This window comes from Gobio gobio (genome assembly GCF_949357685.1).
Source record: "Gobio gobio genome assembly, chromosome: 4".
Taxonomy (NCBI): domain Eukaryota; kingdom Metazoa; phylum Chordata; class Actinopteri; order Cypriniformes; family Gobionidae; genus Gobio; species Gobio gobio.
In genome coordinates this window covers 55,115,588-55,259,766 of record NC_137100.1, presented here as the reverse complement: position 1 = coordinate 55,259,766, position 144,179 = coordinate 55,115,588, and the positions used below count along the sequence as shown (strand labels likewise).

Sequence of the window (144,179 nt, the reverse complement as noted above, 5' to 3'; positions counted from 1 at the left end):
TGGTGGGGTGGATGTAGGGAAGGATTTGACTTGGAGGTGGTGGGGAGGATGGTGGTGAATTGGAGCGTCAGCATCTGCGAACTCAGACGAGTGTAAGTACCGATCTTTTATACCCAGTATTAGAATGTGATTGGATAGATACATTTAAAGTGACATGACAATTAAGTCTTCCCGGCAGAACTTATGCTAAAGCTTCCATTTCTGCCAGAAAGACTCGGGAGAATAAATACTGTGACAATTATCCATTTATTAACAACCCAGCAAGCAATAAAGTATATTGGCATAGGCCCCGTCCGTAGCTCGCAATCTGAGGGTCCGGACTCTGCATATCCTGCCTGAAGACGAAGGCAGAGACGCAGCCGACCCCCAAAAATTAGGTGGAAGAATTCTTCCACCTGGACGGAGCCTATCCTATCCCCCAAAAATGGTCAATAAAATAGACCCACCGGTCTTGTATCCTGGAGTTCCTACAAAGAAGAAGAGCAAGAGTTAACATGTCAAGCGTGAACATGGAACACGCCGCCTGCTGATGGCGAAAAAGGCCACTTCATGATTAACAGAACTTGAAGTTATCATTTGTAGAGAGTACTACGCATGAGCAATGAGCATAAATGTAAACATTTGCTGTTGTTGTTTTTTTTTTTTTTATTTTATTTTTTTTTTAATATATATAAAACGCATGTATAAACCATCGAGACAGGCCGCAGGGCCACACGGCCTGCTAGACCACGGATACAAGGCCGCAGGGCCACAAAGACGAGGCCGCAGGGCCACACGGTCTGCTAGACCACGGAGACAAGGCCGCAGGGCCGCGTGGTCTGCTAGACCACGGAGACAAGGCCGCAGGGCCGCACGGACTGCTAAACCACGGAGACAAGGCCGCAGGGCCACAAAGACAAGGCCGCAGGGCCACACGGTCTGCTAGACCACGGAGACAAGGCCGCAGGGCCGCGCGGTCTGCTAGACCACGGAGACAAGGCCGCAGGGCCGCACGGACTGCTAGACCACGGAGACAAGGCCGCAGGGCCACAAAGACAAGGCCGCAGGGCCACACGGTCTGCTAGACCACAGAGACAAGGCCGCAGGGCCGCACGGACTGCTAGACCACGGAGACAAGGCCGCAGGGCCGCGCGGTCTGCTAGACCACAGAGACAAGACAAGGCCCCAGGGCCACACGGTCTGTTAGACCACATAGACAAGGCCGCAGGGCCACACGGTCTGTTAGACCACATAGACAAGGCCGCAGGGCCACACGGTCTGTTAGACCACATAGACAAGGCCGCAGGGCCACACGGTCTGTTAGACCACATAGACAAGGCCGCAGGGCCACATACACCACCACCAGTAGTTGCATAGGGATTTATTTAGATTTTAGACCATGTACGATTTGGGTTAAGATGCGAACCCACCGGCCATCGTAGTTCCTGACGCGAGATTCACAGCTACCATGACGTACAGATATATGGGCCACAGCCATCTTTTGATATAGTAGAAAGACCATGCAATCATAACGTACCGAGCCGAATTGGCCGGAACACCACCACCAGTAGTTGCATAGGGATTTACCTGAACCATTACTGGAGAGCTTGCTGAGCTTCAAGATGATTTTAGAATCGGTCTTGTATAAGACTTGAATGCAGAAAAACACCATCTCCTCAGTAGCTAAATGCTGGCCTGGAATTTCCGCAGTCGTAGCTGTAGGAAAGTCTGATACGAAGAGAAGGAGGTAAACTGCAGCTTTTCAGCTTGCTGAAGAAAACCATCTTGACCATCATGGAATCCCGCATTCAGATGCTTCTTGATAGGGGAGACCTTGGTAAAGGATGCCAACTCCACGGGTTGAGCTATGTTTGTAGCAACTCCAATCTGAAAGAATGGCCCATGCGCAGGTGAGTTGGAGTTCGCATTTCTTTCCATCTGCAGTTAGGAGGATTCTAAACCCTTGGGCGCTACGCTCCCGCTCACATCTTAATAGAACACCATCTAACCGTCAACCTGCTGAGAGAACCCCCAAAAGAAATTAACCAGAACAGCATGACAAATACATAACATGCGCATGTGGTTGAGAACACCGGACGATGCCCTTGCAAAAGGAAAATAAGTGTTATATGGTTTAGCTTTACTAGCTAATAAAACCATAACTAGCTATATAGGACCCGACACAGCTACCGAACCTATGAAAGAGATCAAAGCGAGATTCATAATTTGATAACCCAAGCCAGGATAATACTGTGATTTTTGCCACGTTTGGCAGTATGAACAATGTCGCAATCCTAAAAATTCCTTTGACCCTAGAATAAAATCTGATTTCTTTAATAGTTAGTTGACATGTTCACCAACACCATGATAAAAGTTTTGGCCTGAATGATTTCGCTAAGTGAATGGGTTGATGTAAAACTCCAGACAAGTCCTCGTGCGTCTGATTAACATACAGCCTGCCGTAAATGCCCTGAGATCCCACAGGGTGGCATCGGGATCGCAGTCTGAAAAGCAACAAATCACAATGTCTAAGCGCACCGTGTGTGCCAGCTTTAGTGAAGAGAAAAAACTTACTGCGAGAGACCTCTCCGTTTGCGGTGCAGCCAGGTATCAATACGCATCTGCGTCAGCATCTGCGAACTCAGCATCTGCGAACTCAGACGAGCGTAAGTACCGATCTTTTATACCCAGTATTAGAATGTGATTGGATAGATACATTTAAAGTGACATGACAATTAAGTCTTCCCGGCAGAACTTATGCTAAAGCTTCCATTTATATTAAAGTATAGTGCTCCATATTATATGATATATCAAATGTACTATATGCTCCTTTAAGAGTAAAAACTTTAAATGAAAATTAAATGAGTGTAATCTCAAACTTTTGAGGGTGTAAAGTGTATTGCCGTAGAAGTTGAAAGGGTTCATCTGAATGGCAGATGCAATAACAGGTTGATTTTTTTTTGGCGCAGTATCCATGTAAGGTCATGACTGGCAAATCTGCATGAGAAAATGGTATCTTTGACAGACAGCTGTTACAGCAAGACACCAGCCCACAACAGCGGTATACTTTTACAGCTATCAAGACACGCACACACACACACACACCATCGTAATCCACAGCATCCCAACCTCTTCCCTTCAAGGGTCACCTGGGTTAAGATGAGTGACAGCTCTATGGAACACAAGGGCCTATAGTGGGGAGAGTGAATTTGGTGGAAAGATCATCTCCTCCCTCGGGGTGGTCAAGGCTTCACTCTGAGAGAAGACTGATAAGAACACAGAGTGACGAGGGACATATGTCTGAGACAGATAAAAATAAAATAAAAAAACACGAGCATCAGAGAGGAACGCTGGAGGAACTTTAGTACAAAGCAGCTCTGTCCCAACAGACTGAAGGTTACATGCAACACCTAGCGGAGAGGTGTGGGTTGTGAGGGGGATGGGCGCGTTTCTCTAAAATGCTATCAAGCGGAGAGCTGAATTTGTCTTTCGTTTTCACACCCTGCTTGTTTTCCCCATCAGCCTCGTGCCTTGGTCATTGTTCTTCTAGATGTTTGACTTTCTGCCAGGCTTGTTTGATATATGTGCCCTGCACCATCATTTGGCATTGTTTCGACCTAGAAACACTTTTTGATTTTTGTGATCAATTTTGTGCACTACAAAAAGGAATGTCTCTGCTTTTATTTTTTTTTTCTTTAAAAAAAAAAAATATATATATATACATATATATTATTGCCCAAATCGTTGCCAAGATGTAATCATATAAATGATGACTGTCATAAAAACTTGTTTTATATACATTGTAAAAAAAAATCAGGTCTCCAATTGAACATTTTCTAGTGAGCGATCACATCTAAAATTTTCAGTTGGCCAAATTGAATTTCTTTAATTTTTATTTAATTAAATTGCATCAATTCACAGAAATTCAATTTGGCCAACTGAAAAATTTAGATGTGATCGCTCACTAGAAAATTTTCAATTGGAGACCTGAATTATTTTTAACAGTGTACTTGTATATATATATTTTAATTTTTTTTTACTTTTTACTTTTTTGACAGATTTCTTATAAATATTTATTATATTATTATATTAAATAATTGACATCAATAACAGATAAAGTAAAATATAATGCAATTTTTAATACAGTGTGTGTATATATAATTTAATATTTAATACTTGAATATTTAATATATATATATATATATATATATATATATATATATATATATATATATATATATATATATATATATATATATATATATATATATATATATATATATATATATATATATATATATATATATATATATATATATATATATATATATATAATTTTAGTTATGATTCTAAAGTTCTTTCCTGTTCTAAAAGTAACTGATGCTGCTACAGCAGTCTGTTCCCTACTTAAAGATATTTCATAATAAAATTGACATCGTTTTGTTTTTGTTTATAACATAAATCGCAAATAAAATAAATAATAATAATATATATATATATATATATATATATATATATATATATATATATATATATATATATATATATATATATATATATATATATATATATATATATATATATATCTCATTATACCGTTTTTCCATAAAAAATTATTTTCAATGGCCATATTTTGAGGACATTAGCCATTAAGGTTTGACTATGAATGAAAGTTTTTGATTAATTATCAGGTCTGACATTCTGAATTTGAAAGTGAGAAATGGAGTTCTATCAGAAAGACTAGGGAGGCCAGATGAAGTACAATCCTGAAGTACAACAACACATTAACAGAACGGCAAGTTTTATATTTAGAGTTTCTTTGGCATTTTTTCCGTAGCTCCCGTCTCGGGGGTAAAGGACTCTGCATTTCCTGCCTGGAGATGAAGGCAGGGGCGCAGCCGACCCCCTGGGAGGTATAGGCAGGGACCATCCTGGTGGTGGGGGTGGGGAGGATGAAGGTAAATGTTGGCGTCAGCATCTGCGAACTCAGACATGTGTAAGTACCGATCTTTTATACTCCGAGTATTAGGACATGATTGGTTAGGTCTGATTGTAATAAGTGATGTAACATTGAATCTCCTCCTTGAACTGCCACCTTAACGTGGTGGAGGGGTTTGAGTACCCGAATGAACCTAGGAGCTATGTTGTCCGGGGCTATATGCCCCTGGTAGGGTCTCCCAAGGCAAACAGGTCCTAGGGGACTGGTCAGACTAAGAGCAGTTCAAAAAACCCTTATGATGACAAAAAAAAGGAGGACCGTGACGTCGCCCGGTATGGCGCAGCCGGGGCCCCACCCTGGAGCCAGGCCTGGGGTTGGGGCTCGTATGTGAGCGCCTGGTGGCCGGGCCTTCCCCCACGGGGTCCGGCGGGCTCAGCCCAAAGGAGCGACGTGGGGACACCTTCCCGTGGGCCCACCACTCACAGGAGGGACCGTAAGGGGCCGGTGCAGAGAAGATCGGGCAGCAGTCGAAGGCAGGAGCCTAGACAACCCGATCCCTGGACACGGAAACTGGCTCTTGGGACATGGAATGTCACCTCACTGGCGGGGAAGGAGCCTGAGATTGTGCGTGAGGTTGAGAGTCTCTATCTCTAGTCGGAATCACCTCTACGCGCGGCTTGGGCTCTGGAACCACACTCCTCGAGAGAGGATGGACTCTTCACCACTCTGGAGTTGCCCATGGTGAGAGGCGGCGGGCTGGTGTGGGTTTGCTTATAGCCCCCCAGCTCTGCCGCCATGTGTTGGAGTTTACCCCGGTGAACGAAAGGGTCGTTTCCCTGCGGCTTCGGCTCAGGGATAGGTCTCTCACTGTTGTTTGTGCCTACGGGCCGAACGGCAGTGCAGAGTACCCGGCCTTCTTGGTGTCCCTGGGAGGGTGCTGGAAAGTGCTCCGACTGGAAACTCCGTTGTTCTACTGAGGGACTCTTCTGGGTTCACTTTGTGGTTGTTTCATCTGACCTGCGGCCGTATGTCTTGGACACTCGGGTGAAGAGAGGGGCGGAGCTGTCAACTGATCACCACCTGGTGGTGAGTTGGATCCGATGGCGGGGGAGGAAGCTGGACAGACCCGGCAGACCCAAGCGTACCGTAAGGGTCTGCTGGGAACGTTTGGCCGAGTCTCCTGTCAGAGAGATCTTCAACTCCCACCTCCGGCAGAACTTCGACCGGATCCCGAGGGAGGCTGGAGATATTGAGTCCGAATGGACCATGTTCTCCACCTCCATTGTCAAAGCGGCCGCTCGGAGCTGTGGCCGTAAGGTCTCCGGTGCATGTCGAGGCTGCAATCCCCGAACCCGGTGGTGGACACCAGAAGTAAGGGATGCCGTCAAGCTGAAGAAGGAGTCCTATCGGGCCTGGTTGGCTTGTGGGACTCCTGAGGCAGCTGACATGTACCGGCAGGCCAAGCGGACTGCAGCCCGGGTGGTTGTGGAGGCAAAAACTCGGGCCTGGGAGGAGTTCGGTGAGGCCATGGAAAAGGACTATCGGCTGGCCTCGAAGAGATTCTGGCAAACCGTCCGGCGCCTCAGGAGGGGGAAGCAGTGCCCTACCAACGCTGTTTACAGTGGCGAGGGGGCGGCTGTTGACCTCAACTGGGGATATCGTCGGACGGTGGAAGGAATACTTTGAGGATCTCCTCAATCCCGCCATCACGTCTTCCATTGAGGAAGCAGAGGCTGGGGGCTCAGAGGAGGACTCGTCCATCACCTGGGCTGAAGTCACCGAGGTGGTCAAGAAACTCCTCGTTGGCAAGGCACCGGGGGTGGATGAGATCCGCCCTGAGTACCTCAAGTCTCTGGATGTTGTGGGGCTGTCTTGGCTGACACGCCTCTGCAGCATCGCGTGGCGGTCGGGGACAGTGCCTCTGGGATGGCAGACTGGGGTGGTGGTCCTTCTTTTTAAGAAGGGGGACCGGAGGGTGTGTTCCAACTACAGGGGGATCACACTTCTCAGCCTCCCCGGGAAAGTCTATGCCAGGGTACTGGAGAGGAGAATACGGCCGATAGTAGAACCTCGGATTCAGGAGGAACAGTCTGGTTTTCGTCCGGGCCGTGGTACACTGGACCAGCTCTATACCCTCTACAGGGTGCTGGAGGGTTCATGGGAGTTTGCCCAACCAGTCCACATGTGTTTTGTGGATTTGGAGAAGGCATTCGACTGTGTCCCTCGCGGCATCCTGTGGAGGGTGCTCGGGGAGTATGGGGTCCGGGGTCCTTTGCTAAGGGCTGTCCGGTCCCTGTACGACCAAAGCAGGAGTTTGGTCCGCATTGCCGGCAGTAAGTCAGACTTGTTCCCGGTGCATGTTGGACTCCGGCAGGGCTGCCCTTTGTCGCCGGTTCTGTTCATAATTTTTATGGACAGAATTTCTAGGCGCAGCCAGGGGCCGGAGGGTGTCAGGTTTGGGGACCACGCGGTTTCGTCTTTGCTCTTTGCGGATGACGTTGTCGTGTTGGCCCCTTCTAACCAGGACCTTCAGCATGCACTGGGACGGTTTGCAGCCGAGTGTGAAGCGGCTGGGATGAGGATCAGCACCTCCAAATCCGAGGCCATGGTCCTCAGTCGGAAAAGGGTGGTTTGCCCTCTTCAGGTTGGTGGAGAGTTCCTGCCTCAAGTGCAGGAGTTCAAGTATCTAGGGGTCTTGTTCACGAGTGAGGGGAGGATGGAACGGGAGATTGACAGACGGATCGGTGCAGCTTCTGCAGTAATGCGGTCGATGTACCGGTCTGTTGTGGTGAAGAAAGAGCTAAGCCGTAAGGCGAAGCTCTCGATTTACCGGTCAATCTACGTTCCTACTCTCACCTATGGTCATGAGCTTTGGGTCATGACCGAAAGGACAAGATCCTGGATACAGGCGACCGAAATGAGTTTTCTCCACAGGGTGGCTGGGCGCTCCCTTAGAGATAGGGTGAGGAGCTCAGTCACTCGGGAGGAACTCGGAGTGGAGCCGCTGCTCCTCCACATCGAGAGGGGTCAGCTGAGGTGTCTCGGGCATCTGTTCCGGATGCCTCCTGAGCGCCTTCCCGGGAAGGTGTTTCGGGCATGTCCAACCGGGAGGAGGCCCCGGGGAAGACCTAGGACACGCTGGAGGGACTATGTCTTCCGGCTGGCCTGGGAACGCCTCGGTGTCCCCCCGGAAGAGCTGGAGGAAGTGTCTAGGGAGAGGGAAGTCTGGGCATCTCTGCTTAGACTGCTGCCCCCGCGACCCGGCCCTGGATAAAGCGGAAGAAGATGGATGGAACATTGAATCTTCCTGGCAGAACTTACGCTAGAGCTTCATTTCTTTCATTTTAAATATCCTATACAGTCAAACCAAAAATTATTCAGACACCAGGTATAATGTTTAACTAGTGGGTGCAGGACCGTATAGTTCATCTATGTAAGTGAGTATAGTAAAATAATGTAAACTGTGACATATGTGACGGTATATTCTCTGGTTTCCCCCGGTCAAATTTTAACCGGTCCAATCAGCGAACAGAGGGAGTGGCTGAGAACGATGACGTTGATGTCGTGCGCTAGTTTGAGATGAGACGCGTCACGACCAAACGTTAGCGATTGGTTATGGCAGATCCAGAGTGGCTCTGGGCAGATCAAATAGTTTTAAACTTCAAAAGTGTACCCGCCTTCAAGGAAGTTAACGCTTGTCAATGGAGAGTAGCCAGACTCAGTACAAATGAAATGTATGAGAGTCTGGTAGGACCAGGCTACCCTTTTTACACCACAGACTGAACAAAATTAAGAATTGCTTGGTAATTGGTTGACCTAAATTGGGATGATCTAATTATGTACTTAAATTTAACAGCTGATTGGTTGATTGTAATCCATTACATACCTTTCTATAAAAGTTATCTGACATTATCACGATGAATTTGTTCTGACAGTTTAACAGTTCATGTCATTTTATTACCATTTTCTAAACTGTAGCGGAAAACTGTGATAATGTGAGAAAAATGTTGAAGGTGTCTGAATAAATTTTGGTTTGACTGTACATATAGAGTGAAACACCGTACTAAAGTTTTGAATCACTATGACTTTCTAAGGAAACAGGAATTTGTGGGGATGTGCGGTTGGATTTCATACTTTCCAAAGCAACCACCCAGCAAGCAATTTCTCACAGATTTCCCATCATCACATCATCACCAGCGTTTGCTGTAAAGTGGATTCATTGTTTCCTTGCAACAGTTCCCAATGCACACAGATTCATTTGATGGCTACGGAGTAATCAGGGGTTATAAAGCGTGACCAGCCAATGGAATCGAAAGGTGATGCTTTGGCCTCTTATGTTATGACTGCAACAATCATGATCTATATTAATCAGCAAGCCAGAAACACATTTCTACCATAACTCCAGAACCGACTCGGATAAACTCAAATACCAAAACCATTAACAAGACTGAGCACTGCTGTCTGCTTGAGAGGAAATATGATGGTGGAGGAAAATAAATCGCTTTGTTTGTTCATGCCACGCTGATACAAAAGTGGCTTTGCGTATTAAGGAAAACCGTGCAGAGGATGGGTGTTGGTGTGTTTATGCAGTGTTTGACTTGGTTTTCCTTTCAAACATAAAGGGGACTGAATTATACACTATTGAATAGTTTCTTTCAGGTACAGTCTTATGCATTTTAGCGAGCAGCTTATAGCTGTATTCTTTTAGGACAACAGATATTTTATTCTCACTCGAAAAACAAAAATTAACAGACATGTATCCGTTTGAATCAGACATACTTGACTCTCTTTCTTATTTGATTAATGAAGTGGGATCCAAATGTCTGACCATTTTGAAAAGCTGTGATTTTCTTTATACAATCTTAAAAATAAAGGTTCCAAAAGGCAGTTTTTGCTGCATAGATGCCATAGAGTTACTTTTGGTTCCTCAAAGAACCTTAAAAGAACCATTTTTTCTTAGTGTGTAGAACATACTGTAAAAAAATCTTAAAAAAATCACAACAGTGGATGTTAAAGGTTTTAAGCAACTAAAGTCTTAAAATAGGTTAATTTATTTATGTATTTATAATATGACAAAAGTTACTATCAAATATAAGCAAATTTGTCATTGAGCATGTGAACTGAATTTCAGAATCACAATCTGTACAGCTACTGTTTTTTAAATGTAATATTTTGTATTTAAGTTAATGTAAAGATATTTAATTGTTCTATGAGAGCACACAATGCCATACATAGATAATAGTTGTGTGACAATTTTATTTATTGAAAATATTGTCACATCATTCACACATAATTATCTACCTAAACCATGAAAGTAAAACCACACTGTGATTTTAGGTTGACTATTAATTGACAGAATGGTGCATTTTATCATCTCTCAGGCTAGTGGCAGTGCTGGTTGAGTTGTTGTTTCCTGGAAGATTATACTGGGAGTGGAATATAATTTCATACTGCAGTATTGATTGATTTTTATCTTTGTCAGCTCTGTTGTCAGTGTCCTTCTCGAAAATGACCTCTGGAGAAAAGAGGAGTCTGTTGTGGTCTTATTCCTTCTGGAAACTATAAGATGTCATTCATCATAAATCATCCTGTAAATCAAATTATAGGGACTGTCTGCAAAGATAAAGCATTTTTCATAGACTTCTAATATTTTATGAGATCTAGAATAACATCGCTGATGTCTCCATTGAGCATGTTTAAATACACACTGATACCTTGATAACTCCCACAGATCAGCTTATTGAATTAACCCATTGTCCCATTTTACATGCAAACCAATAACCCGACAATACAAGTGAACCACATTTACAAGACTTAAAAAATCTGGTTATTTCCCGGTAGTGACGTGTGATGTTAAATAAGGTTCACTGTATGGCTTCTGCTTTGGCTGCACGAGATGGCAACACATTTTTATAATTTCTTGGGTCAAGAAAGAGTCAGTGTTTAAATATGTTTGCAAAACATTTTCTCTGTCTGGAAGTGCTTACAAACGGGTCATGGCATGAGAAATCGAATCTTTTGACATATAAGATCCATTAAACATTCCGCAAGTTTCATAGCTTAAAATGTCCTCCTTATTATAATCCAAAAATGGCACAGTTGGATACTGTGGGGTTTGTGATGTCACAAGGGCAAATAGATTTGCATATGCTTGCCTCCAGAGCAAGATATCGACGAATAGCTATAGGCTACATCATAGCACCATAGGCCCCACCCACCAGCATTCAGTCGCTTGACGACATTTGACACTGGATGCGAGCATCGCGTCAACAGCAAATAAACCTATTATAAACACTGACGCTGTCTACCACAGATGGAAACTCGAGTCTGCGACTTGGACTCGAGGCGCACTTAAGTCGCAAAAAAATTTATTGACTTGGACTCGCGCACAACTGACCTGAGACTTGACTCGAGACTTGACTTGACGTGGACTTGAAGACTGAGACTTGTGGAAAAAATGCAAGTCTTTTGGCACGACATTCCTGATTGTTCTCTATTTACTTCCCCACATGACAGCACGAAACGCCACCTTTTACTATTCATTCATTTACAAATATGTGCTGCAGCAGCGAATATCACAAAACATCTCTAAACGCACCAAGCAAGCGAGCGCGTGACACATCTGAAGGCACGCAAATTCATCACATCACCCATTAGAAAACTGCTGTTAAATAAATTAGCAACAAATAGTAACAATATAGTCATGCAATATAGTCATATGTTTACATACAAAGGGACAAAAATAGGGTGCGTTTCCCGAAAGCGTAGTTCGCCAACTATGGTCGCAAGTTCCGTTGTTAGGGGTTAGTTATCAGTAGTTCAACGAGTCAGTGTTTCCCGAAACCATAGTTCCAACGAACTTCCGCAAACATCATCGCAAAGTTGCGTGGTTAGAGCAACAGCTCTCGACCTGTGGTTAGAAGCATAGTTTCTTGTTTGCATAACATATGGACTTAATAAATCCTTATCTTGAGCAAAATAAGCAAGCTGACATTCAGTACAATCTATATCTTTTATTTAGAATAGCCTACAAATGTAATTTACGTCGTTTAGTTCGTCAAGAGATTTAAAGCACTGTTTTTAACCCTCTGGTGCTCTTCGTTTAGGGGTTGCATTGGTTGTCTTCCCGGTCATAAGTGACCGGACACCTAAAAATTAAACTTCCTCCACCCCAGTAAAACCAATGCAATTTATTTTTCTTCAATAATATTTTTTCTTTTTTCTTTTTAATTTTGTATTTTGAAATGATTTGATGGTATTTTGTAATATTTATGCAATATTTTATCTATTTTTGCCATTGAAAATTATACAAGGTTTTTTTTTGTTGTAATTTTTATTTTATTTTTATTATTGAAGTATTTCAGGTTAAAATAGAGACTAGGCCTTCAAAATAACATTTTTTTGAAGGCAGATTAGCGCCCTCTTTTGGAATTATTTAAGAAATCATGCAACCATGGGTGTAATCACTAGAGGTCTCTATGGAGAGGCTTGATAATTCCCTAGTTCTGTTTTGGACACATTTAATGATTTTATTTTGATGGATTTGAATATATATTTAAAAAATCTCAAAGACTATTTATTATAAAGTTTTAATCTTTTTTTTTTTGTTAGAAATATAGATTTTTTTCTGGGAATTTGTGTTTTTGCCGATTTTTCCCATTCATTTCCCATATATGGTGTCATTTTTGACCGAAGAGTGGGAGTCACCAAGTTTCATATCATTCTGATGAAGCTGTGATTTTTAAAAATTCCAAATGTGGTTCATAGGTTCAGTTTTTCAAAGGTGTGTGTGTGTGTATATAAGTGTGCGTGTGTGTGTGTGAGTGGATGTGTCAATATCCTTGATGTTTTAGTGTGTCACCCCTTTACTGCTGTGTACTTTTTTTCAGCATCGTGGCCGATTGTACACACAAATATTCGATTTTCGCATTAATTTCATATGGTTGGTCATTTATGACCGAAGACAATGAACGCTACTTTTTTTTTTACGACCAATTAGCATGCTCGAATCATGAGCCCCAATTTCTTTGTGTGTTTACATACCTAATGCAAGAAAAGTCACCAAGTTTCATATCATTCCGATGAAGCAGTGATTTTTTAAATGTTAACACAGAAAATTTTCCGGTCAGAAATGACCGAAGAGCACCAGAGGGTTAAAGAGTGTGCATGTTCGTACGTACTCTAGTACGTAAGGACGAGCCAATGATTTAATCTGGAAATAAAGACAAAATAACTGAGAACAATTTGAATTAGTCCTCAGATGCCATGTTCATAATTTATAGCAAAAAAATCTAACGTTAATTCAACCTTTAATGGATTCATTAAAATAAATTATTACTCCACCACCTGCGTGACATCATGTTTGTTGAACGACAAATTTGCGACAATACGGTATCGGGGAACAGTCGTCAGTTGATTTCTTCAAAGATGCATCGTACTATTAGCCTGACAAACCAGACCCACATCAAGATGTTGGGTCTGGTAACTCACCATTGGCAGGGTTCAATCCGAGGGGCGGGATAAACGGTTGTCTTTCAAATTCCCTCTGCACGCAATTGGATAGCGCCATGAGCGCCACAACCAACCAGAGCAAAGAAGAAGGTGATGCCAAGATAAAATTGGTTGATAGACTTTCGCCGTATCCGGTAGGCAAAACTTCAAACACATCTTCTTTTCTTAAGAATGACTTCAGTGCCGTTCTTTGTTCTTTTCTCAAAGAAAAGCTTAACTCCAAGTCTTCCAGAGTCGTGGCCAAAGCCAATTCAAAAGACCGCTGTTCGTCAGCTTTGTTTACGAGTAGCACGCAGAACCTCCGCAACTCTGCCGTGACGTGCCGTCATTATGTTAAGCCCGCCCACCGACTCTACACACGCTGTGATTGGCCTGACCAGAGTTTGGTTTTTCCAGCTCTCAGGTCTACCGAGAGTTGCTAGACTACACTCGCGGCAAAATAAATTTTCTACCGCTAGGGTGCGTCTAGATTTCTAGGCTATCGTACTATGGTAGTTAAGCAGTGAGTTATACGTCGTTGTACGGGAAATGCACCCCTGATTAATGCTTAAGCCGTTTAGGACTTTACTCCGATAACGGAAGATGAGTTAATAAGTTTTACAATCTCTGTGGACTTTTTGAAGCATCAAAGTGTTAGTTGAGTAGCTGTCAATGGAGAGACAGAAATTGCTCAGATTTCATTGAATAGATCTTCATTTGTATTCCGAATATGAACGAAAGTCTTAAAGGTTTGGAACGACATGAGAGTGAGAAAACGATGGCAGAATTTTGGGGTGAAGTTTCTTTTTAATTCGCATCCTGTTAGATGGAAAACAAAGGCTTTTGTTTTGCTCCTTTAGTCTGATTTAAGATTGTGTGTCTGTCTTGCTGTTTGTATTGAAGGAAAATAAAAAGCCATTTCCGTCTCTCTTTGAAATAATGAAGAGAGGGATAGAAAGCACAATGAGTTCCCTGTTTCAGTTTGCTTTTCAATAGGACAAAATTGGCACTATGAAAAAAAGAGATTGCTCGCGTTATTTCTGTTGCTTTGAGTCACGTTTTGTCCAAGACAAACAGAAATGCAGTTTCCTTTGTGTAACAAGCACAAGTGGGGTGAGGTTTATCCCCTGGAGACAGACAAAGTTGTGTACTTGTCACTGAGGCAGCTGTAAGACTGATTGGAAAAGAGTGAAAGAAAGAGAAAGTTGGACTGGCTAGAAATGAGAGAGAGAGACTCTGAACATAACGGTCAATATTTATTGAGTGAACTGTGCTTGCACCCTAGGAGCCCTGTGTCAGATCTACTGCTTTAATTGGGCAAGGATGGTCACTTACCTGAGTAAGACACATCTCCTCTATTTGATCGCTATTCACTTTAATGTATAGCAGCCCAAGACTCTGCCAGAATCGTATTGCCTTTGTGTATGGAAAAATAACAAGTCTCCCATCCCAGCCCTTGAATTCAATTGCGCTTTAATTCAATGACGTTGGTGTGAATCTACAGCTACCGTCTAACAGCAGGCTGGGGAGTATTTGCAGTTTGTTTGTGAAGGGTTTTGTAGAACAGGAGGGATCAATGTCATGCTGTATTGCTTTGAGTGATATTCTTGCCGAACTAGAGCAGGCTTAATGTTTTGTCTATTTTGTTTTATTGTTTTATTATTTTGTCTGTCTCCATCCATCCATCCATCCATCCATCCATCCATCCATCCATCCATCCATCCATCCATCCATCCATCCATCCATCCATCCATCCATCCATCCATCCATCCATCCATCCATCCATCCATCCATCCATCCATCCATCCATCCATCCATCCATCCATCCATCCATCCATCCATCCATCCAATACCATCCATCCATCCAATACCACCATCCATCCATTCATCCATCCAATACCATCCATCCATCCAATACCATCCATCCAATACCAACCAATACCATCCATCCATCCATCCATCCAATACCACCCATACCATCCAATACCATCCATCCATCCATCCAATACCAACCAATACCATCCATCCATCCATCCATCCATCCAATACCACACCATACCAGAACGTGGACGCAATTTGTGTCAAAAGATGCTGCCGAGTCCAATCTGCTCAACCACATGAAACATTCCATTGGATGTAAGGCTGCTTTCACACAGATTTTACTTTGAGATGGTAAAAGCTGCTTCTTTTTTGACGTGTTCAGAGCATAAAACAAGTTGTATATGACGTGTATTTTGAAGTGCAAAGAATGATAATCATGGCTGTAAATGGCAACCGTATGCTCGGAAAGTTGTCTGAAGAAAACCACTGCCATGGAAAAGTTAGGAATTCCTTCAGTTGCCTTCAACAATGCAATATACTGCAAAAAAAAAAAAAAAAAGAAGATATGCTCTACAATCTGATGTGGAATGATGCTCTGATGTGGTGGGTATCACTGAGGCCAAAAACTGTTACTGAAATATGAGAAATACTTTGCATTCAGTGCATTGCACTACTATAATACTCTACAGTCTTAAAAGAAATGATCAAGTGGAAGTAATGGGTCTGTGGACAGAACCACGGACGTCCATTTTTGAGTCACGGCGATATGGTTTTTGTCTCAAAATATGACATTTAAGATAAGACACATCCTTGGCGGGCGAAATTTGTTCTAAAATATTTAATGCTAACCAGCCAAAAATATCTATTTGAAATAGATTTTTTTTAAGTCTCTACTGCCCCTTTTGATTAATTTAATGCATCCTTGCTGAATAAAAGTAATAATTTATTTCACAAAATATTTCTGATCCCAAACAATAGGACTGTATACAGACACAAATAACAAAAAAGTACTATCTATATAAGTACCACAAGAGTTGACCTGACCATATGACTTATGCAGACCACTGAAATTGAAGTTGTTATTCACTAAGACTTTTTTAGGTTGCTGTTTGTTTAAGTTAAAGGGAATGGGGCGATTGATCACAAAGTTTAATACTACAATTATGTACTTGGTGCTAATATGTACCTTTTCCTTTTCACTTTTGTACCCCAGTGACAGCTTTGTACCTTTTTTTTCTAAGAGTGAACCTTTCAGTTACCAGCCATTTTAATAGCAATTTTAATACCAATAGCAAACCACAACCATCCAATTAATTTCCATTGGACAAAATCAAGTCTCGCCCTACATTTGTTTTTATTTTAGAAACCGTTTCACTCACATATATGTCACAATATGGAAGAAAGCGCAGTCGCAACTTCCGTGTCATGCCATGTGACTAATCGCTCTGTCCTAACAGCTGCAGGAAAACTCCTCACAACGCTGTTTGTATGATGATGATGATGCAACAAGAACGTGAATTGTCCCAAACCCATCATAGTTAGTAGACATGTGCAATGTTACTTATAGTTAACAGAATGTCTTAAAGGGACCATCAAAATAAAGTGAACATTTTTTCACATCTCATACACATCTTTCAATAGGGAAAGATACCTTTTTTTCAACACATGCTTGTTGGACAAACGTACCATTTCGGCAAAATGCAAAATACGTATCAATACATGTCCCTGCAGTTTCCAACAGAAATGAACACTGGAACAGCAAGAACCTTTAATCCTTTTCACACATAATTATGATTACAGGGGCATATTATGGATTAATAAAGACTTGTTTTCAAGCGGCTCCTTGCAAAATATCATATTATGACCTTAAAACACTTTTTAACAGAGTGTATGATTTGTGAACAAATACATTTTGGAGTTTGCATAACATAAAAAGCTCCTTTTCTGATATATTAAACTTGCTTGTTAGCTCAGATGGTACAGAATTGAATGCGGAGCGCTCGGGTAAGAGTCCCGTGAAACACAAGTTACGACAAAAGACCTTAAAGACTTCTAGTAACAAGCTAAAATGGCAAAATTGGTTGCTTCAGCAATAGTGTTTTTATGTCACATTTGTTTTTGTTAAAGCTATCGGGTAGGTTTAGGCTTAAATGTACGTTATTTTGATGGAAAATTTTACTTTTAGTGCCATTCACTGGACGTTTAAATTCAGAACTGCTGTGATGCGTATAAAAACCAACGTAAATGCAGGCTTGTTGGAAAAACGTACCTGTAGCAACATTTCAGCAAAATAATATTATGTTGAGTCGTGCACGTTTTGCAACAGTTTCCAAGTGAAATGTCCAGTGTGTCGCAAAAAGCGTATTCAGGCTGTTTTTTTTTTTATGTGTTCCTAATTATACCCAAACATTTTTAGCTTACTTTATGGCTGCACAATAGCCCTATTTTCTGCTATTTATTGTAGCTGAGAGAGGCTGTCAGGCCTAACTGATTGACAGCAATGGTATAACCTGCACTTATGTTGCATTGTTACATTTATGTTGTACGAGTGGACTCCTCCAGGGGTTCAGGCTGGAGGGTTACCGAACGACTAAAGAAACGTTATCAGAAAGATGGAAGAAAACTGTTAATTTCTCGTCTATTTCCACCCACAGCAACTTATACCAATGACGGAAATAAGTGCAGTTACAATAGCAAAATATGTGGGAGAGCGTTGCTATATTGTGATTATTGTATTGCAATAGGGAGCACTTCAAAGTCAATACCAAATCAAAGTTAACACAGCATTTCTAATAGAAAGGATTTAATGACAAAATCTGGTTATGGTTACACTTAAAATAGTTTCAAAATGGATGAAAGAGATGATAAACTTATACCATTAATCGTACACAGCATGAATAGAATCTTACCTGAGAGCGAGAGCGAGAGAGAGAGAGGAGAGAAGAAGAGAGCAAAGAAGAGAAGGCCCGAAGACCTCAAGAGCCAGAGAATAAAAGAGAGAGCAACAGTTGCAACTTCTTTTTATCTCCCCTTGACCATGTGACCAAACTCAAACATGACCCATTCAAAACTGACCAATCAGACCAAACTTCCCCCACTGTACCTAAGGTGTGACACACATTTGGCCTGCAGGCCTCTCTATTGTCTTCCAGATGGCCCTTCTGATAAGGAATGTGGGTTGACAACAGTAAAGCAAATTTCTTTGTTGGATTTCAAATATCAAATATCTTTGATTATTTTCAATTCATTCAATGTCCATTGTGGTTCAGTTCATATTGCACATATCAACCAAACAGACTTTTAGAATTCAGTTAAGACTCGTTTATGATTTATTTCTTCAGTTTTAAGGCCGGTTCACACTTCATCGACAGATGCAGACCGATGGCGACATACAGAACGTCAGTCCTCAGACATTCCAAAACCGACAAACGCTGATTCGTCATGTTCAATCTGCGAAAACAAGCTCCAACAGACTCCGACAGGGGTAACTGACTGATCCGACAAAACCAGACGAAGTTGCCATCTGTTGGCGTCTTTCAGTGCCGTGTGAATTGGCCTATAGAATGCAGTTGTCTCTTTTTGATTGCCAGACTGCGTATGATCATTGCCGCGTTTAGTGCTCTAAACTGCTGTTGTGTGAACAAATAGTGGACTGGACAGAATCAATGTTTATCAGTATCTCTTTTTCTCACAAATACATGCATATTGTTATTTAAAGAGGACCTATTATACTTTTTTACATTTTCTTTTTTTAGTGTGTAATGTTGCTGTTTGAGCATGACAAAAGTCAAAAAATATTCTCTATATCAGTAAGCACTGTTCCATTGTATTCTTGCATCTTCTTTCAGGAACGTACACGTCACAATATTCCTTATTTAAATAATTCCCTAGTCAACGGGGTCAAGGGTAGAGGCCTGGTTGAGTTGTGTTAGTAGTTTGTTGAAACTCGTGGTTATGGTAAGGGGCGTGGCATTTCCCAAACACCCTCAAAGTGGTTGACCAATCACAGAACACTGGTCCAGCCAACCAATCAGAGCACATTGTGCTTTTCAGAAGGAGGGGCTTCACAGGAACTAAACAGAGCGTTACTGACAGACTGGGAAGAGGGGTGCTGTAATAATGCAAAATATCTGAAAAATATGTTTTTTTTTAACAATCAAGCATGAAAACTTATTCAAAATCAAGATATGATGGCCTCTTTAATAGATATTGTTTATGCCAAGACAGATATAACTACTGTACAAACAAGCACTTCTCCATTTTTTGGATGTCAGGTCAAGTAAATTAGTTGTTGTTTTTTCACAATGTGCATCATTTCAAAGCAGCAATGCAGGAATAATTGTTGTAATATCAGTAATGTCCTATTTTAGCAGGAAGTATTTTATTATTTTGGGGTAGCATTCATTGAAAAAAAATAGTTGGCAATATAAAAAACTAAATAATAGTGATCATTGAACTTTAAAATGAATGTGACAATAACAGCCATTCCATATATATTTCTGAAATGCATATAGATGGAGTGTTGTTGTTTCCTAATAAAGGCTGCAATTCATAATTTACCTGTTTTTGATCTGTTGCCGTTTTTACTGTAGAAGCTTTCCTCTGTTGACCTGCATATTGAGTTTTATATAAAAGCATTTGTCCTCTTTGTAAGGACCACATAATAATGTGAATTGTTTAAATTTCTTGCAGTAGTATGATAGTATTACATTTTTCTGTCACTTGATGAAGCAACTGCGCAAAACAGCTTAGCCACTGCAGTAATTCTGTGATATATGCATAATACATAAATGCAGCTTGCAGCCTGTAGATAGAGAAAACTGTGACGGAAAGAGGTGTCACACTGTCCAATAAACAGCGAACTGGTTAATGAATAAATAAACAGATGGAAGCAACAGTGTTCAGTAACAGAATTTTGCTAAATTCAACCTAATTTACTGAAAGAAACAAACCAGAATAATACAGAACATAAACAATGTCACACATTATTACAACCACAGTGCCAGCCACAATGATGACTTTAAGTGCTCTTGTCAACAAGGGAGTGACTAAGAGACAGAGCAACAGCCTTAAAATAGCACCCTAACCCTGTCACGGAGGAGAGGCTGTCTCTTTAGTTACCATTTACTGCTTCCATTAACCTAACTAGGAATGGCGACTATCATTATTGATCAACATTATGCCTTGGCCTTAGGCTATGTCTCATCAGCTCTGTTTCGAAAGGTCTCCTCTTTCTAGCCTGAAGTGAGAGAAAAATGCCAGTGAGTTAATGTGAGGGGATGGATGTGTCCCTTGTACCCTTGCCCTGTATGACTGCTCTCTTAGATGCCGTTGCAGAGAGTTAATGATAGTGGGACTACTTCATCTAGTCATCAAAAACCTCTCAAAGGGTATACAACTATGCAGAACGTCAACAATACTAAGGAATGGTGGCAGTCTTGTTACATTTTAAAGGAAATAACCAGCACCGTGACAGGTTTTGCTGTGTTCATGACATAAAATATGGAGCAGCTGAGTGGTTGAAGATCTTAACTGCTAAGCTAAAGGTTGTAATTTCAGGTCCCAGATGGCATCATCCATGCACTATTGTGCACTTGAACAAGGTACTTAAAGGCCCACTGAAGTGCCTTGAAATCTGCAGCATTATTCAATGTGTTGACGTAATTTCCACTGAAACAGGAAGACAGGGGAGGACATATCTGCCCTGTCTAAATACCCACACTTTCGGTCTTTGCACTTGACCACTTGTCTACTTACATGACGTATTTCTTGTATTTGTCCCAAGTGTTCAGGTAGGTGTGAGGACTGAAAATGATCCGTTCAGTGATCAAAATCTGTCAGACAGTAAATATTTATTTATTCTTTAATCAGGGACAATACACATTAATAATACATAAAATATGTAAAAATGTGCCAGATTTAGCCAACACTGGCTAATTTTCTTCCGTAGTCCCTTGGCAGGTTGATGTTAGGGACAAGACAAAACAAAACATAAGGAACAAAAATAGTGTACCCAAATGCCTATAAATTATCACAATTTTGATTTGTAACCATTTTTTAAGTTTTTTTTGAGAAACCACAATGACCTGTTATACATTTTAATTCTTTAAACTCCGTTGGAAGTCTATTCCACTCACGTGTTCCTCTGAAAGAAAAAGATAACTGACCAAAAGTAGTTTTTCGCAGTGGTACATTACAATCACCACTAGTACCGGCATGTGTATACCGTCCTGTTATCTGACCAATATAATCTTTAAAAACAGGTGGAGCAAAACCATTTAAAATCTTAAAAACAAGTACCAAGTCAGCAAATTGTATCAAATGTTCCCAACTTAAAATGGAAAACTTAGTTAAAATACTCCAATGGTGAAAACTATTTGGCTTTTTATCTAGAACCTTGAGAGTTTGTTTATATACGATTGCAACAGGTTTAAGAATAGACTTACATGTTTGTGTAGTCATACAGTATATGCGGAATAATCATTGAATTCATGAATAACACTGCTGCTTCTTTAGTCAAACAATTTCTGATAAATCGAAAGTTCGCTAAATTAAATTTTACTGTCACTGTGCTTACCACTTTCTTCACATGTTTTTTAAAAGAGAGCTGTGAATCGATTATTATTCCTAGGTATTTAAATTCATACACTACCTCAAGTTTCTGTCCCTGGATAAATACATCTGCTTTCACATCATGATTTGGCCTTTTTGTAAAAAACATACAGACCGTTTTCTTAACATCTTGTTGATATTTTGCCTGTACATTCAAGACAACATCATCTGCATTTGACATACAACATCTGGAGGACAAACATTTGGTAGAACATTTACATATATGCTAAACAACAATGGACCTAAAATAGAACCTTGTGGAACTCCAGTATTATAATCTAGATATTCTGATGTAGCATTTATAACCCTTACACATTGTTTTCTCTTTTCTAAATAAGATTTAAACCACATAATTGTCTCAGTTGAAAAATTTAAATTTGATAACCTTGAGAGTTAAATTACGGTTTCAAAAGCTTTCTTAAAATCCAAGAACACAGCACCAACTACACCTCCTTTATCCATCTTCGGTTGAATGTTTTCCAGTATAAGGCAATTTGCAGTTTCTGTAGAGTACTTTTTTCTAAAACCAGGATGGTTTAGATGCATAGGATGAAGAGAAAATGCACTATTATTAAGATATGTAATTAATTGTTCTGCTACCCATTTTTCAGCGACTTTAGACATTACAGGAAGAATACTTATTGGTCTATAATTGCTAATTTCTACTTGACTTCCAGATTATTAAATTGGCTTGGGGATAACTCCATATTTCCATGCAGAAGGAAAAATTCCTTGCATTACCGATAAATTAATAATCTGAGTTAAGGGTCCTATGATTGATTCTGTATGATTTTTTTTAAAAATGTAATCGAATCCATATTTATCTATAGCTCTAGAGTTTTTAAGAGAATTCATTATTCTGTAAACTTTTGTATTGGACACCTGCTTAAGAGTGAATGTAGGTAGGGCAGTATCAGGCATTGTAATACATGGGATCTCTGGACAAAGAAAGTTCGTGAGAACACTTATTGTTTCAACAAAATAGTTATAAAAAGTATTTGCTATTATGCCATGATCACTGATACATTTTCCTTTCAACTCAAGTTCTATATTTCTCCTAGTTTTTCTATAATTCCCTGTTAAATTTCTCAAATTTTCCCATATCAATTTTGTATAACCTTTTCCTTCCTTTATTATAGAAATAAAAAAATGTGCTTTTGCTTTTCTACTTTCACTTATTACCTTATTTCTTAATTTATTAAAATTGCGTTTCTCATGTTCCATCCTAGATTTAAGAAACTGCTTCAATGCATTGTCTCTGTTTCATTAGTGACCCGATATTTAATTTTGCATCCTCTGACTATTTTTAACTTGCCTCATAAAACTATTTACAGTTTTTTCAATAATATCAGTTAAAACATTTGCATCCTTATCAGGACAATTTTGAGATAAATGTTCATCCCAGTTTATGTCTTCCAATGCCTTTTTTAAATGATTGAATTCACTTTTTGGTATTCTAAAATTACATGTTTTTCTATTTATAGCCTGATACCGAAACCTCTTCTTTGTCAGTTTTCTCACAATGAGTGTTAAATTGTGATCAGACAATCCTGTAATCATATTAAAAGTCTTAACTATGTGGTCAGATTTGTTTGTAAAAATTAGGTCAATTTGTGTTTCAGAAGATCTAGTTATTCTTGTGGGTCCTTTTACAAGTTGTTTCAAATCAAAATTACTAGTTATATTTTTCAATTTCTTACATTATGACATGGAATGTTTGTTAAATTGAAACACACACATACACATATACTATGTATACACCGATCAGTACACCTGTTAGTGGTATATTAGGCAGGAAGTGAACATTTTGTCCTCAAAGTTGAAGCAGGAAAAATGGGCAAGCGTAAGGATTTGTGCGAGTTTGACAAGGGCCAAATTGTGATGGCTAGACAACTAGGTCAGAGCATCTCCTAAACTGCAGCTCTTGTGGGGTGTTCCTGGTCTGCAGGGGTCAGTATCTATCAAAAGTCGTCCAAGGAAGGAATAGGGGTGAACCAGCGACAGGGTCATGGGTGGCCAAGGCTCACTGATGCACATGGGGAGCGAAGGCTGGCCCGTGTGGTCTGATCAAACAGACGAGCTACTGTAGCTCAAATTGCTCAAGAAGTTAATGCTGGTTCTGATAGAAAGGTTTTAGAATACACTGTGCATCGCAGTTTGTTGCGTATGGGGCTGCATAGCCGCAGACCAGTCAGGGTGCCCATGCTGACCCCTGTCCACCACCGAAAGCTCCAACAGTGGGCACGTGAGCATCAGAACTGGACCACAGAGCAATGGAAGAAGGTGGCCTGGTCTGATGAATCATGTTTTCTTTTACATCACGTGGATGGCCGGGTGCGTGTGCTTTGCTTACCTGCGGAACACGTGGCACCAGGATGCACTATGGGAAGAAGGCAAGCCGGCGGATGCAGTGTGATGCTTTGAGCAATGTTCTGCTGGGAAACCTTGGGTCCTGCCATCCATGTGGATGTTACTTTGACACAAACCACCTACCTAAGCATTGATGCAGTCCGTAGCTCTCGTCTCGAGGGTAACGGACTCTGCATTTCCTGCCTGGAGATGAAGGCAAGGGCGCAGCCGACTCCCCGGGAGGTAAAGGCGGGGACCATCCTGGTAGTGGTGGGGAGGATGGAGATAAATATTGGTGTCAGAATCTGCGAACTCAGACATGTGTAAGTACCGATCTTTTATACTCCAAGCATTTAGGACATGATTGGTTAGGTCTGATTGTAATAAGTGACATTGAATCTTCCTGGCAGAACTTACGCTAGAGCTTTCATTTTCTTTTTGTGTACTACATTATTGACTTTTCCCAGTCAATTTTACCTACTGTCTGAATCTGTATTTACAGTAAAAAGCTCAGTGTGATCCACAAAAACAGTCAGCTAGACAAAACTGACATTATTGTATAGAATAGAAAGCAGTTAGTCAACAAAAGAGTAAAAAAACAACAACATGAAATTTGTATATAACAAATATTTCCATGGTGAAAAAACATCTAAACATTTTGACCGGTATAGTTCACACAATGACAAAAACACTTCTTATTCTGGTGGCATTGGCCAATTTACTTAACTTAGTTTTGAAGCATGAATTGAATGTTTTGGGTGAGTAAATACATTTTGTAGATATGCAAAAGAGTTCTGATGTTCCAGCAAATAGTTGTGACAATTGCACTTCCAGTTTAAAGAATGTTTGAAAGTCTGAAAAATGCGTCAAAGCAGTTGAGAAAAACTTTAATCTCCATGTTTTTCGTCCCCAGTGTAAGATGCTTTGAATATGAATGCATCTGCTAAAGGGCGAATAATGTAATGTGGCAACTTAAAATGAATCAGCTGTTATTAAAATGCAAAGTGAAAACTGTAGAACATTATTTAACTTGAAGTTAACCTTTGAAAACATCTCTAGCTCTGAACTGTAGGGTTCATTAAACGCTGGCTTGTGATATGCGGGAATCAGCCGCAGCCTGAGTGGAAAGGCTTGTCTTGATCATCAACAAAAAATGACTAGCATTTATATTTCTCAACAAAAACCTAATGATCCTTATCAGAACATTTTTGCCTCCCCAGAACTTTATAGTTATCATCTGCAATATGCTCTATGTCGCACAATCCATTAGGAACACTACTATCTAACATCACATTCAGCACTTAGCTAATTGAATCTTTTACTTTTTTACATGAACACCAACTGTTTGTAACTGGATAAATGCAAAAGCACCCTATTTCTAATGACAAAACATAGTTGTCTGCAAATATCGCCAGAAGCTGACATTGCCTGCTTGTGCTGATATGTATTGGGCAAGTTCCCTTACGAGAGTACTCTCGTATTGCGTTTTGCTAAAACGCTATGGGGGAATTCCTTTCCTCGAGATATTGAAGCAAATTTTTATCCAAAAATACCTTTTATACGCAGTGCAGCTGCACAACTCTCAGCAGGAAGCAGCTGCGTGCTGATTGGCTGTGCCGTTGCAACTGCAGCAACCTATAGCGAGACCTTGGGGCGGGACGGACCAATCAGGTCCTTCCAAACTCCCGCCACAAGGGGCAACATAATTTGCATAGCCTAGGGTATATAAGACCCACTCTCGCAAGGTTAGTCAGATTAATTCTTCTTCAGCGACTTGCAATCGTTGAGCTCCGGATCGAAGCCTGCCGTCGACACGCACCCAGCGGAACACGCAGCCTGAGGACGTCGGATTCTCCGCCTTCAGCCTGCCTTCCAGCTGCGCCATCCGGCACCATATCCTTTATACCTTCTGTTTTTCTAAAACATTCAAAAAGAGCCGAGACGTTGATACAAATGTCTCGTTCCTGCGCCTCGTGCAGAGGTTTCATCGCGGACGAGGATCGGCACATCATCTGCGTGTCATGTCTCGGACGAGACCACACGCAGGCTGCACTCAACCAGGGCGGCTGCCCTGAGTGCGACGAGCTGGCGCTGCAGACCCTTCGGGCTCGGCTCGCCAGCTTCGACTCGGATCCCGTCCCGTGCTCCCAGCCTCTAGAGCCACGGAAGAAAAAACGTCGCGACCAGAGGCCACCGGAGCGCTCTGACGAGCACACGCCGGGCATGTCCCCGCGTGCCTCGCCATCGCCCGTGTTGTTCGCCGACGAGCAGCACAGCTCCCCTCGCATGGCGGCTGCTGCTGTTTCGTTCGGCGGACCGGAGGAGGAAGAGGATGACAGCCTTTCCCTTGCTGCATCCGGGAGCGGGTGGTCGGACGCCGCCTCGGAGCACGCCACTTCGACGCGGACGGCTAGCGGCGTCATAACCTCAGTCGACTCTGAGCTTATGCGCTTGCTCACCAAGGCCGTGGACGACCTCGGCATTGACTGGTCTCAGCCCGAGGAGCCCACGAGAAGCCGTCTGGATGAGTGGTATTTCGAGAACCGCCGTCAACCTACCGCTCAAAGACCCGCTCCCTTCTTCCCAGAAGTCCACGAGGAGCTAACAAAATCGTGGAAGGCGCCATTTTCATCACGCGCCAGATCCTCTTTTTCTCCAGCGCTCTCGGTAGTCGATGGCGCTCAGAAAAAAGGATATCAAGCCCTTCCTCCCCTCGAGGAGGCTGTCGCTGCACACCTTTGCCCGCCCTCCGCCAGAGGATGGCAGTCAAAGACCGTGCACCCTTCCAAGGCCTGCCGCACTACGTCCAGCCTCGCCGGTCGAGCATTCGCCTCCGCCGGCCAGGCAGCGTCAGCGCTACACTCCATGGCGGTTCTTCAAGTCTTCCAGGCCAAACTCCTCCGTTCCCTGGACGAGTCTGTTCCTGATAACGAGGCTCTGAAGGATCTGCGCGGCGCCACTGACTTGGCCCTGCGCGCCACCAAGGCCAATGCTCAGGCGATCGGCAGATGCATGGCCAGCCTGACGGTGTTGGAGCGCCATTTATGGCTTAACTTAACGGAGATGAAGGACGCGGACAAGACCGCTTTCCTGGACGCGCCCATTTCGCCTTCAGGATTGTTTGGTTCCGCCGTGGTTGGGTTCACAGAGCGCTTCACTGAGGCACAGAAAACTTCGCAGGCAATGCGACATTTCCTGCCCAAGCGTTCCAGCTCCTCCGCTAGCCGTCAAGCTAAGGCTGGACCAGCCCAGCCCGCCAAGGCGCCGCCTTCAGCTCGCCAGCCTCACGCGGCTTCCAAGCCCGGTCAGCGTTCCCGCTCTACGAGCCGCAGCAGACCGCCGGAGCGTCGAGGTCCACGACCCAGCAATGTGTCGAAACCTGAGCCTCCGAAGCCGTCCTAGCCAGAGGTATGAAGAGAAGGCGGATAGTGCCCGCTTCGGCCGGTGCACCGCCTCGCTCTCTTCCAAAACGTTCCCCAGCTCCCTTCAAGGCGGCTGGGAACGCCACATTCACAGCCAACGAGCCCGCAAGCAAGCGTGCTCGCCTGTACACAAACGCCGTTTTCACGGCGACCCATATGAGTCACAAAAAGAGCTTTTTCTCTGTAGGCAGTGTGCCAGCATTAAAGCATGTACCCCTACACTCAAGCACTCCCCCATGTTCCCCAGCCCCCTGCACTCAGGTGGCTGGAAACATTATTCTCACAGTCAACGAGCCCGCACTCAAGCGCGCTCGCCTGTACACAAGCACCAATCCTCTATGTCCCCCGGCCCCCTGCACTCAGGCGGCGGGAAACAATTCCCTCATAAGCGCCAGCTTAGCGCAAGGTTATCGGGCCACCGAGTCCCTGTTACTCAGCGACTCGCCCCACAGATTAATTCAGCCCCTGGCTTCGAAGGCCGAGGCCTGGCGGGCCATTCCCGGCATTTCGAAATGGGTGTTGAACATAATAGAACGAGGTTACTCGCTACAGTTTGCTCGCAGACCACCGCGCTTTCGCGCCGTGGAAGAGACAACGGTGAGAAGCGACAAAAGTCACGTGCTTCGAACCGAGATATCAAAACTGTTAATAAAGGGAGCGGTAGAAGCCGTACACCCCTCACAGAGCGAGTCAGGCTTTTACAGCCGTTACTTCCTTGTACCAAAAAAGGACGGTGGTCTAAGACCCATCCTAGATCTCAGACATCTGAACAAAGCCCTTATGAAGCGCCCGTTCAGAATGTTGAGAATGAAACAAATCCTCGCGCACATTCGCCCGGGAGATTGGTTTTTCACTGTGGATCTAGAGGATGCCTATTTTCACATACAAATAGCCCCCCATCACAGGCCATTCTTGAGATTCGCCTTCGAGGGGAAAGCATACCAATACAAGGTGCTACCTTTTGGTCTATCTCTAGCCCCTCGCACGTTTACAAAGTGCATGGAAGCGGCGCTAACCCCGCTGAGGCTTCGGGGAATGAGAATTCTCAACTATCTCGACGACTGGCTCATAATAGCTCAGTCAGAGATACAGTTATTAAACCACAGATCTTGGCTTCTCAACCATTTACAATGCTTGGGACTCAGAATCAATGTGGCAAAGAGTTTATTGTCTCCCACACAGAAAGTTTCGTTTCTGGGAACAGTATTGGACTCAATGCAGATGAGCGGGCGGCTGACGTCACAGCGCGCGCTCTCTGTTCGGAACCGAGCGGTTTCCCTCAGGTCCGGTGCACACATTCCTCTCAAACACTTTCAGAGGATGTTGGGTTTCATGGCCTCGGCGGCGCCAGTTCTCAGACTGGGTCTGTTGCGCATGCGCCCCCTACAGCACTGGCTGAATCGCCGCGTTCCAGCTCACGCATGGCTTTCGGGCCGATTGCAAATCAAGGTAGACCACAGCTGTGTGTTAGCTCTGGCTCCTTGGAAAAATCCCGTCTGGTACAAGACGGGCGTGAGTTTGGGCACTGTTACGAAGTGGAAAGTTATCTCGACAGATGCATCCAACCTAGGTTGGGGAGCCCTTCACGAGGGCAGGCCGATCTCCGGTCTCTGGTCAGACTCGGAGAAGAGCCTTCATATAAACTGTCTAGAGATGAAAGCGGTCACGATATCGCTAAGAGCTTTCCTTCCGTACATAAAATACCACCATGTCCTGATCCGAACGGACAGCAGGTCGGTGGTAGCCTATATAAATCGCCAAGGCGGTCTGAGATCTATCGATCTGCACTCAATGGCGGAAGAAGCCCTAATATGGGCAGAGCACAATCTGAGCTCGCTGAGAGCGACTCACGTGCCAGGCATTCTGAATTTGGGTCCGGACATGCTGTCCAGGGGCAAAGTGTCCCCGGCAGAGTGGTCTCTTCACCCAAATATAATTCAGATAATTTGGGGCAAGTTTGGAGAGGCAAAAGTGGATCTTTTCGCCTCAAAAGACAATGCTCAATGCCGAATATATTTCTCCAAGCGCGAGGATGCGTTGGCCCACGAATGGCCCAACCTTCCTCTTTATGCGTTTCCCCCAATCTCAATGTTACCTCAGGTCATAGAGAGGATCAGGGAGAGCAAATGCGCTGTGCTTTTAATAGCCCCGCTTTGGAGAAATCAACCTTGGTTCTCACTGCTGAGTCAGATGTCAGATGCAGCTCCGTGGCCGATCCCGCTGAGGAGAGATCTTCTCATGCAGGCGGAACGGCAGATCTGGCATCCCCGTCCCGATCTATGGGCGCTTCATGTTTGGCCCATCAACGGGTACATGAGAACCTTTCTGAAAGCATAATGAACACTATTACTGAAGCTAGAGCCCCCACTACTAGGCGGCTCTATTCAGGCAAATGGTCAGTCTTTTCAGACTGGTGTAAAGCGCGAAGTCTGACCCCACATGATTGTGCAGTGTCAGAGGTGCTTACATTTTTACAAGAGCTTCTGGACGCGGGTCGTTCCCCCTCCACGCTCAAAGTTTATGTGGCTGCTATAGCAGCGTATCACATTAAAGTGAACGGACTGTCACTAGGAAAGAGCGATCTCATTGTTCGCTTCCTTAAAGGGGCTAGAAGGCTTCACCCACCTCGTCCCCCTTCAGTCCCTATATGGGACCTGTCCACGGTCCTAGATGCCATGAAGAGCTCTGCATTTGAGCCTCTGCATTCTGTGAGCTTAAAGCTCCTGTCACTAAAGACCGCTTTTCTGCTAGCGATTGCATCAGTTAAGCGAGTGGGTGATCTGCACGCGCTCTCTGTGAGCGCCTCGTGTCTGGAATTTGGGCCAAACGACTCCAAAGTCGTCCTCAAACCAAGACATGGATATGTACCTAAAGTGCTTTCAACTCCGTTCAGAGCACAGGTTATTTCACTTTCGGCACTTTCATCACAGTCAGATGAAATAGATGCTAATTTGCTCTGTCCTGTCAGAGCGCTGAGAATATACATAGAGCGTTCCGCTGTTTACAGGCAAACTGAACAGCTCTTTGTATGCTTTGGCGGACGCACCCGAGGGTGCGCGGTTACAAAGCAGACCCTGTCACGGTGGATAGTGGATGCTATCTCACTGGCCTATGAGTCTAAAGATCTCGGCTGCCCTTTGGGCATTAAAGCCCATTCTACTAGAGGCATGGCCTCTTCGTGGGCTTGGTCTACTGGCATTTCTCTGAATGATATCTGTGCGGCGGCAGGCTGGGCCTCCCCGTCCACTTTTATCAGATTCTATAATTTAGATGTTCCGGCTTTACAAGCTGGGCTTCTTGCTGTATGAACAGATTAACCCCTTGAGGCTCGATAAGTCCGGCCTGGGTTTAATATTGTATAAGTCATAAGCATATTCCTTACGGCCCGAAGTGTCTGGCCACTCTTTATTCCTGACCCGATTATGTCCGGTCTATACTTATTGCACGAATATCGTGTTCATTCTCATGAGGGCCCGACTCAGGTCTGGCCCATTCTGAATTATTGATATCATACTACAGGCCCACCTAGGTTGGCCTGGGTTTGGTGTCGTCGGCTTTAGAGCCGTTAAGCAAGCACGGCGTTTTGCATTGGTCCCCCATAGCGTTTTAGCAAAACGCAATACGAGAGTACTCTCGTAAGGGAACGTTTCGGTTACTAACGTAACCTCGGTTCCCTAAGATGAGGGAACGAGTATTGCGTTTTGCTTGCCGTGCTTGCTCACTTGCTCAGGAGTCGCTTCAGTCGATTAACCTGACTAACCTTGCGAGAGTGGGTCTTATATACCCTAGGCTATGCAAATTATGTTGCCCCTTGTGGCGGGAGTTTGGAAGGACCTGATTGGTCCGTCCCGCCCCAAGGTCTCGCTATAGGTTGCTGCAGTTGCAACGGCACAGCCAATCAGCACGCAGCTGCTTCCTGCTGAGAGTTGTGCAGCTGCACTGCGTATAAAAGGTATTTTTGGATAAAAATTTGCTTCAATATCTCGAGGAAAGGAATTCCCCCATAGCGTTTTAGCAAAACGCAATACTCGTTCCCTCATCTTAGGGAACCGAGGTTACGTTAGTAACCGAAACGTTTTGCATCAGTGCCTCCACTTATGATTTAATAACAATTTTTGCACTATAATGCTGGCTTTGCACATAGTAAGAGAAATGTGAACCTCTATGGAACTGGTCAGGTGGGTAAAAGAACTGCTGCAACAAGCATTTACGCAAGGCCACAGTTGCAGATGTAACAGTTGATTCTTGCAAGTTGGGAAAAGAGAACAGCAAATTAGTTCCGAATTTAAGGTTCAAAGGAAAAACTAGCACACATTGTTGTATTGAGCATTGCATTTGCCTGAAAACAATGTAATGTAATTGTCACACACTCCAAAAAAAAAAAAAAAAAAGAATTGTAGGATTCACTTAAAGTGCCCCAATTATGCTATTTTAAAGTTTTCTAATTTAGTTTTGGAGGTCTCCAACAACAGGTTTACATGTATCAAAGGTCAAAAAACTGTTTCATTTTCTCATAATCTACATTGCACATCACCACAATGTTTGTTGATTCTCTAACGACTCGATGGATGAATCAGTCTCTCTAAATCCCTCCTTTCCACGAGCCTACTCTGCTCTGATTGGTCAGATGGCTCAGTCTGTTGTGATTGGTCTACTGCGCGTACAGCGCATATTTTGGCAACAAATGGCCATTACCATAACTGAATTCCAGGGGCCAGTTTCAATAAGGAGGTTCAACCAATTCTGTTTGAACTTGAACTCTGAGTTGACTTGCTCTGAGATGGGAAACTCTGAGTTTTGGGTTTCAGAGCAGCTGAATTGAGGTAGTTCAATCAACTCTGAGTAGACTGACTCTGAGTTAAGCACATGCACCCCAGCTATTAAAAGCCACGATCAATGGAGCTCCGAAATTATGATTCACCATGGCAACAGCACCCAACAAAAAGACGTTTGCATACTTCCGGGTCAATATGTAAGTTTCATTCTTAATTAGTTTAATTAAGTTTAATTTTCATGGTATCCAAAAGGCCAAAAAAGAACGTGGCAGCAGCTAAAAAATGAAAAATAAAAACTTAATTCAATCAGGTAAAGCTTAAAGCATAAAAGGTTAATGGGTGTAGGTTTAATGACTTTACAAACATTTGACATATTAAATAAATATCATTCAGTGTCCAATGTGCAGCAGCTTTTCCCATATAGACCCTTTTCACAGACTTTGACCGTTTTAACGGTCATCAATATCGTAAATCCTGCAACGTTTTTTTGTATTTTCATTAAAAAACATTATGTACATTTATAACACTAATACTTTGTATTATATTACTTTTGCATCAAATTACAAAAAAACAAGTTACCGCTGCTGTGAGAGTGTTTCTAATACAGCGTCTATGGGAGTGATGGTAAAAAAATTATATCTTTCTCTCTTTTCACTTCCGTTATCAATCTCACTCTATTTTTTCCCTATTTTTGAAAGTTGTGAAATCACTTTTGTGGAGTTTTTCTTTTGCTATTTGAGCAAATGGGGACAAAAAAAATATATTTAATGTATACTCTCATTCACTGCTATAAAAGTTAACCCAACTATGACGACTTCCACTCTGAGAAACCCGGAAATGTGAAAAGGGTCTATGTTCTCTGATCCCACCTGTTACATTTCTGAATTAGGGTATTGTCATTAACATTTTACTTCTACTCCCAGCAAAACACCAGCATCACTGACAGATGAAGAGGAGATAGAGGAAGAATTTTAAAATCCAACAGGAAAAAGAATAAAGTATTTGTTGGAAATTAAGATGACCATAAAAATTGTAAATAAATGTATTTAACAGCTGTGGTGGTGGTAATGGCATATATCTCATACTACCATATGGCAGCATCCTTCCATCCCATACAGTAATCCGTTTTCAGAAAGTGTGATGATGGGAATTTGAGTGTCATCAATGCGTCCAACCACTGGAAATACTAGAGGAAATTCTAATTATTAGGATACTTCTAGAGGTTTATCAAGTGAACGTCAGGATCCTCTATAAAAGGACATGCCCTCATGATGAAAAATGAGCAATGAATGAATATTCCTGTTGTGCTGTGGGTGGAGCTAAAGAGTCGCAATCACACCACACACACACACACACACACACACACACACACACAAAATACATCATGGCATTATCCCTGGATAACTTTCAATTCACTATACGTTCGTGTTGTTTACATCATGCACTCACGCGCCGATTGCCAACACAAAACAGACATTTGATGCAGTTTTATTCACCGCCTGTGGTTTCGACTCACGACCGGGAACAAACAAACACACTTGCAGAACTCCGTTGCTGCTCCGAAAAAAAACAAACTTCATCCACTGTTTCCCTAATGCTGGGTTATTTGGGAAGCTGAACAAGGTTTTCTTTCCCTCACAACCAGAAACACACTTCTTTAGTGACATTGTTGATTTTGTGGTCTAAAAACAAAATTACAGTCCTGCAGACGACTACCGTTACCGAACGAAGCTCATGATGGGCAAGCTCTTGCTCTCGCTCTGCATGTAAATAGTGGGCTATATATAGTGCAAATACTGTGGGGTCCAAAAGTCTGACTGTGACCACTAGTGAATATGGGAGCATTTAGTGAAAATATTAACATGGCAGTCTGAGTGCAAAGCTGAATTGAAAGTATTTATATTGCATTTATGCACTACTGTTCAAAGGTTTGGGGTCAGTAAGATGTTTTTTAACTAATACTTTTAATCAACACGGATGCATTCGATTAAAAGAAATTTCAAATAAACACTGTACTTTGGAACTTTCTATTCACAAAAGAATCCTGAAAAATCTATCTATCACTGTTCAAACAGCAGAACTGTTTTCAACATTGATAATAACAAGAAATGTTCGCCAAATCAGCATATTAGAATGATTTCTGAAGGATCATGTGACACTGAAGACTGGAGTAATGATGCTGAAAATTCAGCTTTGTCATCGCAGGAATACATTACATTTTTGAAAATATTAAAATAGACAGCAGTCATTTTAAAGTGTAATAATATTTTGCTTATTTTTGAGCAAATAAATGCAGCCTTGGTGAACATAAGAGACATCTTTCAAAAACCCAAAACTTTTGAACTGTAGTTTCCTTAGCTCTCCTTTTGCCTTAATGAAAGCATTAACTTGAGCTGATGTAAACTGTTAATGCACAATTATAAGCATAATTTGAGAATGTTCAGAATCTTGTGCTTCAATGAAAGCAATGTTAACTTACAATGGAGTCAATGTCACAAATATGCCTGACTAGTGACCTAGAAAGTATTTATTACAGAATATGAAATGTAATTTTACATAACATTTATTTGATTTTAATATTTTAAAATCCTAAAAAATTATATTTATTTCCAGATTAAAAAAATGTGACCTCAGGCTTATGGACCGCATTGTGTATATTTTCAGAATAATCTAATCAGAGTTTCAATGCAAAGTCATCCAGTGGAATTCACACACACAAAGACACAGAATGAGCTTCAAGGCTGCTGGTTCATTAACTGATTGCCTTTAGCTACAATTTAATTTGTTCACTATGATAGAGATAACTGGTAGACAGGGGATAAGGGCTATTGATTCCAGATGATTTGTCCTTATATAGAGCAGGCTGGAGGTATGTATGTGTGTGAATGTGAATCACTGTGAAATGTGGTAATTGAAGAACATGCTAAGGACACTGCAGCTGGTTTGTGTATTTGTGCCCAGTTTGATTTAATCATGTATGTAATTAGCCCCATCAAATCTAATTTACAGTAAACGTATGCTATTTTTGAGTATATGATATTTTTCATTTGCTTTTCGGAATAGGAATTATTGAAGGCACTAATAAGAGATTATATTTCCTTTATGTCCTAAACCTACATTTTAAATTTGACAATACAATGTCCATACTCAGATATCAAATTAACATGGCTATATTTGAATTTCAAATAGATTTACAACATGCAATTAGTAATGAGTAACAAAATAGTTATTTCCCCTTAGAGATGACAGTCCATTCTCTCAGTCATCGGTATAAAGTTATCAAAATGAATTTGCATTTGGATGATATTTCATGCAGGAATGCACTCAAAGGAAATTAAATATGAATCAACATCTTGCCCTGGCAGTTTGTATCCAGAATGATGTTTCATGCTAGTTTGTTTCTGTCAGTGATTTATGTACCCCCCCCCCCTCCCCCCGCCTCCGTATGCTGTGTATGGAGCATCCCATCTCTTGACATGTTGACTACTGGAATTAAACAAAAGCTGACGGGATTGAGCAGTTACCCACAATTCCGTTTCATGTGCTGACAGGAATAGAGCCAGACTTCTGTAGTAATGGACATGATAGCATTGAGGAAATAAAGATGTTATGACAGCCAAAACCCCATGCGTTTTAATATGAGAATGGAAAATATGATGAGATGTCAAGTAATTTTTTGAAAAAACAAACAACATGACTGGACTATGACTGACCCTGAGGTGTACATTTACTATTTTTGAAATGCAGAGAGCGTCATCTCTCTAGTCTCTAACATTGTTTTTGCCATTTGACAATTTTTTTATTTTTTTTTTACATAAAAATGTATGGTTAAACGAATGGTTACATGCAAAATGTTGTGAAGACAGAGAACACAGCATACGTGTTTTGAATTTCATTTATATATATATAGATAAAAGAAATTAATCACACACTTATCGTGAAATTAAGCATACGCCATGTATCTCATTAAACACATACATTTTGTCATAATTTGCTATATCCAAAGTAAACAATCAGATTGAAGGGTGATTCTCACAAAACTTTTCTGCAAGCTTCAAGGATCATTGGAGACTCCAAAATGACACCAAATAACCAAATATTAGGAGTCCATAAATTATATAATATATGGACTTTTATATTTACTATTATATAATACATTTATACACACCTAAGCACCCATGAAAAAAACATTACCTAAAAAACTTTACAGAATTCACAGTGTATAGTGTGTGTACAGAGCAACAACAACGATATTGTTTTCATTTTAGACGTCAAGCTGCGATACATCATACATGTGACAAATCAAACATTATCCTTCCTGAGTGTGTGTGGAAACAACACGAATGTACTGAAATTAGTCTGTACATGAATGCAGCGTGCGATCAGTGATCGAGAGTGTGCACATTCAGGGGTTGTTGTTTGTACATCAGACACTCACACGCTAACTGTACGACTCCTGTACGTTACCAAAATTCTGCTCTTCAGAAACAATCGCAGAATACGACAGAGCTCGTGTTTTAAAGGTTCCATGGCATGGATTTTTTTTTATTTTATTTTATAATGTATTCTGAGGTGTATTTATATTGTTAGTATGATTTTTACATCATAAAATGTCATAATTTAGAAATAAAAGGTATTTTTTCTATACTGATGTTTGCCCTTTGGCGGAATGCCCTGTTTCAAGGGGCATGTCTGCTGTGAGACTTCAGTAAAAACGTCAACTGTTGTGATTTGGCTGACATCTTTGCATTTGAAATGAGCGGAGGGGGCGTGGTTTAACGAGGTCTACTAGGCACAAGCCTGCCGGAGAGGCGTATGTCACTTCTCATCAGTTCTCTCAGCACGTCTCAGTTCAGTGAACTGTTGTAGTTACTAGCTAGGTTATTAGTTTATTTCTAGTCGGAGGGACTGTCACTCATGTCAGAAAGTTAGTAACTTTAGTAAATTATGGATCAGCGCTGACTCGAGCTGCGAACCGTTTAGAACGATTCAGTCCGATTTGGTGAACTGGTTCGACCGGTTCACTAAAAAGAACCGGTTCAAATTAACGATTCATTCGCGAACCGGACGTCAATGGACCAGAGACGGTGAGATTGCTAACAAAGTGATATTGTACTGAGTTGTGAGAGCACTGTCAGCGTGAGTTTATTTAGTTTGTATCTGAGAGTTCTGAATAAACACGAGTCCCAGTCACGCCGAGTCCGTCTTCCTCCTTATTCTACCAACTTTGTAACACATGCAATGTACCATTACAGCTGCCGAGATGAACAAGTTACGAGTAAGTGTTGATTATAGCATTATTTTTAGATATTTTCCTATCATATGAAAAGCGTCAGTGACGCGCATTGAGGACACAGCGCAAAAAAAGACACAACAGCACAGTAATCGAATGTAATCCAGTTTATTGTGGGGATAGCTGGCTAGCCTAGCCTGGAGACCCTCACGCTTACCCCCCTTCTGCTTAATCTTGCGCCACGTTTGGTGCCTCCGCTGTGGCCGAGATGCAGTACTGGGGGTCGGGGATGTTGAAGGCCGACCGGTCAGTGCAGCCCGAGCCTCGGCGTGCGTGAGGTTTATCTCTAAAGATGTGGCTCTGCCAATGTTGAGCAGAAACTCACGACTGTATGCACATTTTAGAACAGATAGACGCGACGAGGACGTACAAAAACACTGACTCACAAGATAGAAAACACCGTTCTGTCGGAAGAGAGAGAAGCCGCAGCAAGAATAATGTTCTGTATGAACTTGAATAAATAGCTACACATCAGAAATCACTGATCACAGATCAGAAGGAACGGAAAAAAGACTTCTGTTTTCAATTTTACATCCAAACACTGAGAAACTGCCAGCATTCACTCGTTCACAAGCCATGATCTCTCAAGGACAAACAAATATGGTGCTCGCATGGGCGTGCCAAATTCTCTGGGCGAAGGAAAGGGAATATATATATATATATATATATATATATATATATATATATATATATATATATATATATATATATATATATATATATATATATATATATATATATATATATATATATATATATATATATATATATATATATATATATATATATATATATATATATATGTATGTATATATATATATATATATATATGTGTATACATACGTGTGTGTGTGTGTGTGTATTCTCATTTTATACAAAAATAAGCTAATAAGAGCTTGAAAACAATTGGATAAATGAGGAAAAACAATACATGGCAAACTTGATATCTGCACATATAGGTTTGTTAAAAAAGCAGTATAAACTCAACATTTGGGTTGTTAAGATGAACTAATCTTTAAATTTGGTTCAACGGAAGCATTCCTTAATCCTCATTCACATCACAGCAATGTGATTCGCTTTTATAATCAAGTGGATGCGATGCACATGGAGTTTCATGTTAGCAGGTAAAAGAAGCAGAACTAATGGATGGCAGTTAGCATCAGCCTGTGTCTTCACACTTACTGTATTATATATGCTTATGATGAGTGCGCAGATGTTTTACTTGTGTGGCAAATATTTGAATTTTATCTTATTCTTTTCAGCATACTCAGTCATATTTCCTTTTCATTCTGCTACGTTCCTTAATTCATGTCACAGATTATTATCACACTGGATTTGTCAAATGTGTGAATTTCATTTTATACTGATACTTTACACTTTTTGATTGCTATCATTAAGTCATTAATGAGTGTAAGTATAAAATATACCTCCAGATGTATTACAGAAAAATGCTTAACAGATAAATCATCAAATTAGGAATTTACAGTTTATGCAAAAATATAAATCAAGGTTTTATGGCTTTTGGACCCATTTGGACTCAATTTCGTGGTTTTTAATTTAAACTCTACAGATTTGCCCCCATGAAAATAACAAGATATATAAATGGTTACCTGTTTATGGTGGTTTTGTTATTAATGAAGAATATCATTATTCATTCATTGTGTTTTTGAGTTGTTATTTAACAGGAACCTTTAGCAGTATGCGGCTGAGCAATACCTGTCAAAAGTTTGGAGACTTTATTTCTCATGATTTTAATTTATATTTATCATGGCTTCACTTTTTGTAACACTTTATGGTAGCTATCATTAAGTCAATAAAGAGTATAAATATGCAGATGTATAATATAGATAAATACTCAACAGATAAATTCAAATATCAATTTACAGTATATTCAAAAACATAAAGCATGGTTTGATGCCATTCCTAACATTTGTCCTTTTTACACTTGGACTCAATTTCATGCTTATTTGGAATTTCTACATTTTGTATCTCCTATTAAAATAACAAGATTTCATCATATACAACCACGAGTCTTCTCGCCGCATGCTGCCATGTTACTTTTGGATAAAGATTGTGAGTTTAAGCCAGAATTTTATATAAGTCACTTGAGTAGTTAAGTATACACTGTAAATCCGAATAAGTTGGAAAAACAAAAAAATTTAAGTTAAGAAATTTAAGGAAATTTAATGTTTAAATAAGCAGAACTTGCAGATTTTAATTTTGTAATCATATATATTTGTATTGCTCTGAGCTCGAAATATTCGAGTAAGCTAATGCATACATTTAACTTAAAAATATCATGTTATCTCAAAATTTTAGTGTGGAAACTTGACTAGCTAATTGGTTACACAATGCTTTGATAGCGAAAGCATTAGCATAGCAGAGCACTTGCTGAATGAGTAGCCTACAGCAATATAAAACATTTAGCATATATCTGTTCTCAAACTAAGCTCAAAAATGCAACATAACAGAAAGTCTTCTAAACTAGCATAATAAAACATTAAACACTACTAAATCTCATTAATCATTAACTCATTAACATTAATCTTGCACAAAAAAACTTTATTTAACACTTAATTTTAGCAATTACGTTTGAGTGTCATGGCAAAGCAAGCTGGGAAATAGAAATCCCAGCTCAGTTTTGGTTCAATTTAAGTTTGTCTAAATTAACAAGCTCATGAAACTCAAAACAATTAAATAAGTACTTAAAATGTGTCAGTTTTGTGAACTCAAAAGAAAGTTCTAAATACTCATAAAAGTTCATTTGAGTTAGCTCTACTCAAAACAATTAATTATTTACAACATAAGTCTGTATTCCCCTACACAAAAAAGGGTTAAGTGATGTTTTTTTTTATAAGATATATTTACTCATATTTCTCATGATCTTAGAAACCTTTGATGTAAATGCTTAAGCTTATATGCTTTTAATACGCGTTGTATATTTTTATTTGTCAATGTGTTTCCATACATATATTCCAACGTTTAGCTACATTTGTTATAGCTTTGGTGCCTTGACAAGTTTTTCAAAATTTGGACAATTCAAATTATAGAATAAATTGATGTGTCCAAACTTTTGACTCACAGTGTCTTTCAAATTAAAAGAATGACATGCATATGAAGAGTGTATAAATACAAAGGCACTTTGGGCTGTTGCTTTTGTTTGTACTACAATCACCTGTGCTCTCTCTGCAGGTGCAGGTGGGTGTTTCAGTGACAGGTGGTTGTTGTACGAAGGAGGGGGATGGTTTGAGGCCCCGAGGGCTGATGGGGGGTGCTTTGCATCGGAAGTATTGTGCCTGACACATGCTCCGTCTGCTGCCTCTGCTCCGACCCCTGCTTCTTTTGTTATGCTGATTAAGGCAACAGGCACAGTGTCTTTTGTTCAAGTGAGAGTACGCGAAAGAGAGAGAAAGAGAACGAGCAGGGAGGAATGGTCACGCTCCCCGTGACCTAAAGCCCCCCCAGTCTCTTCTTCTTTAACGTCACAAGGTGCGCGCAACAAAAACGAGCCACCATCAACTGAGTTCTTCACATCGCGACGCGCACGAGCCACCATCAGCTGAGACTGTCACAACTCTTCCGTCCACATAGCCAACACACAGACGCTGGCGCTCGACTTTTCTTTCTAACTACCAGGAGTTTAATGGATATTAGTAAGAGCGCAAAATAAAAGGATTTAGGTCGCGAGCTCAGACTCTCAAATTGATTTGAAAGCGGGAAGCGCGAGCGCTGAGAGGAATGAAGCACGAGAGGGGACGCCGAGCCAATACATAAGCTGCCCGCTTCAACGGTCGCCGTAACGTCGTCATGGAGCTAATGGGGGAAACGTTAAAACGGACCCTCAAAAGAAGTTAAAACGTATAACACGTAAGAAAAACAGAAACATTAAGAAAAGAAGCTGCATTCTCTCAAACAATCCGTTGGTTTCAGAACTTGGACAGCTCCCTCGTGCAGCCGCCTACACACAGTACCAAAACGACCGTGTGAGGATTCATTGAAACTACAGCACAAAAACCGACCCAGTTCTTCTCGGTATCCACCCCCAGAACATCGAAACGCCATGGCCGGTGTACTTCTGGGAGAGAAGCAGCTTTTTGAGAAGTTCTGGAAGGGCACGTTCAAAGCCGTGGCAATGCCGAGACCCGAGAGCATCATCGTCGCCAGCATCACCGCACGGAGAGCCGTGACAAAGTGAGTTGTTTAGCCTGAGGCTTCTTGTGTCCTTTCTCAGTCTTTATCTTGAGAATTAAAATAATGTTTAGCTATCACTTTGTTATAGAACAGCCTCAAGGCCATTCTAATTGCTTGAAATATACTTGGCAGATTTAGGCTATTCCTTCTATAATATTTGGTTGACATTTGTCTCTGTATTAGTTTCATTGTCTTGCAATCTGTTTTGGATTGGGATCTCTGTAAAGGCTCCTCTCATTTGGTTGTCCTCACTTGTGTTCATGCAACTTTTGCCTTTTTGTCCCATTTTCATGTCACACAAACAGTGAGCGTGAATTCTGCCTATGCTCTCCATTTATCATTGGCCGTCCTTCACTGGAGGCCAGTCAGTTTCACTTGTGCACACATAAGTGCACAGCAGAGCGAGAGGCTACACACAGTCCTAATGAATCAAGTCAGAGTGGAGCCCTTCATCATGCCCTTAGGTTAGGGCATGAAGATGATCTCAGCGCCTTCTCCTTCACCCATGAATTAGGAGGCATGACAGCGTGTCGAATAGAGAGAAAAGGCGAAATAGCAATAAAAAAACCAGGGTTTTGCTTCCCTTTCTTCCTTTCCTGTTAATCAGGATCAAGACTTACTCCTCGCTCATTATGCCGGCAAGGAGTGCGTTACAGATATATGATTCACTCTTGTTCCCTTTGTGTATGTATCATTCCACATACTGTTTAACACATCTTGCAGTCTCCCATCGCAGAACCTGGAGTTTCACAGTGCTTTGTCTACTTTTTCCTTATGAAGGCACCTGATGAAAGCGTGTATTAAAATGTAGCTTATTACGATTTTGCTACTCACATTAGTCTTATATTCATACATTTAATACTGCAGATTTGATTGGAATCTTAGCACATACGTGGCCGATCAATAAAAATAGTCCGCCACAAAACCTACTGAATGCTTTCTGGTTGTCTGTATTCTATAAAAATGGAAAATGTGTCAGTTACATTAAGACACTTTTTGAACGGGACTTGAAACCTAAATGGACTTTGATGTGATCCAATGTAGATAGGTTGATTGAGTCATATTAATCAAATTATACTATGATAATACTAGTTATTTAGAATTTTTTAGGTTACCTGACAAAACATTTTTAAAGTTTACCCAAAAATTTAAATTCTTTCATCATTTACTCACCCTTATGTTGTTCCAAACCTGTATGAGTTTCTTTCTTTTGTTATTTTGAAAAATATTTTTTGTCCATATAATGAAAGTTAAAGGGATCTATTCTATTTTCATTTTTGGTTTAACAACCTCTTTAAAGTGTATCTTCCAAACCAGCGTTAATTTCTTTATAATATTCGCCGACAACATTTTTTCTGACGAAATCGAGACGATAACTAAATCAAAAACCAGTTTTGAATGACAAAAATCCATTGACATTTTCATCAACGAATAAAAATTAGATGAAAATTTTTGGGAGGGACGATTAGTTGGCATACATTTAGTGTGTATTGGATCCGTGCATTCAGTCTTAAAGTGACGGCAGTCTATTAAACCTGTTGCTGTCTGTCATTAATGTTAATCAAACAGCAAAAGAAAAAGAGAAAATCACTCAGTGCTCTTGACTGAAAAACTTAACTAGCTTTAATAAGGATTAATCTATATTTAATTTATACAAATAAATGTCTGTTTGAAAGAATGAAGAATGCTGTACACTGTAAACCTTAAAGGTGCAGTATGGGATTTTTAGCGACATCTAGTGGTGAGGTTGTTGCATCCCCCAATGCTCCCCCCTCCCTTTCCGAGCACATAGAGAAGCTATGTGGCCGACACAGGATAAAAATGTCGTTGTCGGAGACAGCAGAGAGTGACTAGTGCGCTGTAGAGAAGTTTGTCCGTTTAGGGCTACTGTAGAAACATGACGGCGCAAAATGGCGATTTCACTGAAAGGGGACCCGCAGTGTATCTAGAGAGAAATCACTCATTCTAATAAAAACATAACGGTTCGTTAAGTAATGTTTTTATACGCCACTGAAAACATAGTTATGTATTATATTGCATTTCTGTCAATAGATCCTCATAAACACTACACTGAACCTTTAATGCTCAAAATAAATAATTGGTTTAAGTAGAGCCAAATTAAACAAATTAGTTCAAACAAATTAACTTTTATGAGTATTTAGAACTTTCTTTTTCTTTTGAGTTCACAAAACTGACACATTTAAAGTATTCTGAATTGTTTAATTGTTTTGATTTTTATTATGAACTTGTTTCTTTTAATTTTAGACAAACTTAAATTGAACCAAAACTGGTCTGGGATTTCTATTTCCCAGCATGCTTAGCCATGACACTCAAAAGGGAGAGTAAATGCCAAAATGAAGTGTTATATAATGTTTTTTTTTTTGTGTGTGTGTGCAATATTAACATTAAGTGAGAGATTTAGTAGTGTTTAATGTTTTGTTATGCTAGAAGAGTTTCTGCTGTGTTTTAGGGTTACCATCATGGTGATGAGTGGAGCAGGAGCTTATGAGAACAGATGCTAAATGTATTAAAATGCTGTCCTCATTCAGCAAGTGCTATGCTAATGCTATCAAAGCACTGTGTGACCAATTAGCAAGGTGGCATTTATTGAGTTAGCTAGTTAAATCTAGTCACATTTCCACTACAAAAAATGTTAGATTGCATTATATTTTTAAGTAAAATGCATGATTACAAAATAAAACTTTTTTAACTTAAAAAAAATGTAAGGCTACTGATTGCCTCAATTGGTTTGAGTTTTGCCAACTTATTCAGATTTACAGTGTAAGCAAGTTGTTATGATAATTGCATAAATCATTAATTGAAAATAAGACCATGTTCTTGTTTGTTTATGATAAGTGGTAGTGTCTATTTTTACACTGAGTGTAAATAGTAGTTAGATGCTATTTATACTTTTAAATAGTGGCAGACAATATTTTCACCTCTATGTTGTTGTTGAACAGTATGCAATTATAACAGTTTATTATATGGATGACAATAAAGCCCTCCCTACACCTACCCCTACCCCTAACCTATAAACACTTTATTATTAAACACACATTAGATACTTTATTTCGACTTTTTGAAAATGTTCTTTATTTTTAATGAAATTAAATGCCTTTCCAAACTAATATGTGATGGGAAAAGGGAGTAGAGCAGTTCTGTCAAAAGGCGTATTTAATTTGCTTCAAAATGTTCTGCCATGCACTCTGGGTTTGGGCCAAATTCTGAGCTCGAAGCCCTCCCTCCGGACAGCACGCCAAATACGCATTTAAATTTACTCTCTATAAATTATATGTAAGTGTGAACTCGTGAAACTAGACTAAAACTATTCAGATGACTAAAATACGACTAAAACTAAATGGCATTTTAGTCAAAAGACTGTGACTAAAACAAAATCAAAATTTGATGTCAAAATGAACACTGCTTCAAACTGTATGCAAAAGTAAAAATAAATGAATAATAATTAGTCAAAAGATTTTGAACTCCTAGAAGTGTGAGAGAATGATAAAGAGTGAATGCTAAGATTAAGATTCATTTACATTGTTCGTTTTGTTTCACTAGCCTCTCCTCTCTCTATCTCATGATTAGTCTCTTCTTCTCTATCTGTTTATCTCACTGTGAAGATTTACATATTCATAAAGCTACTCACCCTTCAGGGCGCACCTGACGTTGATGTTGATGTGTACAAGGCTGGTAACGACAGCAACATTTACAACCAAACCAACGTCGCTGGTTTAACCAGTGCCATCTGCAAATTCAGGTTCGTCTTCATAGTGTTTAACCCCAGGCAGAGCACAGACAAGGCACACAGACGATTTAAGATGTTAAAATGCCTGAGAAATAAAATAATTTCTTTCGATTTGCAGTAATAAATCACAGAGCATAAGGCCCATTAGCTTGTAGGATCAGTTGCATGACTGGAGAAACATCATTATTGGTTATGTCAGCTGAAAAATGCCGGTCACCTATGCGTACACTTAGCCCACTTTACACATTTTTTTCCCTCTACTTAATCGACCATATTTCGTTTTTTTATTCGTCCTCTTTTCTTGTGGTGTCACTGAGCTTTAAAGAGGCCCACAGTGCAGGGCAATTACAAAGGGTGTTGCTGATCCTCCTCTGTAGACCTAGTGTTTTCTGGCAAGGCCAGAGAGATGAGTTCACTCTTGTGCAGCCAGAGGGTCCTGCCCCCGTCCACTGCAGCCCCACAAGCTGTTCTTCTCAGTGGCAAACCTCATTAAAAATGCAGAGGGTTTTAGTTGGACCGAGTGTAAGTGTGTTTGTGTGGGTTAGGAAGCAGATGGCCCATGGGAGAAAGGGTAAGGGGGAGAACCCTTTACCCTAGCAGATGCTAGTTTAACGAGGAGAAGAATAAAGAGATAGGGTAACCTGGGAATGGAACTGTCCCCAAATGCAAAAGAAGAGAAATTACTTTACAACACTTTAGACTGTATTTTCTGGAATATAAGTTGCCCTTTTTATCATCTGAAACATGCTGCGACTTATATAATGCGATTATAACACACACATTTGCATTATTTGCCGAATGAGAGAGGTGTGTGAGTCCAAGTTTATTTGTATAGTGCATTTCCCTCACACTGGTAGTTTCAGTTTTGCTTTAAATAAATGGGTTTATGTTTGCTGTTTTTTAATAATTGTTTATAATTTATGTTTGTTTTGTACTTACATTTTTATTCTGTTTTAAAGTATTTGTTGTGGAGGGGGAACTGAAATACATGTTTATAGTGTTTAAATAAATGTTGAGTTTTATTTAGGGCTATTTTACATTCATTTTTGAATGTAAGAATAAAATGTATAAATTACATTTCATAACGATTAAATGTAACTTATACAGCAATGTGACATATCTGTGTTTTCTGCAATTCAATTTTGACCTGGTGTGACTTGTTTTCCGGAAATATGAAAACAAGCTAGTCATATAAACCTCAGATTGCTTTTTAAATCAACCTGCTATCATTCAAGCTTATTTTCATGGCCTTTTTTTTTACAACAGTCTTCATTGAAGACAAAAGGTTTGGACATGCTTGCTTTGAGTTGGAATTGAGTTTATTGAGTCGCTTGTTTCAAAGATTGATGGTTCTTCTGGTATTGATTTCACTGGGTGGCGTCACCCTTTCGTTCATTATCGTAATCCAATCAGCTTGTGCAACGTCATAGCAATTATAAAGAAAGAAGCATTACAAAATTCTAATGGTTTTAACTGCTATTGCACTGCAAGTTCGTCATATAGAAAGACTGTTTTTTATGTAACATCAATGTAAAGTAGCGTAGCTTGGTTCAATCCATAATTTTTTGTCCTAATTAAAGATTTGCTCCGAATCCAGGCTACTGCTGAGGTGATAAAATGAACAGAAGGACAATGATTTTGGTGATCTTCATCAGTGAGGTCTAGTGCACATAGTCTTTCTTTTGATTTTGCTCTGAAAGCAGAAGGAAACAGCAGGATACGCCATTGTTCAAAGGTTGTGTGTGTCAGGGCCTAATGTAGAAGCCAGTCAGAACTCTCAGTTCTGTTTAGTTCCAATTCAGTTGATTTAAATCAGCTGAAGCGGTGGTCGCAAATAGAGTTGTTAAATTCCAAAGAATCAAATTTCTTTGCTTATTTTGTAGTTTAGAAGAGCATTTGACTCTCTCGCACTCTCTCTTGGTCTTTCTCTGTCTCTCTTAAGGGACTGTAACCCCTGGAGCTGAGCTCTGGCTCAGAGACAGCTGCAGAGCTGTAGAAATGCTGATATGGTTGCCAGGCCTCCAGGGTTGAGCTATAATTCTTTTTTAAATGTAGCCACTGCTACATTCCAGCACATCATCTAAGAGGTAGGAGAGACACATTTTTATTTAGCCGGAAGTGAGTCCAAAATTCAGTCAGCAGCAGATGAAAGGCACAGCTGTGAAACACCAGGGAGATGTTGAAATGCAGTGAGGTCTTGATATGGGGGACTTGCTGTATGTTGGCGACTTGTCATATAAAGTGGTTAGCCGATGTTAGAGTGACAAGGCTTTAAGAATATTAAGTCTTTGACAGTTGTGCTGAGAAAATCCAGTACAACACCATTCATGTAAAAGTATCAACTGTGTGTGCACATTAAGATGTTTGCAAGAGTATGTGCTGCCATCCACTTTAGGAATTTTCTATATCTCTCAGGGCTTTTTCAAGGCCAGGATGCTTAAACTCCAAGGACCCTGATAAGGGATATTTTTTGGTTATAAATTAATTTTTGAAAGTGTATATCTCAGTTTGGGTTGTTTCCAGCATATGTCAGAGATCTCACGCACAGAATGTAAGACACAGACGGCCGCACAGACATTCATAACGGAGAGATGCAGAGCAAAGTGAGTGTTTCAACTTTTCATTGAATTCCTGTGATAGTTTAGCTTCCATATGCGATCTGAAAACGTGCCAGACTGGCGCTTAACGTTACCTCAGCTCTGCTCAGCTCTTCGTGATGAATGAAATCTGACACTGCTGTGTCTGTGCCGTGACTTTCGTTCGGCTCACTCACACTTTGTTGAAAAGATACCAGTGTTTCCCCTACCATTGTTTTGGGGGGGCGGCCCTCAGACACTCGGGCCAATGCTGCATCTTCACAGAAGTTGATCATTTACGCATTTTTTAGCCTTGCCAATTTAAATATTCAAGCGCAGAGACGATAAAGTGTGTCTCTCAGTTTGACACTCGCGAAGCTCAGCAACAACACACATACGCATGGCCACGCGTCTCACAGCGCGCAAATATTCACACAAAATTATATCACCGCCAGCATTTATGGTCATTTTCACAAGTTTCATGGCCCACAGAATATCTTGTAGGCTATATCTAAACATGCAATTTATCAAAAGAAAGAACATACTCACTGTTTTATTCTAGCTTCATGAATTATTATTATTTTTTACGTCCGAGCGATGAACAAAACACAGATGTTGTAGATCTAGTCCATCAACAGCTAAAAGCTTCACAGTCCTATAACTCGTCCTGGGTTGACAATTCCTTCAATAACATTAGGCAGTTGTGATTGATATGCTGTTTAATGTTGATGATCGCGTTATTTTACATCTGCTTACACCATGGGCTTACACATGATATCGCACGTTGCTGCTTCTTCGGCTGTGTTTTGATCAGGAGATTCTGTTCTCGTCCAGGAAATGCGCTACAGCTTCCCCTACCGTATAACAGTGAACACATGGAAAGCCGGAAAATATCGTCATTGGCTATATAAATATCAAGATAACAAAAGACAAAAAAAAAATCACTCACTGCTCTTGACTGAATAACTTTTAATAAGGGTTAATCTATATTTACATGCAGTGACATATCATTTTATGCAGACTATGCAGTGATATTTTACATTTGATTACTATTTTTGTACCTGACAATCTAGTTTAGACCTCCATGAAAATAACTGTTTATTTCACTTGTATATGTTTGTTCTGCTGTATTTATTTGTGCTTTTGCTCATAATTTGATTATTTGTTCTTATTTTATTACTGACTGTCTTTAACAATATAAAAAAATGATTAGGATTTAATTAATTTAATTAATATTTTATTAGGAGTTAGGATATTAGTTTTTAGAGTCATAACCTTATTTATTAAGCTTACATGGCTCAAAAACACTACTAGGCCTATTTCGGGAGGTCTGTAGTGTGGCACTGTAATTCTGCCACAGAAATACACTAAAAACGGAGAAGAAGAGTTGTGGCTAGAAGGGGTACGGCAACAGTCGGAGGTGAGGTAAAATCTCTCAATAAAATAACAATAAATAAATTTGCTACTTACCAGATGTGTTTTATTAACGCATACACCTACCCCAACCCTAAACATACCCTTACAATAATGCAAATACAGTAATTAAACAACGCAGTATTGATGTGCGCATGCCCAGTGCCCGTAGTTGTATTCCTTCTAGTCTTCCCCGCGCAGGACGTGGTGTGATGACATCACCGTTTCACAAAATATACGGATTGGCTGTATACACGAAACCGCAAGGGTGTCGTTTTCAGATTTATCCACTTTAGGACCCGGTTTCAAAAAATAGTGGTTTCAGTCTCCCAAAACGCTGGATCTGTGTGGACAAAACGCCAATACGATAAAAAATGTATACGTATACAGTGATGTGCGTCTCCGTGTGGACGGGCCCTGAGTCTCAGCTCTCTGTACATTCCTTTCTGCCGTAAACTGTCTTATCTGATGGTACCTTGTGTTGGGGGAAGGTCTGTTAAGCACAAAGTATTTAAAACACATTTGTGTCTGATTTGCCTCAGTCACTACAACTTTTTCTTTTTTTTCACATTCCTTTCCTCACGTGAAACCGAATGAGGGAAGGAACCACCCCCTTCCCACTATCCCCCGCAAACCCCCCAGGAGGATTAGAAATATCAGCAGTCTCTGAGCAATTATACTAAAAAAAAAGGAGGAAAGAAACACTATATTCATTTGGATGAAAAGTAAATGTAGATGAAAAAGTGTTCATTGGAAGTAATATGAACATATGCATACGCACATATACATACCAACATATATCCATAACATATGCACACATACACCTGATCAAAAATCCAAGCTTGCACACTTATAACATGTATAATTAGTCAGAATCTAGTGAGGATACAGAGTCGTAAAGATTAAGAGCCCCGAGTAGAGTATTTACTTTTTTCGAATGTCTGGAATGACATCAGATCCTTTAACCAAGAGGTAGTTGGGGATGGGGTTGGACACTTCCAATGCAACAAGATGCACCTTCTAGCAATAAGAGAAGCGAAAGCGATAACCTCTGCTTTCTGTCTCGTGATAAATGGCGAGTGATAAACACCAAAGATGGCAACTATAGGACATGGAGAAAAACGTGCAGCGGCCTAGACATGAAGTCAAAAAAAGATGCCCAATATGAGGCCAGTTTTGGGAAGCTAAAGAATGTGTCAACAGATTTGATTATAATTTAGTCCTAGCGAACCCCACATTAAATTACAACAGTTATGCTAAATGTATGCTTCACCCACATCTTGCCGTTCTCTCGTGAAGTCCACAAGCTGTAACAATGTACAGAGGCACTGTAGAATCTCACTGAATCACTGGAAAGCTGCTGAGATTAAGGAAAATGAGAACGAGGCACTACCTGGGGTTATGTTGGAGTAATATTACCAGGATGAATAATCCATAAAGTGTTGGCACAGGACTGCATACATTTAGAGAAGTAATACAGACTCCATTAAATATTAACACTCATATTTAATGAGTATAAATCCACTTTTGCCATGGCTTGATAATCGAATGACTAAAACCAATATGCATTTCAACTGAATACAGTTTTAACACAAGCTCTTTTTCAGCAAATTGAAGTCAGGAGAATGTCATTTTTATCCTTAATTATACATGAAAATGTCATGTATAGATTGTCTTGTACAGTTTATAGTTAGCCGTTTAAAATGTCTGGTCTTGTTTGCTAGGTGAACTTCTGAGAAGTCAGATTTGCTGTTAATTTATTACTTTTCATGCAAAATTTATTGTGCACAGAATTCACAGAAATGTGCGTGTAAATAAGCAAGTTATATTTCCTTTTACTATCATAATGTCCATATGCAAATGTTTCAAAAGGCTGTTAGGAAATATTGCAGGGAAGACAGAGCAGGTAAATTAATGTTTTTAAGCAACTTGTCAATGTGAATGTTTACTCAAGGACATAACCATGTTTCCACTGGCAATGTATGCTCAATGTGTAGGCAGCAGTAAGCTGATTGTTTTTCCAGGCATATTGTCACCTTTTGGCAAAAAGCCAAACTTTGAATTTATTGCAAAAATGCAATTTTATATTCTCGAAGTATCTGGTATCAATTATCTTTTTTTTTAATACAACCATTCTAGTTTTCAAAAATTTGATTGGCTGTGCATTTTATATATATATATATATATATATATATATATATATATATATATATATATATATATATATATATATATATATATATATATATATATATATATATATATATATATATATATATATATATATATATATATATATATATATATATATATATAATATAATATATAATATATATATATATATATATATATATATATATATATATATATATATATATATATATATATATATATATATATATATATATATATATATATATATATATATATATATATATATATATATATATATATATATATATATATATATATATATATATATATATATATATATATATATATATATATATATATATATATTATATATATATATATATATATATAATTTATATATTTTTAATACTAATCTGCTAGTAATATCTGCCTAATGTATACTAATCTGCTAGTAATATCTGACTAATAAAAAACATGTGCATACAAAGATGTGGTCACCTATATATTGAGCATCTCTGATCACAAGAAAAAAAGAATTGAAAGAAAACAAACAAGAAATTTGCCTGGCACATAGCAGTCTCTGTTGACGTTTATGAAGTTCATAAAATGGTATTAATGCGAAACCTACATGACAATTGTTATATAATTCCCCAGCTAATTAATATTCCATATGTCCAACTTGCATTCTCCTGTGATTTGTTTGTACCTTATTTACTCATGGTGCTGCACTGGTGATGCTGAACATCACTTGCTCAATACATGCAATCATTGGACAATTAATCAAGCAGGTTGTGTCAAATAGAACATGAGACGAGTAGGCAGGCACGTCTTACTACAAGCTGTGACTCACGTTTTGCAGAGGTTACTGTCTATCAGCTTGTCGACTCCTGATACTCACGTGCTGTAGTGCTATTTTCCTCACCACTGGACCCCTGGAGTGATCAAAGGCCATTATTAAAATGCAAACTTATCAAAGTCAAACCTTCATCACTTAAATTAAATCATTTCAAGCTTGACTGGCTCTCCTCTTCTCTGCCTCCCCTTCATTTTTCATTTCCATCCCTTGCCCATCCTCATTTCAGGACGACGATCTGCCACTCACGCAAAAGTGCTTCCATTTGCATAACTGATGCTTCATTTGGGCTGGGACTGTTTCTGTGGGGATGTCACTGCACAATGGCGAGGCAGTGACAGCAATAATGAGCGAATGGAACTCTCCCACCTCTCAATTTAGGGATCAATCTTGCAGTCAAGGACAAGTGTTCCTTAAGTTGACATTTCCTTCACCCTCTGGCTGAACAGATGTTCAGGCTTCAACTAAGTACTCTGATAGTAAGTCATGGAATGATTTATTCAACATTTAGATTGCCTTTAAGAAGTTTGAATATTCTATTGGCTCTTCTTTTTACTGTGTATGTTTTTGTCAAGGCAGAACAGTAAAGTTTAATGGGGCAGAATTATAATGATGCTTTTAAGAGGGCTCTCTGTACGCAGTATTACTGCATATTGCACGGGAGGTTCAGAGTAATTTAGGGAAATAAGTCTTCCCTTTGATCATTAACATTCTATCGGATCTACTCATCAGTGAACGATAGCTAAAGGATCAAATTTATACATTTTAAAGGGAAAAACTTGCAAGAGACATCGACTGTCTGAGCCCAAAAGAGTTGTAACATGAGACGTGCCATGGCAGCCGCAAAGAGGACGCTGTCTGGGAGGTGCTCCATAAATTGCGATGGTCTCTTAGAATGAGCAATATTGCCACTGACATTTCAGTAGCCGACAGATTCAGCTGAGCAGTTATTACAAAAACCAAAGCTGACAGGTTTGCTCTCTTTCTCTGGATGCTGTGGCGCATTGTGAAGTGCATTAGAGATATTCTCTCCTACAGCAAGGATTTTTTTAAGTGTTCTACTCTTACTCATTAATTACTTTCTGCTAACCTCTCTGTGCACTTCCAAACCAGAACATAATTATGTTCATTTCCACAAATGTTTGAATTCTTCCCAAGTGAAGATTAAGCTACGCGATTGTATCTTCACAGGCTTTGAAGAAAGTATTTCAGAGGCTAACTTCAAACATGCTTTCTGAACTGTGTTAAGAAAGTAATATTTTCACATATATATTTCAATTTGTTCTCTATTCTTATGCAGAACATAAAAGGGCCTGTAGATAGGTGAGCAATTAAGTAGTTATTTCAAACCAGCTTGTTTCGCTCTCATTCTCCACTTAAAATTTTGTAAAGGAAGTACTAACATTACAGTGAATCAAGCCTATTACACATGGCTGAAATAATGATCTTTGATCAAGGCGTAGGGATGTTCCTTCCCCTCCCCATAATGCGACTTTCGGAAGGAATCAGATGCTATTTATTTAAATACCCGTACAGAATTTCTCTCTTTTTTTTGTGCCTTTTTAAATCAGTGGCAATGAGTTTCTGTTCGTAGTTTTCAAAGTAACACGGGAAACACATCCTCTACATTGGCTATGAATTCATTCTTATGAGACCTGCTCTTGATCCACAATATGCTAAAAGTTATTTTGCTTTGATATCAAATTTTCTCTTTGTGTCAAAATCCGTAGGGAATTTTGTGACTAATCATAGTCATTATTCTTTCATCCTCTCTCCCTTTTTACTTTTAAAGTATCAGGGTCATACGGGAAAAGATGTAAGAGCTGAGATGAGTGGGAGAAGGACGGCACAAATTTGACTGACACCTCTGAAAGACTTAGTATAAAGGAGCTGTCAAGAACAGGGCAAAGTAATGTCACAAACTTGGAGTCGAGTGTATTCCTTTGACCAAAATTCCTTTTTCTCTGTAAAAAGATGCTCCTTTTCATCTATGGTGTATTATGATTTTCTGGACAGGAATGCAGTTTGTCGAGAGTATAACTGTAATTGATTTTTCTACCTACGTGATAATGACGTTCTCTTTTGTCCTGATAGTGAATTCTGTTGTGATTATCAAATAAATGTAGCCATAAGAATTGAAATACCTTGTTTAATCTGCCTACACTTGCACATAAATAATGTAAAATATGCTAATTTAGGCAATTACTCATTAGCTTCTTAGAATTTGCAATTAAATCCTAATATTAATGCCATCAATTTTCTCATTAGCTTCCACTTAATGTAGCCTAATTAAAGCATACAGAAGCATGTGTTGCAATATTTGATCATTTCCTTGAGCTGCCTGCAAATTGAATGGACAGAGCTTAATTTGACTCATGCAAGTTTTATGATATTCACTTCATTTGATTGCCTCACCAGAGGTTTAAGCTTAAAACCCGCATAATAACGCCAACAAAATGAATCAATTAGACATTAGGAGATCAACAGTATTATTCCACAATTGAATGCTGGAATAAAATAAACTTTTTTTAGGTAGAAATTCCAAAACACATTATTAGTGAGTCCTTGTTTGACTTATTGAGAAATATTCTGATCTCATTTCAACTTTTGAAGTATTAGTTATAAGTTGACTTATGCACTGTTTGTGAAGTGTTTTTTTTTCCTTCTTTTTTTGTATAGCATATTATAAATGCCCTCTTTGTTGAGGATATGAGTCATCAAACATACAGAATGTCAATGTGTTTTGTAAATTGCAGGTCCTTGAGGGTGCTTCATACGACACATTATGGACAACATAATAATCCACTTGCCCTTGAAAGAGAGTATTCTTGTGGAGACTCAGCGAACTGAATGAACCTCCCTCACATAAAATGGAAATAGCCTCTTTGTGATGGGGTACTAAATAATATAGAAGGTTAGTGGAAATGATGACAGCATTTTTATTGGGCATCCACATAATGGTCTTCCTGCACCAGCTTGTTAGGAGGGAGTTCACAGTGTCTTTAATGAGGACTCACAGATTAAGAGCGCTTATAGGGGTCAGTTCCCACCAAGTGCATGATTTTCTCCTTTTTATTTCCCTGTCAAAGTTTAGAAGTGATTTCATATGATTTCCCAAACAGAACATTTATATTCAATTACAATAAAATCAATAACTACAAATTGAAAACAGCAGATAAAAGACCAAAGGACTTGGCTTGGTGGTCTGTCTCCATGTATACGCTTTCTGTGCATGTTCCAGCAGCCTCCCATCCTTTCAAGCGGAACGGTATCAGCAGGCAGCCATTACACGGGCCACTGTCAGTAGCATCCAACTCCAAAATAGCTCCTCTTGCAGTGTTTGCCCGGTTGGTTTGAGTCTCTGGCAGAGTTGAGATGGGCTGGGTACTGTAACTCACAAAGTAGACAGATGAGTCCTACTCAGAGAGGGGCCCTCTCTCCATCTGCCTATGTAACAGAGCACAGGTGGGGAGGACATAGCAGATACTTTGTGCATCGAATTAATGAGCAGGTCCAAGGAATGCACCTATGTGTGTGTGTGTTTGGAGGTAGTTCTGTAATGCTGAAAGGCAGGTGAGGACATACAATAGATTAGGATGTAAGATTTTTTTATTAGGCATTTTAACTTGTGATTGTGATACAATCAGGGCCGTTCACAGGGGGGTGGCCACTGCCCCTCTGCCCTTATCAGCTGAGGTGCCCCTCTCGCAGTCTATGGTCGCTACCCATCCCCGCTAAAGGTGTTCTGTTTTCCTTCCGCTAAAGATCCACAGATTCCGTTAATCCTCTTCCGTGTTTTCCGCTTGCTCCCCAGCGTCACTCAGAGTCAGTGCGCGTAAATCTGGAAAGCGGAGACGACAGTTCCAGAATATCATTGCATTAACAGTTTGCATTACAATCCGCAGAATTAGTAATTTGGTAGTGTGTTTGTGCATTTCTGTCGGTATTATTTTGCTCCTGATCTTCTAATAGTGCTAACAACTTGTACAAAATACAAGTTCTTGGAAGATAATTATAATACTTGTCTAATCAAGTTTTTGTACCGAACTGATCTAATATAAATAACAACAACTTTGCTGTTGATGGCACACTTTGTAGAATATATATATATATATATATACATATACATATATATATATACATATATATATATATATATATATATATATATATACAGTAGGCCTAATTTCATATAACAACCCATAAACTGTTACAGAATGTGTAAATTACTTTTGATATAATTCTTATTACTATTTAGGCTATATATCTTCCGTGTCATAATGTGTCAAAATATTAAAAATATTCGACTTAATTTTATTTTGACAATTTAGTAGAGTAATTGAATAACTGATAACTGAAAAATCCCAGTAAAATCCCAGTAAAATCCCAGTAAAATCCCAGTAAAAGATAATCATCTGAAAAGTATTTTTTTATGACTAATGTACAAGCATATCTATATTTACTTATTTAATTGCCCATATTTTAATTAAAAAAGATATGTCATAATAAAAAAAAAATTAAAAAACAGAATAGATTTTGTCATAATAGAAATCACTAAATTAGCCTATAGGTTTTAATGAAAGTGAAGATGCCTGAAATGTACATCTAATTCATGAAAATATTAAATAATAGCCCCGTTAATTACAATAAGTATTACATTTTAAAACAATAACACCCGTAACAACATGCCACTTGGGGTCTTCTGTGCCAAATATAGCTGGGTCATCTTACCCCAAGAGTCTAATTTTATCTTTTTTCTTCAAAATAAAAGCTATAACATTTACTCCACAAAGCCAAAAACATTGTGTCCACGAATCCTTCATTAACAAACTTTGACACAAAAAACTTTGATATTCAACATAATACAATGTCATATATTACTATTTTGGATAGAAACAGAATTAGATCAAAACTGTTTTGACTGACTAGTAAGAGTAAAGGCCTTTGCACACTGAGTACGACATTTTCGCATGCGTTTTTTCGTATTCGTGATCCGAAAAATTCGTCACGCACAGAGACCTTGCACACTGAGTCCGATGCGTATTAATGAATGCGTTACGGAAAAAAAATGCAAAACAACACAAAATGCCGTCTTCAAGTAGTGAGGATGTTTTTTTTGTCCTCTCTCTTAAAAAATGAAAAAGAGGAAATATCGGGTCCATCCACTTCTGCGATTGCGTAGAGAGGAAGGAGAGTTCCACCTCCTTATCAAGGAGCGTTGCGGGATTATCCAGACCGATTCAAAGTTTACTTTTGAATGTCAGAGGCTCCGTTTGATGCTTTGCTAGCGATACTGGAGCCACATATTAAAAAGAAGACCACAAATTTCCGTGAATCAATTTATGCTGAACAGAGACTGACAGCCTATGTCTAAAGGTATGGATCCGCACGCGCGCGCACACACACACACACACGGTTTACAGGGCCTTGGTGTGCTATAATTATAGCTGTGATATAATAATATTTGTAGTATTTTTGATACAATAAAATTTGTATATATAATTGTAGGTATCTGAGCACTGGCGATTCATTCACCAGCATTGCCTGCTGTTTTAGGTTGGGCATCAGCACTGTAGATGGGAAAAACGGATGCGAAAAACGCAGAAAATCGAACCTGTTCCGATTTTTTTTTTGACGGACGAAAGTTTCGGAGGCAGTGTGCAAGCGTGATTGACATAACATGAGGTCGAATTTATTTTTTGACGTGCGAAAATTTCGCATGCGAATTTCTTTTTTTGGTTTGGGCCACTGCCCCTCAAAAGGTCTGTGCATGGCCCTAGATACAATATTTTTATTTTTAAAAATAAATGAATTGGTTAAATTTTATATTTAAAATGTCAAAATAAATTTGTCTAAAAACTATTTAGACGAATACAAAACATGCTTATTTTGTGGATATGGTTTCGATTTACGTTTTAAGTATGGAACCTGCTGATCTTATTAAAATAATTAATTTATATTTAATTTAAAATAATACATTTTTGTACCTGCGGCTTTCTTTGTTTTCTTCTTTAGGTGGCGTTCTCGTTTGCATGCAGCTATCTATAAAAAATAAGCTGTTCATAGAAAATATTGTGAACCAGAGTCTGAGAGACATTTATATATGATACAGCATTCCTCCTAGGTATTCAGTAATGAGAATGCTATGCATTCATTAAACAGGAAAAGCACTGTAGGGTGCCTAAATTTCATAGATTATTAACAAAGAGCACTGATTTACTGTTCAATCCTAGTCGTATAGGGGAAATTCCTCCAAAGGCAATGGAAGTAAAACTATATGCTTCATCTCCCCTTGCTCTTATGAGGAACTGTAAATTTGTTTTTCAGAAGAAAAAAAAACTATTTTATTCAGTAAATTTCATTATTTCGCATAGAGTGCAGTGTGAAGTGTGTTGGTTGCTCGTAAAAAAAGCGAGCTTTGTGAATTATTCAGTGAGCTGCTTTGCATAGCAAAGGCCGGCAGAGAGGAGGGGGTTGTGGAGTCGGGTGAATCTTGAGTTGAGGAATGACACAGTGTTGCTTCCTCCTCTCAGCTTCTCATCACGTTAATTACCGTATCTGGCTCTCGTCGGGGCCACAGTACCTCTCAAATCTCAGTCGCATGCGGACGGCTTGCCAGTGGGAAGAAAAGAATATTTGTCTTTGTTTGCTTTCAGGGAGGGGTTTATGCATTTAAAGCTACAAATTACCATGGCGATCAGTAAATAACTTTCAGGAAAATATTCAACAGTTTCAGTCATAGCATTTCTGCTAACCTGTAATATGTATGATCATCAGCAGTGAAAAAAGTTGTTGATCATTGGATTTGCAGCCATTACTTTTCCCCACTGATGGACATAAATGCCGCGTCACTGATACTAAAGAATAATGGGATACAAATATAAATTGTGGAGACTTGAGGACTTGACTGTACATGGTAGAAATACTTTATCTTGAGATTTAGCATACATTTTAATCAGTTTATATTAAAATCACACACCTGTTGCTGTGGACTCGGGATAATAAAAAGTCAACTATTACGCCTCAAAATGGACACATCTTTCTGTTTTCTCTTAATTAACCATGCTCTAATTTAATAACGTAATCAAAACGAGACTTGGTTGCTGTAGTGTTTGTTTTATATTTATTTCTGCAACTGTGCTCCCATGGCTATTACAAAATAAACCCCCTACTCACAAATGGTGTATTGTTGATAGCCTGGAGTAATTAGGGATGCTCTGGGGTTTGGTTTAAAGACGCAGGCTCTATCCTCCACAAAAGACATTCTCCTCAGAGAGAGGGACTCAGTCAGGACTGAAATAATCAATGATTTGTGGTTTCCATTTTGAGTCTCAGTGTGAAGCTGCTTAGTCCTGCTCCACTGCACAGTACGTAAGCTGTTCGCTTCATCGCTGTTACAGTCTTCCTTCCCCAGTCTATGAGACGACGCCGCACACCCACTTTGCATATAGATTTTCACGACTTCACTTGTAGGCCTACGTATAATCAGAAGAGTATGCATATCCGAGGAGAGGGCTCTGAACTCATAATTTGGTACTCCCCCCATATCCCTGGCTGGGATCGGACACAGTTTTTTTTTCATACGTTCAATATATTGGCACACCACTGGAATTAGCAGAGTAGTTTTTTTTTTTTTTTTTGCAACTGAGAAACCTTTTTAAATGGCCCCTTTGAATAATGACAAACCATACATTCTCTCTTTCAATGCATTTGTGATGTGTGTTCTGCCATTGCTAAGAAGGGAGCTTGCAGGGTCCATTGCCGGTGATTCTATTTTTAGCCATGTGTAATTTAAAGATAATAAGCTCTATTTGCATTTTCCAGCCCTATCAGACAGCACAGACTGAATGGCTTTCTCTGTTTGCCTCCTTATTCACCTCTGCTATGCTAAAGAACTCACTTTAATTTGCACTCTTCTTCCAGTGGAATGTTGTTGTTGTTGTTTTTTTTTTAATACTTACATTTAATATTTGTCTTACTTTAAAGGTGCACCTTTGTCCTTGCTAAAACTTTTACACATACAAAATAAAAAGGGTTTCATCAAATGCAATTTAAAATGAATTGAAATGCAAAATGCACTATTCAGCGGTATTAGTATTTGATTTTTCAGTTTTGTGGCGTTTGAACACCATGGACATTAATTTAAAACTTTTCTAGTTTGCTTGACTTTATACAATGTAACAGTCTTGGTGGAAAAGCAATTAACTTGAATTTGTATTTGGTTTTTTGCTCATCTCCTCAGCCATCTAGAATCAGCATGCTTGAAATTAATTGGCCTCCTTCGTACAGACTTCCTGCTAAGTTCCTGTCCTTCTCCTTAACATGGAAAAAAGCTCCCCAAATCAAAAGAACTACAAATCAGAAGTTTCTCATCTCAAACCGAGCCATCTGTCTTCTTTTGTGTATAAAATAGAGCCCATGGGTTTGGACCAGCCCTCTCATCTTTTCAATCAAATTCCCAGCCCGCTGCTTCTGAGTGGCAACTGGCCCACATCTAAGCCTGGCGCTCAATGGAGTTTCTCTGTGGTAAGAAGCTAAATCTGCTGCAGTGAACCATGCCTGATGTGTTAATGGTGGATCCTTTGCTCCCTCTGAAATGCCACACTCCAATCAGCGATCCCAGCTGACTCTTGTTCTTTCGTCCTCCATGCATCCCTTTCACTGTAATTAGCTACAGTGTGCCCACTGATTGGACCCCTTATTCTCTTTTAGCAGTGTAGTGGGACATCTTTTCTCTCCCCAGGAGGCAGACAGAAAATGTCATGGAGATTGGGCTTATCACAAAAATCTAAATAAGGAACATTTCGTCTCTATCATCGCACAACAAAGAATGCCTCATTTTCCTAAATTTGATTTTGCAGCATAATTTACAGACTAGCTGATGGGCTTTGTGAGTCATTGTGATCTAATGCACATTCTTTGGATGTTAACAAACGAAAACATATCTGTTCTTGATGAGAGTGAGATTAGCATTGTTAATTATGACCTTAAGAGAGGCATTACAATTCTCTCGATGAGTGCACTACAGCACTTGCTCTCTTTCTCTCAAATCTCATATTGTTAAAATAATAATAATAAGAAGTGAACTATTATTCTTTTTTTTTCTTTTCTTTTTATAGTACATAGGCTAATGATATTGCCATGAAACCTATGCCAGATACACAGATACGAAGAGCATGGGAATTTTATCGTTATTAGATTATATTGTATATTGGGGTATAATTTAGTCATTATGACATATATGTTGGGGTATGATTTAAACAGCACAATCATTTTATTCTCATGACACTTTGCACTCACAATTTATTAAACATTTCTTTGTGTGAAGAACAGACCCAAAAGTAATTACATTCTCTGCCATAAGAATAAGTATTATGTCAGATTCGATTGTGAAATGCCATTGACTCTCGTGTGTCTCATGTGGTACCTTCAGCTTCTTACAGTGATGCTAAAATGCTTTGCCATGTTTCAGTTTTTAATGCCTTGGGAGTAAGAATGGGTTGGTATATACATGGGTATCTGTATATACATATATATATATATATATAATACATTTATAATTTTTTTCTTTTTGATTTTGGACTGAAGTATTACCGAGTGTGTTTTTAACAGGTTTTGAGAGATTCGTAATTTCTCAGAGCAAACCTTGAACATATTTCTTGGCTTAAGGAAATAAGCAAAAATTACCTTTTGATTAGCGTCTTTATTTTCATCATGGAGATGAACTCTTTGTCCTACACTGTTTTCTCCCTTTCTGTCTCCCAGCAATCATGAAAGCTTTTCGATAGAGGTTAATGAAATGAAATAAATTGGCTTGTAATGCATGGGCGGCTGTAAAGGTAATGGAATTTGAAGAGTGTCAGTAAGAATGGGGAAATGGGGCAGAGATTGTTTGAGGTCTGTGTTCAAAGGACTGTGAAACATGGAAGCTGCGATATAGTTCAGAGAGTAAGGGACTCATTTATACAACCATCCTCAGACCTTTCATCAATTAAAAAAATTAAATCATTATGTATATCATATCATAATATATTTGTCACTGCTGTGCTTAATGGGTGTTATTCTAGATACACTTAAAGGCCCAATGAAGTGCCTTGAAACATGCAGCATTATTCAAAATGTTGACGTAATTTTCACTGAAGGGCGGAACATATCGAGCAAAAAATAAAAATAGCCAATAGCATTTCACAGCTTGACCAGAGCCGTTGAGCTCAGCAAAGCTGCATTTGGCCACAGTGTAATAGATTCCCCTTTTAGATTGAATAAAACCATAACTAAAGCTAAACCGTGAACATAATCATGCTGAGTATGTGTAGTTTGAAATGTGTAATTTATGTCTCTTTTACTTGTCTGTTTATAATGCAGAGTCTGTCTAACCGTTTCTTCTCCTAATCTCTTCCATAACGCTTTAAAATATAGCACTCTGTGTACATTTTAAATGGGTCCGATATTTTTTGTGGTCTGCTTTTGTGCTATCATTTGTGGTATGGTCCGCTCTGTGTTATCGTGTCTCTGGACTGGAGCAGATTGTGTGCACTTTGCGGCGGTTCACGTGACATTAACGTGAAACCAGACTTAATTTGCCCCAATGGAAAGCATATTTACAGCATCTGAATCGTTTCCTATCCCCTATATAGTGCATTATGGGCCAATCACTATATATAAAAATTTTTTAATTGTGTGAACAAGTGACCAATTTCCGCCTCAGCGTCAGTGTAGGGGGTGGGATGCTTCAGATTCTAGAGAGCATTTGATTGGACAGAAAATCTAATGAGAATCTAAAGTGCAGAGTGATGTCATCTAAATCGTTGATCCATATTGGCGGAAGCGAGAGACTGTACACTTTGAAAGCTTATATCTTCTAAATGTGAATTTAGTTATTGTTTTGGAGCACACTAGCTTAGCTTATAGATAACCTTAAGTCTAACATATTCATACTAAACACTTTAAACACTTAAAAAAAGGCAATAAGTGTGATGTAAATGTGAATGCAGTATCTTTGTAATGTTTTACTCTCTCTTGGCTTTTCTTTACACCATATTTTTATTCTGAGAGTGTTGTAATATTTGCTATACAGTGTTCAATGGAGATATCAATTGCAGACCGTGTGCCTTCTCATCTGCCAGGATGAGATAGAGAGACGTGAGATTGGTCAGAGACTAACAGAAACTCTCCCAGCAGATTCCACACATTTACAAAAGCTCCTGAGGCATTACTGAGCTTCTAAAATAGAGTTATGTTTAACATTGAGAGAGCGAGGGAGAGAGAAACAACCTGTATCCAGTTAGCGATGATGAGAGTTCTGCAAATGCTGCCCTCGGGGAAGTGCTTTAAGTGATTTTGGTCTGAATAAAATGGACGTGGCAGACAATGTCATATTTCTTTATTTCTTTTTAATTTTTTAACAAATGCCATAAACTTGGTGAAAAATGTAGTTTGTTGTTAGATCTATGCCAACTAAATTGTTTTCAACATTCATAAATACAACTTAATATGATAAATACAAATACATTTTTTGTCATGATCCTTTAATTGGCACAACATAAAACTCATCAGGGATCAAAGAAAATCCCAAGGGTAGTTATTGTAGAACAGTGACTGTACACTCCGCTCATAAATATGATTCTGACATGACTGAAGGGCAGCATTTGAAAACTAATTGCATGTTGGAGAAGATGAATATGTAAATGTGAACAAAAATCAGAGGATTCTCATTTCGCCCCTGATCATGACCTCAGGTAAGTCTCAGTTAAGTATATAGATACATGAGATAAGATAAAATATGAAAAACCGAGAAGGCATGCTTTGTATGTACCCGTTGAGTTATTAACATATGCTTCAACAAGTTTCACCCACAATTGCACTGGGTGAAGTTGGAGTGGCAAGCTGTTGATTGCTCATTGTGAACAGTGCCCTTTTTCTCACAATGCATCTCCACAGAATAATTGCTAGGCTGTTGTATGGAGACTTTGGCTTGAGTCAATGTGAGTGCGTGTGTGTGTGTGTGTGTGTGTGTGTGTGTGTGTGTGTGTGTGTGTGTGTGTGTGTGTGTGTGTGTGTGTGTGTGTGTGTGTGTGTGTGTGTGTGTGTGTGTGTGTGTGTGTGTGTGTGTGTGTGTGTGTGTGTGTGTGTGTGTGTGTGTGTGTGTGTGTGTGTGTGTGTGTGTGTGTGTGGGCATGTTTTCGTGAAATATCAGGACACAAATGTGTATAATGACATGGGTATGACATAGGTATTACAAAAAGAGGGTGAAATATGAGGACATTCCCCATGTCCTCACTTTTCAAAATGCTTATAAATCACACAGAATGAGGTTTTTTTCACAGAAAGTGAACTGCACAGTCTCCTGTGAGGGTTAGGTTTAGGGACAGGGTCAGTGTAAGGGGATAGAAAATACGGTTTGTACGGTATAAAAACCATTACGCCTATGGAATGTCCTCACATTTCACAAAAACAAACGTGTGTGTGTGTGTGTGTGTGTGTGTGTGTGTGTGTGTGTGTGTGTGTGTGTGAACATCTGGAGTTTCCCTGGCATTATTTCCACAGCCTGGGGCAAAAGTCTTCCAGAGCGCGAGTGTGCGACAGAGAGAAAGAGAGAGAGTGAGAGAGAAAGACAGAGAGGGGTAATTTGTTTTGTTTGAGCAGAGGGGACGGTAGGGAGTGAAGAGTGCTTAAATTGATTGATTGGTGGCTCGTAGAGTAGTGGACCGGGCCATAATTACTCTTTGTGCCTGGTGTGATAAGGAAATTAATCAAACCATTATGTTGCTCCGTTTTATCATCAGGTAGCAATAATTGAATAAACTAACTTCACTTGTCTTCAGAATGACTTTCCCCGCTATATGTGCCAACCATCTTTTGCACAGAATGTTGGACATTTTCCTGTTGTTTATTATGTAAACAAGAAAATGATTCTGAAATGATTCCTTTTTATCATTCCATCCGTCTGTTCGTCGTCATACCTGTTTATAACTCTGCATCCGTTCTACGGAAACTTTGCAAGCTGTGTAAAAATTCACTCCGATTGAAGAAAGAAATCCAGTGAGATTTAAAAGATTCACATGCATAGAGAGGTTGTAACTTTCTGTTGTTATGTCGTTCTTGCGTACCTCCCACTGAGCAGAACAAATGTAAGAGAGATTGGAGGGCTGGAATAAGCTGCTAAATCAGTCAGATTGTTTTTAAATCCTTCATGTCCACTTGTATTGCTCAGCGGAGCCTTCATGCAGAGTTGGAAACAGGGCAGCCAATTCTGTAAGTGGATTTTCTTCGCGCTGACTCTAACCCCCCACACCCACCCCCCAACCCCCAACCACACACACACACACACACTTGCCTAACTCGCTTTCCTTTTCCCCCTCACTCTGAAAGTGTCTCTACAAATCAATTACCGTCCCTGGCTCGTTTGGGATTTAGCGAGGACATTGTCTGTGGCAGATAATGAGGTCTGGTGCTGTGATTTTCTTTCTCCCATGATGCCAAGCAGGTTATTTTCTCAGTGTAGGCAGCAGGCCTCATGCTGCAGAAATTTAAGCTGTTGTTATTGTCTTCCCATTTTATCAAATAAGACGCAAAAGCTCAGCCTTACATGGAATCGAAATCAAAGCCTGACAAAAAAATTAGTACTGAAGTACTGAACTTTTATGCAGCACTTTTTTTGGCCAGTGAAGATTCATGTGTAATTGCATTTGACAGTGGATTTCATTTTGGGGTGTGTTCTTTGGCCTGCAACAACAGCCGAAGGCATGAATACACAAAAGTTATTTGGGTCAAAGTGCAAATTTCAATAGTACTTGCAATGCTTTCGGTATAAAGCTACATCTTTAACCTTCAGTGTTTGTTGACACTTACAGCTAATCTGATTAGTTTTAGTTTGATATTCCCCATTCTGATAGATAGGGATTCAAGATCCTATAAACTGCTTCCATTAGGAGACATGAGCTCAGTTCCTCATGTAGGGTTCCTATCAGTGGTCCCCGCAATAACCCCCCATTCTGGGTTGCGTCGATGATCATGTAGGCTATTGACGATAGCCAGAGATATTATCAAAATCATCACATATTAGTGATATTAAATTTGGCATTTCCAATTAATGTATGCCTGCTATATTTTTCTTATTATTAGCATTATTATTATCATTAGGTTACTTTTATTATTCAATTAATAGGCTATTAGGCTTCAATAAATTTGGCCTACAATAATTTCACAGAGCATCACCACATAACTGATGCGCTGTGAGGATAATAAAAGATTAGGATATTACTCTTCATTGAAAATGCTTTGAAAACGTTTCGGTCTATTATACAATGAATTATAGGCCTATAATTAATATTATTAACGGTCTATAATATTTCTGAACACTGAATTGTCATCGATGAAAATTAAGGGCAGCTTTATTTCAAGCACAGACTTTAACAAAACAACCCTTTCTCGTTTTTCACTATGTGTGGCCACAAGAGAAATATTATGGGAATAAATTAAGACACTTATATACCGTTATCAGCATATGTGGAAGATGCATCTCTCGTTGCCTCTGAGAGAATATGCGCCGTTAATGTAGTGTGATGAGAGCAGTTTTTACTTTCACTTTCTGTAGTGAATTGACTGAGGTTAAACACTTCTTCCTCAGTAACTCTTGCGCATAGTTTGCACATTGCTTGTGTGGTATCCATTGGTTCGTCTTATTGTTCATAAACCCCATCCTCCTAACAAACCGGATCGCGAGTTCGCGAATTTGCGCTACTGCACTGGTTCCCATGGGTTTGTTATGCGCATCGACTGTTATTAGGCAAGTGTGTGTGTGTGTGTGTGTGTGTGTGTGTGTGTTACTCAAGAATAATACAACTTCCATACTTGTATAATTATTCATTTGCATTGTTTTTGAGCTGGTATCAGTGAGATGCAGCAAGTTTACTTGTCTTTAGATTACTTTTAGGTTACATCGCAAAAATGTATAATATAAAATGTCCTTTGCTTTCTGGTCATTTATCAGATTACTTTTCATGCAGAGGATCTTCTTATTTTTGGAGATCTTTAAATGATGAATATCAAGTCTTGATTCAAAAAGGCATGTCCATTTGCCTAAACATGGTTTAATTGCCATGTCTGGCCTAAGCATACCCGTCATTAGTATCAATATCACAATAAAAAGAGGTTGTCTTTTACCCTGAATGTTAGACAAACAATATAATCACTTCATTTTGATAGATGGAGCTCTGGAGTCAGTTAATCGGTATCCACCCTTAATTAACATGCTCAATCATGTCTCTCTCTCAAAATGATCTGCCGCCCGCCTTTTCCATGATAGTGATTATCAGTTGTTTGGCTGTGGATATGACAGGCCTAATAGCACTGGATAGCCTCAGTGAACTACAGGATGGACTGGGGACTCGCATATCAGATGTGTCCGCGGTGGGAGGATGGTGTCTCGTTTTTTGTCTGTTGTCCTCTCGCAGACCAAGAGCCTAGGGGGTAGTCTGTAAGGCTTTTAGTACTAGGTACTGTAGTTCAAACATAGCTCTGATTTTACAGGGTTTTCTTTTTTTCTACGAGAGGGAAACGCAAAGATAAAAGAATATGAAATAAATGTCCCAAAACAGCCATCTGTGAAGAATTTGTTCACATTTCTCATTTAGTCTGTGACAGGTCTTCTTGTTGAGTGTTAACAGCACTAATTAGTCTGAATGTTAAAGCATATAATTATGGGTCATAAGTTAGCTTGCATGAAACATCTCATACTTGTTCATATCTGGTTGCCATGGTAGCTAGCAGCATAACACTTCTTCCCTGATTAATCCGAACAGACTATGAGTGTCTTTAATAGCAATATAATGGAAAGTGAAACAATAAGCAGAACTCGACAATTTGAATTACGCTTATTCACAGATACATGAACTCCTGCACTGCATGTGTATGTGTGTGCATCCAGGCAAGTAGGTAATGACAAGAAGGGTTACTTCTGTGTTTAGTAAAATGTGTTCACAATTCTCTGTTTTGCTGTCATCTCATGATCCTTTTCTAAATTTCCTTGCATAAACATTCTAATTGGAGATATATACCAAAGGACAGCAGCATACTTCCTTGAGTGGTAATTAAAGCAAAAGTATTTAGTTTCTGTCCCACTAGTGTCACCCAGCAGAATCTCAAAGAAAAAAAAAACAGTCTTCTATTGAGCAGACGCTCATATCTCGCTCCAAACTCAAGCTATAGGTTGCTGTATCGGGCCAATCAAACAAAACTAAACAAGAACTGTGCCACACGGTTTGTGCTTTTCTGGAAATTCCCCAACAAAGAGCTTCAGTCTCTGCATATTAAAGACCTGTATGACTTTTTTTCTTCGGTGAAACATTAAAGAAATTTTGAAAAATATCATAGCAAAGTCAATTAGGTCTGATCTTTAAAGAAAGGTATGTTTACATGCATAAATGAATCCGATATCCGATAGATTTTGAAACTTCTGTTTATATAAACCCTTAATGTTGCATTCCAAACAAAATTACAGTGCAAAACTACCCAGTTGTCATTTTTTGGACCGGAGAAAGCCGCCATGATAATGTCATCAGAGCTACCACAAACATAATTGCCGTTTTTGCTTTGCTGACATGCATATATATATATATATATATATATATATATATATATATATATATATATATATATATATATATATATATATATATATATATATATATATTATACACATAATGGCACTGTCCCTATTTTTGAGTCCGATTGAGAAAATTGTCAGATTATTTAAAGGTGCTTTATGTACGTTTTTCACTTTACTAAAGCATAAAAATACCATAATATGCATGCAGATATTTATAAAACATGTAAATTCAACTATTTGTTTCTCAGAAAAACAATGCTACAGCCAGTTATTCTACTTTGAAATATGCGTTCCATGTCAGAATGTCTGTTTTTGTTTTGGTCTGTGCGATACCGCACGTCGCCAGTTTACCCAATAGTATTTCGACACCCCAGGTTGCCAGTTGGTGGAAAACACAGTGTATTGCTGCCATGGAAGCCAGAAAACAAACCGGGTCAGAGATCTCAGATTCTACCCTCAGCATCCATCTAAATATCTCTATGAACGAGAGCATATTAAACGTGGATAAATCAACTCATCAACTTACAGTGTGGCTTTCATTGTCAATTGCGCTCGTTCCTGTTGGGTTCCCTCAAGCTGGCAACCCGTGTGAGCGTCGAGTCTGAGAAGGAGGGGGCGGGGGAAACAACGCTCTCCAATATTTTGAATTTGGACTGCAGTACCCATTTCAACCACTAGGTCAATCCTGCTATCTTCACTGCAATCCTGCACACCGTACCGGTCTATACCACCTATTTCAATCTGATTGAAATTTCTTTCGGATTAAGGTGTTTACATGAAGGTCTCTGAGTCCGATTGAGCCATCAATTCGATTGTAAACAGATTATTTAGGTGCATGTAAATGTAGCTATTGTAAATGTAGCTATTTTTAAGTCATTTAGGGATGATTGAAGTGTTGATTAGTATCATCCTTAACTGCTGATTTGAAATTACCAAAGAATGTTTGAATTGCTTTTGGTGCACTTTATCACATCATGACCCAGCTGGCGGTGAGTACTGTGAAATTATGTGTGGTCACATGCATTTACCTCCATATGTGGTTTCAGCAATCCGATCACAAAATGCTTTGGACCACTGCAAAAACTGCATCGTTATACCTGTTGGCAATAGTGTGTGTTTGGGCACCTGTGTGACAAACTTCTAAAACAGACCTCTGTTTTGTTTGTTGTCTTTGTGGAGATGTGACATTTCTCCCACCCACCTTTTTCTGTGTGTTTGTGTGCGTCCTGAGCCATCTGCCTCTCTTTCTGGATCACACTCCCTTCTCGGCCTTCCATTCCTTCCCCTGCCTTTCTCTCCCATCACACCGGTATCAGTGTCATGTGACAGTAGCTGTGAGGAGACCTGAGCTAGGAGCCGTGACTCATTTTTAACAACAGGAACACATCAACACAACCTGGAGACCTGCCATTAGACTGCCACAGAGACCCCACATAACAGCACAAACAACACCCCACGGACAGGACAAGGCCCTACATTTTTTAACACTTTATAGTCCCTAATTTTCAGTTATTATTTTCTTGTGCCTGACTAACTTATTTATATGAACAATGTTTTTTATAAACCCAAGGTTGTGGTTGTCATAAGCTTTTTTTAATCAAAATGTTTATTAGTGGTGATTAAATGTCACTTTTAATATTGCCCATATTTGGACAAACCCCTAATTATGGATGAGACGGTTACTGGTTTCACGATAAACCACGATAAAATGTACTGACGGTTAGTATTATAATTTAAAATTAAATGATCAGTAAAACCGTATTTGATTATCGCTTCTGGCGATAACAGTCTGGCGCAGCGCTTAACGTTTTTTGAACGAGAAGAAATGGCGGAAGGCAGTGACAGCGCTCAGGAGTTTTTCCAGCCTTCTAAAATGACCAAATCTGGGGTGTGGTCATATTTTGGCCCTGAGGGGAACTTAATCGAGAATGGTCACCCTGTCTTAAGGACATGCAAAAATAACACTTCAAATCTGCAGTCATCTTTGTGACTATCACCCACTGTTGTATAGCGCGAACGCAAGGCAAGGCAAGTTAACTTTGCCCTCAATACCAAAACTACGTCTGGACACAAAATGTTGTTTTGAGTTGAAATATTTTATCTCACTCGCTTGAAATTAATGTTAAGGTTCTGTGAAAAAAAAGTTTGCAGCAAATGGCTTTGAGCCAAAGACGAACGAACAAGTTCAAACAAGACTATCAAGGGTGACATTTAAGGGATAATAATGTATATTCATTGTACACTTATTACACCACATAAATAATTACAGGGGCATATTGAATTGAGATTAAAGTTTTAAATCGTACCCCTTTATAAATAAAAAAGCGTACAAAACAATAGAATAGATGATTACAACAATATTATAGTAGTATTAATAGTAAAGTCCTCTGAAATCATTTTTAATACAATCAAAAACAGTCACAGTATTTTTAATTTTTTTAATAAAGCTAAACCATTGAAGTCTCCATTCCATACATGCTAACAAACAGAAAGACTCACAGTTCTACAGTAAATGTTCTGCTGCTAAAATCTGCAGCTTATTATTTGCAAGAAAGAATTTTCTGCTGTGAACTTCAAACAGTTCCATTTAGACCCTTCAAATAATCTGTACTTTCCAGAGGAAAATGGATTACAAGCACTCAAGACAGCTTTGAAAGTTAGCAAGCCCAGGTGTGTGTGTGTGTGTGTGTGTGTGTGTGTGTGTGTGTGTGTGTGTGTGTGTGTGTGTGTGTGTGTGTGTGTGTGTGTGTGTGTGTGTGTGTGTGTGTGTGTGTGTGTGTGTGTGTGCCATAATTCTCCCTGTGGAGAGGTTCTTCCATAAATTCTGAAGCCGATCAGAGAAAAGTCAGTCACTGACGGGGAAATCAATTTCATTTAAAGCTCTCATCAGCAGGTCACTCTAGCTGACGGCCAGTAAGAAAGAGCTTTAAAGAAGTCCGGTGAAAATTAAAAGAAAGCTTCTATTACAGCGGAAGGCAGTAATATAAGAAATAATAACTGCCTACTGAGCTTGAAGTGGTAGTTGTTGCTGTATCCCAGCAGGTTTATTTCCTTTGGTCACCAGGGTCTGGATTCAAAAAACATTCTTAGTGAAGTTCCCAAATGTAATTTCGAGAGGAGTGAAACCATCTAATTTTTCAATTAAATTCCGGAGCATAAGCAACCGCTTACCTTGTTCCGGCATCAGCTGTTTTGGCATCCCTCCATCTCCTCGACTCCACCAATATAATTTAGGCATTTTGCTAACCGCACTCATCTTCCAAGCATTAGTAGTCCCACAGGGAGGGTATATCTAAGCTCGAGCTGAAGCTGCTTCCTCGAGCCCCTCCACTGCGGACAGTAAGCCAAATACGTTTAACCTTAATAACTTAAAGATTATATGGGCTATATATATATGAGAGCTATATATATATATATATATATATATATATATATATATATATATATATATATATATATATATATATATATATATATATATATATATATATATATATATATATATATATATATATATATATATATATATATATATATATATATATATATATATATATATATATATATATATATATATATATATATATATATATATATATATATATATATATTATTATTATTATTATTATTATTATTATTATTATTATTTTTTTTCTTAAGATCGTTCTAAAGACAAAACTTGAATTTGTCAAAAATTACTCTTAGGAAGTAAGTCTTCTTAGTAAATAACTTCTTAGAATTTATTATGTACAGAAATTCTTCATAGAACTTATTTCTTAGAAATATTTTTATGAATCTGGCCCCAGTTGCTTCAAAAATATTTTTTATTTTTATTAAAAAAAATTTTTTAACTTAGCTTACTAGAACAGAAATCAAGCTTAGCGTTAGTTCTGGCAGCTAAAATCAGTCACATCAACTCTCTCAGCTGACTCTCTCATATTTCTATATCTACCTATAGAAATATGACGCCTATCACAGCATCACTATATAGGTCCATTCAGTATTATCAGCAGCTTTATCGCATTGCTCAGGAGCTAATTAAAAGGCGAATTCGGCGGGCAAAACCGCATCATCTCAATAAGAATTTTGCAATTGTGAATTTTGTGGATTCATTCCCCATACCAGGGCCGTAACCACCATAGACATGGACAAGTCCCCCCCTCCCCCCAAAATTTGAAATTATTGCACTGCTCTCTTGCACTCCATTCACGATTTTACAGCGCTCTGTATGTTAGGATGATATAAAGTTTTTAAAGTTAAATTTTTAGTCTGGTCTGCCTCAGGTCTAACGGCGCTCGTCAATGTCAAAATGATTGAGATGGCCAATCAAATCAAAGTAGGTGGGGTTTACATTCTCTTTTGGCTCGTGCACAGTCTTCACACTGACAAGCGCGTCAATCTATCACTTAATGCCATTACGGGGATATCTATTCTTCCCGGTGAAATTACAAAACAAACTGCACACAAACGTGTCCATGCTCTTAATATACAATCATTGATCATCTTTGATTTTAAAGAAGAAAAAAAACTATATTGGGGCGGACTAGAACCTGTGACCTTCGACATGGTTTACAAAAATTCTACCACCAGACCACTAAGGAATTAGAATGTTAACTGCGGATCTATGTATTTATTCACTAAATGAATGCAAATATTATTTGCAAATAGTCCCAAAATGATTATTTCCCAACTAGAATTAGACCTATATTTTCTTTCATTGTTCTGTTTCTTTATGCTTTATAAAAATAACAACATTTTGTTACGGCCTTGCCCCATACAGATTTCACATCAGATTCAAGTTTGTGAACTTGCACACACAAATTCGCCACATTGACTGCTTGAGCTGCTTGATTTGGAAGCTTCTTGCATGGCTACATCATTGATGCAGGCTCTTTGCCAAATGTGCCTGTCTCAAGAACAAAGTTTAGATGAGATCTGCACTCCCCACATGAAGGAGAAGGATTTCAAGAAAGAGATCAAGCATTCTTGCACTTCTGGCTATATTTTTTATGCTTGTTGCTTAGAATCTATCAGGTTATTGGCAACATCCTTGTTGCTTAAAGGATTAGTTCACTTTTAAATAAACTTTTGCTGATAATTTACTCACCCCCATGTCATCCAAGATGTCCATGTCTTTCTTTCTGTAGTCGAAAATAAATTAAGGTTTTGGATGAAAACAGTCCAGGGGTTTCCTCCATATAATGGACTTCTGTGGGCTCCAAACGGTTCAAGGTCCAAATGACAGTTTCAGTGCAGCTTCAAAGGGCTTTAAACGATACCAGACAATGAATAAGGGTTTTATCTAGCGAAACGATCCGTTTCTGCGAGAAACCGAGCAGTATTTATGCTATTATTTTACCTCTTAATGGATGAACGCAATCGTCTCTGAGCTCCGCCATAACTTCCGGAAAGTAAGGTCAAATTAGATCGTGATCATAGATGTATACGTAGATGCCTCATTAGCGACTGCATGGATCATTAGAATGAGGCATCTCCTACCGATATATCTATGATCACGCTCGTATTTGACCTCACTTTTCGAAAGTAATGGCGGAGCTCAGAGACGATCGCGTTCATCTGTTAAGAGGTAAAATAATAGCATAAATACTGTTCGGTTTCTCGCAGAAACGGATCGTTTTGCTATCGTTTAAAGCCCTTTGAAGCTGTACTGAAACTGTCATGTGGACCTTGAACCGTTTGGAGCCCACAGAAGTCCATTATATGGAGAAAACCCCTGTACTGTTTTCATCCAAAACCTTAATTTTTTTTCGACTGCAGAAAGAAAGACATGGACATCTTGGATGACATGGGGGTGAGTAAATTATCAGCAAAAGTTTATTTAAAAGTGAACTAATCTTTTAAGACTAATCTAGTTATTTTTAGAAACATGCTTGTTGCTCAAGTATTAATATTATAACATTTATATCAACCAATAATATATAAATCAAAAAGTCAATTTTTATTCATTTGGAATCACAGACCTTTTCTTGTCCACCAATAACGTGATCACACTCAGGCTCATGAACATCTTTAATGTTTGGGTCATTCAACTGCCCTCACACCAACATCCTTTCACTGTTTCACCATCTGAAATCCTCTTGTTATTATACCCAGCAGGGTGGAGTATTTTCCAATCACGTACTGGCTCATTGGAGGGCCATGTAGGGCTGCGGTGCCGGAAGGTTGACATTAATACTGTGATTGTGCTTTGCCCTCTCTTATCCAGAGGTGGCAGAGGGCAGGCCTCCTCCTGCTGCTGGGAGAGAGAGGCAATCAGCATTTAATCTGCAAGACTGATTAACTTCTCATTACAATCAGACACACACACACCATGCAGGCACTCAACACACAAATTCATGTACAAATGTATGGGGCCGCACACAGACATATGCATGCAACATACACTCTCACACTCCAGAGGTGGATCTGTAATTATGCCATGGAGATCAAGTCAGGCCTACTTACCCAGCTCTAGCAATCAGTTTTATTTATGCATTTATTTTCAAACTGTTCGTAAGGAACATGGCAATGAAAAGAAAAGAATGGCTCAAGTGTCATGTCACAGCTTTTGCTGAATCACCTGGGTCTCTCTCTGCTTAAGTGCCATTTCAATCAGACACATTTTGATTGTGAATGGAGTAAAGAGCATTAAGCTGCAGTTTAAGTGTTCAAAAATGAAAATTAGTAACGCTAAATCCTTGGCAACTGATCAAATGTGTGTGTGTGCTGGGCGGTATGACCAAACATTTCTATCACAGTATTTTTCAAAATTCAACCGGTTTCACGGTATATGATGGTATTTTTTTCCCCATGCATGACCGGGTGTTGCTCATTTTCTACTGATTGAGAGAGGAAATACTGCAGTAGATTGATTAAGAATGCCCGGTTTAACTGGGGAGACAACAACCAATAATAGCACTATGACACAGTATAACACAGAAAGAATAAAGACATACATGTGGTAACTTTTTTACCCCATTCTTCTTTTCATTTTCGGTCTACATCATTGTCTTCGGTGTATCAGTATAATCCATCGTGTCATTGCGTGTCATGATCAGACGTACTGCTATATCAGTGTCCATATTTGCACATATATTTCATTTGAAGACGACGTGATTAAATATGTGCGCATACACGGTGCTGCTTCATGTTTGGAGCACTAGAGTATATGAAACATGTCCATAAAAAACTTGAAATGCGCTCGCTCCGGTCAGTATCTGATCTGATCCATGCGGTGAGCGTTGTTAAACTCATTGCGGCGCTCCGCGCAGAAACCGCTCTCTTGCGTGTGCCGTGTGTTGTTTGAATTCTCCGTTGTAATGCGATCTCAGCTGTGCCCTCACTACAGTGCAACAGTGAAAAGGGACCCCTCTCAAACAGTGTCGCACTGGGGCGCATTCTGAATGTTGTTTAAGCGACATACACCGGTATTGGAGTAAAATAAAAATTAATATCATAACAAAAATAAACACTGGTATTCTGTATGAACCGGTATACCGCCCAACACTATATGTCTATTTATATATACAGTATCCTCTCTCACTCCCACTCCAGTTGACGAAGGGGTGGCATCATTTTAAATAATGGGGTGATGATGGTAATAAGAGGGAGGCAGCCGTTTCCAACTTTTTAGTATAGCTAACACAAACCGAATTGCTCAGTTTTAATGCAAACCAATAATTAAATTTTTCAGCCTGGCTGGGTGCAATCAGTGAATCATCAAACAACATGATAAATATAATTGGCAATGGCTTGAGAGTGAAATTTTATCCAGTTTAAATATCAGATCATGAAGAATACACATATCATTCTTTTTGCTCTACTCCCCTGACAGAAAAACGAGCACATAGGAGTCTTGAGTTTCCAAACCATGTGCCTTACAACCTTGGGATACGCACAAATAATTTCAGAAATGTCAGTTCAACTGAGGCGTGTAAATAAAGGCTTCTCTGTTGACACCTCATTTGAATGCTGAGCAGATGACCTCTGCATTTATGAAGGTCTAGAAGAAAAACATGAAAATGCTCAATGTTTCTCAGCAGAGAACCAAACCCAGTCCCGTTCTTCAAACATGAGTGCTCTTACAAGCTGAATAACAAAATGATGGGTATTTTTTATGCCTATTTCAGTTTCATTATTGAGCCGTTATTATTTAAGATCATTATATAACTTTACCAATGGGTAACACAAAAAAAGATCATGTTATTGTCTAGATTTTAATTCAGATTTAACAACCTGTTGACTGTGAAATATTTGATGCTAAAGAGTTTTTGTTATTCTGTTCTTCCAGATTGGAGACAGCAGTTAGCCTTGCACCTAAAGATGAAGAGGAGAAAGTGAAAACGAAAGACACGGTTGCAAAAAAACATGAAAAAAATGGACACACGAAACGTAGAGGACGTAGACGCCACAGTCACCGCCGAGCTCGCAGGTCTGTATCTTCTAAAGCTGTTCCTCACACACACATCTTCATAAAAGACATTTCAGTATGTATTTGCTAGAAAAGAAACTGTTTGTAGACTCTCTGAAGGTAAAATAGCTGATTTAAACCAACTTTGAAGTAGTTGAAAACAGCATGTGCTGTTGAAAACGTTGTACAATTTAACCATGGAACCTTTATATAGATCAAGCTATTCAAATGTGAATTTTATTTTGACCCCAGAGAAGATCAAACACATGAAATATGAAGCACAGAATCCACTTCTAAGCTTCATCCTCACTCTGTAAGCATGAATTAGAAACCCTGAACTTTAAAGCATGGCAGACACAAACAGTCTTATCTCTTTGCCACAGTGTAAACATTCAGGTGTTGCTGGAATTTTTAACACGGGTGGCTTTTATGGGGTGCTCTTACTTCCCATCCACCAAAATTCAAACTCCACCTGATGAAAGGAATTGATTCAGCATTGGATTCTCAACGGCATAATTCCACCCATACCTTCAAAGTGTGCACGATAACACAGGCCAAAAGCAGGGCATCATTATGTAAAACAGGAAGGACGGGAGATCAAATGTTATCTTAAACATGCTAATCTCTAGCTGAGTTCATGCTCAGTTTTCTGCCAGAAAACAGCAGATGCAAATGCATTTTTTAAGCTGAGATTCTATAATCAAGCATACAACGGCAGCTAAATTATGCAAGATCAAATAATGAGTAAGTCAGATCAAGCTAAACCACCAAAAACCACAAACAGCTTTGCTTCGTCTGTACAACCGAAGAATCCTAAATCATGTACATAGACAGTTGTTTTCGACATGCTTTCTTATCCAAATAGAAGAAACCGCTCAAATGTGAAAAGTCTTATTGTATAGTGTCAATTTAAGTCACAATAAAGTGACATTTAAATAGAGGGCTTCTGTCCTTTTGGGAAGACCCTTCTGTTTAAAGTATTTTTTATCAGTCTTGACAGTTTTTTCAGTTTGACATCCTTGGGAGCATGTCAGTACAGTAGTCAAAAGCTTTATGTGTGATCTTTTCCATGCACAGTTTTCTTTTCATAACTTTTGTAACAAGCTTAAGCCTCTCTATTTTAACTCTGGGAAACACGTCGCGTTTTTTTTTTCCAAAGCTGAAAGGTACAGCAGTGCTGGCAATGTAAACAGTGCTGAAGCTCTCAGTGAAATGTCAGTTATAAATGTTGACAGCCTTTTAACTCTCTAACCTTGTCTATTCTCCTGAGTGAGTCAGTGCTCAGTCTAACTCACAAGACGACCCTCTCCACGCTGTTCCTTCTGACAGCTGAAGTGATGGTGGCCATTAGGGGTTTGTTCGTTACCTGTGCACCTTCAAGGTCAACTGAAACTGACGGAAAGACTTTAAAAGCTGGAGAGCAAACCCACAAGCTAAATAAAAGGCATAACTGGGCACATCTAAGTCTGACACGTGTCAAATTAGTCAGTGGATCAGAATGTGTTACATTAAAAGTTCTCAGAGCTAATTGGGACTAGGGCTGTCATGATATCAGATTTTCACTATACAATTATCATGAAGATTTCCCAATAATGATATCATCACAATATTTATAGAAATTTGGGGAAAAGTAATGCTAATGCTACATCTGTCAAATTCATGCTTCACTTTATTTAGTGTTTTCTCTTTTTTTGGGCAAATTGTCCCACTATATAAGGGCAGTTGTGGCCTAATGGTTAGAGAGTTGGACTTGTAACCCGAAGTTTGTGGGTTCGAGTCTCAGGTCTCAGAATAACCACCTCCACCCTCAATACCATGACTGAGGTGAGACCATTGAGCAAGGCACTGCTCCCTGGGTGCTGCAGCAATATGGCTTCCCACTGCTCTGGGTGTGTGTGCACTTGGATGGGTTTGATATATATATATATTTTTTATTTTATTATATCACAGTTGTTGTCAATACTGGGACCCAGGAATAGACTTTTGTTCACTGTGGACATTATATTTTAGTGAATTTGTCTGACATCATACATGTCACAGTCTGGATGTCCTGTAAAGAGCACATTCGGGGCTTTGCAGAGATACCAAATGTTTGGAGGTTTTCACAACAACTTCTTCTTGGTCTTTAAAAACGGCTGACATTAATGTTTAGCACTCTTATGGAAAATGATAATATTTTGTAATTATAATTTAAATCTGATTAATTTTCAAATTTTTTGTTATAAATCAACATCTCAGGAAAATGTTTTGGTGTTTCTAATCAAAATATGACTTTTTGTTACATAACAGGGCATTGATTTCCTAAATGTCCACTATAGAGGACGGCAGGACTTAAATCATGTTTATCCGGCATTTTGGAGACACAAGTGAATAGGGAAAGAAATTACATATCAATATTCCAATGGAATATTGGATATTATTATGAAAATGTTGCCAATTATTACTCCCATTATTACACTTCTATTTTTCATTACGTTGCTCCAAGAACACATTAATATGCAAATTAGATACAGTGTAAAGATACTTTGCATTGAATGGGAAAATCCAAGTATGGCCATTTTACCCACATATTGCATACGTAAAGTAAAATGGTATGTCAATTCATTCCGTTATATTTTTCATAACATAGTTCAGAATCAGAATTTTTACATTTCTTATGCTCTAACCATGGGTCTTCAACCTAGGGTCCGCTACCCCTAAGGGGTCCACAGCAGTACTGCAGGGGGTCTGCCAATTAATGTTTGATCACAAATAATTTTTGGATAAAAAAATTATAACATGGGGAAAAACATCACAAATTCAAATATAAGCACCCTGAAACGAAAGCAGAGCACCCTCCGTTGATACTGTAATAGTATAATATTATTGGCAAAACAGATTTGCGTTGAGTTTGCGCTCTGGAGAACGTTAGATGTTCAGTGTACAGCGTGTTTGGCAGCGCTGAGAAATGTAGCCAATCATAGACATGCTTATTGATTTCTGTAATACAATGGCCAATCAGAGGTGTTTAAGTTAAGAATCCACTCACTGCTCAAAACGCCAGTTTTTATTTAACGCCAGGTTGCTGAGATCTGCTCGATCTTGTGAATTCTCTCATTAACAAAGACACGACATAAGTAAGAGATTCATTATTCAGTGTAGATAACTTTACTGATTTTGATGGAACGCTGTGAGATTGCGAACTGAGATGAGTGACAGCTTAATGATTGTAAAGTGAGCTCTCTTTCGGGCTTTCAAGGCTATACCTATAATCCATTGAATAAAAGTATTGTTTTTCATGCTGGAGGAACGACGGCCAATTACACGCTCCAAAGTTTTGGAAGTGACGTCTACATATAAAGGCCTGATTCACTCTCGAAATTGCAATTGACAGTGATGACTAACACGGGACAAAAATATGGCATATCAAAATATACAGTATACGCGTTGTAAATGCAGAATCATAGATTAAAAAATATTCATATCATGTATATATAGGGTAAACGTACCTATTAAGCTCAAGTACCCATTAAGCACTATCTTTGAGCTCAGATTATAACAAGAAAAAAATAATATCATCCTGCTTGATGTCTTAACCAATTGATGTGTTTGTTATATACCTCCTGTAATTTCAAGCTAATCAGACCATTGCACACTGAGATATGGGTATCCATGTGTTCACACTGTGTGGTGGCCATTTTGAAAGCTGTCTGAAAACTTTCACCAGAAGAGGAGCCCCTTAAATGTGCATTTTTTAGATGTTTAAGTCTTTATTTTGGATAAGTATACCTTCTACTGCAAAATCACGAGATTAATGTTTAGACACTTGCATATTATAACCTGGAAACTGGATATGGGAAATAATTACAGTTAGATCCAAAAGATAGTTTTAGCAACATAGTGCAGATGGGGTAGCAATCGAACTCTGGTTCAGACCAGGCAATCGAAGTGTGAAAACACATTTATGTTAACTTGATGTACTAAAATAACTAAAACTGAAATAAAAATTATTAAAACTGAACCCACTTTATATTAGGTGGCCTTAACTACTATGTACTAACATTTTAATTAATAATTTGATAAATTTGAAAAAAAAATTCTGTAGATAAATTTATAATTAGACTGCTGACCCTACCCTTACACCTAACTCTACCCTTTAACTTACCCAGACCACCACACCTGTCACTAACTTTCCCCGTATCTCACAAGTACATTGTCGTTAAGACCACCTAATATAAAGTGGGGTCTTAAAAATATATAGATATATATATAAAAAATGACAACACATTTTAAAACTGAAAACCACTAAAACTAAAAAAATAAAAACAACAACAAAAAAACCTATAATAATATCTTAAATATAGGCCTACTAAATAAAACACTGTGATCCATTTATATTGGTGTGTGCACATATACAGTATATTAAACATTATTTAGATTTAAAAAGGACAGAATAAATAAAAGGTTTGACAGCCCTAATTGTGACTTGTCGTTGCTTGTGATTGCTTATCATAATTGATTCTCTATATTTTGTTTAAAACTGCACCAACCAAATCTCATTTACTCTGCCAAAAAAAAGGCAGGACCAAGATTAACTGTAATAAAAAATCTTGGACTATTGTAGTGTTTATGTGTGTGTATGCCTTTGTGCAGAGAGTGTAATGTGAAACAAAGGTTCCTAATTAAGCAGAAATGGCACTTGCTTTTCTGCTAATCAGCTTCTAATGCATTTCAGACTTGCTAATGCTGCAATGGCTGGATGAACTGCCTTACTATATCAGACCAAACAGCCTTTTCCACCCTCAGAGATCGAGTAAGCGACCCACTCCCCCACAAGCACATCTGCACGGCCTGCTTGGCTCACCGTCTGTGTTTTGATCCATCTAAATGGTTTCCTCTCAGTGTTCATATTGAATCACTGACTGGCTGGGCAAAGCCAAAGCTACAACAGTATGTAATTCATCGACTGTCACGGACAGCACTCCCCTGTGTCTATGAAATATTATTATCCTGCTGTAGTGATGTGCCGCAAGAAGCAAATCTCATTGCCGCTGCCACCGTGCCTTTAACCTGCAACAGTCATGTGTATTTGTCATGGATATCCTGTATACCTTCTCCCACGCGTTATATTTTCATTGCTGCCTGTCAGATGCATGTCATTCTGATAGTCTTTGATGTGTCTATAGCTACAAGCTACTCATAAGTTAAATTAGCTGAGATACAGTCAAGCTACCCTTCTATAAAAGTTAACTATATTACAAGTTACCACCCCCCCCCCCCCCCCCCCCAAAAAAAAAGCTTTAGCTACATTGAAACTACTTTTGAATTTATTTATTTTTTTACAATGATGTATATCACAAGTACACTCACCTAAAGGATTATTAGGAACACACCATACTAATACTGTGTTTGACCCCCTTTCGCCTTCAGAACTGCCTTAATTCTACGTGACATTGATTCAACAAGGTGCTGAAAGCATTCTTTAGAAATGTTGGCCCATATTGATAGGATAGCATCTTGCAGTTGATGGAGATTTGTGGGATGCACATCCAGGGCACGAAGCTCCCGTTCCACCACATCCCAAAGATGCTCTATTGGGTTGAGAGCTGGTGACTGTGGGGGCCATTTTAGTACAGTGAACTCATCGTCATGTTCAAGAAACCAATTTGAAATGATTCGAGCTTTGTGACATGGTGCATTATCCTGCTGGAAGTAGCCATCAGAGGATGGGTACATGGTGGTCATAAAGGAATGGACATGGTCAGAAACAATGCTCAGGTAGGCCGTGGCATTTAAACGATGCCCAATTGGCACTAAGGGGCCTAAAGTGTGCCAAGAAAACATCCCCCACACCATTACACCACCACCACCAGCCTGCACAGTGGTAACAAGCATGATGGATCCATGTTCTCATTCTGTTTACGCCAAATTCTGACTCTACCATCTGAATGTCTCAACAGAAATCGAGACTCATCAGACCAGGCAAAATTTTTCCAGTCTTCAACTGTCCAATTTTGGTGAGCTTGTGCAAATTGTAGCCTCTTTTTCCTATTTGTAGTGGAGATGAGTGGTACCCGGTGGGGTCTTCTGCTGTTGTAGCCCATCCGCCTCAAGGTTGTGCGTGTTGTGGCTTCACAAATGCTTTGCTGCATACCTCGGTTGTAACGAGTGGTTATTTCAGTCAAAGTTGCTCTTCTATCAGCTTGAATCAGTCGGCCCATTCTCCTCTGACCTCTAGCATCAACAAGGCATTTTCGCCCACAGGACTGCCGCATACTGGATGTTTTTCCCTTTTCACACCATTCTTTGTAAACCCTAGAAATGGTTGTGCATGAAAATCCCAGTAACTGAGCAGATTGTGAAATACTCAGACCGGCCCGTCTGGCACCAACAACCATGCCACGCTCAAAATTGCTTAAATAACCTTTCTTTCCCATTCTGACATTCAGTTTGGAGTTCAGGAGATTGTCTTGACCAGGACCACACCCCTAAATGCATTGAAGCAACTGCCATGTGATTGGTTGATTAGATAATTGCATTAATGAGAAATTTAACAGATGTTCCTAATAATCCTTTAGGTGAGTGTATATGTTATACTGTAAGTAATTCAGATTTTTGGTTTAAAACAACATAATGCAATACAATTATGATTTCAAAGAGTATTGTTTTTTTTGTAAACTATCCAAAGATACACACAATACTCAAATAGCCTTTATCTCAAACTGACTGTTAAAGTACAAAATTGCTACAATTGTAACATCAGTGCAAGAACAAAATGTATGCTAATTAAATTGGATACACAGGAGTCGTCAAAAATGCAGGTTAAACTCACAGCACATTACTGTGAACTGAGCCGCTCTGAGACACAAATCGTGAGCTGCTTGCATGAACATTTTGGTCTGAAACCCACCTCAACCTATTTAATTAGATCTCAGCCTTTGCCTTGTGCTAAGCGCACTAATATCGCAATTTTGTTTTTAAAGTAGTGGTGCAAAACACTATGTTGGTGTTCTTTTACGTTTATTATACAACAATGGCAGGTCATTTTTGTAATTAAATCATAAACAGATTGTCACAATTCAACAGTGTGAGTGCCTGTGATCACCACCAGAGGGCACTCAAACCCAGACTGTCATTCTATCATAGACTACATCTCCCATAATCCTTTGCCAGGACTCATCAGCACTCATTGATTTCATCCACCTTGACCCCATTACCTTGTTAGCTCACACTATATAAGCCTGGTCATGTCTATCATTCATTGCGAAGTCTTGTATGTTGTTACACTGCATTTCTGAGCGTTCGCCCCTGTTTCATGTCTTGTTCTTCTTTGGATTAGTGATGGGCAGAACGAGGCTTCGTGAAGCACTGAAACAGTTGAAGCAAATGTGCCATATTGTTTCGAAGCTTCGAATCAATTTGACACCCGTCTCTACGGCGACACCTAATGGTCACTTGCATGTGTTGATCTGAAATAACCTTGAAGATCCATGTAAAAAAAAAAGTTTTTAACATCTGTTTGACAACTACATGATCTTGTTTTTTTAACCTGTAGCCTCCTCATTGTGGATAACTATAGGTTTTTTTGGTCATGAAAAATTATTAATGATTGATAAAAATGATTAATAAAAATAAATAAAGCCACAATGTGTCACATTTGTTACATAACATTTTTATTAAAAAATATTATTTGCTCTGCTGTTGAAGGACTTAGCCGACGACTTTTTTTTTTTTAACATAATTTCTCCAGCCTTGAAAAAATCCTCTCATAAGGGACAATTGTTGTTGGCATGCACAAATATTTTTTAGCATAACTTACATACATATGAAGGAAAATCACTGCTATCACAAAATCACTGCTATCACAAAATCTCTCTCCTCTCACAAAAACCCACGAGGTGAAGACAGATTAACTTCACTTTTAAACTGTGAGGGTTTATACAGATGTGTGACTGTGTGGTTTGTTCCCGCCCCTTTCAATCAAACGCAGTTTCGGCAGCCGCCACCGGATGAAACACTTGAAGCTTCATTTAGCCATAGTCACGTGACATGGGTGTTTCGAATCACAGTTCGGAGCAGTGTTTCAAAACATCTGAGCTTCGGGATCTCGGCAAAGCGCCGAAATGTCAGTTTCGCGTCAGCCATCCCTACTTTGGATCTCTTGCCTGTTTTTATCGGATGACCCTTTTGCCTCTGTCCCCTGCCTTATTTGCCTGTTTGGACTGCTTGCCTGTGTTTGACCTTTCGCCTGTTTGGATTAAGATTGTGGATTACCCTTCATTAAAGCTGCATTTGGATTCTCAACCTTTGTGTTCCGGAGCAGTGCGTTACAGAAGACTTCGCCAAACCCTGAATCCAGCAGTTCGTCTCATGCGTCTCCGACAAGGAGAATCAGTATTGAGGACAATGTGGCTGAGTTTTTGGAACTCACCCCTCAAGTGGGCTTTGAGGAGGTGTCTCTCAGAGACTTTTTTCGAGGAGGACTGAGTGAACCACTACATTCCGTGATGCCACTCAATGGCCATGAATGGATTCTGGAGAGTTTAATTGACTGCGCCCTACTTCTCAGTGGCTCCGCATTTACTGTCAGTGTTTTGGAGGAGGAACGCGACACGTCTCCAGTCAAAATGGCCACCGTCCAGACTCCAGTGACATTTCCTTTTTCGAATCCAGTGGTCCAAGGTCCTGCGGTCCCAGTTCCGGTGGTCCCGAGTCCGGTGGTCCCGAGTCCTGACACGGCCAGGAGGGCTGTGCTGGGGTTTTATGTGGTGGCTGTTCTACGTGCTTGGGAGGAGCACAGGGCTTCCTCCAGATATTCAGGGACTGTTACTGAGCAGCCCGCGGTCGTCTCGGAGGAGTGTCCAGAGCCGCCAAAGTGTATTGCCTTGCCATGGCCAGCTACTGACCAGGGTCCAGAGATGGCTCCAGCCACTGACCAGGGTCCAGAGATGGCTCCAGCCACTGACCAGCGTCCAGAGATGGCTCCAGCCACTGACCAGCATTCAGAGATGGCTCCAGCCACTGACCAGCATCCAGAGATGGCTCCAGCGACTGACCAGCGTCCAGAGAGGGCTCTGTCTCCTTCGGTCCAGAGTCCAGAGAGGACTCCGACCCCTGTTACGAGTACAGAGAGGACTCCGCCTCCTGTCCCGAGTCCAGAGAGGACTCGGACTCCTGTCCCAAGGTCAGAGAGAACTCGGACTCCTGTGCCGAATCCAGAAAGAACTCCGACCGGCCCACCTGCTCAGTCTGCTCCGCCGTGGGGGTCTCCAAGACCGTCTCCGCTACTGTGGTGGTCATCTGCTCTGCACTGGTTGCCTGCGCTACCCTGGTCATCTGCCCAGCCTGCTCCGTCCTGGCCACTTACTCCACCCTGGCCACCTACTCTGCCAACGCCAGCCTGGTCATCTGCCCGGCCTGCTCCGCCCTGGCCGCCTGCGCCACCCTGGTCATCTGTCCGGCCTGCTCTGCCCTAGCCGCCTGCACCACCCTGGTCATCTGTCTGGCCTGCTCCTTTCTGGCCTTCTGCTCTGCCTCAGTCTCCAGGCCCTCTTCCGCTCCATGGGCCTGGCCCTCCATCCCGCCCCCGGGTCTGCCTCCGCTCCACCTCCCTTCGGGATTATTATAGGAGTGTCTGGAAGCCACTCCTTAGGAGGAGGGCTATGTCACAATTCACCAGTGTTAGTGCCAGTGATCACCACCAGAGGGCACTCCAACCCGGACTGTCATTCTATCATAGACTACATCTCCCATAATCCTTTGCCCGGACTCATCAGCACTCATTGATTACATCCACCTGCACCCCATTACCTTGTTAGCTCACACAATATAAGCCTGGTCATGTCTATCATTCATTACGAAGTCTTGTATGTTGTTACACTGCATTTCTGAGCGTTCTCCCCTGTTTCATGTCTTGTTGTTTGGATCTCTTGCCTGTTTCCCGGATAACCCTTTTACCTCTTACCCCTGCCTTGTTTGCCTGTTTGGACTGCTTGCCTGTGTATGACCTTTTGCCTGTTTTGATTACGATTATGGATTACCTTTCATTAAAGCTGCATTTGGATTCTCAACCTTCGTGTCTCGGAGCAGTACGTTACACAGATATTTGATATGCGATAAAGCAGGATAATTAATAATTTTACAGAGGCTTTAATTCACCTGTATGTGCTTTAAGTCTTCGACGCAGACAGCATTAATCTTTTGTTTGCATAAATTACAGTGGATTCATGTAAAATATCAACCAACTTAGTCATGGTACTGCATATGTTATATTTTGCAGATGTTTACTCGTGCAGCATAAGCACACTTATATAGAGAAATATATAATGTTATTTTATAAATGTATCATATTCTCAAGCTAGTTAACAAAAGCACACCTACATTAGCCGAGAGACTATCACTGTGCTGAAGACGGCCCAGCCATTACTTTTAGGGTGTATTCACACCAGCAAAGTCCACTAGTTCACTTGCTTGGATCCGGACCAAATAAAATGTTGAATTTTTTTTTTATTTTTTTTATGTGGTTCGCTTTCACACTGCCCTATTGCACGTGAACCAAAATTTATAAACAAAACCACTTGTGTACTAAGGACAGACATTCTCAATCAGGGAAAAGCAGGAAGTGCAAAAACAGGCTAATAATGGAGATCTTTCGTAGTGCAATTTTTATTCTTTTACTGATTTTGAGTTATCAGCTACTAACGCAATAGGAAGAAACTTATGAGCGTCATATGATATAACGTCATCTATATCAGGCGTTCTCACCTGTGCTGCGTTCAGCAGTTACCATGATGAATACCAATATGGACTGTTAATGAAATGAATGAATAGAATTAACTCCTGATGAATAGAATGAACATCATCCCTGCATGCAAATCCTTCCCAGCTAATACACGTCGTACCAGTCACGGGATTTATTGGTACTTTACTTTTATTTCATGACTTACTGATTTACAATGTAACGTTGCATGCTCGTAGTTTCTCCTGCTCTTAATATCTGAAGTGATATATACAGCGCAAACCGCCACATTTGCGCGTGCAATAGAGTGCAAGTGAGCACAGTATAACGGCTAACAGGACATGACAGGAAAGTTTGGTTTTCTGTGGTGAGAGAGACTTTTTTTATTTCGTAACATGCTATGAAAATAGAATAATGAGATAATAGTAGAATAATATTAGAATAATAATAACACTGACTTATGTGCGCCTACCATGGCATGCTGACAGTGGCACAGCGCAGAAAACGGATTAGGTACCAGAGACCACCTCTTCACACCTGCCGAAAAGATCCTCACCTAGGGCGGAAACAAACTTGAGTTCGATTCAATCGAACCAAACAATACAGGTGTGAATACACCAGGAGTGGCGAACTCCAGTTCTTGAGAGCCTCAGTCCTACAGAGTTCAGCTCCAACCCTGATAAAACCTGCCTGTAGCTTTCTAGTAACCCTTCAGACCTTGATTAACTTGTTCAGGTGTGTTTGATTAGGGTTGAAGCAAAATTCTGCAGGGCTGTGGCTCTCTAAAACCGGAGTTCGCCACCTTTGAAATACACCCTTAAATAAAGTAATTATAGACCAATCGTCAACCGAACCACCGGCTCTACTCTTCAGCACAATGGTAACCCCAAAAACTCACACATGCCAGAAAACCTTTTAAATTCCAAAATAATAGAACATTAAACACTAAAAGATCTCCCCCTATATTAATATTGAGCAAAAAACGTGAAATAACAGTTTTAGCATTTACTCTCAATTAACATAATCAGAAGCAAAGAATGCTGGGAACTAAAAGTCTTTTGTAACCACTGATTGTTACTCATTCCGTGAATGTGTGTATATACTGTATGTGTGTACAATACATTAACATTTATAAGGGACGTGCAATATATAAAGGACACAATAAAGGATAAAACTTTGTGAATATTACATGTAATACAATTTTTGTCTTAATTTTTATATGTATTTTTGATGTATCAATATATAGCCAAATATGGTCAATGCATATATTGCAATATATTGACAAATATAGGCAGTAATTTCCCATATATGTAAATGTATTATGTAATATATCGCATTATATTTTGTTCCGTAAGGGTTAGCTACTCCCCAACACTGGTATGTGTAAAGTATAAAGTGCTATTTACTGTACACATACCTCTATGAAGGCAATAACATCTACATTTTCAGTGTTTTATCCCTCCATCCTCCATTGTGTTAATTCTTATGAGGCAAGCTCCTGCAATCACAGAGCACTTTAAGCTTAATATAGCAAGCTAAAACGGGTCTCTTTGATATAAATAGGGTGGGTATCAGAAAATCTGTCTTTGAAAATATTATAGAGGTCAGCTGTTCCATTCCATGGGCCTTATCAGTGTTTGAATGGTACAGATTGGGGATTTTGAAGTATCTAATGGATTTTTTGGGGGGTTCAAAGGATTAAAAGTGATGGAAGGACATTACTTGATGTGGCTAAATAAGATAGGCGCAGGGGAATAATGTTCGCTCATTTCAGCTTTTTGGTCATACTCGATAAATCCTCTTTGTTAAGGGGTCGGAAATGTAACCTTTGCAATTAGCTCGGAAAATGTCTTAACTTGATCAGCTTGCCTCTTCCCTTCTGGTTGAATCAAGAATATTAGTGATTAAGGTAAAATGTTTCATGCCCACTTTTGATTGGATCCTCTCTGTTGTCTTGAGGGAATGAGAGTGTGTCATTGCTGCAATCACAATAATAACAGCTCTGCCCTGTGCTTTAGTAAACATTAGAAATGTGTGATATAAATGTCCGTTGTCTGTGTATTGTGTCCCTGTTGATGATTGCATTTGAATTGCTTGAGGAAGACTCAGTAGTGGGTGCAGTGTGTTAAGCTTATATCTCTCTGTTAAGCTTAAAATCCTTTCTTGCACTCCCCTCAATGTTGTTGCCTTTAAAAGATGCTTTTGAGGTGACACCGCAGTGCTTTTGAAACAGCACACATGTCCCACTCAGTCAGGACACACCATCCATTCTCTCTGATCTTCTGCTTTGTTGTTGCAGAAGTGTTGCCACTAAAAGTAAATTGATTTTAAAAGCTGCCTGTCATCTACCTGTCCGAGCATGCAGCTTTCCCTCTCTCTCCTTATTGCTTACTCTTATATCATTCCTCTTTAACCTCTATTTTTCCCTGTGCCTTTTTTGTTCTTGAGAAGATGTTTTGGTGCAAGAATGCCAACCTTGGCTCATCGGAAAACATATCAATTCACAGAAGTTTCGAGCTGAAATTAACATTAGTGGCAGAAAAACACAAAAAACTTTTATCAAAAGGGTTATCCGGGAAACAGGCAAGAGATCCAAACAACAAGACATGAAACAGGGGAGAACGCTCAGAAATGCAGTGTAACAACATACAAGACTTCGCAATGAATGATAGACATGACAGGGGCAGATTTTCGAGCAATAAAGACTTATTTCCACACAATTCTTTTTAAAATGCTATGTTATGACCTTAAAATACTTTTATTTATAGTGCATGATTTGTAAAGTAATTTATTTTGACATTTGCATCACATGACTAACTCCATATGTATGGCTTTTCTAATGTAGTCGATCGCTCAGCTGGTACAAAATCGGTCTGACACGTGGGTTTGTTGTGTGTGACGTCACCGCGGCGCCATCTTTGAGGTATCGTTACTGACTGACTTGTATTGAAGATATTATAAGAGTAGAGATAACAAATAAATAACTTGCAAAACTGGAGAAGCAAAAGAAAAGTGAGAAAAAGCCTTACCTCGATTAACTCAATAAATATGCTAGGGACCGTTATTTGGAAAAATTGTCATCCTTTCAGATCCATTTGAGCTGACTGAAGTAAGTTGGAGCGCTGACCCCGCATTGCTACCTCCATCCTCATACCTCGACATTGTCAACTATCTTGTTTATGGTATAAGTGCATTAACCAATGAACAATTTAAAAACTATAAATCTCTTGAAGCCCACAGACATTTCACCAATGGCTGGGTACAGGATTTATTTACAGTCCGACCGAAGGACCGCGACAACACAGTAGTAGATGGCTTTTTAATTATTGAATAACCTTTTCGTGCATTTTTTGTTCTTTATTGTATCAATTACACAAACCAAAATGCAGAAACACGATAAAACAGAAACAATGTTCCAATAAAACAAGTCATCATCATGAAACAAACTGTCTGACGTTACTGAAGTAAATCAATGTATGTAGAATTTAATAGTGTATTTTAATATACATTTGGAGATATGTTTGCAACGGTGATGTTGTCGCACCGCTGCAACCCATGCCATTGGATGCCGCGTTACGTCCGCTACATGCTGTACATGTCCTTTCTTCAAAGTGGGCAAGCTAAAAAAATATTTCCCCGTTGTTTAGTTTTGACCCTTTCTGTCATGAGACTTACTATTGCAGCCTATCACACAACAAGAACGGACCATTTTATAATTGAAAAGAAGTTAATAAAAAAAACAACTCTCTAACAACAGAACCCCACAGCACTGATATCCCACAAATGGCGGCTCCGCCCATAATGCACTTCGGTTCTCATGAGTGTGACGTCACCTGACAAAGACCAATTGAGTTATGAGTCCTGTGAAGCACGAGTAAAACAAGATTAAAACAAAGACATGCATTTTTCAACGTCTTCAGTGGTGAAGTAAGTAAATTGTAAAGCTTAAGGATCTAGTTTTTGACGCGATCGACACGGGTTCGAATCCGCCTTTTGACGAGCTCGCTCTTCTCCCTTTTCCCATCACAAATCACATCGGAATCATTTACTTTCAATAAAGAATTAAAAAAATGGAAATAAAGTGCCTAACGAAATGTTTAATAATAATTAAAGCATTTATTGGGTAAGGTTAGGGATTGGTGTAGGGAGACCCATTAAGGCGCCATCCATTTAATAATTTGTATAAATATAATCATTTACACTTTGTTATTATTGCAACCTGTTAATGTACAACAATACTGAGGTGCAAATAAGTCTGTCAAAATAAAGTATAAATTACATGCAATTACTATTTACACATATTGCAAAGATATTACACATATTGCAAAGAATTGAAAAGATATAGCCAGCAACCATATCACCCTGTAGCCCAAGACTGGTTTCCCAGTGAAGCTAAGCAGGGCTGAGCCTGGTCAGTACCTGGATGGGAGAACAACTGGGAAAACTAGGTAGCTGCTGGTAGAGGTGTCAGTGAGGCCAGCAGGGGGTGCTCACCCTGTATTCTGTGTGGGTCCTAACACCCCAGTATAGTGATTGGGACACTATACTGTAACAAACACTGTCCTTCGGATGAGACGTTAAACCAAGGTCCTGACTCTCTGTGGTCATTAAAAATCCCAGGATGTCCTTCGATAAAGAGTAGGGGTGTAACCCTGGCATCCTGGCCAAATTTGCCCATCGGCCCCTGTCCATCATGGCCTCCTTATCATCCCCATATATATATCACTATTATAGCTTTTTTAATATAGTATATCACTATTTTCACTTTGTGTAAATAGCATCTATTGAGATGAGATCAACCTCATTGCATAATAACATTAATTATAAATTAAATGGACACAAAAAAGAGGACAAATTTACGTACCACTCCATTGATGTGATTCAATAGAGGAGCCTAAAAGCATTGGACCTAGCCTACTGAAGCGGTCTAAACACGCAGGTCTGGACATTAACGCTTGTCTGGGACAGGTGGATTTTTTGAAGGGGCAAGTGAAAGAGAATTTTACTTGCCTGACCGGACAAGTAGCCTAGCCTGCAACGGCAATAACAAAAAATAACTAGGGAATCACCGAAACATAATAATGATTCAGCATTATTTTAGTCTAAGTGGCGATTAATAGTGAATAAAAATATAATATGTAATGCACTGACGGTAACAAGGTTGCGCTGTTGAGGCTCGCACTGCCTCTCGAGGAGAAATTAGTCAAAACAAATGAGTGCAGCAGACACAAAGAAATTTTATTAACATACTGCGGTAAAAACAAGTAAAAACAAGTAACAAGTAAACAAGTAAATAAACAAGTCACTTACAGCAGAACCATAGCGCATCTCACAGCAACACTCAAACATTTCCGCGCTCACTATCGCCAAACCAATCAAATCTGTAAAAAAAAAGTTTTTTTTTTAATCAGACCAAACACATTTTTATTTTTAAAAAGGAGTTATGGATACAAAACAATAACTTTTGATAATAGTAGCCTATTGATAAAAAAAAAGTGTTCAAACAAGCAAGGACTGGTGGTTGATGGGACGTGACGTGGAGTTGGTGAAGGTAGACAGGCTTGTCCAGGGACATTTCATTTCTGAACTGACTTTGAAAGTGAAAAACTTTTTACTATCAGTCAGTTTTGTCTAACTCAACCCTGGCATTTGTTTACAGTGAATGACTGGTCATTCATCAAGCTCTTACTATTGAGTAATTGTCATTGAATGCCCAATAAAAAGAAAATAACAAATGGTTTATGAAAAATGTCTTCTCTCTTTGCTTTGCTTTTCCAGTGTGTCAATTGATGCCGACCTTTCCCCTCAGCCAGTGCCTAAAACGAAGAAAAAGAAGAAGAAGTCACAGAGGAAGAGGAGGAGACACAGGTCAGCCGGGCAGCCCACACAACAAATGATCACATGTGCTAACAAAGATCTTTTATTCTGAACAGTCAACAGCACTGAAAAAGACATGCATTTCAGATAGATAGAAATAAATCACGCATTTAATGGTGTCTGATGTCAATATCCAAAAACAGCTTTTAACTTTCACAAGTAGGCTATATTAGAGAACAGGCACGTGCAGAGGGGGGGGGGGGGGGGGGGCTTTGGGTGCTCGAGCCCCTGCCCTTTTTCAAAATGAATCAAAAGTGCCCCTCTCAGACAAATATCAATGATAATATTGTGGTCAATAAAACTAAATAAATGTGATTATTATAACATGATAATGCATACAATAGTAACGAACGGCTCAAAAGTCGGACAATTTCTGTTGAGGCGTTGTCATAACGCGTTGCTATGGGTCGCGTGCGTTTTGATTGACAGCTGATTTTCCTATGTTCGGAAACGGCTCTCGAGCCAAATATGGTCCTTTCAGAGAGTGTGTGGCCTCACGGGAAAAAAGTAAACCAATATTTTTTTTTTCATCCATAATCAGAGGAAATGTGTTGATTTAATTACAAAGCTATATAATAGCTATATATTTTAAAGTATTACACAATTCACCAATGCCCGTTTGTCATGTATAGGCTATACACCAAACAATCGTGATCTGGCAAAGCAAGTTCAAATTCCATTGGGCGATGTGAAGCGGTAATTTTCTGTTCTTATTCATAAATCGGCTGAAAATTACATGGACAGACAAACTAACGTTTGTGGAACAATTTCCTGCGGTTTGGCTCATTTTATAAATTGCATCACTAACAAAATGGATTTTAACAGACAACAAACAAATCCCTGCACAAAACCACAGCAGCAAAAGTCGCATTAATCGTAAGTAGTGTTGTGTTTATGTAGCCTATATTGATACACCGTTTACTATTTCATGAAACTATCAAAGTTAACAAAACCCAAGTGCCACCGGCACCTACAGGCCTATTATGTGAAGTGTGGCGAAATGGTTACATGAAAGGACTTTATTATATTACCATTTTTGAATATTATGCAGCATTATGAAATAAGTCTCTTATGTTCATCAAGCCTGCATTTATTTGATAAAAAACAGCAATATTGCGAAATATATTAAAATAATGGTTTTCTATTTTAAAATAATTTAAAATATAATTTATTCCTGTGATCACAGCTGTATTTTCAGCATCATTGCTCCACTCTTCAGTGTCACATGATCATTCAGAAATCATTCTAATATGAGGATTTAATGTCAATGATGGAAACTGTTATACTCTTTTAAAGATTCTTTGATTAATAAAAAGTTAAAAAGAACACAATGTAATAATATTTCACAATATTAGGCTACTGTTTTTTCAGTATTTTTGATTAAATAAATGCAGGCTTGATGTATATATATATATACATTTTGCCCCTTTTTTACATTTGAGCCCCTGCCCCTGACGAACTCTCTGCACGGCCCTGTTAGAGAACAATAGTGTGTTAGTGTCATAAAGAAGAGCCATTCAACAGAAGAACTGTTCTATCCATTCAGTTTAAAAACTTTTTCTGTCTTCAAAACATACAGTATATCTACAGTTCCTTATCATTTACATATTTTCCTCATTATGCACTGCCATTCATAAGATTTTCTTAGTATCTTATGTTCACCAAGGCTGCATTTACTTTTTTGATCAATAATACAGTAAAACATTAATATTGTGAAATATTATCACATTTTAAAATAACAGTTTTCTATTTTAATATATTTTAAAATATAATTTAATCCTGTGAAGCTGAATGAATTACAAAAAAAAAAAATCTGAAAAAACCCCCCCTTGAATTTTCAGCATCATTATCTTCAGCATCTTCAGTGTCACATGATCCTTCAAAAAATAATTATAATATGCTGATTTGGTGCTCAAGAAACAGGTGTGCTGCTCAATATTTTGTGAAAACTGTATGTTTTTCATGATTCTTTGATGAATATCATTTTTTATTTGCATTTATTTGAAATGTAAGTCTTCTGTAAAATGTCATCTGATCAATTAAATGTGCCTTTTCTGAATAAAAAAATACTGTAAGATAAGGAATTTAATAACTTTACAAATAGGAAGATGCATAAAATGACTTAATATGGAGCACAGATGTAATAATAGTAATACTAACTTATCCACACTTCTTGTGCATCATATTCTAAATTATTTGAAAGTGTATTCAATATGAAAATCTTTGGAACACATTCCAAGTTTTTCATAAATGGGGAAATATTCCTTCAAGTGTTGTATGTGTTTTAACACGTCTATATTTGATCTCCCAGATCTCCCTCCTGCAGTCCATCACCTGTGAGGAAGAAGAAAAAGAAGAGCTCAAAGAAAAGGAAGCGACATAGGTAGGGATCGATTTTCACATCAGGTCATGTTTATAGGTTTGCTTTGAGAGTTTGCTTTTCTGATGTGGTGTGGTTGTTTTGTCACGACTGCTTTTAAAGTCATCTCTTCTCTGCCTCTAGGTCTGCCTCAAGGAAGGGAAGGCACAGGTAAATATATATATATATATATATTTGTTTTATTTTTAAATGTCCTACAATAAAGGGCACAGTGCTTTTTTTTCACACAGTACACATAATACCTGTTGATTATTAAGTGCTTCTATGTTGTTTATGGCTCCCCAGAAGCCATCTCTTATAGCTCAGGAGATTAAATGGAGAGCTCAGTTATGAATTGTTTAAGTATCCACTTTGTCTCAGATGTTTCTCCTAAAATTCCTTAGGAGAGGAAAAAAGGTACAATTATTGACATACAGCAAGAATATTGGGATCTATACTTATAGAAGGCCTATAGATTATTGTGGTCTTTTTCTCAGAATAAAAATCTTTAAAGCAGTCTCCATTTGCTCTCCATCTAATCTCATGGTTGTCTAGAAGAAACAGCAAGGATATTTTCTTTACTATGGGACCTTTTAATTCAAACACGTTCAATCATTTTTCTGTAAATCTTTTTTTTTTTTTTTTTTTTTTTTTTACAGTAGACCGAGTCCCAGACATAAAAGAAAGGAGGAGAAAAAACATAAAAAGAGGTTGGTGATTTCGAAATGTGCCTTAATTATTTAAAACCCATCAGCTTATACTTCAGTTGAAAGTATTCAAACACTGACAGTTTATTGAGTTATATTCAATTTCCCTCTGTGGTTTATCCTTTAGTGTCAAAGGCTTAATGCATTTTACTCTATAAAGCACCTGCATGACCCTTCATGCACAAGAGTCATATTTTCTAGATTAGATTACAGTGTATTGACAGCCGCTCTGTAGTGCACCTCAGTTTCTCTCAGAGAGTGCTGCTATTGGCTGCATTTGTCGTGTTGTCTCTCGAACTGAAGGAGGACTGGTGCAGTCTGAGAGCAGCTCCTCACTGAAGCAGGCGAGCAGCCAGAGAAACAGAAACATGAACCAATTTCACGGCACTAGTCTGCTACACACACAACCAGAGAAGAAGTGCCTCGCTGGGCTTCTGATCCACAAAACCTTCAGGTTCCCAGGTGGCTTTGCTTCATGACCCAGGACTCTAAATTCTTTGTCCTTTGTAACTGAATTGCACTTGAACTGAAACTGTTTACATAAGCTCATCTTTGTCTTTACTTGATTTGTTACATTTTATATTATACTGATGCTGAGGGCAAATCAGGAAATAGTCAGGAATGTTCACAGCAAAAATGTGTTTATTCCATCTTATTGTTATTTAACAATGTGTTTGAAGCATTAAGGCAGTTTTCAACCTGCAAAAATAGTTTTCAAATAAATCAACATGTTACAATATGTCTTTTGTGCATAATTATGTAAACTAAAATTCAAAACTTTGGGGTTGGTTAGTAATTTAAGTCTCTTATGGTCACCAAGACTGCATTAAAAAAAAAAAAAAAAAAAAATACAGTAAAAATATTAATATTGTGAAATATTACAATTTAAAATATTTGTTTCTAATAGAATATATTTTAAAATGTAATTTATTTCTGTATTCCTGTGATGACAAAGCTGAATTTTCAAATATGCTTTTTGTTGCTCAGTTTCTTCTTCTTATTAATGTTGAAAACAGTTGTGCTCTTTTACTTAGGCGGTAAATATATATATATATATATATATATATATATATATATATATATATATATATATATATATATATATATATATATATATATATATATATATATATATATATATATATATAAACTGTCACTTACCCCTGAAACAACTTTACTTTTCACAGGACAGGGACTGTTAAAGTGAATTAATGTTAATGTTTCTCTTATTGAATATAGTCTGTTTTATTCAGAAATATGTCACATTACATTGGGTTATGGCTGCTGTTTCAAGTTGACTTCAATGCATTAAAAGATGTTCCAGGAGGATGTTAAAACTCTAAATATGAAATCAGTCCTCAAAATATAAACGCAGTAATGCCACTACTGTAATACATGTAGGTAGGCTAAATAAAAACATATTCAAAAACAATAAATAGAATGTACTAACTATGAAAGGTAGCCTATTAAACTAAAATGTGTTAATTTATTATAGCTCTGGTGTATTTTGTTGGGCAGCTAAATTCAATTTTGAACTTTAATTGAATTCGCTCAGTAATCTCATGTGAATCTGCACTCAGCTGTCTCCTTTTCAGACTCAATTAACACTGTTTTACATGTGCCACATTAAATTATAACACTTCAGAGACATTCACACAAAAAGCTCTGACTCTTGCTGGGGTGTTATGTCATGTATTTTATTGTCTCATAGCACCGTAATTACTCTTTGCCTTACTGCTTTACTCTATCACTGCCATGATAAGAACAATTAAAATAATGGGAAAGTAATGCAAATTCAAATAGCATAAATGCAGGTGAGAGAATGAATTTCTTCCATGTATGTCTCTATTGGTTATCCTTCAGGTCAAGGAGCCACTCTCATCGCAGACACCGGCGCCGGAAAGCTGAAATTAGGAGTTCTTCCTGCATGGAAAACAGGTATATGTTTGACCTTACAACTGAATAATTGGGAGAAGGCCAATTTAAGTGTTAAATTCAGTGTAACTCCATGGTGGAGTCCAAAACTGAAGACAGCTGACCTTTACATCAAATGATCTAAAAACAAATTAATGTAGGAATAGAATAGAATAGAATAGAATAGAATAGAATAGAATAGAATAGAATAGAATAGAATAGAATAGAATAGAATAGAATAGAATAGAATAGAATAGAATAGTTAAATGTTAAAGAATGAAAGAAGTCCCACATTTGTATGGATTAGATAGCTCTTATTCAGAACGTGTTAAAGATTCGTGTTAAAAAATAAAGTTTTGGCATTTTTGTGAGAAATTTTTGTTGGGGTATTTATGCTGGCCAGTCAGGTTTTTTATCTTATCAGTCAGCATCCAGTGCCACTGTGGCGATGACTGATAAAGGTAGAGGTGACACAGAGGAAACTCTTTTATCTGCCTCTCACAGCTTATGTCCAACATTTGGCATATAGATCAATGGAATCGGGAAAGGGAATGAAATTTGAGATCTCGCCCCCGTGAACAGTTGTGCTTCCTACGAGTGGGTTGTGGGGTGACGGGGTTAAGGTACTGTAGAGATGGAGCGCTGTAGGGAATAGTGATGAAATTAAGTTTCAGGCTTACATCTGTTTTCTTTGATAGTAGGTGTCAGTGAAGATTGCCTGTAAAGCAAATTAAAGTCAGTACTGCTGATTACCCATGTACAGATATTATGACAAATGCTCAAACAAGTTAGGACGTTGGAGTGCATGCTTCCTTATTAGGCAAATGAGTGTAGTTTATGAGATGTAAAATAAGACCATTTTGTACTGGGTCAAAGGCGTATTTTAAAAATACATTTTGAATTAGATGAACACATCAGAGAAATCACAGACAAAGAGTTTTTCATGCATTAAATTGGCCTCAAATACTCTCCCAGGTGTCACCACTCTGATTACTTCATCAGTCCTTCATACAAAAAGCCGCTCTCATTCATTCATTCATTCATTCATCACAGAATTCCTGCCTTTTTTTGAGACCGGAGAAGAGCGAGCTCAGGTTTCAAATTGAAATAATCTTAAGCTGGAGATGATTGGTTTTAAATCCCTAACTGATCTTTCCATTATTTGGAATTTCTTAGGGATATTCAAAGGACGAAATCATTATAGAAGGCGAGCACAGTGAAGCTTTATGTGGTTTCAAGAGCTGAAAAGGCACAGAGATCCCACTCACGCCACATAACAGGAACAATGGCCGTCAGTTCCCAATCCAAAGACCTATTACAAATAATATGTCCTGAGCTGGTATAATTGGCATGCCCTTTGATAGGAAACCATTTTATTCCTCTTTAAGCCTTGCAGATCAGAGGAACTGATCGTCTAAGACACTGAAATAGAAATCTTCTTGTTGCCTATTGTTTAAGTAAATGGACATTAGCTGGATCTCTCTGCCACTGCTATTTCATCACAAATATAATATCGATAGGGACAAAAGCTTTTTTAATGGATTCTTTATACAAAGTGCTTCCATACTGTATTTTTAAATTTTTTGCCACTTTAATTGATGCTTCTCTCAGTGACAGTGACATTTCCGTATGTGAACCTGCCGAGGATTCACTGCCTAAATACTGTAGAAAGGAAAAACTGAAGAATGACTATTATACTTTAGCTGTCTCTTACATTATGGTTTCATTGCTAGTGTTGTAAAGGTGCTGTGAGCACCTTGAAAAGCTAAAATGGTTTAAATTACAGTATTGTAGATTTCTCCTTGAGGTGAAGGGGCCTTTAACAACGTTTTTATGTGCTTTGTGTATGTAGATATGAAGATTGTGAAAAATCTGGTTTCCAAGGTGGTGGCCATTCATCAGCTGTCCATGGAGGCGACGCATGCAGGTCGGCAGTCAAGCTGACCAATAAAATCTCCTCTAAGTGCTGCTGCCACTTTTCTGAAAGCACCGTAAGTGTTTCTGATGGCTACCTTATGCGCTTACAGTTCCGAACTCTTGCTCTGTTTAAGGCACTTGTGAAGCCATTTATTTCTTTTTACTTAACAGATGTCAAGACCAAAAGCTATGTTGTTTTACTCTTATCTGTTAAACTAATGCATTTGAAAGCCAGACAGTGCACATCTTTTCCCCCATGGAGAAATATTTATCATGATTTATGTGACTGTTTGCTTGCTTTTAGTTCTTTTACAATAACTGTACATAGGATTTGGATTGAAATAGCCATAGTTAAGCATAAAGGCATAGCATTTTACAATTCTCACAGATTAAGTTTTTCTACAGTCCTTTTTGTTTTGTAAATTGGCTAATATTGCATTGCCATCTCATTTTTAATATGAACAATAATTATCTTTGTAGCAATGCCTTCGAGTGAGGTTATTTTTGTGGATAGAATTTTTAACCAACATGTGATTTGCATATTACAAACGTGCTTGACACACAATTTAAACTTAAGTTAATTAACTTTTTAATGAGAGTGGTTTTCAAGTGTTTTCCGCTCTCAGTAATTACACTCGTTACAAGTGACATACAACCTACTGTTGCACTCTAAATGCATCCACTCCAACCAGAAATATCAAACATCATTCAATAAATAAAAAAGTTCACTATCACTAAAGAACATGGTCCTGGGGAACCAGAGAATGCCTAGTCTGTCATAAAATTTAAAAATATTTTAATAAAGTTAATAATTTACATATTAAGGTGGTCCACAAAAATGAAAGTTTTAATTTCAACCATGATACCCTCTCAGTTTGTTACTTAGCCCTATTGGAATTATGCTGCAAAATATTGGTTTAATTGACTAACATTTAGAGGTTGCTCAGTGCTCTCGAGTTTTGTCTATTTCTGTTGTTCACCTCCAGTTCCCGGAAGGTAAAGAAGAAAGTTAAAGACATCAGATAAGTAGTCAGCAAATGCAATATGTATTAGAAAACAACACATTAAAGTAATTTACTGCTGGAGAATGAAGATGGAGCAAGTAGAACATTTTTAATAAAATGCAAAAATAGTCAAAAATTCAGTGTCTCCGTTTGACTGTCTAATCTACGGTATACTAGATTAATAGTATACCGTTAGTGTTTTTCAATATATGTTCTATAGAACTAATCTGGCAAGTTTTTATGACAGCCACCATTTAAATGTTTATATTTCAAAAAACCAATTGAAGTAGAAATATGATATTGTAATTGTAAAGTTAATATTATAACTTTATTATTATAAAAAAAAACTATAATGGAATGAGAAACCAGATTTTTCACAATCTTCATGAAATTATAATTATGGAACTTTGCTGCCGTACCATGGGTGCAGCAGGCACAATGATATTACGCAGCGCCTGAAAATAGGCTAACTTCTGTCAACATAACCAACGTGACAACCTGCTTGCACAGAGAGCGTGCTGGGGACTATTTACAGTCGCTGCGTAATATCATTGCGCCTGTTGCACCCATGATACGGCACCAAAGTTCCTGGATTATTACGCAGGAATGAGAGTATAGTTCCTAGCCATATCTGTCTAGAAAATCAAAACTTTTCATTTTCCGTCGGTCTTAGAACACGACGTAACAGACAGAGTTATGGCACGCACAGATATGAGAATGGTATGTATTGACTTATCTAACTCTGGGGGATATAGTGAATAAGCTAAAGTCCCAAAAAGTCGGCATGTTCCTTTAAGTGTTTGTATAGAAATCAGTAAATTTTTACTTTCAATATTATAGTAGGCTAATGTAGACCCCCATAGTTTACAGCATTAGTTAAGAGATTTGTTTTCCTTGAGAAAATTTGCCATGTATTATACCTTATTTATATCCAATATATATATATATATATATATATATATATATATATATATATATATATATATATATATATATATATATATATATATATATATATATCTCCGATATTGAATCAAATCTAAATCGAATCGAATTGCAAGCTTGTGAATCGAAATCGATTCGAATTTTGAAATTTGTGTCAAAACCCAGCCCTACTAACCAGTCACATCACAATTAAAATATCGCATCAATACTGAACAATGATTTGTAAACCTTTTATGAGGTTTTCTGGTACTTTTCACTGAATTTTCACTAATTATATATGCAATAAAATGTCTGACAGGAAGTGAAGTGAATGTATAAACAAGATAATTAGTAAATAAGTAAAATAAATAGAATAATCCATCACACCATGCCCTGTATGAAGTCCTGGATTCTTGATATTATTGGACGACCAACAGAAATCGTACATGTGAACCATAATTTATCTTAAGCAACCTCTGAACTCCATTCAAATTCAATCAAACTTAGCTGGAGTCATTGTTATATGAAGGGTAAAATAACTAAGGGGTACCATGCAAAGTTTTAATCATTTCATTTTTTTTACATTGTTGGACTACACTATTACATATACATATACTGTATACTATATACTGCATCATTCATTTTCTAACAGTTATTTTCTGAAGGTTTATAAATAAACTCCTGCAACATAGTTTTTAATCCTTTGAGGATACAGAGAAAAAATAATGCCTCGTGTGGCAGATAAATCACTTTCCCCTTACGTAGTCAGTAAAGTTACATGAATTACACTTTCTAAACTTTAATCATTGCTAATATTTGTCTTGAGCCATTGGGTTCAAAGATTGTCCATAGTGTGAAGAAAATATTCCTTCCACTGATTTTTTTTTGGTTATTTCATTCCTAAACTATAGAAGTTGTCATAAACATCTTTGTACGAAAGTCTCCCTTTTCGAGAAAACAACCACCGGGCTATATCAGATTTTTGCAAATTCCACCCTAAACCAGAGTTTGATTGCTTTTTGTGCCATTGTAGCAAACAAGAATCGTATTGAAACTTAGCAGCTTCTTTCCATTTTCTATAAAGGATATAGATTCTATTTAGGATGTGGAGTCTATTTAAATTTACTCCATCAGTCCCTCAATAGAAAATGAGATCTAATTTAAGACCTACAGGTGAACAACAAAGGTAAAGAAAAAGGCTCATGCCGGTGTGTGGCAGAGTGGAGTTGGATTTAAAGAAGAGAGGGTTATTGTCTTTTTCTTGCACTTTACCAGTCTAATGATGCACTTATGTCACCCGCTCTTCCCTTTTTCTTACACCTTACCTACTTAAGGAGGAAGTCTTGATTGGTAAGTCGATGCTATCCGCAGATTTAGGGACTTTCTGTAGGCCGCTGGTGGACTGTAAAATCTCTTCCGACAGGGGACTAAAGCAGAAACATGTTCTTTTTGTTTTTCTCAAGGATTTTAAATAGTTAGTGATGGAGATATTTCTTTTGTCTGCAACCCTTTTCATATGATTATATACATATATACTTTTTTTTTTTTAACTTAAGCCCATTCTGTGATGTCTGTTTAATGTTCTTTAAAGGAAAGCAACTTTCAAATTGGGGATTTTTGTTTCCTTTTACTCTCTCTTTCTTCTGACTTAAAAGTAGCTGGAAGTTTATTCATGTAGGTTCTTTTCTCTCTTTTTTGATCTGGATGTTTCTTTAATTTGCCTTTTTCATTAGCATTGGTTCATTGTTTACCTTCTCTCTTCGGTCTCTTTTTTCATTCTTTTCTTTTGTAAGAGTTCTTGCTTTGTTCTTCTCCTATCTTTTCAAATTTCTCGCATGTGACAGATTTGCATGGCGGTTTTTAATCTTTTAGTTTCTGTCCCAAAAAAAAAAAAAACTTGATTAATTTCCTCTCTGTGCTCTGTAGGGACATATGTGCCTTTTAAAAGAGTACTCAGACTGCATCATGCAGGTAGCAGATTAATAATATGGCCTCGATTTTCTTTAGAAAAACAACAACTTTGCTTTGTCTGCTTGCAGGTCTCACCATCACGTCATGGGGTTGAGGGTTTAAACAAAATGATGATCGTCCAGGACTCAATATCCAATAAGGGCAAAGGTCAGGCAGATTACGATTCGGGAAATGACACGTCCTCTCCACCGTCAAGTAAAACGGGCATCACAAGGTCAAAAAATCCTTGTCAGGATTTAACATGTCCTGAGAAGCTTAGACTAGCCGATGGGGACAATGCCTCGGATTCAGGCAACTCACTAACCAGCTATGACTCTCTGGGTAAACCAGTACTCAGAGAAAATACTCTACACAGCTCTGTCTTCAACAAGCTTAAAGGGTGAGGCTGTTTTGAATGCATTTTACGTCAACTTTACATCTGTTTGAATTGTGTTTTGATGGTGTACATCAAATGTATCAATAAAGCCCTATTTGCACGGGATTAGTATTATCTGGGGAGCTCGTGTGATTTAGAAATTACCTCCCCACATCTGAATTTCGCGTGGCGCATTCGCACGTAAGCAAAGCCAATGATTTATCAACCGGATGTGATGTCAAGACTTGTAAATGTTTTTCGTTGTAGATATAGCTGCATGATATATCATAAACAACAGTTCCTTACCGCGTGCTGCTATATTGTTGCGATAGTCGGTGTTACACCGGTTACATCACTTTCCCACGTCGTTTAGATTTTTTATAGTAATAAAAATCATTTAGTTCAGTTAGAGAACAGACGTTACAATTCAAATCTGAACTGAGCACAGACCAGCAGCAGGAATTAAATGAATGCAGCCTCCATTCTTCGCAAAATATAGATAAAATGCGCACAAGAAACAAAAACTTTGCAAAAATTATATACAAGCCTCCAAATCCTGGCCAAATCACAGAGATGCCAATTCGCACGGGACTAATGTTATCACAGGACCTCTATGTTTGATGAAATATGGTTGGTAATTTTCGGGATAATTTTTATGGCCGATTCGCACAGGATTAAGATCACAGACAACCTCCGCAATTATAACAAATTACTAGAGGTCACCAGGTAATACTAATCCCGTGCGAATAGGGCTTAACATGCCATTAAACCATGACATGCACATTAACAATATCTTTCCAGTGTAAAGGCTCATTCACTGCTTGTCTGTCACTTTAAATGCTCAAGCTCGTTAAAGCAGGATGGATTCTGATTGGCTGTTAATGTTTTTATCGTTCATCAGCTGGATGAAATCGTTCTGAAAGTGATTCCAACACCATAGTTTTGTGCCGTTATCGATATAGCAGTGGTGTGAACTCTGCTATTCTATAATCTTGAGAAAGATTTTTAGAACTATATTTTTATCATTATCTTTATAATTACCGTCCTTGGTGTGAACGGGCCTTAAGAATTTTCACTTTTAATATTTGACCACTGATGAGTAACTTTTCAAATATAATAAAATAAAATCAGACCAAAACAACAGTTATATAGAGCAGAGCTATATAAGTATCAATATACTATTGTAGTTTGTATTAATAGTTTGAGTAATATTGTTGTTTTTAATATGTTTGTACAGTTAACTATAATAACCCTGGTAAAAAGTGTAGACTCTCTCTGCAAAGATCCAGATCTCCTGTCTCTTACATTGTGATGTAGTAAAGTAAAGGTCTAAAATTATCTCCCTCTTGTTATTGCAGTGAAGAAACAGGCAGGTACGCTGATTTGAAGAAGACACAGCCTCTGGGTCTCGTCACCGATAGGAATCGGAGTCTGTCTTATGATAGATATCAGGATCGAACGAGGTCCCGCAGCAGAAGCATATCATCCCAAAGCCGATACTCAGGGCGCTATTCCAGAAGCCGATCCCTGTCCTCAGGGAGGAGGTGGGTCACACAGCTGCTATTTATTATAGGAACTCTTATTTTAAGATTTCGATTTAGTTATAAACTCATATGTTTGTATCTGACAATATCATCTCTCTCCCTCGGCTCATTTACAGATCATATTCTCGTTCGTCCAGATATTCGCTGGATTCACGGAGAGACAGTCTGTCTAGTGGGAGCAGTTGCCGCAGTCTAAATTACTCACGGTGCACACCAGACAGGTGATTTTTATCTGAAAGACTGTGCAATTTTATCTAAAATAATTGTTTGCCAATGAATGTGGCATTGCTGAACTCGAAAATCCTTGCATGTCTTTTTATGTGTGGATGAAAAGGTTTCGAGAGCGGAAAAGAGACTGCAGTTCCTGCAAGAGTAGAAAGCACAGCAGGAGAAGACCCTGTTCCCCAATGAGAAAGAGAAGAAGAGATTCCCCCAGCCACCTGGAAGCCCGTAGAATTACAAGGTCTGTTCTTAGAGAACTACTAGTCTTACAACAACTGTATGAATCACAAGCGGCAACAACTCCGCTGAGCTTTCTTTGGGGATCAGTTAACCAGACAGAGTCTACATACTTTTCCCACATCTTTCTGCACTGATTCTGGGGGGAAATCTCTAGAAATCTACAGAACGAATTACAACTGAGCTGACAGCACACACTAATTGGTAGCTGAAGGCATTATCAAATTAGCAAAAAATATTTAACACATTAACAAGCAAGTCGCGGGATTGTCATTGTTCCAATTCTGTGTAAAAATGCAGAGATTTCTGCTGGCATCCTCGTGAGAAATAGAAACAGACATACAATCTTCAAATTAATGTTGATGACTGTTTAGGAGAAACAATTGTACAATATATATACACTGCCCGGCCATTAAAAAAGTTGCTGTTTGGATTTTAATAGGCACATGCTTAAGAGTCTACGATTGGATCATTATTGCATTTCTAGCATGGTATTTATTTGGCAACAGTTCTTCTAACCCTAATAGATGGAGTGTATAGCTTTTAATTTCTTAAACAACCATGTAGGAAGACACGGCATGGCCATATTCCAGGATAACAATGTCAAGATTCATCAGCTCAAACTGTGAAAGAATGGTTGTGAGGGAGCATGAACACACACTTGAATTGTCACCTCAGAGTCCAGACCTTAAATTCACTGAAAGTGTTTTGGGATGTGCTGGAGGAGACTTTACAGAGTGCTGGACTCTTGGATTGTCAATACACGATCTTGACCAAAAATTGATGCACCTCTTGGTGGAAATAAACGCCGTCAAGAGGTGCATACATTTTTGGTCAAGATCTTGTCCATACAGCGACTTTTTTTGGCCGGGCAGTGTATATATTTATAGTAAAGGCATTTATAATGTTACAAAAGTGTATATAAATTAAAAGTGAGCAGCAAATCATCATATTAGAATAATTTCTGAAGGATCACGTGACACTGAAGACTGGAGTAGTGATGCTGAAAATTCAGTTTTGCCATCACAGGAATAAATTATATTTTAAAATACATTAAAATAGAGAACACTTATTTGAAATTGTAATAATGTTTCACAATATTACTCTTTTGACACTAGTTTTGATCAAATAAATGCAGCCTTGGTGAGCATAAACAAACTTTTGAACTGTAATGTACATATAGAGATTTCTCATTTAAAATAGTTATTGAGTAAGTGTTTGTTTGTATTCTCTTTCTGCATGCCTTCCTGTCCTGCACAGTGCCAGAAAGAGGCCCATCCCTTACTACCGTCCCAGCCCCTCTGTCAGCAGCCGGTCCTCCAGCCTCCTGTCCTGGCGCCTGTTTTCTCTCGGCCGCAGTCGTTCACGGAGTCCCAGCCGCAGTCACACTTATTCTTCATACAGGAGCTACAGTCGCAGCTCATCGTGGAACTCTATATATAGCAGACGCAGTCGCAGTCGGAGCAGAAGCTATGACTCAATGGTGAGCTACAGCAGAGCCCGCCGCTAATTTACGCATGAACCAGATGTGGTGAGTTACAGCACAAGCCCAGGACCGCATCTTATTGTAACTGGAAATGAAATGGAGCTGCACTGAGAACATGCTGTGCTTGGATGTGGAACACCAGGCAGTGACAGGATCATCTGTTCACTGTCAGATAAGACTGAAGCTTTCCATATTGTTGTGTACTAAACTGTGTGCTTTCATCCATCCCGCTCAAAGGAAAAGAAATACTTGTCTATCAATCACAAAGCCTACTGTTGTAGGAAGGGCCTGACTGGAGGTTTCACTATGTGCACTGCAATATGTGAGTTTCTGCTTTACCTTGTTTTGCTCATAGGTGCGAGGATATTGTTGTTCATTTATCAAAACAGCCGCAGTAGATAAAAGGAAGTGTCTTCATGTGCAGGGTCACTCACGAGACGCTCATAACCTTGACTGTAAAAGCCGATGTTTGAATCTATTGTATTTTTGTAGTGTTTACTTTTTTTTATAGGAGATGTCAAAAGCGCTTGAGGAGAAAGATTTATTGCTTCCATAACAGCTTTTACTGAGAGAAGCCGCTTCTGTGTTGCACACACCTTCACTTTGAAAAATGTGCCATCCGAATTGGCCCCACCGGCAAGCGCACACCCCGTCAGCCCAAATGCCAGCTTTATTTATCTTCTGTTGAACTGGAAAACAATTCAAATGTCATTGGCTGTGATGGAGATGATGATAATGGTGGTGGACAATCAAAATGCAGCGGATGTGCTCCAATGGTAGGAACCGTTTTGCAAGGTCCAGCTGTCCATACTGTGTTACCAAATTTGTTATACTATACATTGATCTTGCAGACCTCGAGAGATGGAATGAAGATATTTTTTATCCATCAAATTCAAGGCTACTTCTGAGTGAACGAAGAAAAGGTACACTTTTTTCTGCTCTACTCACTCGAAAATTAAAGCACTCATATGCATATTATTTAAGTGAGTCGTATTAAATGGTATAATATTTTTTATTATTTATTCTTTTAATGCCTAGACATTTCTATTTGTACCTGTGATTTATTTCTGTGCGGTATGCAAATAGTGCGTTACATATATTTATTGCTCAGATCACTTGAATTATTTATATTCATATGGAAAACATTTTTGTTGATATCATTCATTTTTGACTGTTTTGATATTTTCTATTCGTCTAAAACCCCACAGTTTAAACATTCAATCCTGTGTTAATTAAATCACACACTCATACATACAGTAAATGACGATGATATTTATAAGTACAAATGTTTTATAAAGCATATTTATTGGTTGCACATCAGTGCAACAGCAGAGAAACTATTACAGACTGGGAGAAATGACGATGGCTGTCATAAGACATCAGTCAGAGCAAGGATTTTTTTGAAAGGATCAAAGGTATTTGGTGTGTGAAATGGCTTGATGAAACAGCGTATAAAAATCATCGCCTTCATCAGAACAGATAATGGCAGTTTCTTTGTTTCTGTGTCATAAAGTCTATTGGAGTGCTTGTTAAACGAAGGCATGGTGATCTCTATGCACTGTACATTATTAGCTGTCTGACTGTTGTGAATTCTGACACTTGTACAGATAATTAGCTGTAGATGAAGGGGGGGGGGTGCTTGAAGTGTATCAAATGTTTTATCTTCTTGAATTCATCTTGTTCTCTCGTCTCAAACCGTAAAATGAGTTTAGTAAATGATTATGTAAATCTGTTGTGTAAATATGCAAACGTTTAGTGCGGCAATATTAGGCATGGGCTTTATTTATTGAGATGGAGTAGTGGTACTGACTGTTTACAAGTCTGGCTTTCTAATTTACATAATTTGCATTCCTTCTAAAAGAAATATGCTGAAATGTTGCCATGAATACAAACCTTTTTTACAAAATCAAAGTCGAAAGAGCCAACCATTGGCTTCAGTAACTGCAAAACACGATTGCAACATCCTGTAATACCAAGGATTAATTTATTTTTGCACAGAATGAGCCGTAAAGATATACAGCAAATGTGTATTTGTTGTAGCACAACGTAAAAAAAGCTCAGTGCAGGGCATCAGGCTTAAAGATTTTCAACGTTCCTCATATTACCCTCTTCTACAATGTATATACAGTGTTGTCTGTGTGCACAATGTCTCCCTTGCTCTTTAAATGAATGTCTAGTTCTCTGTGGTCTGATTCTGTAATGATATTCAAAGAGTTCTAAATAAATTATTCATCTAATTAATTCACCCGATATTTTGCTTCTTTAAAATCGCACTCTCTTTATTCACACAAAAATTACTGAGTTCATTATTTGTATAGTACAAAAGGGAGGGTGGGGTAAGATGAGTCAGAGGGTAAGCCAAGCCAAAAATCAAGTGTGCATGATTTTTATGTGACCAAATAAACAGTAAGTGCCCATCATTTTTAGCACATGATAAAAGTGCAAAGTATTTATTTTTTAAGACCACTTTTTCATGACATATGGCCCTATTTCTATGAAAACCATAAAGTGTTTTTGTCTAACAGTATAGTAAAGTGAAGTGACGCCCGGGGGGTCAAGGGTCTCAACCCTATGGTCTCAACTCACTCGTGGTATTGAGGGTGGAAGAGGGTGCAGGTTATTCATTCCCCCCCTCCGACAATTCCTGCCGGATCTGAGACTCGAACCCGCAACTTTCGGGTTACAAATCTGACTCTCTAACCAATAGGCCATGACTGCCCCCTCAGTGTCTACTGTTGTGTCTTTTAAAATTTCAAAGAGTTGTGTACATAATATATTCTATATAATATTTTATTATTGATAATATTGTTTTCTGCCAGAAAAGTAAAATAAATGTCATTTTTTATATATTTTGTTTCTTATAATAAAATTAAGCGCATTTTAAGTAGGCCTAAGGCTTTTGTGGCCACTGTATACTTTTGAACAGATATAAGACACCTTAAAAAATATAACTGGGCGCATGTTTTTCAAGAACTTTCTCCTACATGACGTAGGCAAAGAGGACTCATTTGAAGAAGGAAAAGGAGATACCGCATGCCTATGTTGTATTTCGTCACATTTCGTGTTTAGAACATTATTAGTGTTCTTCATATGAGTGTGTGACTCCTCTCCGGCCTTGAAGAGTGAGTAGTGTTCTATTATGAAGTGAATGAGTCATCTGGGGGAGGGTGAGATTGGACCAGTCGCTGTCCGGTGAAGCCAGTCACAGCCCGGGGTCTAAACTTGGATGGGGAGGGTCTTCAGTCAGCTGTCGTGCGCCACCGAGCACTTTCTGGACTTTATAGACCGGTAAATCACATATAAACCAGTGAGAGAGCACTTGCATCGTCAGTAAACTTCTAGAACTCATACATGAGCACAGCGGTAAGCTTAAACTTAGGTGCGTGATCACGCGCCTGAAGAGTTTTTTGTGCTTGTGCTGCCAAAAAAACCGAAATTTGTTTTGCGCCCTTTTTAATAATTGACCCTATTCGGACATCTGATAGCAACGCAACGTTCTGAACACGAAAAGTTCTCTAAACTAACTTTTTTCCAAGTTTCACAATGGCAGAAGGGGAATACTACACTATGGGCAACCGACAGAGGATTCCACGGGATCCGTTCCGGGAACAGTCACTCGCATCTCGCTTTATGGAAGATGACTTTGGACTGCCACCATTTCCCGACGAGTTATCGATGGACTGGCCTGGCTGGGCGAGACCTCGATTGAGCGCCCGCCTCGACGCGCCGTGGTCGGGCTCGTTGCGCACGGGCTTCCCGCGGACGAGCATGGGCTCGCCGCAGGGCTTCAGCTCCAGGTACAGCGAGAGCCCTCGCCGATCCAGCGCGCCCTCGACCAACCCAGACGAGCCGTGGAAAGTGTGCGTGAACGTACACAGCTTCACACCTGAGGAGCTTAATGTCAAAACTAGAGAAGGTTTTGTAGAGGTGTCAGGTGAGAAACAAATGTATAATAAATGAGAAGGATGAGTTATTATGAGAACACCAAATTAATTACCCTATAGCCTATAATAATGAACCATGGAATAACGTGGAATGGAATATCACACTCTGAAAATGCTGGGTTGTTTCAACTCATGTTTTGGTTAAATATGGACAAACCTAACCATTTGGATTTAAAATTGTAGGCCTAATTAAAAAAATTAAACCAATGCTTGGGTTTGTCCATATTTAACCCAAAAACATGGATTGAAACAACCCAGCATTTTTTAGAGAGCATCATTTACATTTGTGCTTTTAGCAGACGCTTTCATCATATACATTGCAATTACTAACGTATGCAACTTTTTACAATTTACCAAGGCATTTGCAACGTAGTTTTTTAGTCATTATTCCAACATTAATAAGGCCCCTTTATACAGAATAATAAGTAAGAAATCTTTCTGCCAATTATGTATGTATGTATTATTTCATATATGACACATAAATCATAATAGTACTAATGAAAATGCACCTTTTTCACTTTTCTAATTTGATAGAATTTGTCATTTCAAACTATATTAACAGAATAACAATTAAATAGAAAATTGACTTGAACTCCATCATTTTTAGTATGTTTATATGTCACACTTTACATCAGCCGTTCTTGAGCTGCATTAACCAGACCTGTTAATCATGTTATCCAACTTGATTTGAGAATAATCAAGATGAATTTATGTGATTTAAAGGAATCAAAGAACCTTGAAAGTTCTTTTTAATAATAATTAAAAAAATATATATTAATATGTATTCCTTATTTTGTGCCAAACTTCACCTTTTTTTAATCGAAAAAGTTCATTTTAAGGTTTAAATAAATGAAATTGAGATTTTAAATATGGCCTTTTGGACCCCTTGTGCATCTCTGCTGTTGTCTCTCTGCTGCAGTTTTAGAATGCAAGGCCTTTGGCATGACTTGCATATTACCAGCAAATCTCTTGTAATTAGCCACCTGCTGAGATCCCTTGAGGACCTCTCACATTAAACACATTGAATTAGTCCCATACGTTTCTCTTTAACTACTAAAGTTCTTTTGTAAAACTGAAATTGTGTATCTATAATGCGGAAGAGTCAAAGGCCAGTTGCTGGCTGCTCCAGAAATACATTTGTTGACTGTGATGGCAGGACAGAAGTTCAGGGTTCAGGAGAGAGCAAAAGCCTGTTGCGCTGGGATTATTATAAACACTGTGCTGGTATTCCAGCTGGGTCACTCAGTCACAGTGAGAGGAGGGTGGGGACAGCAAGACTTAACGTCACATAACCTCATTCTAAAAGTGTCACACTGAGATATCCCAGTGAACCACCCTACGCACTGTTCTTTTCACAGAACACCTTGTTGAAAATCAGAAAAAAATTTAAGTCCAACTTTGTCCTGAAGGAAGGCATTGCCAAACAAATGTCACAGCCATGTTTGAACGTCTTTGTTCAATAGGGAAAGGCCATTGCACAGTATCTCAGTAGGTAAATGTCTGTTTATGTGAATAGATTTGGCTAGAGTTGTATTGGCTGTTGAAAGTGCAGATGTTGAATAATCAGTCAAATGTGTTTGTGCTGAAAGTGTTCTCTAAAGAGCAGGTTATTGTAGATATGTAGGCCATGTCGAAACACAATATGGCATGACTGGCATTTAGTGACCAACAGCTGCAGAGAATGAGGCCAAGAGGCTTTTAAAAAGGCTTTCTTGATTTAAAATAGCACAAAATCATACATAGTGGTGCCTGTAAAATGTGAAGGAACCACAAAAAAACGTATATGGCTTGAAAATCTGAGATTAATAAACCTGTTCAGGTTACGCTTCTGCGCCAATTGAGCAACTGGGATTCACTTCTGTGGATGTTGTATTTAAAGCAACATCTTTTTTGAAAAAAGTTCTTCATAAGTGGTGTATGGTCGTATTGATCACCTTTCTCAAAGGCATCGATCTCTGCCTTAACAACTGCCTTTATGTCTTTTCACCAGGGAAACACGAGGAAAAGCAAGACGAGGGCGGAATTGTTACCAAAAACTTCACAAAGAAAATTCAGTAAGTATGATGATTGTATCAAAAGTTTCCGGGGGCTTCTGATTTGGAACCTTCTAGAATGATGAAGCAACTTCCAGAGGAATGTCACTCTGTGTTATTAAAGCAACACAAAGCATTCCCGCTCCTCCACCCACCCCAACCTCCCTGCTTTCTTCTTGCTCTTCAGAGAGTCAAATTGGATGGTAGAGGCAGAGGGAAAGAATCAAAGTTAGAGATAAAATAGACAGCATATCATGCGGCTCTGATGTCTGCAGTAATTAAGAGACATAGCGATTTGATTTTTTCCTGTCGCCATGCTGTTTTTTTTTGACAGAGAGGCACAGAAAGAGACTCTAAGGAAGAAAGAGAGCTTAATTATTGAACAAATCCAGCATTTTTTTTACAATATTGTTCAAAGGTTTGGGGTCAGTAAGATCCTAGAAAGAACTTTTATTTAAGCAAAAGGGGCAGGAAAGACTTTTATAATGTTAGAAAAAGATCAACTAAAATAAACGTATGAATAACGGTTTACACATAAATATTAAGCTACACTGATAATAAGAAATGTTTCTTGAGCACCAAATCAGCAGAATGATTTCTGAAGACAATGTGACACTGAAGTCTGGAGTAATGTTGCTGAAAATTCAGCTTTGCACCACAGGAATAAATTGCATTTAAAATATTTTCAAATAAAAGATTGTAATAATATTTCACAATATTACTGCATTTTTACTGTAGATATATTTTGTAGTTTTTAATGTATTTTTGATCAAATAAATGCAGCTTTGGTGAGCATAAGGCTCCTTTTTTTTTAAATATTAAGAAATCTTACTGACCCTAAACTTTTGAACGATAGTGTATGATTAATAACAGCTTGCGCCAGTGCAAGCCCTCTTTTGGCATTAAAAAATTACTGTCAGGATTTACTAAAGACATGCAGTGAAATATTTGAGCTGAAAAGGCGTGCACAGGGTTATTTTTTGTGGCTGACCTCATTGCATATGCATTTGTAGGAGTTTTCCTTTCAAACGCAACATTTATGGGAGGAGAGTATTTAAATGAATCATGCATGGTGATTTACTAAGGTGTGAGCTAGTCAATTTATTGGTATTTGTGCCATTATTTACCGCCCAAAATAAGCATGTCCTAAACCAGATGCTAATTTGTCCTGCTCTTGGTAGATTGAGTTGGTCATTAAGGAAATGATCCGGCTGTGTCTGTGCTCTTTATTTGTGCGTCGTTAGTAAATCACACACAGAACCTTCCACTCACATCTGCGCTTTATTTTTGGAATTACGCTCTCACGCTAATTTGCCCTGTTTAGTAAATCTTGCTTCTACATCCAATCTAAACTGCTTAGTTAATTTGATGCTGACCGTCCTTGTTGGTTGTGTGAAATTCCAACAGTAGCTTGGTTTCCATTACAATCTTGCGCAAAACTTTTGTGATATTTTCTAAATGTTGATAAAAAACTGTCGCAAAATGATGGCATTTCCATTAACCGATGTTATGCGACTAAAACAAAAAATGGCTAAAAAGCATGAATGGCAAGGATAGCCCCTTATACTTGGGAGCGACCACATATGCGGTGTTTCTCCCTCATATCTGCTTCGAGGTCTTGATACATTGTGGCATTTATTTGTTGTTTAGAATCCAGTATTCCAGTTTTAAATAAATTAATACTTTTATTCTGCAAGAATGTACAACCCCAAATCAGAAAAAGTTGGGACAGTATGGAAAACACAAAAAAAAAAGAAAATAAGTGATTTCTAAATTTACTTTGACTTATATTTCATTGCAGACAATATGAACACAAAATATTTCATGTTTTGTCTGGTCAACTTCATGTCATTTGTAAATATGCATATTTCCTGTAATTCAGACCTGCAACACATTTAAAAAAAAAGTTGGGACAGTAAAGCATTTACCACTTTGTAATGTTGCCATTCCTTTTCACAACACTTAAAAGATGTTTAGGGACTGAAGACACCAAGTGATGAAGTGTTCCAGGTGTAATTTTGTCCCATTCTTCCTGCAAACAAGTCTTAAGGTGGGCAACAGTACGGGGTCTTCGTTGTCGCATTTTGCGCTTCAAAATGCGCCACACATTCTCTATTGGAGACAGGTCGGGACTGTAAATCTTTTGTAAAGACTGTAAAACTCGTCCAAACATACCATGCATGCTATCTACGCCAAGTGACCTGTAAAAGTGAAAAACTGTTTTGCGAAATATTCCTTTTTTCGAATTGCCTGATAAACCACCTCATGCGAGTGTAGGGTTGCCACCTTTGGTGTGGCAAAATAAGGGACACCCATTCACATATTTTTTTTAAATGTCATAAACTTTATATGACAGGATTATTTGTTATGTATGATTATAGCCTAGCTAAATTATAAATTAATAATAACATTTATTAGGCTATAATCTATTAATTAACCTGTCTAAAAAATAATAATTCTGTCTGCCAAGCTCTGATAATGTATGGAATATTATATTAATATATTATCCATTAAAAAATATATATAGGCTACCTTTAGAAGCACGGATGAGTCTGTCAGCGCTGTTGCTTTAAGTCAGTCAGTCTGAGAGACTGAAATGCTTCTCATAAAGTGTGCAGTTGGCCTGAGGTTCATCATGAGTTACTGGACAGACACATACCTTTTTGATATTCAGCTCTATATCTGGAGATCCTCTTGCGTTTAAACGGTGGACGCGACGCGAGCTCTACATGTTTTTTAAAAAACGCGCAAGTTTACAGGCACACGGCACAGCGCATGTTCTCGAGACTCCGCTGCTATGACAACAAAGCCGCTAAACCGCAATCACGCACAAATGAGCTCCTGTACTACTTATTGTGAAATTGATTTGTTTATATTTGCTATCAGTATCCTCCACACTGCAAAATCCTTGTGTGTTTATTGAACTATGTGTGGACCTGTGTAAAATACGGAACAAATCGCGTCCCGTATTGGTTTGATACGGGACGCGTCATTTTGCTTGTAAATACGGGACGATTCCGTATTTTACGGGACGGGTGGCAACCCTATGCGAGTGTAAAAACGTATTTGCGATATATGGGAGTTTTTGTGAAATTGATGTGTATACATTTGGATGTATTTCCCATTCGAAATTTCTATTTGCGCAATTTGAAAGGTTACTAGAAACGCAACTTTACATTAGCATTCTGCTAAGCTAAGAAAACAACACACTGGACCGTGTGTCCACCAATAGCATATTTTTCCAATTGTTTTCAATGGGAGCACCACATTTTTAAAATGCCATGAGCGTAACGAGGCACCGGCCATCTATTTCACGCTGAAACGTTGAACGCTCTGCATTTATCACCGGTCGCCGAGAGTAGAAGAACGTTCAAATTTGGATAAAACGCAGCGATCACTGTCACTTTTTTACCCAGCTGACCAATCACAGTGGAGGAGGGGTGGGACCAATACCACACCGACCAACCGCCACATTTTTATATAGTATAGAGAAAATACAGAAACAAACTATCTGTGTAATGACATACTAGGAATACTTCCGCAGATATTCCGGATCATATCAAGCAAAGTGTCTCAACTGAAAAAAAAATCTGCTCCGCTGCCAAACCGCTCTCTAGCGTCCACAGCTAGCCGTTTTCAGCAGAACGCCGTTTTCAGCTGTCCAAAAACGCTTTGGTGGACATGCTGCATTATAAAAGGTACAGGTCACGCATAAATTACAAGTAGCGTTTTTATTGATAGCTTTCAGTATTGAGTATCTCAATCTCTGCCATTTGCTCCTCAGTAGCACAGCTGCAATGTCTGAGTCAAAGCGCAGGACGGCTGTAGCTGTGTAGCATTGTTGTGCTAATTGAATACTGTCAGGCCACTGCAGTATGCTAAGGTTTATATAAACTCAGCAGACGCTTGGCAACAAGTGTGGAACCTTCCAGCCTTATTTGGCCATGATGACTGACAAAGCTCAGGGACGCTCTCTCTCTCTCTCTCTCTCTCTCTCTCTCTCTCTCTCTCTCTCGCTATCTATCTATCTCTCTCTCTCTCTGTGTTGTGTCCTCTCACTCTCTTTCCAATAAAAAAAAACTCTACAGAATTTCTGTTCTAAACCTTAGTGAGCTTTCTAACTAGGTAGCATTTTAAAGTGTCATAAGTGTCAAATACTGATCCAAACATTGCATCCAAAATCGCATACACTCTTGAGTCGGTACTTATTTTGAATAAGTAGTTACTTTACCACCACTAAGTAAGTATTTTCTATATAGTATGAATGTGTGTTGTAGGCCTATGAATGTAATCTGGACGTGTGACCTACCAGCGTCAGTTACGTGCTTCACTTCCATTCACAAATCCTCTCCCATGTTCTCATGGGATGGTAAAGTGTCAATCTTATGCACACTTCAGACTTTTTGCCTACTCTTTTTATGAGTAGCCTACTGTGAATTCGGACTTACTTCTTTTGTCATATACAGTTTATCGCCTATATATAGTAGAAAGTATGCGATTTCGGATGCAGCCATTACTTTGTTCTTCTAGCCAAATTCCTTGTGGAGGAAGCATTTCCAGACAGGGTTTGGGATCCGTAAGTTTGTTTGTTTGTTTGTTTGTTTGTTTTAAATAAATTAATACTTTTATTCTGCAAGAATGTAATACATTGATCAAAAGTGACAGTAAAGACATTTATAATGTTACAAAAGATTTAAATTTAAAATAAATGCTGTTCTTTTGAACTTACTATTGATCAAAGTATCCTGAGAAAATATGTACCACGGTTTCCACTAAAAATATTTAACAACACAACTGTTTTTTTGATAATAATTAGACATTTTCACTGAACAAATATTAGAATTCAGAGTTGGAAAAAGAGTTGGAAAAAGAGTTGGAAAAAGAGTTGGAAAAAGAGTTGGCAAAGGATATAGTGCGTATCTGTATTTGTGCTCGTCAAATGATTCAATTTCCAATGTGTTTTCGCTTTGGTGAGTAATGTAGCCAATCACAGACATGTTTGTTAATTTCTTGAACGCAATGGCCAATCACAGGTGTTTGAGATTTCAGAACAATTTTGACTAAAGACTGGAGTAATGATGCTCAAAATTCAACTTTGACATCACAGGAATCAAATAAATTTGAAATATATTCAAATAGAAAAGTTATGTTAAATTGTAATAATATTTCACAATATTACAGTTTTTACTGTATTTTTGATCATATAAATTCAGCCTTGGTGAATAATTTAAAAAATATTGCTGACTCCAAACTTTTGAACAGTAGTATATTAGGTAAATGAACTATTTAGGGTAACACTTTATTTTACAGTGTGTTTGTTACATGTTACAGTAACTATAATAATAACTATAAATTATGCATTATTACATGCAACTAACCCTACAACAAACCTGATCCTAACCATAACCTTATAGTAAGTACATGTAGTTAATTAATATTAATCAGTACTTACATGTACAGTATAACACTGTAACAAGGAAGAAGTGTGACCGAATTTTATTTAAATGTAATTGTACTTCCTTACATTAAAATTTTAATTACATTATTGCATACCGTTTGCTACCTCAATTTCAATTCAGCACTAGATATGCAAAGCATTACGTGAAAGGTTAGGATGTTGCCTTTTGCAGTACACATAATATATTTGTCACCGTATGGCTGTAGTGTAGTCGATCGATATTCAAGGAAATAGTCTTTAATAATCAAATCCAACGAGCACAGGAAACCTCAGAAGAAAGATTATACACAAACAATACCAGACAATGAACTGAGGGAACTAAATCCCCGATTTTTTCACAAATACGATTTAAATCGATTTTTTCCCCCTCTTACTTAAAATCAATCTGCAGCTAACAAAGAAATTGTTCAAAACAAGTTTTAACTTTATTTTGTTTAAAAATATTTGCGGCTTGGTAGCACATACCTGGGGTCCAAAACGTTCAGCATGTGAATAAACACTGGCTATTCCACAGTATATAGGCACCATATCTTTTGTAATTTACAATATACATATCAAAGGTTTATGAATTGATATGCAGATACAATTAACTTTCATTAACAACAGTAATGTGCAAAAGATTATAGGGAAATTTTAAATATTCTGCTCTTATTAAATATGGGTTACCATTGTTCTTAAAGTCTCACACTGAACTGACCGACAGCTTCAGTGATTATTAAAGGAATTTGAAAAAAACATTCAACTATTTCTTCCACAATACCCCTTTAAACTTCTAGTTTTACAAATCATCACATTAAAAATAACATTAAAATTGGATAATATTTAGAGATTTTAAGTGCTGGAAAAAGTGTGAAGCATTTGAAAACATTCCATGTGGTGTTACTACAGTAAATCATTGTGAATGTTGGTGATTTGTGACTGAAACCCCTGATCCTCGCTCATGTTGTCTCAATGTTTCTCCTGGTTTCCACATCAGCTCTGTTTGATCTGATATCTGTAGTTTATAACAGAATTCTGCACCAAACGCCTCCACTAGTTCTTGCAGTAGCGATGTTATTAACACTGTGGTGAATTCAAACGCTTTCTCACTGGATCTCCCAGCGCTGTGTAGTAACGGTGTCACGAGATCAGCCCGTGTGTGAGCTCCCTTTGCGCTGTCTATTATTGCTCCGAGCTGAGAAACGTCCGCGCAGCTCAAACGAGTAGCGCAGTTCCGTTCAGACTTTAAACACACTTTGCAGCAGGGTATTGTTTGTTCTGCGACTGACGCCGAAAACCCGAACACTGACACGGTCCTTGTTGTTTGTATATCTCTATGGCAGGGGTGTCCAAACTTTTTTTTAAGGGGGCCAGATTCGATATTGTGGACATACCCGGGGGCCGGTCCATTTTCTATTATATATATATATAATTACATATTTTGTTTCTTGGAAACATGACAGATTTGACAAAAGCTTGAACTGACAGTGGAGTAGCTTGGACACAGGAAATGTATAGATATTTAATAATATCTTTAAAATTACATATTTGTTCTTGATTCCTGGGGGGAAAATCAAAATGAATTGAGTTTTTGTTTGAAACAAACTAAATTATTTGCCAATGGATTAGAAAAATAAGAAAACAGAAACAAGATTCCAAACAGAAACATTATTTTTCTTACCCCATTGGCAGATATATTTGCTTGTTTTAACCAAAAACTCACTTCAATTTCATTTTATTTTCCAGAAAAAAATATCTAATGTAATTTAACTTATCTAGTAAATTCATCTTGATTTAAGAATTTTTAGATATATTTATACTAGAAACCAGACAAAAAATACTAAATGACAGCATTTTTTGCAGTGCACACAAGGCAAAAAGTAAAAAAAACAATTTCTATATCTAGAATGGCTTTAAAGCAGCACTAGGTAACTTTTCAACCTTTATAATACATTTTCAAACCTCTTGTGATGATACATCGACTTACAATAGGTTGAATGACACGTCTGCCATAGCCTGACGGGGTCTGTATCGTTTTTAATTGTACTTTTAAACTTTGGGTTTCGGGTAGTAACCCGAGAAAAAAAAGAACTACAAAATTCGACTGCTTTACGGCATATACGTCACTTCCACCACCACCCCCACTTCCTTAAATTCGGACGTGCGAGACAAACTATCATTTGTTTGCCGTATGTTATAGTCATGGCCGAAGCAGCACAGGAAAATAAGAAAGCAAATGTTTTGTCGGAGGAAAGCAAAAAGAGGAAACGAGAAAGTGATCGGATTAAAGGCAGGACGAGGATCAACATTGGGCCAGCGTTTGCTCGTTGGCGTGAGCTGAAGGAGGAGGAGCTACATTCTTGCAAGTAAATACGTAAGACGTACAAAATCATATTTTAGGATACCTAACATGTCTGTGATATTGGTTTATTTGACTTGCCTCAAGCTATAATGCTAATCGATTTTTCAAATTTGCAGATTCATCTATGGTAGCTTGATATTATAATATTGACGATGTATGGTTATTACCTACCACTCAAACATTGAATTGAAGTATCATATAGATTCTGTAAAACGGTAACCAATAGACTAGGCTACTATAATGACGCTGGCTTGTAAACGAGAGCGATCATTTGGCGTTTGAAAAAAATAAAACCCATGAAATTATATTCATATGACATGCTGAAACATATGCCACTGTACCTGGGATGAAGACATTTCACACGCGACGCAAGCAGAACACCTGCATGTGAACTCCTCCTGCAGTGTTCAGGGCTATCATAGTTGTCATGTCAACAAATGCACGTGCGATGCATCCACAGATGTAGAATGACAGTTTACGATGGTAGTAGAGGACAATACTGTTTCCCAACTGTAGGGGGAGCCAGAGAGCAAAAACTACCTAGTGCTGCTTTAAAGCTACACTGTGTGATATTTTCCCCCATCTAGTGGTGAAAAGGTAAATGACCATCCAGTGAATTTTAGTTTCTGTTCCTCTCAATTCCGATTTCGTTTCAACTCCTACGGTGGCCGATTTAGTCCAAGATTAACATGGCTTCCAGTTCGACCTCGTCCACATTCGACACGGTGCCTGTGGGATATTCTGTGCGCAGTGGGATGGTTGGAACTCAACTGGCCTAATTATTCGGCTAGAAAGAACTGCAGCTAATCCAGAGTGAACTTTGATGATAGTAATGTTTATTCAGTCATCCAATTGCAAGGCATAAACAGGTTTGCGTGGATATGTACATAAATGTGGTTTCTGTGAGAGAACAAATAAGGATGGTAAATATACATACACAGTTAAGAACTGTATAACTATACTTATAAGTTACATTTGTATAATGTAACCATAAACCAGAGCTTATTGTACGATATATAGGCGCTAAATGCAGCTGCATTAAAAGGAGCGGAGCTGCCGCTGCTGCTGCTAACAAGCGGTGTCCGGTTACAAAAGTGTGTGCGCAGCTTTAGCACTGCAGTGCGCTCTGTATAACAACTGTTAATATGCCGATCAGACCTGATACATATTTCCATCAACATACATTACAAGCAAATATTTTCTATAAACGAATAAACATTGTTGATAACAAAATAACTAAATGATTATTAAAATAGGTGAGCATTACGCTATTGTATGTTGACACAAAAATACTTCTGAGGTGACATCAACTGAATTACGCGATGACACACTCTGAAACACAACTACAATGACAATAACTATTATTACTTACGGAGTTATTAACGCACAGAAATACCACACAAGGAAAAACAGAGTTATACGGAGTTTTCCTGGCTTGTTTATTCCTCAAAAGTCTGTTACTGGACGCTGCTGAGATGAAAACTCTCTGCACATGCACCAGACAAGTCTGAACAAGTTGACGCGCACATGCGCGAGGCAGGGAATTTTGTACAGTGCCATCGAGTGTTTAAACCGGTTAAAACGCGAAAGGCGAAGCTTGAATTTACGGGTATGTCCCTCTTTGGCTAATGTACTTTCAAGATGGAGGGGCAACATGGCGACCACCGTTAGATCCCATTACCTTATGTATTTTCAATGGCATATTATAAACTTACGAGAATACTTTATTACTTGAAAGAAGTAAATATACATTAATGAGCACATATATTTTTGAAAGAACGAAGTGTTTTTAGCTAAGAATAGACTAAAAAAGTTACACAGTGTAGCTTTAAGGTATTTATTCTATAAACATAAATACAAATGCACAAAACAGCACGTTTATGACAAAATTAGTCTGCAATTTGGCTTTTATTACTCATTTAATACATGTCTACATTACAAATTAAATACAATTAGAAATTAACCTACATTTCTGACAAATTACCACGGTTACAGTTAGTGTTACCACATTAAATCCATGATAAATGTTGGTGAATTGTTTGAAAAGTATTTTAACTGAATCGGCTCAGCTGATTTGCACGTTGGTGTTGTTGATTAAGTCAGCGCTGTTTAACTGGATTTAAATTAAATTAAATCACCAAGAGATTTGCAGCTTGTACCGGAGACCTCTGTGCCGAACTCGAACACTTCTCATTGGCTGTTTAGTGGTCGCGTGATCGAGACACTCAGCAGGTAAACACATTTGTTCAGAGTCAGAGCTCGTGAGTTGCGCAGAGCACAAGCAGCGCTGTTTCGTTTCGCTTTTGGCGCTGTTTCCCTGGCCTAAAATCTGCCACCTTGCGGTGACATCGTGAAACTGCACGATTTGTAAATGATCCGTGGCGGGCCACATATAATATATTTTAATAGACAAGCTGCCGTTTGAAATTCATCCCCGGGCCGGACTTTGGACACCTCGGCTCTATGGCAAACATGCGGGGGGGCGGGCTGAGCCCACTCGGAACTACGGGAGGCCAGAGGGGAGTGTCGGCGGATGTTAAAGAGAAAACCGATTTTCATTCAAATAAATCGACGTAAACTACACATTCGAGTTAATCGATAAAATCGATTTATCGCCCTGCCCTACCACTGAGTTGCAAAAAGACTGAGAAGAAGCATTGGTTTTCAGCGTGAATGCTGCGAAAAACACACCAAATCAGGACCGGCCCCAGAGGGGGAACCGAGGGAGATGGACTTGATAATAGCATGTCATTTTCTCACTCAAACCACTGCCGCCTGCTTCTTCTGCTACTGATTGCTTTTGGAGGGAAAAGCTGCCCAAAACTGCTGGTCTATCTGTTTTTGTAATAATAGCATGTTATTAGCGAAAAAGAGTTGGCAAAAGATACAGTGCGTATCTGTATTTGTGCTCGTCAAATGATTCAATTTCCAGTGTTTTTTCGCTTTGGTGAGCAATGCAGCCAATAACAGACATGTTTGTTGATTTCTTGAACGCAATGGCCAATCACAGGTGTTGAAGTTAGAATCCACTCACCGCTCGAGTTTTTGTCCAGTGCTGAGTTCTGCACGCGCGCAGAACAAAGTGTAGACATTATGTAAACAAGGGATTCATTGTGTCAGCTTCACTGATTGAGATTCAACTTTGTGAGATTGTGTTCATTGAATGAGTGACAGCGTTTAGTGATTATAAAGGGAGCGCTCTTTGCACACTGTCTAGGCGATATAAAAAAATTATCAATAGGCCTATAATTTTGTTTTCCATTCTTTACAAGTGGCCACATACACACTTCAATACATAGGCCCACCTGCATTTCCCCTATTAAATCAAGTCATGCAGCAGCTCTTCTGCCACTCAGTCCGATGAGGGGGCGTATTCCGGTAGGAAAGTGATGTCAATGCCTCTATACAAGGTGAAAGAGAACAGGTGTAGAGCTAATTAATAACCAAGATAACTAACTAGGAAACAGATCTCAGGCAAAAAATGAAACATAGTCCCGTCCACAAGAAGCCAGAGCTTTCCCCAATCTTTTTTTCCCCTCATTTCAAGAAATATCTGCGTACACACGAGAGCACTGAAACCGACTCAAAACGATGTAGTATACATGCCAGGCCAGTATGTGGCGCTGTAATTCTGCCACAGAAATACACTAAAAACGGAGAAGAAGAGTTGTGGCTAGAAGGGGTACAGCAATGGTAGGAAGTGAGGCAAAATCTCACAATAAAATAACAATAAATACATTTGCTACTTACCAGATGTGTTTTATTAACGCCTACACCTACCCTAAACCTACCTTTATATTAATGCAAGTACTAGTCTTTCCCGTGCGGGACCTGGTGTGATGACATCACCGTTTCACAAAATATACGGATTGGCTGTACACACGAAAACACAAGGGTGTCGTTTTCAGATTTATCCACTCTGGGACCCGGTTTAAAAAATATATAGGTTTCATGCTCCCAAAACACCGGATCCGTGTGGATGAAACGCTGATACGGTACAAATTTTAACGTCTACAGCTAAACGCGTCTCCGTGTGGACAGGGCCATAGACACAATGAAACTAAAGACAGAGAACTACATGTTACAATGTTGCTGATTGTGAGAATTCATTTATATTGTTAAGTACAATCATTTTATCTAGAATTATCCAAACGCAGCATTCGTCACTCAAATCTCTAAAGCAGCCCTAAATGTTCCTCCACCTCTAGACTTTTGCACTAGAAGTCCAGCAGGAAGTAGCTTTGTATGATATCACCATCCATTCATGTTCAAAACAAGTTCCACCCTTTCTCTGTAGAGCAGATGTGAATTTATGGTAATTCAGCCTTAAAGGCATCACATTCAAACAGACAGTGAGAACTCCTCTCATTAAAATGGCTGCAGTCAGTCTGCCTGCTGGATGATTAGACTAGTGTGTAGATGGAAATTTCTGGTGATAAACTTTGCATCAGGAGGCGATTTGTAATAATTGGCAACAGATTCTATTTCTGAGCCCAGCACCTGGAGCAGGGCTCCCTCCCTCCCTCGCTCTCTCTCTCTCTCTCTCTCTCTCTCTCTCTCTCTCTCTCTCTCTCTCTCTCTCATTGCAAGTGATGGCAGGCAGAACATTTAAATGAAAACCACAAAATGCATTGAGAATTATCTTCTAGCCACAAGCTGCCACAGAGAAAATGAAGTTTGTTGAAAATTAAACCAAAATGAGAATATACTGAGTATACAAGGGCACAGTGTGTGCAATTCCCATGACGGTTCCCATTCTGGGTTAATATTAACCTAAAGACATGAGCTAGACATCAGGTAGTCTTTTCTAGGGTTATGTTCAGGCAATTCAGTGTAGATGTTAATATTACACTGAACATGGTCAAGTTTTTATTGTAACATTTGGTTTCAAACTTTATTGTTTCAGTGCAACTGCAAGGTACAATCAAAAACACTTTTTAAGGTGCAAAATATGGTGTGCATTTAAATATTAGATATCAGATGTTGGTAACACTTTAGTATGGGGAACACATATTCATGACTTTTGTCTCAATAAACTCCTAATTGACTGCTTATTAATAGTTAGTATGGAAGTTTTTGTAGCTTTTAAGTTTAGGTATTGGGTAGGATTAAGGGATGTAGAATAAGGTCATGCAGAACAAGGCATTAATATGTGCTTTATAAGTACTAATAAACAGCCAATATACTAGTAATATGCATGCTAATAAGCAACTAGTTAATTGCGAGAACCGAACTCTAACAAGCCGCTTTTGTCAGTGTCATTGAGGTACACTATTAAAAATAAAGGTTCTTTATTGAAATCTATGGTTCCATGAAGAGACTTAAACATCCATGGAAACTTTCCATTGCACAAAAGGTTATTTATAGTTGAAAAATGCTTTTTTAGATTATTAAAATATTCATTACTCTAATAAAAAATGGTTCACTGAAAGATTTTTTTGGGGAACCCAAAACGGTTCTTCAATGTCGGCAAAAATTCAGTTTTGGAACCTTTATTTCCACTGGTGTAAAATGGACATCTTTCTGAACTCTCTCTCTTATTTCACAGAATCCCATCCGATGTGGACCCTGTCACTGTGTTCGCCTCTCTGTCTCCGGAAGGTGTTCTCATCATTGAAGCCCGACAGACCCCTCCGTACTACCTCTACAGCAACGAAATGCCCGCAGATCCCATGGAAGAACCAGAGGCCAGACCGCAGGAACCCAGCATGGCTTCAACCCAAGTCTTTGAAGTCAGAGAGTGAACCGGTGCTCGCATCCCGTGGTATTTTGGTATCTAAAATCTAGTTTTACCAGTTTCAAAAAATTACTTAAACCAAAAGTCCTTAATCTGTTAGTGAGTAGTCCAAAAGTCAAATGTTACTTGTACATGGTTGGATCAAATACCAGTAGCTTTCAGTAACAGTGTCAATGAAGATAAACAAATGTGATAGAGCTACCGGTCAAGAGAGAGGGTAAAGTGGGATGAGGCCCGATTCCTGTACGGCTGGAAATAGGCCTGGAAACATACTCTACACATACGTAGATGCGAATGCATGGTCATGGTCAACATTGGGATGGCACATCTCATTGTATATACTTAACATACATTCTTCTCAGTCCTCAAGGGGGCGATAGAGTTCGCTTCAAATGTCAACCATTAAATGGATAATTCACCCAAAAATCATCTCTTTTTCGCCTACACGTTGTTCCAAACCTGTATGGCTTTCTTTCTTCTGTGGAACACAAAAGAAGATATTTTGAATAATTTCTCAGCATTTTATGTCTATATGATCCAACACTGATAAAAATGATTCTGTGGTGAAGTAAATACTACAGAAAAAGCTAATGTAATTTCTACATGAACAAGTTTGTTCAGGCAAGAATCCAAAAAACATATTAGTACTCAGTTCAAGCTTGTAATTAAATTAAGTAAAACCTGCTCTTTTCTGATACTGGTGTTCCCATCATGCACTGGGGCATGAATAATTAATAAGGTAGACCAACGCCACTGTTTTCGAGCTGTATTTACACCATTTTATCATTGCTTTTTTGTTACGTTTAGTAACTTGCCATTTTGTAACATTTGGAGTTCATTTTCTACTAAAAATGACATTCATACTCAAAAACGATCCATTGAATGTTACAGTCATTGTGTATTGTGTACAAAGTATTGAGATCTCTGTGTACGTGTGGGAACCACAGTACTTCTATTATGTAGATATGGTGTCTACACAATATCTAATGTATTATTTACCTTTCTAGTTTCTAAGTAAAGCTTACATTTTAAAAGTTTGGTTTAATTCAGTGATGTATTTTTTGAGTAAAAGTATTGCAAAGCAAACTTCAACTAAGAAATGACTCACTTTTACTGGCCAAATTCAAGTTACTTATTTTCTTTGATAATTGTACTTGACTTGGTTAAGTAGTTAAGTTTACTTAATTCCATGTGAATTTTACTATGCGCAAAAAATGTGTGTGCAAAAACTCGCAAAATAAATATTAAGGTATCTTCATTGAATGCTGTTTTAAACCCATTTGACTTTCATTGTATAGACAAAAAAATTGTTCTTCAAAGTATTCTTCAAAATATCTTCTTTTGTGTTTTGTGTTCATGTGAAATGACATGAGGGCGAGTAAATAATCTCGTAGTTTTCATCTGAACTATCCTTTGAACTCATTTTCGAAGTAAATTAAGATTCTCTTTAAACTGTTGCGCCACCATGTCGATCTGATCAAGTAGAAGATGACACGGAGAATGCGATGTGTGCTTGAGTTGAGTTATAAATTCCATTCAGACACATTTCATATGTGAAATCAAGCTTGCGTAGCTAATGTTTTTAGAGTATGTTTTGGACTTTCCACTTGTTTTAGTCCCGAGTTCAAATGAATTGAATCATCTGAATTTGTCACATTGGACTATTTATATGAAGGTCTTCTCTGAGAACTGGGCCTGAATGCTGGAGCTCTTTCTCAAGTGCTCAAGTATTGTATCTTCTTCTTTCTTTCTTTCTTTCTTTCTTCTTTCTTTCTTATTTGTGGGTGTTTTTCTTTTTTTTTTGTGTAGGGGTGTATGCTATGCATTTTTATAATAAACAAATTTTACGAAAGCAAGCCTTTTATTTCTCCTTTCTGCAAATCTCTATCAGGTTAATTAATGAGCTGCATTACAGATAGAGCTGATGTCATTTACACCTGTTTGCTTATCCAACATATATAACCTTCGGATATTTTCGAGTAATAAATCAAGCATCATGCTCTCCTTGGTTTCTCTCGGTCTCAAAATCCTCTGTCCTCTATCACATCTGTGTGTTCGGATGGCAGATTGGCTGTGTGCTTATGGGAGCGGCTCCATGGGAGTTGTCTCTGCACGGTGGCGGTAATTGGGTGACAGATTAGTGTGGAGATTATTCCGAACGTTTTGGCTCACTTTCAATCTCCTCCACGAGAAAATATTGAAGAAAACGGTACTCCACTGCTGATTAACTGACGTGTTTGCCCATTGGATTTTTCTCGTCAAATCGATCCGAGCTCTCTCATCGTCTAATTTTCAGGGTGTGGGGTTAATGAGTCACGAATACTACCATGCTCAAAAGGAGCTGGCATCATAACCATCCGAGTTAGATGAGAATTATACGATATTTACTAGAACTCAAGGGATGTAATGTGCAACCATATTCACTGCAAAAATGATTCATGTAACATTTTCTGTAAGCACAACAAAAAGTCAACTAGGTGCCAATGCGACAGGTTTCCGTCTGTCACCTAAGTTAGAACATTTCTCAGCTTTCACTGATTAATCATTCTTGCAAAGCACAACAAGAAGCCTCACACAATCTTGCTCAGGTCTTTATTAGTGCTAAGAGGATGCATGTTACAGTAAACTCAAAAAGATCTATGGGAATTAAAAGGCTAAGGTTACAAACGCATTAATCCAGATACATTTGAAAACTATTTTTTTCTTGGTGTTTTTGTCCTGCAAAAATGAAGCTTATTGAAGATGCTCTCCCAAGGTGATACAATTGAAAACACTGGAGGTATTCAAAAATAATAACGCGTGTTTAGTCATGTGACGCATATTGAACCGATATACACTGCCCAACCAAAAAAAAAATGGATTTAAATAGGCAAATGCATTGTCAATACAAGATCTTGAGCAAAAATCGATGCACCGACATCGATCACAACATTTATTTCCATCAAGAGGTCTATCAATTTTGATAAGATCTTGTATTGACAATCCAAGAGTCCAGCACTCTGTAAAGTGTCCTCCAGCTCATCCCAAAGACTTTCAGTGACTCAGAGGTGCCAATTCATGTGTGTGTTCCAACCATTCTTTCACAGTTTGAGCCTGATGACATCTTGACATTGTCATCCTGGAATATGACCATGTCGTGTCTTCCTACATGGTTGTTTAAGAAATGAAAAGCTACACACTCCATCAATTAGGGTTAGAAGAACTGTTGCCAAATATATAACATGCTAGAATCATAACAATCACTGAAATAATTATCTAATCATCGACTCTTAAGCATTTGCCTGTTTACATTTTTTGGCCGGGCAGTGTATATCTATTTTTATACTGGTATATGTGCCTGATATGTGCTACTGTATTTATTTTCACAGTGTTGCTTTAGAACAATTTTACGTTGTACAATCTTCATATAACATTCCTACAAAGATGACAGAAAATGTACTTGCTGTCCTGCGGCAAAACATGCGGGCGATCGTGCTTTAAACCATATATGTAATGGCGATTGAGTGCGACCTGGATGCTCCAGTAAGTGGTGACAGATTTTTTTGAATCCAATTTAACTTTACTATGTTCGGTATCATCTCAGTGAGATCATTTTAGCATTTCTCATGGTTCACTGTAGATGAGAAACTGGTAATGTGGACAGAGAAAATGACATTTTTAAATGTATCTGGATTAATGTAGACGTAGCCTAAGGAAAGAGCTGGGGATGTTGCTTTTTTGTAGCCTACATTTTCTCTACATCCATTTCCTTTTGGAGCTCCAGCTGAGGGTTGAACAATTCTTGGGTTTGCCCAAAGGTCGATTGCTCATCTTCTGTCACAACAGGGTCTGTATATCCTTCTTCACCCTCCAGTTCCCGAGGCTGCATGACCTCTGCCTGCTCTCCTTGCTCGGAGGTGATGGTGTCTGGAGTCTCTGGAGCCTGAGGCTTGTCTGCAGACTCATGGATTTCCTCCGTGTCGCGCTCAATGCCCTCAACCGCCTCTTGAATAGCACCTTCTTTGTCCTTCTCTACGCCATCTCCGGGTTCACCAACCTGCTCACTTCCAGACTCAAGGGCACCTGGTGCAGCTTCTGTGATGGACTGGAGTTGTGGTTCTCTAGATGGATCTACATCAGATACAGTCTGCTGGTCTCGTTCGCCCTCAGGATGCTCAGTTGAGACAGAGGGTTCGGGAGTTTCTCCTTCAAATGATTCCGGTTTAGCTTCAATGGCATCTTGAGGCTCGTCGCCGTCTTGTTGTTTTCCTCCCATGGTTTGTGCCTCCATCTCCACCTGTGTGAAACGTGAAACAGTTTTCAAATTAAGTCAAGAGCTTAAATGCCAAATCAAGACCCTAGAATGCCAGGGTCACTATACACAAAAATGATTAATTTTCTGGGTTGTGAAGAAAGGCCGTATGTCCCCTGCGGGAAAATAAAAGCTTGCATTTAATCTCTTTGTTGATTATTAGAACAATTATGAGTGGTAATTGGAATTGTAGGATGATTAATTTATAAACTGAATTCGACTGTCACTTGACGTTTGTGGGGCATTGTAGAATCGTATACCTCTAATTATTTCTGAAATGTTTTTGCTGTAATGTTAAAAACAAACATTTTGTTTTGACGGCACACCTTAACAGTGCTGTAAACTGGCGTAAATTGAAAAAGACTTGCAATAGATAAACACTATCTGCTGTTTTAAAGCTAGACCAATTCATATGAATGACCTCTTTCCATGCAATAATATAAATAATATTAAATATGTTTTGAGATGTCCTTTTTCCCTACTTTTCCCTGCAAACAAAAATTGCTGTCAGCTCTTTAAGACTGGATAAAATACAGCACCTGAGAGACTAAATTAGGTATTGGAGATTGGATGGCTAGTGTTCACCCTAGGATTTACAGAGAAAAGTTTTCAATAATGACAATAATGCTGCCACTTCACAATGAATGACAGAAAGCACCACTTAAATATAATGGTGACACATTTAATAGTGTATAAACAAGTGCAATGAATGCCACCCAGAACACTCAGTGCCTAATTTTGAGCTTCGGTAAGTGAATAAGTTCAAACTGCATTATTAAAGATTAAACGGCTGTCAGAACTAATCAATACCTGGATGGGGATAATGACATCAGAAGGGAGGGAGATGCTGGGTAATGGTGCTTCCACTGTAAGGATCCCATCGGCGGACAGAAGCGACTGGAGATTTTCAGCTTCAACACCACCTGGAAGACTTAAGCAGTCGTGAGGAAAAAAAAAATCTATAAATATGCTTTTGTTGGCAATTTGACACAATTGTACAGTAAAATACTATATGCTAAAACAGAATAAAATAGACATTTAGTTATTCTATTCTATAATTAATACATTTACTCACATGAAATTGATCAAAAGTGACAAAGTTCACAAAAAATTCAAATACATGCTTTTGAACTTTTTTATTCATCATAGAATCCAGAAAAAAAAAATCATTTTCAGACCTGAAACAAATGAACCATATCTATTTCAGCTCAAATCCACAGATGTCATAGCACATGCTACCATAACTCAATTAACATGTTTATTTAATGAACAAACAAGATATTACTTGTCACTGGCATTAGCGCAGTCATTGCTTACACTAAAACTCTTTTCAATGTCATAATAGCATTAAACACTAACAGGTCTTTCCCTTCACTAAAAGCAAAAAAATTAACACTTAATTTCAACATGTATTCTCCTTATCCAGTCATGTGCAAAGCATGCTGGGAACTAGAAATCCACTCCCTTATTTCCGAAGTTATCAAGACAATTTCATTAAAGCTGCAGTCTGTAACTTTTTTGGGTTCAAAATGATCCAAAATACATTTTTTGAGAAAGTACATAACTAGCCAGTGTTCAAAACTATCTACCTTAGCTCGATTTACAACGGTAAGCTTGTGGTACTGGTGGATTTCCGCGGGAAATTCGAGCATATCTTTGCGTCATTACGTCAGTAGCCTACACATAAAGAAGGTGTCCCGGCTAGTAGGCTATATTGCGTATGAGGATGTTGGAGGTGGAGATTTAGAGCCTTTTCTCACAGCCCTTGTTATAATTAAACTTATCAATTTGATGGCGGATCCAGAAAGGTTCAAACAACAATCCCCAGTGACAACTGGAGATTCACCCGTTGTAACATGCAAAAGACTTCGGACTTCGGAGTGGCTACAGAAACTGCAACCGGGCCCAAAAGGGCTTTTGAAAGGTGGCGTGAAGGGGTTCAAAACAGACGCAGAGACGCTTTTTTTTTCTGCTGGACAGGTAAGACATTTCAATGGTTAAATTAACAGTAGCACACTTGTTTACTTAATTCATAGTTTTCTTTGTTGTGCCTCTCTTGTTTTGCTATGTTCATTATGGTAAATATAAATTATTTTGTGCTAGCTATGAGAGGGAGCAATTCACCTCTACTCCACATTAATTTGTTGGTAGGCTATATAACAATTAGAAATTACACTGCACAGAAATGGCAACTAAACGGTAGCCCTAATACACATTAAACGTAGTCACGCAATGCTGATGTTGTTAAAATTAACAATTTGAAAACAACGCATAATTTGCACGGATAGTTAGATTTAATCATTGCGATTTAATGCAATGCTTTTTCCCCTTAGTTGCTCAGAACAAAAGTGGATGTCAGCTACTTACTTGTTCAGATGTCATTTTCCGGTGAAAATTCTTATGTTGGTCATACTTTCAAAAAGTAGAATGAATCTGTGATTACGGATTACAGTATCCACATCGGCGCGGTGACTGACAGCTGCACATTCTCCTCAAAACATTATTAGATTTTGTTGCCAAGCGCCAACCTCCCGCAGTTTCTCTTGAAGCCAATACAGAAGTGACTTAAACTCCAATTCATCGACTGGCCACTAGGGCCAAGCTCCAGGAGGGAGCAGAATCTCATTGAGCCCCATGTTACAGTTTTTCTCAGTCGCTTTGGTACATTTCTCAGATCAGAATTGAAATTCTCAAAACTACCTGTTCAATCTTCACATCATTGTGTCACTTGTGCACATCAAAAAAGCAGTTTCTCATTTCTTTGAACAAGTTGCAAATGCTTGTGTACATCCATGCAAATGATTATGTACAATTTTCTGCTGTTTCCTACATTATCAGTTGCTTATGTCATGTTGATCAAAATGTATTATATTGGGTCTCTGTTGAATAGTCTCACCCCCCACAACATTTAGCCGTTAGTTCATAGCAAAAGTCTTTACAGGCAAAATGGTTGAACAAGTTGTCATAATATGTCAAGCATATTTCTATACATTTCCGTTAGACGTTCATATTTATACTTTTGTTTTTCAGTTTTTTTTCCCTTTGTGCTATGCAGTGCTGTCTTTTTCTCTCTGTATCGCAATGACATGGTCTGTCAACAAATTACAGTACAAACAGTAAAAGCGTAAATGTGAATCTTGTCCAGTCTCTTACAATCAAACTCCCACATACACTAAGGTGTAACCTACAATTTACAATAATTGTAATCAAAACTTTAGCCATAGTTTACATCAGAACATCCCTCCAGAGTACAGTTATATTGACAACATGACTAAGCAATTTGATGTCTTATCCATACACAATGACACAAGGACTTGTCATTCTGATGGCACTGACATGTTCATTGACACAGATATTTACTTTTGAGAGACGAACTAAGGATTTTGAGCAAGAGACTGGCTTTTGCAGGTAATCCATGGTGTTTTGCTATTTGTACGAATTGTTTTGAGAAATGCACTTACTGTTTTGCAAATGTCGAGGATGATTCGAGAAATGTACCAAAGCGACTGAGAAAAACTGTAAAATGCCAAACTTTACAGCAGATAAAAACATGTTTACAGCCTGGTACAAATTGTGGTTTTGGTCTATTTTTGGTCTAATTTTGCACTTATGACAACTAAGAGGGGGGTGAATTTTTAAATAACTCATTCGTTTACATTATATAAAGCCTTAAAGTTCTGCATAATTAAGGGCGTGGTCACTTTGATTGACAGGTGGATAGCCATTTATCTGCTGTCTGTTAGTCATCGCGTCACCTCAGCTCCACCCACCTCCCGGCTCTTTGCCCATTTTCTATTATCCGGGAGTTGCGCGCGATGACGCGCTGCCAGATGACAACGGCCAGCTCGACCCTACTTTATGCTTCAAAACAGAATCTTATGGGTGACGTCACGGACACTACGTCCATTTTTTTTTTTACAGTCTATGGATTCATCTGCGCTGTGCCGAGGCACAATTCACGTAAAGTGGATAATTCCGCGAATAACTGCAATTGCAGATTTCGAACAGAGATGGCGACAAAGAGGAAAAACTATACGGACTGCAGCTTTAAGTTACTACAATCTAATTAAAAAAAAGCACACAAATTTGAGTTTAAATTACAGACCATATTAAGTTGATATAATGATTAACATTGTCAACAGAACTCTACAAAATAATGTTTGAAACTTAAATGGTTTAATTACAACAATACATTCGATTTTTTTACTTGCAACCATGCATTTAAGTAAGTTGTGGTAACATGTCCCCTGAATTACTTTTTAGATTTTTGGTGAGCATAAGAGACATTCAAAAAACGTTAGAAAAATGATTCAGATATAGTGTAGTGTTCATGTTAACACTTACTTGTATTTTCTTGTAAAACATCTAGCAATGTAGCCGTGCTCATCTTGTCTTTCTTCATGCTTTCCTTTGGATCAAATGTATATTAACACAAAATTATTGCAATGAATTAGTTCAAATAAGAGCAAATTAATATATAATATATTTATATATATATATATTTATATATATATATATATATATATTATTTAAGGCATACTATTGAATAGTACACTTTATCACCCATACCTGCAATTTCCAAAAATCCGTCCTGTATTTTGACCGTAATCTCGTGGGGAGCGAAATGATTGACATCCAAGCTAATTTTCCACTTGCACATCTCACCAACCACTTCCGACACCCCTCCACTCATCTCTCTGTGCAGCTTAGAGATGTGCTGTCCCGAGGCCTGAGTAAAGGGAGCGAGCACGGGTGTGCGCAAATACCCGGGCCAAGACGACGTCCCCATCCTCCTGAAGATGCCTTCGACCCAGCTGAGGTCTCGGGGGTCCAATAATGGAGGCAAGCCATAATGTTGGTTAAAGATTACGCTGGGCCATCTGTGGCTCAGGGGATTCCAAGTTACCTCATGGCAATATTGAGGCCTGGATGGTGACTTGATAGCATCCGCCATAGTGAGAAAATCGAAAGATGTAAGAGAGAATGATATGTTTGGAAAGTCCAGCCACAGTGCGATTAAAGACGCACTAACTACACAAACAGAGATGCTGTAGAGGATCACTTCACAATGAAAGCAAAGACAAATGTGGCCGGTAGACATCGCAGACGCTGTTTATATAGCGCCCTTATGTTTTAGCACTTACTAAGCAGTAACCATGATGCTACCAGAAGAGAATGTAGGGATGAAGTGATGGCTAGGTAGTTCAATATGCTACTGGAGGGGCGGATGGGCTCTATGGGAGATGCTAATTAAGGATATTTATAGATCTAAAGAGGAAGCAACAAATAGCTGTTTGATGAGAACTAAGAGTCTGAGTGAAGTCCTGCTCTGACAGGCAAAGAGATTTTATTGAACTGATCGTTAATAGTGTTGTAGAAACTAAGTGTTAAGGTGTCTATATAGAGGTTGTGAAGGCGTAAGTGCCTGTTAACTTTATTTCCTGGAATCAGAATAAACTAGTGCACAGGGGACCTTTCTTTAATGGGCCCAGTGCAGCCAACTTGCCCTTGTTAATCTCAGTGCCGAATGTAGAGGTGTACTGCTGACTGCATAATTTTATTTGCTCTACACTTTATTGCTTTTTTCAGAGTCTATTTAATATTCTGAATATTGGAGTCTGTACCTGGTGTGCAATATAATTAAAAATATATATAATAGAATATTATGTCTCTCAGTGAACTATAAAGTTGCTTGTTATTTCAGACCTACACAGTACAATATCTGTAATACACAACTGTGCTAATAATCCATCCAGCATGGCTTCAAATACTGTGGCCATGACAGGTTCAGACTGGTTTTTAAATTGTCTTGTTACCACTGGAGACCAAACGGACAACACTAGACTGCTGTCACACTTCAAGACTTTTTACGTCGAAGACTGCTGCTGCTTTTACATATCGAAATATATCTGAACTACTGTTCAAAAGTTTGGGGTTGGTAAGATGTTTTTAGAAAAAGTTTCTTATGGTCACCAAGGCTGCATTTATTTGATCAAAAATACAGTAAAACAGTCTTATTGTGAAATTACAATTCATAACTTTTTTCCTTTCAAAATAATTTAAAATATAATTTATACCTCTGATGTCAAAGCTGAATTTTCAGCTTCATTACACGTGTAACATGATCCTTCAGAAATCATTCAGATGTGATGATTAAGTGCTCAAAAAACATTTCTTTGTATTATCAATGGGGAAAACAGTTGTGTATTTTTGTAAAATTTTGTAAAATTATAAATGTCTTTCCTGTCACTTTTGGTCAATTTAATGCACCATTGCAATATAAAAATTCTATGTAGTCTAATTCATTATAATTTTGATGGACTGACGAATCTTCTTCTTTCAAACTAAAACAGTGAAAATGGCAGTTCAGAGCGATGTCTCTTTCGATGCTGGACCATGTGTGGTTGACAAACCGTTTAAATCAGAGATGTTTTGGGAGAGATTTCATCGCAGACAGGAACCATTGACCCGTGGAGTCTACAGTTCAGTCAGACGGAGCTGCGCCGAGGATGTGTTGGAGTCACTTCACCTGAAACCAAAGAAACTCATCCTGAATTATCTGGGACAAGAAGAGCAGGTAGTAGGGTTTATGCAAGACATCACAAGCATACCAATAAGAGTTAAAGGTACACAATGTAACCTTTTTTTGTCAATACATAATCAATCCTTTTTACCAAACGTGTTTTTGTCTCACCCTGATTCACTATGATACACCTTATATAAGTGTTTATATTTTAGACCTGACTGGATGGTTTTCGCGGGAAATTGGAGAATTGCGCACATACTATCACCTTAAAGGCCTGTTCACACTGGGATGATTTTCGCGCGGGTTTATCGCCAACATTTAACCCCTCATGACTAAACAAAGTGCGCCAATGTGAGTGAGAAATACTGTCTCTCTTCTTCTTCTGTGTGACAAGCGATTGTCAGAAGCGTAAAGTGCCGCAGCACCACCTTGTGTACCGGGAGCGCTATCTACTAAATGTGCACGTTCACTCGGTGCATCGCCAGTGAAAATCGCTTGGGTGTGAACACTCAAGACGCACTGAAAAACGTCACGAAAAACGCTGGCGATAAGCGGGCGCGATATTCGCCCCGGTGTGTACAGGCCGACGTTAAACGCCTTGTGACTAAACAAAGGGCTTATCGCCAGCGTTTTTTGTGATGTTTTTGGGCGCGTCTTGAGTGTTCACACCCAAGCGATTTCCACTGGCGCTGCGCCGAGTGAACGTGCACATAGCGCACCCGGTACACAAGGTTGTGCTGCGGCACTTTACGCTTCTGACACTCGCTTGTCACACAGAAAAAGAAGAGAGACAGTATTTAAGTGCTTGCCAAAACCATAGACATATTATGTATATGGACAAAACCATTCACACACTTATTGCTAACTGGCAAGCATTAGCAGCTCATCTTCTTCTTTGTCTACTTACTACTTCTTCGTCGTATCAATGTGTACTCGGCAAGAGTGTTTTGTGCTTGAGCGCCACCAAGTTGTGTTTTACTGTCACTTCAGCAGCTCCAGGCACGTGAACTAAAGCGCCGTTCTCATTGGTCGGCCATTTTTTAACGCACCGCGTCAAAAAAAAAAACGAACCCGAGGCGTTTTAAAAAAAATGACGCTTTTACGCCTGCCGTTTTGCGCGTGGGTGTGCACACTCACATTGGTGCCCTTTGTTTAGTCACGAGGCGTTAAACGTCGGCAATAAACGCGCGCGAAAATCGTCCCGGTGTGAACAGGCCTTTAGGTTATAGTTGTCACAATGAACGAGAAAGCATGTAGCACGCTAAGGCCCGGTTTACACTAGTGCGTTTTCGTTTTAAAAACAGTGTTTTAAAATGAAAACAATCCTCATTTATACTGCTGGCGTTTCCACTGCGTTATAGAAACGACCTCCGTCCACAATATAAGACCGGAAACGCATCACATGACCATTCATGCGAATTGTAAACTGTTGTCAAAGTATTTTAAAAAAAAAACATTTTGGTCCATTATTTATACCCTGGAGTTTTCAAACTGAAGCCGGAAGCACACTGTGCGATTTATAATAGTCCTATACGATTGTTCCTTGTCAGACTGTACGAACATGATCCCCACTGTAAGTCATGTCAAACTGTAAGATCTAGAAATGTCAGACTCTATGATAGTCAAGGCGCACTAAAATCGAACGCACCCAAGAAAACTCGACCAGTGTTTTATATCATCAATCAATGACTCGTTCGCTGACAGTGAGCTGCTTTACACGCGGGATTGAAATGGTGGCTACAAAGAAATCTCTAGCGCTCATTTTGGTCATGGTTTGTCTTGAAAAATTAAGACAGATGAACACAGCAGGACTGTACACCAAATCTTCTGATACTGCCAGAATTTTAGAAAGTCTCCATTTGCGATGTTCGAAAAGCTAGTTATTTTCTAAAGTGGATTCTGTTAAATAAAATATCTCCCTTTGGAATGGACTTTGAACGTTGTAACTTTGCAGATCTTTTTTATGCTCAACAAACGGCAACATTACACACTACCTAAAGTTGAAAATGTGTGTGTGGGGGGGGGGGGGGGGGCATAATAGGCCTCTAAACTTTAACTCAATCTGCTTGAATTCACATCATTCTCTATAGGGCACAGCTGATTGGTTCCTGCTGTATCAGTGGCCAGTTCAAATACTTGGTCTGCATTTTCGGATAAGATTCAAGATTCAAGAGTTTTATTTGGTTAGCAGTTGCAGTGCGCTTTCAGAAACCCTCCACCTTCCCCAGCTCCACCTGTTTAGATCTGCTACGTGTAATTCATGTATGCTTGCTATTAGGCCTGTCGCGATTGGTCAATACAATTATTTTTAGTCGACTGGGTAAGTTGGGTACGATATGAAATTGTATTAGTAGGCTACTGGTACTTTAAAAATGGACGCATTCTAATAAGAGCAGTATTTCTTAATTTGCGTCAATGTGTGACAGCAGGAGTGAGGACGTGTGTGTGAGCTCTGCTTCCACCATTCACTAAACAATGGAAGCAGAACAGTCCAATATATACGCGCAGCTCAGGAAAAGGAACGCAACAGAAAAGTGCGGTGCTCGCTGCCGGACTCTGACCTGAAGCGCATGCAAGCCGCATTTTACTCATACAGATCGCGACGCCAGTTTTGTGGATTATTGGCTTTGAATGGTAAAAAATTATGTAAAAATGCACGTCCTGGCGAGTATTCGGGTAAACACAGTCGGATACGTCTTTAGTGAATGTATACAGAGTTGAATGAGAAATCGGGTGTTACAATGAATTTGGTCCGTGCAGCTCTTAAAGGGCCGGACCTAATATTCTGTGTGAAGCAGGGCAGGGCAGGAACCTGGCAGGAATATTTTTTAACCCCTAAAACAATGATAAAACAATGAATAATAAGTTCTGTCATATTATTCAATTACTTTTACAGTTTTTTGCCATGGTATCGATTCAGTATCGGTATTGGGGTATTTTAATCTGGGATTGTATCGAAGTCATAATTTTGGTATTGTGACTACACTATTCTTTATAAAAAGTATTTGCTGATATTCTCATTTTTTTTGTTATGTTGGTTTACAAATTTGTACCTTTTTACATTTTTACTCTTTTAGTTTTACATTTTGTCAAGGGCTTGTTTACATTTATACTTTTTTATGGTACAGTATTGAATGCCAACGTTGCAAGTTAAATGAAATGTTTTTTAAGTCAAATTGTTGAAAATTATTGTGATAAATTAGTCGACAGATTAATCGATTAATCGACAAATTAGTCGATAGATTAACCGATATAAAAATAGTTGTTAGTGGCAGCCCTACTTGATATTGTACAGCAGCAGCATGTCTTACTTGCTCACAGCAGCGTTTTGTGTATGTATTGGCAGTAGCAAGTCCCGTTTCTCTGTGAAGTTGTGAAGTTACTCTGCAGCATAGCATATCTATTCCGCCAAGACAAAACATATCAACACTGTCATATTCATTACCAATGCCAAACAACAACTCCAAGAGTTCTCATGACAGAACTTAGGTTACTTTTTGTTCAATCAGTTCAACTGTTTGTTAGTTTTTTTCCTGTTTCAGCATTTTTTTTTAAATCTTGACTACCTTTCTTTTAAACTCTGATGTGATTAGTGTGGACTTTTTATCCCATGAAAACTGTCCAAGCTCTCCATAGGCCATACACATCTGTTTTGATCCTTGGCCTAAAGCACTCCAATTACTCTTAATGGACATGGAAACAGGGCGAATTAATGACACTGACAGCATCACCTGTGATAAGGGCATCACCCTTTCTCTTGTGTTAAGACAGACTGTTCCATCGAGTCTGGTGGCTATAAAGAGTGAAGGATGCTCTCCAGTCCTGCTGAGGAGTTCAGCACAGCTCTGTGTTTCTCCCAGTGGCTTTACATAACCCACACAGACGTAATGAATGAGACACAGAGCCTGTCGTTTGAAACACAATTACTCCTGTGAAGTGGGCCAGAGCAATGCCATCACTTCCTATAACTACATGCCTTAAACAGTAAAGCAAAACGCACTGATCTGCAGTAAGCCTAATGCATCAGGGGAATGTACAATGTCAAATGAGTGCCAAAGCTGTGAGCTTTGCATTTATTATCATTATATGTTTTAGCATGTTCAGGCAGGTTCCTTTTTAGTGTTCTCAGTATTCAGTGATGTGAATTGTTATTAAATAGCATGGCAACGGCAACGCAAGGAATGCTGTTATCCAGTTATAAGTAGTGCTGCTGCTGTCATGATATTTCCACCATGCGTTTTCAAACAACTCCAGCAGTGCTCTTAAACCATTCATCCAGATGGTCTGTTTAACATTCTAGTTGCATAATCGGTTGTTGTGCGCATTCCTTTTGCGTTGAAACAGAGTAGCGTGAGGCTTCTCCAAGGATAGACGAAACAAATGTCCTTTGTGCTCCTGTGGTGTGCTTTTATTTGCCACCTGTGAGCTTGTTTCTCAAAAGCAATGAAGTGAACGTATGCATGTTTGTATTTGCTTACGGAGTATTTGGATGTATTCTATAGCATAAAGTATTCCTCCTAATAGAGTAGTGTCAGAGAAGCTGTTTTCAAACTATAGTTGGTCAGTATACAAGCTAATCATAATTAAAAGTAATTAAACTAAAGCTACACTTTTGAAAAAGAAGCTAAGGAGAAAGTATCGTTATAAATGTTGTTTATCTGGCTTTAAACAATAAGGATCTAAATTAGAGTGACAACCTTGAACTGATACAATAAATAGAGCTAATGCAACTAAAACTGTTTACAAATTATACTAATTTATAAAGATGAGTTAAAACATGAATTCAGTTCATCAATTCATCAACTAAATCCATCTGCACTGTGGTGGCACAGAAGCTGAATCTGAAGGGGCATTTAGGTATATTTACACAAACCGTTTAATGCAGCTTAGAGCTGGAATGAATTTTGAATATAGAAATATCAAATGATTCATCCAAATTGAAAGAATTTTCCGTTGTTTGTGAGAAAACGCTTCCCTGCCA

General features: G+C 38.8%; 2 protein-coding genes across 2 annotated transcripts; both read left to right on the top strand.

Moving 5' to 3' along the window:
- The first annotated feature begins 41,210 nt into the window (after positions 1-41,210).
- On the top strand, positions 41,211-111,107 carry srrm4 (serine/arginine repetitive matrix 4). The gene is made up of 13 exons (XM_079815821.1): positions 41,211-41,871; positions 77,515-77,655; positions 94,130-94,219; positions 96,540-96,611; positions 96,732-96,758; positions 97,247-97,297; positions 99,158-99,232; positions 101,061-101,199; positions 105,093-105,403; positions 106,738-106,923; positions 107,040-107,144; positions 107,258-107,386; positions 108,643-111,107. Exons 1-13 carry the CDS (start codon positions 41,741-41,743, stop codon positions 108,890-108,892), a joined length of 1,707 nt encoding a protein of 568 aa, XP_079671947.1. The 5' UTR covers positions 41,211-41,740; the 3' UTR covers positions 108,893-111,107.
- Positions 111,108-112,023: 916 nt separating this feature from the next.
- On the top strand, positions 112,024-131,227 carry hspb8 (heat shock protein b8). Its single transcript, XM_079814641.1, has 3 exons — positions 112,024-112,802; positions 114,803-114,866; positions 128,193-131,227. The coding sequence occupies exons 1-3, from the start codon at positions 112,412-112,414 to the stop codon at positions 128,386-128,388; spliced, it is 651 nt and encodes a 216-aa protein (XP_079670767.1). The 5' UTR covers positions 112,024-112,411; the 3' UTR covers positions 128,389-131,227.
- The last annotated feature ends 12,952 nt before the right edge of the window (positions 131,228-144,179 follow it).

What these genes read in the sequence shown, in the direction of transcription:
- srrm4 (XM_079815821.1), top strand. Translation starts at nt 41,741, where the DNA reads ATGGCCGGTGTACTTCTGGGAGAGAAGCAGCTTTTTGAGAAGTTCTGG. An exon ending in GCACGGAGAGCCGTGACAAA is followed by an intron (nt 41,872 to 77,514) that starts GTGAGTTGTTTA and finishes CTGTTCTTCCAG; the next exon opens with ATTGGAGACAGCAGTTAGCC. An exon ending in GCCACTTTTCTGAAAGCACC is followed by an intron (nt 101,200 to 105,092) that starts GTAAGTGTTTCT and finishes GTCTGCTTGCAG; the next exon opens with GTCTCACCATCACGTCATGG.
- hspb8 (XM_079814641.1), top strand. Translation starts at nt 112,412, where the DNA reads ATGGCAGAAGGGGAATACTACACTATGGGCAACCGACAGAGGATTCCA. An exon ending in AGGTTTTGTAGAGGTGTCAG is followed by an intron (nt 112,803 to 114,802) that starts GTGAGAAACAAA and finishes TCTTTTCACCAG; the next exon opens with GGAAACACGAGGAAAAGCAA. An exon ending in AACTTCACAAAGAAAATTCA is followed by an intron (nt 114,867 to 128,192) that starts GTAAGTATGATG and finishes CTTATTTCACAG; the next exon opens with AATCCCATCCGATGTGGACC.